The 144179-nt window shown below is 43.2% G+C and overlaps 1 protein-coding gene across 1 annotated transcript; it reads right to left on the reverse strand.

Moving 5' to 3' along the window:
* Positions 1-11361: 11361 nt before the first annotated feature.
* LOC116511613 (IQ motif and SEC7 domain-containing protein 3-like) lies at positions 11362-78649 on the reverse strand. The gene is given in 13 exon segments (XM_032221755.1): positions 11362-11436; positions 11519-11562; positions 12960-13052; positions 17083-17241; positions 25423-25476; positions 25479-25521; positions 29649-29774; positions 34349-34413; positions 34416-34487; positions 39521-39687; positions 42004-42126; positions 66946-67107; positions 77559-78649. Coding segments are annotated over 13 exon segments (2274 nt in total).
* Between the last annotated feature and the right edge of the window lie 65530 nt (positions 78650-144179).

Raw genomic sequence — 144179 nt, forward strand, 5'->3', positions numbered from 1 at the left:
AATAAGCACCAAATCCTTCTCTCTGAAAACACACTGAGTGCCAGAGGTACTTAGAGCAGCATTGAAAAACCCCTTAGTCTACCTAAAGCTGACTTTTAAAAGGGCTCCTTGATTAATAAAATTCAACTAAATCATTTTGCAGCGGAAAGCATGCAACTAAGAACCTCGGTATTAAACAGATTTATTTTACTGCCAAGGAGTAAACATGCTTTGAATCCTGATGGTAATGGAAAATATCTGTTTGCTATTATATGTTTCCTGAAATAAATTTGTATCTGTTGTAGGGTAGTCCTCCAATATGAATACATTGGAATCTAAAAACCCTTGTTCTCGTAAGACATATATTAATTGGAAATAATGTTTGGCTGACTTGACCAACAAGAAATGACTAGCTTCAGAACTGTTTAGTAAAGGTGAGATACATTCACATATATGACAAAGTGGGATCTCTTTGAGTAAAGGAAAAGGTTTCCCCACACGTGTGCTAGTCCCATGATGGCGAACCTATGGCATGCATGCCACAGGTGGCACGCGGAGCCATGTTAGAGCACGTGAGGCGTTGCCCTGTCAGCTTCAGCATGCATGTGCGTGCTGGGCAGCTGACCTCAGCCTTTTCCTTAAAACCTACAGCCAAACCAGAAATTCGGGAACAGACTTCTGGTTTGCTCGTAGGGCTGGTTTTCGCCCTCCGGAGGCTTCAGGAGGCTTCCCTGAAGGCTCCGGAGGGAGAAAAATGGCCCTATGGCCAAACCAGCAGTTGTGCCCATTATTATTATAGCATTATGGGTGTGGCATGCCCGCGCACGACCCCCCTGTGTTCCTCCCACTTTTGGCATGCAATGGGGAAAAGGTTAGCCATCACTGTGCTAGTCGTTCCCAACTCTTTAGGAAAGATCTCTTTAGATCTTTTAGATCTCTTTAGGAAAGGTCAATAGAGAAAATTACAAAAGAATCTATCCAGAGTGCATTTCAACATTTTAAATGATGTTTGACTGTAACTAATGCAAAGAAGAAAAAGCTAATCATTTAAATGGAATCCCAAGTGTCATTTCGGGATCTTTGGCTTCCCCATGCAATCTCTTTTACAAGGGGGGGGGCTGTTGATTTTAGGGGAGAAGAAAACCATAGAGACACAAGTTCATTGATATGGGATGCAGTGAGAGAAGGGTGGGGAAAGGGAAATGAAATGAACATGCTATTCTTGGCCCTCTGAGAACCCTGAAAAGGCTTTGCATGACAGATCCCTAGGTAAGAAATTTTTTCTTGAAATGGTCCATGATTCCAAGAAGCCAATATAAAATGCCTAGTTACAATTGGGGGCAATCAGTTGTGGTGGTGTAGTGGTTAGAATGCAGTATTACAGGACAACTCATTGCTCACTGCCAGCAGTTCGATCCCAACCAGCTCAAGATTAATCTAGCCTTCCATCCTTCCTGGGGAATTCTGGGATTTGAGGTTCACATATTTTCAGGTTACCAAGATGGAGAAACACTAGTCTACTGACAGCTACATTACAATTCTAACTTGGCATTATCCCTATTAGCTTCTGTTTCTATACTTTTTGAGATTTATTAAATTTGGGGACGGAAGGGCACTACAAACTGAGTGTGTTCATTTTAAGTTGATAATGCAGACCATCACAACTCTTCCAAATGAAGGTCTGTAATATTCCCATTTCTTTAAAAAAAAACTTGAATTTTCAAGGTTTTAGTATATCCTGCCTAAAATCTTTGGATTGTGGCAAAAAAATAATAACTATGGATGAATAAACAAATGAACACTGATTTAAGTGTGCTCTGAAGCCTTTATTGAAACTAGAATGAAATGTAGATAGCTCTTGACTTTTGCAAATATTTCCAACTGATTTTTTTAAATCTCCTTCTCTCTGATCTCAAAAATGTATAAATTTGGGGAACTATAGGCAGGGAACGTATAAACTTAATCAAGAGAAGTGGGAAGAATTCAAATGAAGCACACAAGAATGAATCTTTCTAAAATGAAGGTCGCCTTGGTGAGCCTGAATTTTTTCTGACGATTCTCCCAAAATACCAAGGCCATTTGCTTAACCCTGTTAATTACTGACTTCATCAAAATGGCACAGGCTGGGTTTGGAGAGCAGAAGCTCAGACCTGATCTTAGCATTCTTGACCCTCCAAACTTTTCATTTTCGAGGTGACGCAAAACAGAATGGTGTGAGAGTATGTGTGTGGAGTGAGGAGGTCAACCTTTCAGCTAAAAGTCCTTCGGTTGAAATTTCCACATCACCTCAAATCTATTATTAATCACCTTGGTCTCTTGCTTGTCTAAGAATTCCACAGATTCTCTTAAATATTTAATCGAAAAAGCAATCATTTCATCAAGTCCGCTAATGTTTTCCTTCCACTTTGTGTCATGTGTCAAGTGCAATCTAATTTATTTATTTAAACACCTCCCTTTCCCCCCCCCCCCATGTTGCAAATAACTTACTGTGTGGAAATAATAACATCTTTGTCTCCTAAGGAACTTCCCCTACTACCAAGTCGTAGTGTTTTCCATCCATCCTGGAGCTAGCAGGAAATTTCGTTGTCCCCATTGTTGATCTCTTGTCTCTGTTCTCAATCAGTCACAACACTTCAAGGTCGTAAGTGATGAAATCTAGCTCTCCAAGAAGCCTAGCTTCTAATGACCAAAAGGGTAAATTGACTGAGTGGAAGAGCAATGAAAAAGAAAACCGCAAAGCTCAGCAGATGGCAAATGGGATTGATTTTTAAAAAAATAAATAAAACCAACCACAAATGGAATTTCATTCAGAATGCAACGGTGATGTCATATGGGCAGTCATTTTAAACAGATTGTAAAAATATAATGAGGCATGCTATCAACTCTAATTGGATTTGAATTCTCAAATTAATTATATTTGAAACTTTGGGAGCAGTTAGGAAAAGGTATGTTTGGACATGCAAAATCCTTCAGAACTGATCTGAATCCTTTCGGATTAAGATGTTGAAATTGTATAATTGACTTAAATTGAATCTTCAAGTCAAATATTTGTGTTGCACGATTTGCTTTATCTCTAAGGTTTTTCCGGTTTCCACCACAATCCTAGAGAAATAAATGCCAACCCAGAGTGACAGAATTACTGTAACAGAAATGCTGTTAGCAACCAACTGAGGTAGACTGTATTTCCCGATGGGCAAATGTTTATGGAGAGTCTCATTCATCCAGGTCACGGTTGTCCCAAAGGTACTTTTTCAAAAAGGCAACTGGACTTCCTTGTTTTTCCCCCCTTTGTAAACATTTCACTTCTCATCCAAGAAGCTTCTTCAGTAACAAGACAATCCAGTTGCCTTTTTGAAGAAGGACTTCCCGAGGGGGAAGTCTAGTGCTCTCAATTAGAAGAGATTGTGTGATTTGTCTTGCCTTACCACAAGACAACATGGAAAAAGCAGAAGGTGTAAAATTGAAAAGGACTCTTGGAACCATTTATGAACAAAGCAGAACAATTGCACAATAAAATTCCCAACTGCCTGGATCTGAGTGTTATTGAACTTGACCAAGCTCTACAGCAGTGGTTCCCAAACTTGGCAACTTTAAGACTTGTGGACTTCAACTCCCAGAATTCTCCAGCCAGCCAGCTGGCTGGAGAATTCTGGGAGTTGAAGTCCACAAGTCTTAAAGTTGCCAAGTTTGGGAACCACTGCTCTACAGGACTGATACTTCCATACCCCAGAAGGCCCTGGGCTTATCAGTATAAGATAATTCAGTGTTGGTTCAACATCAGTGAACATTTTTCTTTCTGTCTCATGTGGAAAAAAGAAAACCGGCTGTTTTCCACATTTCTTTATAAGCAAACAAACAAGTCAAATATTTAATTTTTCCCCCCTTCCAGACACCAAAGTCTATCTTCTTAGATCTCACAGGAGCTGAAGTGGCCAAGAACAAAGTTCTTAATTAATGCTGCTGCTCCCTAATACTTTTCCCCCCCAAAAATATGGTAATGGCCTCATTTAACATCATTATGCAGATCAGCATCAGTGATAGGACCAAGGAGCTTAGAAATCTTTCATGTCTTTCTGGAGCTTCCCACCCAGCTTGCCATAATCAACCTGACCTTATGAGCTCTATTTACATGGCTAGCTAACTGTGACCATGTCCTCTTCATTCACCTCAATATATCCAATTTGTTACGAGCTCAGAAAAGCAAGGCAAATAGTTTGAATGATGAGGTGCTAGCTAACATCCCTCTTTTCTCTATCATCTCCACAAAGGTTTCGTTCTTTCTGTTGCAAATATTAAGGCAGGTGAAGCTGATAAATCTAAATCAAGCGCACCAGAAGCAACTGGAATAGGAACCAATCATTTCCCGCTCCTTAAGAAAACCTAGGCATTTTTTGAATCAGGACTATGCCCTAAACCAGGGGTCTCAAACTTTGCCTATTTTAAGACTTGTGGACTTCAACTCCTATTCTGGGAGTTGAAGTCCACAAGTTTTAAAGTAGCCAAGGTTGGAGACCCTTGCCCTAAACCAGTGTTTCTCAACCTGGGCAACCTGAAGATGGATGGACCTCAAGTCCCAGAATTCCCCAGGCAGCATGCTGGTTAGAGAATTCTGGGAGTTGAAGTCCACCCATCTTCGCTTGCCAAGGTTGAGAAACACTGCCTTAAATACATAACTGACAGCTCAGAATGCAAGATGGACAAAATGGAATGTTCGGAATTTAGGAGAAACCCTAAAAGCAGTTCTCCCTAGTGTGACATCCAAGGCAATCAACGTGTTAATATCTGACAGGTTTTCCAGCTTTGTACACTTTTTAAAAAATTAAAAAGGAAAATTGGCATGTTGTAAAGCAGTGTTTCCCAAACTTGGCAACTTGAAGATGTCTGGACTTCAACTCCCAGAATTCCCCAGCCAGCGATGCGGACATCTTCAAGCGGACATCTTCAAGTTGCCAAGTTTGGGAAACACTGTTGTAAAGAATCAAACTGTAAACTCAATCATTATTTCCATGTGTATCTTTGTGGCACAAATAGCTTTCTTTTAAAATCCAAAGGATAGGCAACAGATGCCAAAGGCTTAGGTTGAAAAAGTGAAAATTGGCAAAGGTAAGCAAGGATAATAGCCAATATCTAATAGTAGGGGAGCTAGTGGGCATTCTGTAAATTAGTATTTTTTTTAACGGACGGCTTTTCTCCAGGGATTCAGTTTGTGGGTGGAGAGCTCGAAAATCAATTGTCCCCTACTGCATAGACAATAATTGAATTGCCAATTATGTAAAAACAAAAAAAAACATGGCTTCCTTCAAAGAAACTTTCTAGTCACAGGTAGGTAGCAATTACATGGGAATGATAATGGACAAGTTCAGGCCTTCAAATACATCAGAAATGTTTTTCATGCAACCAGTGCATGGAGGTCTCTGATTCAATCCCTAAAAGGTCAAAAGTGAAGCTGCTTTATTATATTTTTTCACACAATAGGAGGTAATTCTATACCTGGTGGACTAATATCACAACTGTCTCACAGCTAATGGAAGAAAATATTTGTAGCTCAAGGCTGAACTGTGACGTCTTTGGTGGTCTCCAAGCTTGGTTGTTTTCTTGCAGATGTTTCATTACTGAACTAGGTAACATCACCACTTACCTAGTGAAAAATGTCTAACAACCCATCTCAGAGAGCACCAAGGACCCCACTGTCCTACAGCTTCCAAATATATGCATATAATGACCTAAAACCTTTAGAACAATCAATATTCCTAAGGAATCTGTTTTGGTTTCCTTGTTGTGTTCCTAACTCAACTCTTTGGACTGAAGCTAACACTTAACACTTATGCCTGTTAGTTACTGGTTCAAAATAATGTTCAACCCAGTTTGTCTGGCTTCTTTGACTTTCCAGACTTCTTGGCAAAAATTGCTTGGTGCCACCCTAATCCATTGTGGATTTTTCACCAATGTATTGATTCCAGTGGGATTTGATCGGGCCAAAGCATCTTTCAAGCTATGCACCAGATACATGGCCCTGTAAAACAATTTTAGTCAGGCCCCATCATATTTTCATTGAACACACAAGAAAGTGTTGCTCCTGCATTTTACCTCTACAATATTGTCCCTCAAAACACCAAAAGAGCTTTTTACTCGCTCCCCTCCATTCTTTTGAAGGAAGGTTCTGAATTATCTTTAACGTATCAAAAGGGCTGTGCCTTTATTCTTGCAGTGAATGGGAAATTGAAACTGTGGGACATGTATTGTCTTTTTTTCATAGACATCTATGAGAAATGTATATTTCTCCATTTATAACATAATACCTGGACAGGCCAGTGGTTGGTTACCTCAGTCTCTCCCTAGCTGACCAGGCAGCAAGAATTTTAGACAATACGGTCCAGTTTTGGTCAGAGCTACGATTAAATATAAACATCTCCTCCAGGTGAGGTGATTAGACTTCCATAACTCAATATATACTTTTTTTTTGGTCTTTCCTTCTCTCCCCCCCCTTTCCCTATTTCCCTTCTTTTCTTTTTAAATATAAGCATATCATTTTATGTTTTATTTTGTGATTTCTTTGTTATTATTGCTTGGAGCATAATAGTGTTAATCCCGATTAATCCTAGCAGAGCTTCAGCAGGTATCAGACTTAATATAAATTAGCATAGCTCTACATTCTCGTAATGTTTTATGGTATCATTTATGGCCCTTTATAATTATCTGTCCTGATTATTTATAGAATTTAGACTATTCATTGTAAAATTGCAAAATTTATAGGATTCTTTTAAATTTTAATACCTTTGCTCAGTAATTTTACCAAAATAATTTTATCTTTGCCTTATTTTATTCTATCAAGATGACATGATTTAGTGTAATTATTGTGTTATTGGTTTTGTGCTGGTGTACGAAGTAAAATTGATGGATTGATTTGAAATTCCTTCCATCAGCTTTTTTTTTAAGAACACCCACCACATGTTTTCAACATTTCACTTCTGCCCATCAACTTAAAAAAATGCAATCTTTAGCCTATATTATAACTTGAGGTGCATTTTCTTACCATACATCAGGGGTGGGGAACAATGGCCCTTTTGTGATTCATGGACTTCAATTCTGAGAATTCATGAGTCAGCCATGCTGGCTCAGGATTTCTGGTAGTTGCCATCCACAAGTCATAAAGAGGCCATCATTCCCCACCTCTGCCTTACATGAAGAAAACATTATCTTGACTGGGGGGGCTAAAACAGGGTGTTTCAAAGCTGAAATTACCCCCTTCTTTCAGAATCGAATGACTTTTTAAAAATCTGGAGCAGACTGAAAAGCAGGGTATAAAATAATTCAATAAAAATCTGAAGAGCCTTTCATATTGTCCAATACTTTCAGAAAGTGGCCATGCCTCTGTCTTTTCCTCCAATTTCCACCAACAGGTGAGGCAGGATCCACCCACATTCAGCTATCAAGGTGTGTATTTACAAAGCTCTCTCTCATTACAATGAAAACTTTTTTTCTTGTCCAAAAATGAGTCTGGATTTGTGTTTAGCAGCAGGGTGGGGGTGGAAGATGGAGCGTCCGCCATCTTCCGCTTCCTCTTCCATTCCTCTGGTGAAGACAGTGTGAAGAAGAAAGCACGGTGAGTGGCACAGATTTTCAGCTCCAACTTAGCAAGCTGCGGTGATGAGGCAACAGCGTTGATAACAGCAGCTACAGTTCTTCAACCTCAACAAAACGGGCTAGGAAAGTCAATACCAGCACCCCCAATAGATAGGTCTGTTTTGGTCAGAAACATACGAAATTCAGTATTGGTGAGAAAATGTCCTATCGGAAAAGGTGAGGAGTGGGAGACAGGAGGGCAAGTGAAAGCAGAATAAAGAGGAAGGCAATGAAGCTCTCAGAAGTAGGATGGAGTGCAGAGAGGACAGAAAATGTGTTTGGAACAGAATGGGGAAGAGGCTACAAAGGAAAAATCTTCTGAAGCTCTCAGTTTCTACATAGGGCTCATTCAAAATAGAATCAGTTTAGAAGAGGTAATAAAAGAACTAAGGATTTTGTGTGTTTTTATCACAATCTGTCCTCCTCCTCCTTCTCCTCCTCTTCTTCTTTTTCTTCTTCCTCTTCTTTCTTCTCTTCTTTCCTCTTCCTCCCCATGCGCACACTCTCTCTCTCATTTTACTAAAATAAATTACAAACTAGATATTTTTTTCTGAAGACAGAAAAAAAGAGAGTCCCAGGCTAGGTCTGTGCTGATTGGCTACTGCTGGTAGGGCTGCTACACTAGACTCCGTGAGCCATTGGAGCATCTGCGTCTGTGAAGCAAGGAACTGGGGGGGCAGGTTTGGTGCGGGTGGTTGTAGGGCGGCGGCGGAGGTGGAAGGGGGCTGATGGATGATTTTCACCGGGGTCCCTTGGAGCCCGCTGCCTCGACAGTGCAAGGGCGTAGAGTTGCAGGAATCGGAGGACACGTAGCGCGTCAAAGTCTGGTTGAGGGCCGGCTCCATTCGAGCAAGGCAAGGCTTGTCCAAGACTATAACTTTGACAATCTGCTGACACTGTACAAGGGTCCCCGCCGAGGCAGGGTAAGAGGGCGCCAATGCTGCCTCCAGCCTTTCCCGCGCCACATTAGGAAGTGTGCTGGGCTCCACTCCACTCTCGAGCCCCGGGAGAGAGTTGTGCTGGTACGTTTGAAGCCTGTTGTGAATTGACACCTAGTTTAGAAACAGTCAAAGAAGCATTAAATGTTACAAGACATTTTTTTCCCAGCTGCTTCTGCCGGCTACCCTTCAACCCCCCAACCCCCCACTGCCAGGTTCCTCTCCAACAGCCATAGCCCAGCTTAAGCGTTGCTCCAAAATCTCCCACCCCTCCATTGACCTCTCATTCCCACCCCACTCCCACAGGCACGTCTTCCCCAGGCTTCCTCCTTGAGCCTCATCCCAGCGAAGGCAGTAATGCTATGTCCACAGATAGCACAACCTCAACCATCCAGATGGAGTCAATACAAGGGGCACCCAGAACAAGTGGGATGAAAGACATAAGCTTCACGTATTATACTTGGAGGCATGAGCCCACCGCCTTTCATGCAATAAAAAAAAAAGCCATCTTGTTACTCAAAAGTTTTAAATGTTCGCTTTTTAGATTTATTTTTGTTTAATGCCCCTATTTGTCTTTTGCTTGGAAGAAAGGCAACTGGGAATAAAGTCTTTGCAAATTCTGCTTAATGCAGGCGTATTTTCAGATGAGCTGCGCTTTATGACTGGCGTGCTCAGAAACTCTTACATCTTGCAGTCCATAGGCTAACAAGGCAGAAAGAAGGAAGGATAATTGAGGTTGTACATCGTTGTGGGGAGGAGGGGCGGGCAGGAGATGAGATTTGCTGGCATTCAAGGAAAGACTTGAGCTCTTCCTGGCTCGTGTCTTTCTGAGCAGGGAAGTGGCACGCATGACTCACTACTCTGTTTACAAAAGGAGAAAATTAAAAAGGGAAAGGGGGTAAAAATAATAATAAACCAAGCACAAATCTAACATCTTTCAGCAAACTCGCAGCTCGCTCTGATCCACTCAATGATTGGCAAGTGAAAGGAAATGTTTTTTTTTAAAAAAAATAATAATTTGGCCCCCAAAAGGAAAAGGAAAAAAAAAGATATCCATCCAAGTTTGCACAATGGTTTAAAAAGAAAAGAAATCTGATGAAATGGCAGCAGATCAGGTAAATCTCAGAGAAAATGGAGATGCTTGTTCCTGCCAGGGAGGGGAAGGGAAGGAAGAAAGCTTGAAGTCTCTTGAAGTGAGAAGAACCCCAAGGAATCCCTCAAGTTCCATTTGCAAAGAGCAACTAAGATGGACTGGAGTTCCCTATGGAAGGAATCTAGAGAATCTACAGATAAAGTGAAGAGAAAAGAGTTTCAAAGAAGCACGGCTACCCAGTAGACTTGGGAGAGTAAGGGCCGACAAGGAGTTGGAGAAGGGGGTCCCTTTTGGGGAGGAGCACTGGCAGGTAGGGTGCCCTATCTGTCTAATTCTGGAATCCCAAACAGGATAAAGCTTCATGAACGGCTTCCCTTGGGATCCTGAAGTGAATATTTCTCCACGAAGAAGTGTCTGTTCTGTGACTCAAAATGTAGATGCCTGTTCCTGTAGGGCATTAGTAGCCATGCTGACAGAGTAATGAGTTAGTTTTTATGAAGCACATTAGGAGGAGCAACAAGTATACCCAGGGGGGCTGTTTTCTCAAAGGCTGCAGAAGAGAAAGCTGAAGGGCAGAACTTGGATAATAAGGCCCAAACCAACTGATTATAAGGTGATGGAGCTTGGTGTCGGTTAAGAGGTCAGTGGATAAATGGATTCCCTGCCCTGAGAGGTAGTTGTGGCATCTCGAGAGAGAGGGAGATGCTGCTGAATGAGTCTTTGGAGAGTTTTCCTGGTGAATGGGAGCCCTTGGAAGGGATCTTACTGTGGAGATCCATTTCCATATATGGAATAACAAAACCATATTGCCTAGCAATCCCTCCCAGGATGGGGAAGATCTGGTCTAATCTTCCAACCTGTTGTGGCCTGCCAGTGGCCAGTGCAGCTGGCAGCAGATTCGGACAGTGAGGAGGTTGGGGAGGAACATGGAGTCTGGGGAAAGCTCTGATGAGGCCTCTGTGTCGGAGGCAGAGAGGGGGCCAGAGCCGTAAGCCAGCCATCAGTTGCCTTCAGAGTCAGTGAGGCAGACAAACAGCTGGAGCCTGCTCCCAGTGTGTGCATGTGCAGAGTTGCCAGATGAAGGGAATAACTAAAGAACAGGGGTCGACTTGGGAGTAAGGCCAGATTATGAATAGCCCCCTCCCAGAGGAAATAAAAGAGGAGGGGGAATGGAATTTGCAGGAGGCAATTAGTTCGCTTAATTGGTTCGTGACTCTCCGAGACACCTTGCCAAGTTCTGCAGATATCGGCCTGTCAGATCTCCAAGCCAGATAAGGTCTGTGACTGTAAATCCTCCTTTGAAAGACTTTGCTGGCTGTGAATGAGTAGAATTCACAATAAATTAATAAAAGAGGTTTTTTGTTGGGACCGGGAGTTTGTTTCATGCTCTTGGGAAGCCTCGATCAGAACACAGCCCCCCCTGGGGAATCTTGCCCAGCCTGCCACCAACGTGGCATCAGTTTCTTGGGCAGAAGAGCTATGAGGGAAAGATCAGGTGAGCAGTGAGGATCGGGGAGATTCTGCCATGATATTGAGCTGCCAGGGGATTCATCTCGGCTCTGTCTCTGATTTCTCCTGAAAGGGTGCTGGGTGGGGATGAGGAAGGAGCAGGTTAGTTTCCAGAGTTCGGCCGCTGGCTCCATGAAGGATGTGTTAACAATTAGAGAAACGGCTTGAAAAAAAAATGCTTTGAACTTTAATCTGGATTTGAAAGTTGTATTACCCGTCCTAGCAGTAACTTTTTATTGTATCTCTGGAAATTGGTAAAATTGTCAGTCTGGCAGGGGAGGCATTGATTAAAACCTGAGAAAAGAAACAACAGAGAATGTAAGAAGGGCTGAACTGGGGAGAATTACTTACCTCCACAGCTGCACATTCTACTTACCTCCACTGTGTTCTCCGGGCCTTTTTCTCCTAAATCTTTTTTGCCTTTGAAAATAAAAGAGGACTTTCCTTCAGTGGTGCAACCTACTCTTTGCGCCATAAGTTAGGACAACTGTTGGTATTCTACACTGGGCCAGACTTTTTAGGCTTGCTAAGCTTCACTCCCTGCCCATCTTCCATCAATCTACATCATAGTCAAGTCAAGTCAGATATTTTTGGCACCCTAGGCAGAAAAACCCACAAGTTCACTTTCCTGGCAACAAAAATGCAATAATAAAATAATTCGCCTTCAGTTATTGGCTGTGTCACATCAACCTCATGACATCCCTGACAGAGGTGTCGTCTTCTACTTACCACCATTTTCTTATTTATTTGGAGCTCATACCCAAACATTCCACCTCCATTTGTGTCCTATGACAGAACCCCCGTGAGATACGTTGAACTACGATTGAGTAACTAGCTACTTAGTAGCTAGTCATTTCGTGAGCTTCCAAGATGGGAGGTTGAGTTCAACCTGGGTTTCTCCACTCTCTATCATTTTAACCAATATTGGTTCATTTAGGCCTGATCCCATATGTACTGTCTATCCTTCCTATCCTAGTCAAATTTTAAAAGGAAAATTTCAAATTCAAATTCAAAATTGCTTCCTGGAACTGAAAAGATAATTTTGAGGGAGAGAAATAAAATATGTTGAGTACTGACTTATCCAGGATATAGATCAACTGGGTATATACTAATTTAACTTTCAGCTCTCCTCCTCCAACTATGGTTTGGTAAAGATAGTATAATTTCCCTATTCTGCCTTTCCAAAAAGAACAATTGAATGATTACGGAATCTGTTTAAGAACCTTCGTTTTTTTAGTCTAAAACCGATGTCTTCATATATCCTGCCTAGTTCTATAATTTAATGACTATATGGTAGCACTTCCAGACTGGTGAAAAGTCCTTTACTACAAACCAGTCCACCTGGTTTACTATAAGGTTTATCCTTTTTGCTTCTCCCCTTCTCAGGGATGACCTAGTTTGGGGAACATCAGCATTATGAAATCAGATGTACACTCGCAAATGTCTTGATAGCTCAAAGAATGAGCTTCTATTGGCTATTAACTCTATTCATAGAAATCAGCATGAGCTCTGCAGGTTTGGTTCCCCCCTCCGATTAACAGGTAACTAAAAGGTGAGATGATAAGCTTTTAATTCTGATCTGGAAAATCCCCAATTGTGGGGAAATGGCATGGCATATGGAATTGGTTCTTTGAGAAACATAGTTATTTTGAAATGACATCAGCTTGGGGACATTTCAAGGATAAGATCTGTTATGTTATTGCTGAAAGTTGCTTTGTCTTTCCTTTCTCTATTCTCTTCCTTGTTGTTATGAGGTGAGCAAAGAAGGACAGACTGTTGTACTAGGTAGGAAGTGAAGAACCCGGGAAAATTCTAACCTGCTGGAGATCCTTGCTTGAATTGCATTTCCATCTGAGCCCCATTGGTTTTTAAGGAAAGATTCTTTGCCCCATGCTGTTTCTCCAGCTCCCCTAAGAAGACATGGGAATGGGGGTAAGAGGAGGAAGGTACAGATATATAATGGAGAGAAAGAAAAAGAAAGATGAAAACAAAAGAAAACAGCAATAAAAACAGAGGGACGTGACAAAGAAAAAAAGAGCAATCATGTTTGCTAGATATTGTAGGAGGAGAGTCATGTTAGTCTACGGTGGCAAATAATCAGGAGGAATCTGGAAGCACTTTTCTGTCGTACCTATTTTATTAAAAGCCATAAGTTTTCCTGAGCTGCAGCTCACTTCCTCTAATGCACAAAGTGGCTAAACTCATGTAGGTTTTAAATTGGGTTGAGAGAAGTAGAAGAAAGAAGGGAAGAAGGGTGGTTATGGAAATGCAGGGCAGATGAGAGACAGATTCTAACAGTGATGGGTTGCCAATTTTTTTACTACTGATTTGGGTGCATGCGCGCAATGCTTCTGCGCATGCACAGAAGCATCTGGGCAGGTGGGCGGAGCATCCCGCTGTTACCGCTACTACCAGTTCGCCCAATCCAGGCCGAACCAGGAGCAACCCACCTCTGGATTATAAGTACCATTGTATGACCTGGCCTTCACCCTTGACTCCTTAAACTTTGGCAACAACATAGACTTGCAGATGAGCATCACAGCATGAACACTCAAGTCAGATGCCAAATTCTCCATCCCAATCTAGAATAATGCTTCCTCAGTCCTCGCCTCCTGAAACCTCTCCTTTACTTGAGATTCACTGATGATATTTTGACTACACGGACCTATGGAAAAAAATGCTCATCAAATGTTATCAAAGCTTTCAATAACTTCCAGCTCACTAGCAACTTTAGCAGCAGTGCCCTTGAAGAACAAGTCCATTTACTTGATGTCCTAGTAACAATGCAGAATGGAGATACAGAACATCACATTACACATGAAGCCTACAGATTACCTCTGTGTGCTTAAATGTTTCAGGTTTCTACCCACCACACACTCTTAAATCTATCATCTCTAGCTATCATCTCTGAGCTATAATTGTATTTGTTCTAATTCATTGGATAAGAGATGCTTGTTCGATGAAATTAAGCCAGCCATTCAGGAGACTGAAACCCACTCACCTACATCAACAGAGAAATCAACAGAGCCAGATCAATTCCCAGTTCTGTTAAATGATAGATCACAAAAACAGAACAGAATTCCAGTGGTTGTCATAGTTCAAGTCACTCAAACAGATTATTGGTAAACAACATTATTTATACTGGTAAATTACAACCAATGCTGGACAGCTTTTTCAGGAAGTGTGTAGTACCCTTGAGCCATAGTCCACTACCATGCCTTGAGCCTTGTGGAACTGGGATGCGGAAGTAGCGTGCGAGCATGCATATGTGCATGCACACCTCCACTTACACGAGTGTCAACCCTGAAGCTGACCTGATTGAAGCCATTTTCATCACTTCAGCGTTGCCACCTTGGAGCTGAGGGACAGGGAGGGTGGAATTGAGATAGAGGGGAATCTGTAGCCAAAACAACATACTTTCTCTTGGGAACCAAGGACATTCTCACACCTGGTCAGAGGAAGCCGGAATGATGCCACCTAGTGGCCAGCCAGCACCGCAATTGGACCATGTGACTGTGTGTTTTGAAAAAGTATAAAAACGTTTACTTTTAATTACGTGAAAACTGCAGGAACCTTCAGAGTCGGTTTTCACCAGCTATGTGCCAATATGAATCATTCCAATAAAAGTATTCTTTGAGGAATCTACCTGCCTCGGAGTCTGTCTTGCTATGGAGTCATTACTTGGAACCCTGACAGCGAGCAGAGGGTGTGCATGCTTGGTGCTTGCGCCAATGGAGCCACATGCACTTGCCCACCACTCATACAGAACCATACATTCTCCCCCCTAGCCGGTCTGCAAAGCCGAAAAAGTTGGGGAACTCTGGTGTAGCAGTTCCAGACTTGCATATAAGCCATCCAACCTGAAGCAGATTCTCCTCGGTATTCAGACACAAGGAGAAAATGATATTAAGATGGGAAGCAGATGTTTGGCCCCATATTCATTTCAACAGCACTGGTATCACAGGCTCCAAAACTCTTCACCTACAAGGTTAAAGGTGCCCTTCCCTTGCTCTTCCTCCAGTGTGATATATGCCATCCTCTGCCAGCAATGTCCCTCTGGATTCAGTACCTCTCAGACAAACTTTGTGCAAAAGAATTAATGGACACAAGTTTGACATCAGCTCTCAAGACAAGGACAAAGCAATATCAGAGCATTTCAGTCTCCCAGGATAATTCATTACAGAATTTAAACGAGCCCTTTTGGGAAAAAATAAAACTTTAACAACACCACTGGGGGAAGATACTGTTGGACTCACATCCAACAATAGATTTCAAGCCATCTCAGAAGGCCTCCACAAACACAATAGGTTTTTTTAGTACAATTGTTAATTGACAGGAGTATTTATAACATGCATCTGCATAACCAATCTGTGTTCCCCTCCCTTCTTCTCCTCCCCCACAATTTAAATTCTCCATCAGCCCAGCCACTCCGGGCATCTGTTGAAGTGAGCTCCATCTCATGAAAGGTTTTATTAAAATTTGGTGGTTGGAAAAGGTGCTAGCAGGCTTCTGACACAGCGGCTAGGTAGGAGGAAGCTATAGTCTACCACAGTGAGAAAACACCCAGTTGGGAAAGATAGAAAAATATACCACCCGAGTGCATGTACGTGTGGGTGCACACACACAAACACAAATGAAAGTTTGGGCCGCCTCTACTTATGCTTTGACAAAACATCAAGAATTCTAGGAAAACTATCTACATTTTAGGCTAAGATATCACAAATGGGTGGGTAGATTGGGTAAAATTCCCCCAATCAGGGCAATGACACATATTTCTTCCCCTGGATTTGGTGTGTGCTCCTTGAGCCAAAAAGCAGGGAATGACAAACCCAGAAGGGCTACTTCCCTGAATTTGCAAATATCTGTTTCCATGATGAATTTTGATTCTGCAAATTTAGGTTTAGCCCACGATGAATCACTGTAGCCGTAGCTAGAGAGCTCTTCAACTGAATGGATACAACAGTAAATGGAGAAGGGATATTTTTTTGTATGTGAGGGGAAGTATTATTCAGTAAGTAATGAAAGAAGAGGAACTTGCAGGATTGTGCAGCCAAGCAATTAATTAGCAGTCCCATTAGGAGCACATAATCCATATAGCATTCCAAAAATGATGCCAAGTTTTTCTGATACACATAAGCCCTGGATGTTATTGTGTGGGCATACTGGACTCATATGAACTAATCCAGTGTACATTTGTTTTCAAATATTCTCATTATTTTCTTATCCATCTTACCCATTTCCAGAACCAAGGGAGTAATTTGTTTACTGGTTCCCTGTGCAATTATTGATAGGAACATAGGAACATTGAATCTCTGACAAGCTCAATGATTCAGTACCTTACATTTGCTTGTATACCACCTAAGTTCATAATAAGGGTGGATTCTCTTTTAACATGGCGTTTGAATTCAACCACTGTGATTCGTAAATGGCGATTTACAACTTAGCATTGTGTATAAACCACAGCTAAAACAAATAATAGCTTAGACCAAAGTTTGAACTTGGGATGTGGATTCAGTAACTCGTAATAACTTTTTTGTTTATAGTGGGGAAAGCGATTACCCCAGATAATAATGTTCCTATGTTCCTATATTTATTATGAAGAGAAAAGAGAGAGAAAGGAGAGAGAAAGGAGAGAGGAAAAAGGAGAAAGGAGAGAAGTAAGAAGAGAGAGAAGAGAGAGGAGAGAGAAGAGAGAGGAGAGAAGAGAGGCTTAGAAATTATAACGAACACTCTTAAATCATGCATGTCTGCAGTTGAATGAATACAATTTAAAACAATGATATTTCTGCCTTCCTGGAAATGTTTCCCCCAGCCCATTTTTTAAAAAAAATCTGAAATGGCGTCTCTATCAATGATAAGCATAAAAAATACAGAAGACACGGACATATGTACATACAGACAGAATGACTGCATGGAGTCTGGAACACGCTGGAGTCTTACATTCAATTCGAATCTGTTCTAGCTCCATCACCTCAGCTATTGATTCTTTGAGGTCTTCCACAAACTTTTGCATTTCTTCAGCGTTTAGGGCACAGAAATGAAGCACCTGTTTCTCTGAGCCTGAAACTGGAATCACCAAAGTGATACCATAGGGATAGTCTATGAAAAAGGAGAGGGAAAAAAAAACCTCTGAAAATATTAGTATTGGCTTCATATTTTTTTAAAAAAACATATGTCTGGGAGGGATTAGAAAATTGACTGGAGTGAATGGCCAATAATAAATCCTCCTTCATCATCACCATCACATGCAATGAGCATCTTAGAATAGAATAACAGAGTTGGAAGGGATCTTGGAGGTCTTCTAGTCCAATCCCCTGCTTAGGCAGGAAACCCTACACCACTTCAGACAAATGATTATCCAATCTTTTCTTAAAAACTTGCAGTGTTGGGGCATTAACAACTTCTGGAGGAAAGCTGTTCCATTGATTAATTGTTCTAACTGTCAGGAAATTTCTCCTTAGTTCTAATTTGCTTCTCTCCTTAATTAGTTTCCACCCATTGCCTCTTGTCCTGCCTTTTAGGGCTTTGGAGAAGAGCTTGACTCCCTCTTCTTGGGGGCATCCACTGAGATATTGGAACACTGCTATAATATTACCCCTGGTCCTTCTTTTAATCAAACTAGGCATACCCAATTCCAGTAACCATTCTTCATATGTTTTAGCCTCCAGTCCCCTAATCATCTTTGTTGCTCATCTGTGCACTCTTTCTAGAGTCTAAACATCTATTTTATGTTATGGCAACCAAAACTGGATGCAGTATTCCCAGTGTGGCCTTAGCAAGGCATTATAAAGTAGTAGGAACAATCTTGAGGAATAGGAGAAGGAGCCACATCCAAGGAAATGGTCAGATCAATGAAATCCGAGTGTAGAGCAGAAATCTAATTTGGGAAAGCATGTCAGACATGATGCTCAATAGTTCCACCAATGGTAACAGGAAGGAGGGGGGAAGCGTATTCAGGCTCCTTAAGATCTGTTACAGTAATCCTATAGTAAAAGTAGTCCTCAATTTAGGGTACTTTGGGCCAGAATTTCTGTTGCTAAGCAAGGCAGTTGTTAAGTGAGACATGCCTGATTTTGTGACCTTTTTGCCATGGTTGTTAAGTGAATCACTGCAGATGTTAAGTGACTCACATGATCAGTAAGTGAATCTGGCTTCCCCCTTGACTTAGCTTGTGGGAAGCCAGCTGGGACGTTTGCAGATGACAATCGCGTGGCCCCTGCGATGTTGCAACCCTCATACATACATGCCAGTTTCCACGTGCTCAAATTTTGATCATGTGACCACGGGGATGCTGCAACCATCGTAAGTGTGTGGACCAGCCATAAATCACTTTTTTCCAGTTTCCACTGTAATTCTGTAACAGTTGCCAAAGGAGCGGTTGGAAGTCGAGAGCTCCCTGTACAATATTAGCATTTATGCTCTAACCAATATGACGAACCCTCTGTAGTTAAACAAATATTCCCTTTATTAGGAGCGCCAGCAGCCCTGGCAAAAAGTTTCTCTCTCACACACACACAAACACACACACACAAACACACAGCAGGCTAACAAGTCTGTCCGGCAGGAAGATGAATAGTTGTCTGCCACATCTCTTCATCTCCGCCCCCTGCCTTTTATCCCCAGAGCTAGGATGGGCCTTTGTTAGCAGCGGTGGCTCTTCCGTCCCAAGGATCAGCCCATAGATTTCCACTGCTCTCCTCTCCTCTGCCTTCTGCACATCATGCACTAGACCCAGCTGTTCCTCCTCTTCCTCATCAGCCCCCTCCAGACCTTGGGGCTGTTGACTCTCCATCTGAGGGCTGATGGATGGCCCAGGTTCCGCTTCTGTCTCTCTCTCTCTGCCAGCTGCATTCCCTCTTCCTCCTCGGAGCTCTCAGGTTGCCTTGGTGCTGACCCTGACTCCCACGCCTCCTCCTCATTTGATTCAGCTGCTGGAGGGGCTGGCAGTCAACTGGCCACAACAATTAACAACTTTAGTTTCCTAGTCTGGTCTACCTTGAAAGGCGAACATAATCATAATCACTTAAAGTGATCCCATTTTAATATGTTATGTGGTTGCAACTAGTATTTTTTTAAAAAAATCCAGTCTGTTATTTCTATTGTCTCCTTGCAAGATATTCCCTGTCGTTTTCTAGATAGAAAGGCAGGTACTAGGCGATATCTCTGCTGTGACCTGGAAAAAAAGCCATTGCCAGAGTAAACAATGCTAGATAATTCATTTGTCCTAGATTAAGGCAAGTTGTCTTATCATCCTCCAGAGTCACTGGTGATCCTCCAGTTAGTATGATCGTAAGCACATTTAATGGGTACATTAGATTCCCATTTTTTTTTAAAAAATCAAGGATTTAAGGATCTTCTATAAATAGCAGAGAACAAAGAACCGATTTGGATTTTGGTGAAGGCAGGGAGCTTGTGTCTGTAACAAGACACTTTGCGGTAAGTATACAATGAGATTTAAGGAGAAGAAAGGAAATGTTGCCTTGCAGAACTTCTTTCTGCACTTAGCCTAATACACAGAGACAGATATGGCCTCGTTTATGCCAAACAACTTCTGAGAAACAGCTTTTGTTCCGGACGTCTTGCACATCCTGTGATTTCAGATTACCTCGTTCGGGTCATCGAGTTCAAGAATCATGGGCCATGATTGGCCCTCCATTTCAAGACTTGGGGGATGTCACTGTGCATTAAACGACCGTATTTTTCGGAGTATAAGACACACCGGAGTATAAGACGCACCATTTGAAGAGGCAAATAAAAAAAGTTTTTGCGCTCTGCAGACCTCCCCAAAACAGTCCGTTTTTCATTAAAAAAAGGGGCATGCATAGCCTTTAGGAGGCTTATAGAGTGCTCCTGAGGTCTGGGGGGGTACAAAAACGAGTAAAAAACAGCCCGTTTTTCATTCATTTATGCCCTCCCCAACCCACGGAAGCACTCTGGAAGCCTCCTAAAGGCTCTGCACAGCCATTTTGGTGAAGAGGGCGGGGTTTCGGGAGGCAAAAAATGCTGTATTCAGTGTATAAGATGCACCCAGATTTTCACCCTCTTTTCTGAGGGGAAAATACTCCGAAAAACACAGTAATTCTTGCGACTCTTATTCTTTCACTGCTTTCTGCTGTTCGCTGTAAGAATCAAATAAGTCCTGACACGGAGTTCTATGTTTGGAACCTGGATGTTTTTCATTAGAAACGGGAGCTGTGCGGTGTGGGGTTATGCAAGTGTGTGAAAGAGTGTGTGAGTGTGTGTGTGCATACTTCCATCAGGGTAGCAGTATTAGGAAAGGAGTTTCAACTACTAATGTAAGCCCATAACAGAAGAGATGAAGTTGTGGAGTCCTTGGTGCTCTCTGACTTTTCATTGTTTGCTTGCAGTCTTTTCATTACTGTAATATAGCAATATCACTTAGACTTATATACCTCTTCATAGTGCTTTTACAGCCCTCTCTAAATGGTTTGCAGAGTCAGCCTATTGCCCCCCCAACAATCCTGAGTCCTCATTTGACCCACCTCGGAAGGATGGAAGGCTGAGCCCTGTATTCATTCAAAAAGTGTAATTTGTATCTACTCCATCTTCAGCTTGTTTTATGAAATCACTCAAGTGCTGACATACGTAGACAAAAATGCAAAATACATTCCATCGTCTCCCTACACTTTATGGATTCCAATAAAAGCATAATGAGAATCCCATGGTTCAAAATAGCAACAGCACTTAGACTGATATACTGTTTCATAGTGGTTTACAGCCCTCTCTAAGCGGTTTACAGAGTCAGCCTATTGCCCCCAACAATCTGGGACCTCATTTTACCCACTTCAGAAGGATGGAAGGATGAGTCAACCTTGAGCCTGATGAGATTTGAACTGCTGAACTGCAGCTAGCAGTCAGCTCAAGCAGCCTGCAGGGTTCCACTCTAATCACTGCACCACCTCGGCTCCCTTCAGTGCAAGCATCATACAAGCATCACCTGTATTTCTCCATTATTTCTAACAGCGTGTTTTTTTAATAGATCAGCTGCTTCTGCTGATCACCGGGTGCTAGCAGTTTGGCAGATCGAATCTCTCCAGGCTCAAGTTGACTCAGCCTTCCATCCTTCCCAGGTGGAACCAGATTGTTGGGATCAATAGGCTGACTCTGCAAACTGCTTAGAGAGGGCTGTAAAGCACGTGAAGCAGTATACAAGTCTACGTGCTATTGCTATCATCAGAGGATCTCTCTTGGCTTGATCTAAATGTAGTCTTCTCCTCATTGCTTTCCTAACAAGGAATAGAGAATTCTATATGCAAGTTGCCAGCTCAACCAGTCTCAGAGAAAATCACATATTGGCAGGCTCAAACCCAAAGACAACTCCACAAAATCTGATCGAGTCCAATCCTTTATTTGCTTAAACCTAATGATAGAATCAGAGCACACTAAAGCCACAACCTTCTAGATAAAACAGGAGCCACAGTGGCGCAGTGGCTGGAATGAGGTATTGCAGACTAATTCAGCTCACTGCCAGCAGTTCGATCCTTAGTAGTTCAAGATTGACTCAGCCTTCCATCCTCCTGAGGTTGGTGAAATGACCCAGATTGTTGGGGGGCAACATGCTGATTCTCTAAACCAGTGGTTCCCAAACTTGGCAACTTTAAGACTTTAAGACAGAGCTGGCTGGAGAATTCTGGGAATTGAAGTCCACAAGTTTTAAAGTTGCCAAGTTTGGGAACCACTGCTCTAAACCACTTAGAAAGCGCTGTAAAGCACTGTGAAGCAGTATGTAAGTTTAAATGCTATTGCTATTGCCATATCCGGAGGGATTCTAGGGTGTGGCTATCCTGAACAACTTCGCTACTCTTCCATCTAACTCAGGACTGTGCAATCTCTTAACCAGCGCCTCCCTCTGATGAGATTTTCTACTGCTTCCATGGGAAATCTCTGGATTGCCAAAATTTCTCTCCACCGATTCTCCAGGTTCACATTCCACCGCGCAGGCAGTACATAAGATACTAGACACAGGCATTTTGACTCCTACAGCTCTGCATTGTTTGAAAACATTAAGGCAGTCAGCTTTCACTTCATGCAGAATTTGAGCGTGTCCCCATGTCCATCGCAGTGTCCAACTCCATCATGTTTTTATACGCCTCAGTCACAGCCTTCCGTTCTTTGTGCATTTTTAGTTTGCAATACACAGTGGCTTGCATATGTTAATTTATGCAGAGAAAAACAAATAAATAAAGGCAAAGCCACTTATGCAACAATCCTGAAATCAATCAGAGAGCTCCATATAAACTGGAAATACAAACAAGACACAGTCAAACTGCGGAAGATTTTGTTTTTAAAGGAACTGAGGAATATATATATATATATATATATATATATATGTATATGTATATGTATATGTATATGTATATGTATTGTATATGTATATGTATATGTATAGTATATGTATATGTATATGTATATGTATATGTATATGTATATGTAATGTATATGTATATGTATAGTATATGTATATGTATATGTATATGTATATGTATATGTATATGTGTATATGTGTATATGTGTATATGTGTATATATATATATATATAGCAATAGCAATAGCAGTTAGACTTATATACCGCTTCATAGGGCTTTCAGCCCTCTCTAAGCGGTTTACAGAGTCAGCATATTGCCCCCAACAACAATCCGGGTCCTCATTTTACCCACCTCGGAAGGATGGAAGGCTGAGTCAACCTGAGCCAGTGAGATTTGAACCGCCGAACTGCAGAACTGCAGTCAGCTGAAGTAGTCTGCAGTGCTGCATTTAACCACTGCGCCACCTCGGCTCTGTCTTCTTTTTCAATATTTTTGGCCTCCCAATCTAACCCAGAGATTTCTCCATCCAAGTAGCCTGGTGAGAATGTCCTACTATATATATATATATATATATATATATATATATATATATATATATATATGTATGTATGTATGTATGTATGTATGTATGTATGTAGTACGTACGCACGCACACACACACCACACACACATATAAGTGTAGGACATTCTCATCAGGCTACTTGGATGGGGAAATCTCTGGGTTAGATTGAGAGGCCAAAAATATTGAAAAAGAAGACAGTGATAAATGATCCAGGGGTTTAGATTTTTTTTCCAAACATGAAAGAAGCTGAAATTTGGTTGTGTGTGTTACTAAGTACAGAAGGAGAACAGCCTACTTTTCAGAGTCTTCCCCGGAGGTTTTCAACCAAAAGTGTGGAGGCTATTTTTTGGGAGGGTCGGCAGATTCCTGCCCTGGGCAGGGGGTTGGATTAGATGATCTCTAAATTCCCTTCCAGCCCTAGGATTCTATGATTGTCCGATGATTCTTCATTTCTGTTTGTTGTTCATTTAGGCCGGGGTGTCAAACTCGATTTCATTGAGAGCTGCATCAGTGTTTGACCTCTGGGGGCCCGGGTGGCCGTGGCCAGGTTGGTCAGCTTGACATCACTCGTGTCGGGGGTGCCTGTGGTGGCCCGAATGCTCAGCCAGCAAAAATGGGCTCACAAGCTCCAATTTCGGCTGTGATGGCCTCCGGCAACCCTCTGCCAGCAAAAACGGAGCTCAGGAGAGCCACATGTGGCTATTGCAAGCTCCATTTTCCGCTGTGATGGCCCTCCTGAGCTCAGTTTTCTTTGGCACAGTCACCACGGGCTACTCCTTCACTGTTTCCTGGGTGTCCGCTCAGGCCAGATCTAAGCACCCCACAGGCTGGATCCGGCCCCTGGGCCTTGAGTTTGACACCCCTGATTTAAGCCTATAACTGAGGTTTCCAACAAAATATTGTCAGGCATGCTTTCTTTTCTGAATATTCTCCTGGTTTACCTTTTCATCTCACCCAGCCATTCAGAATTCCACAGCCGCTGTAACAAGGGTGAAATTCAGCAGGTTCTGACAGGTTCTGGAGAATCGGTAGCGGAAATTTTGAGTAGTTCGGCGAACAGGCAAATACCACCTCCGGCTGGCCCAACAGAGTGGAGTGGGAATGGAGATTTTGCAATATCCTTCCCCTGCCACATCCACAAAACCACGCCCACAGAATCGGTAGTAAAAAAATATTGAATTTCACCACTGCACTGTATGTCTCTTCAGGTCTACTGAAGATTTTTATTTAAGTTATTATATGATTTTACAAAGCTTTGTCTGTTTGGGGTGGGGTTTTATTTTATTTTGCTTGTTTGTCAAATTGAATGAATTTATACGGTATGGAATTATGGAAGTAATGGAAGTACAAGTAGCCCCTCGACTCGCAAGAGTTCATTTAGTGACAGTTCAAAGTTACAACGGCACTGGAAAAAGTGACTTATGACCATTTTTAACACTTACGAGCATTGCTTCCTCCCCATTGTCACAGGATCAAAATTCAGATGATTGACAACTGAGTCCTGTTTATAACAGTTCCAGTGTTCTGGGGTCCTGCGAACCCCTTTTGAGACCTTCTGACAAGCAACATCAATGGGGGAGCAGATTCACTTAACAACCATGTTACTACTTTAAGAGCTGCAGGGACTCACTTAACCACAGTGGCAAGAAAGGTGGTAGAATGGGGCAAAATTCACCTAACTTCTGTTTCACTTAGCAACATGAATTTGGGGTTCATGTTGTGGTCGTAGGTTGAGGACTGCCTGAGTTGGAATCATGGTTTAAGGGAGTTTAACCAGTCAAGACTCTGAGGTAGACAAACCAACTTTTCTTCAAGCATTTTTTATTCATTCATTTGTATCTCATCCCAAAGGTGCTTTTTTCAAGAGGCAACTAGCCTGTCTTGTTTTTCTTTGAAGACGTTTCGCTTCTCACCCAAGAAGCTTCTTCAGTTCTGAGGAGTTGAGAGCTGAAAAAGCTTCTTGGATAAGAAGTGAAACGTCTTCAAGAAAAACCAGAATGTCCAGTTGCCTTTTGAAAAAAGCATCTTTGGGACAACCATGACCTGGATGACTGAGAATCTCCATAGACATTTGTCTCTCATGTTTCCCTAGGAATGTAAGGTAGCATACGCTACACTCCCTTCTCTTATTGTTTATCCATCAACAACTCTATGTATTCGATTGGACTGGAGAGAAGGAGTGGCCCAAAGTCACCATGGCTCAGTTTGAATTAACACGGGGGGGGGGGGGGCTCCCCAGTTCAGATTCTAAATGCTAACATTCACCATAACCAGAACACTACTTTTGCTCTTTCTCTTGAATGAGCCTCTTTCCATAACCCATGAAAGACGGCGCATTTATCCCCTCCAGTGTCATCAGGCAGAGAGCCAAGTAGACTGTGATAAACTTACATTCATTCTCAAACAGATGGAACTGCATTCCTAAGAGGCCGACTGACTTGCAAATGTGTAGGTTGAAGAGCTTTTCTTCTTGGGGCAAAGCTTGAGAATCTGTTAAAGGACACAGATGAAGAGAGAAAGAGAGATACAAAGACACAGAGAGAGAGAGAGACAGATAGACAGACAGACAGACAGAGACAGAAAGTCTTTCATTCAGATCAGCAAAAGAAAACAGGAAGGTTTAAGGTCCAAATAATACCATTCAACTACAGTATGGTCATCAGAATGAGATCCCAATGGGGTTATGAGTGGTGTGAGGGGACATACCCCAAAAAGATGGGGCATGGTGAAAGAAAAGAGTAAAGCTGAAAAACATGCCTTGCGGGATCCAGTCCAAGCAATAATCAGGTCTGATCCTACTTAAATTGTGAAGATCAGCCAGATCAGCTAAGTATTATCACATGCTGGGTCTAAATGAATCAACACAGTCCATCAATTCTGATTGGGCCTTTAGTTTGATGATAAAATCTGAAGGGACATTGGGTTGCACATCCAAATCTAAGATCAATGAAACTCCCGGGCTTTACATTGCACACCCCTAGTCTAAATTATTTAGATGTGTCACCCTTCACACCCCTTGTTGTAGCACAGGGCTGTCCACACCTAGGCAACTTTAAGACTGATGGACTTCAACTCCCAGACTTTGTACCTTCTACCAGAATTCTGGGAGCTGAAGTCCACAGTCTTAAAATTGCCTAGGATGGGCACCCCTGTTGTAGTGCAAGCAATCTGCGTGCATTTTTAAAATCTAGAAATAAAGACATAGGAATTGCACGGGACTAATCTGGTTAGGAGTCCTGCTATGAGAAGGGGATGGTACTCTTTTGGCTAATTGTGTTTTTCAAGCTATATCACATCACCACTAATCCCCTATCAGCTCCTTGCACTGGAAGGAGGATGTGAATTGGAAGAGTTCCTTCCAATGTAAGTGTCAGGCAAAGTGTTGGGGGTGATGGAAAATAGGACAATCCATGTGGAGAAGGATTGCAATCTGGGAGTTCAAGAGTCAGTCCCCTTATCCTTCCTTCTGCCTGGGTTATGTCATAGATATAAGTTCTTTTTTAAAAAAAATCTCAAACATTCACACAGATGCAAATTGCACAACAACTTTATGTTCATCTTGCCTGGAAGAAATTGTTTAGCTTACAGTCTTGTGACTGAGAGTAGAGAAGTGAGTGAAAACCATGCTGAAGAGTGGATTTCTATTATCTCCTCCAGAGGGACTCCTGTCAAATCACACTTGTCAATTGCTCAGATGTTTTGCTTAGCAGTTTCCCTGCATTCCTCTTTCATGAAACAAGGGTGCATCCTCTGCAGTCCCTTTCAGGCCACTGAAGCCACCCAGTTTGGCAGTAAAAATTGGTATTTTCAGGGCTTGATCCACTCACTCTTTCCTTACACTTTGGAGGATACAAGGAGCAATGCATGAGCAAAAGGTAGTATTTTGCTTTCCTGGGTTTCTCTGGCTTGATTAACAGCTGGCATTCAGGCGTGGTATTCAGCCAGTTCGGACCGGTTTGGGTGAACCGGTAGCTCTGACAACCAGTTGAGAGTGAACCAGTTCACTCCAATGATCAGGTTGGCCTGCCCGCCCTTGTGCTTTACTTACCTGGTTTTTTGGACTATAAGACGCACTGGAGTATAAGACGCACCAAGATTTTGAAGAAGTAATTTTTTTTAAAAAAGTTTTTGCACTCTCCAGGCCTCCCAAACCCTCTGCATGCCTCATTTTTTGTGAAAAACAGGGCATGCAGAGAGTTTGAGAGGCCTGCAAAGTGCTCCTAGGGGCTGAAGGGGCAAAAATGAGCAAAAAACGGCCCGTTTTTCACGTGTCTGTGTTTTGCAAAAACAGGATATGCATAAGTTTTGCAAGGCTTGTAGAGTGCTCCTGGGAGGGGGGGGGGCAAAAACAAGCAAAACCAGGCCATTTTTGCTTGATTTTGCCCTCTCCAGCCCCCAGGAACACTTTGCAGGCCTCTCAAACCCTCTGCACGTCCTTATTTGCAAAAAACGGGATGCACAGGGGTGGGGTTCTGAGAGGCCAAAAATGCTGTATTCAGTGTATAAGACATACCCAGATTTTCACCCTCTTTTTTGGGGAAAAAAGGTGCGTCCTATACTCCGAAAAATACGGTGCCTATATCCACTCAGCTGATTAGCACGCAGAGCAGACTGCCATGCCTCAGCTGTGTTACTCCCCAAGAAGTAACGTGGAAGGCAAGTTTTGGTAAAACTGTGCACGCACATGCAGCGAAACACATGATTACCATACTGGTTGTTAAACCGGTAGATCCCACCACTACTGCTGTTGTATGTTTAAGGCCTTGGCTTTAGGTATCAACATCCTGTCTCAGAGCAGTGCTGAGGGGGATTCTACCCACTCAGATTCTAAATCTGTATGCACTTATTATCCCACTCTCCAAAGGCTTCTTAATTGGGTGGTAATTAATCTGCTCAGACAAGATGCTTTCTCCCTAATGGGAGCAAACGTGACCATTTTCGGTCAACAAACCTGCAACTTCCAATGTACAGTAATAGCTGAATTTTGGGAATTGATACAAACTGTGTCTTAGAATACCCAATTCTCAGATTTCATTAGGAAAACAAACAAACCAAGCTCAGCAGTAATTATAGATTGGCCATAATATGTGAACAACTCATTAGAAACACCATTAGGCTCCCCGAAGCAGGGAGTGTTACAAACAGTATTTCAGTGTCTCTGGCTTAGACTACGCTCTACAAAACAATGTCTAGTATGGCATCAAAGTTAACTGAGGACAGATCAAAGTGCCAAGTTTGTCCATTTTATGCTGATGTAGAATGGTATTTCCCATTTCTTAATCTGTTTATCTTCACTCATTCTTCAGTATTCATATTTGGGTAATTTATATGGCCGCCTACTTGCTCACAGTGACTCTAGGCGGCTTAGAAGCAGTAAAAACACAGTATAGAAAATAGAAAATGAAAAACAACAATCCCCACCCCCAGTGGTGACGATGCACACCATCAAATCAGCAGCTCTCTAGGATTGAACTCTCAACCTTCTGAGTGGGAGGTGAACATCTTCACCACTAGGCCAATGTGCCACAGTCACCTGACCATGGCATCCACCACATGATAACTAAAGAACATCAGACTCCACCTGTGATAAAACCATCATGCCTTGTTGCCTGCCCAAACGAGAAAGTATGGCTTTAACATTGGCATAGCTAAGGAGAACTTTCAGTGGCCTCCAGTTAGAGATGAGAAGAAGGCCACATTATAAGGGGTCCTTGGTGCTCTCTGAGCTTGCTTGTTTTCTTACAGACATTTCATTACTCAGACCAGGTAACATCATCAGTGCTAGTAAGGGATTATAAGGAAATGTCAAAAAGCTATAAGGAAATACCACAAAAATAGGCTGTTCTGGTGTGGGAATACGGTTGTATGCAAGTGAAGGAAAAACCTACACAGGGCTGCTTCTGAGAAATGTTTGGCTCGCTTAGCGCATAGCTGCAACTATTCAACAAGAGAGGAACGGCTTGGAACATCACTCCACATCTCAATCAACTTCACTGGCTGCCAAATGGTGTTTGGCCTCAGTACAGCCATGAAAGCTCTGAGGTATTATGCCACATAAAATATTAGGCAGCTGCAAACAATTGCATACTTGTCTGAATATGTGTGGGAAGTTACAGGACTGGTCTCCTGAACTTCCTTCGCCCAGATCCAATCAGTGGTGGGGTCCTACCGGTTCGGACCGGTTCAGCTGAACCAGTAGTAGCTTGGCGGCCTAGGTTGCTGGAACCGGCAGCGACCCAGGTCTGCCACATTCCCAAAAAGGTTCTCTCGGTGGCACTGTAGTCACCGCCATCTTGTTTTTTGCTTCTGCACATGCACAGAGCAAATTTAGTTGTACTGTGCATGCCGTACAGCGCGCCTCACACACGTGCAAGAAGGTCACGTCCTTGAGTGAACTGGCAGTAGTCTCTGCCGGAACCCTCCCCTGGATCCAACAGGACTTTGGATCCTATGAATGGGAATGAAAGCATAATGTTCTTCCGGCTGTGCTAGCTTTTGACTCAGAGGGAATTCCGTAAGGAGAGGTGCATTTAAAATCCAGATCCTAGGACAGGGGTCCTCTGACCTTTTTCTAAACTGCACTGAATTCTTAAGTCAAAGATTTAACTTTGACTTACCACCAGCAGGTCATTGAAGAGAAAAACTTCTCTCTGGTGGGCAGCGTGTTTCTGCACTTTGTTCACATCTGTCACTTCATAAAGGCGGCTGCAACAGACCAACCGGCGATGAGGCACAGACAGCACCTGCAAGAAAGAGACTGAGTGGGAAGGTTTCCTCCACAACCACAATTGCAACACACATTTATGATCCCATGCAGTTTCAAGACCTTTGGGCAACTTCAGCGGCCCTAGAACGTATAATTTCATCATGAGATGTTCCGTTTTGAAGTCTGTTGCGAAGATACTGTTGTTTTAACCATTTAGTCGCATCCGACGCTTGGCGACTTGATAGGCAAGTGCCCTCCATGCTACCCTGTCAAACGCAGCTTCTTTCAATTGTTGGATGTTCAACTTGTTAGATGTTGTGAAGATAGGGACCTTCTATTCCAGATTCGGCAAGGAAAACCAGCTGGCCTATCCAGCCAGAAATGGATGGAGAAAGTAGAACCCCAAGAAAAACAAATGCACATACAAAGAATGAGGGCTTTGGTCACCATTCCACAACCACTATCTTGGTTCTTTTGTTTCCCACTGCAAATGCTGTGGCTAGGATCAGTGAAACTAACTGCAATGTATAATATGGACATTTATCCTTGTGGGTAGTTCTTTGTGTGAAAGCCTGACAGAGGGAAGAACTGACCAAGATCAATCTCTTTGGGAAGCAACTGTTTGTTTCTTTTCCTCTCTTTCCTTTTCAGCTTTCTTCTAGGGCCCTGACCTGGCTGGATGTAATAAAGATTTACCGTATTTTTCGGAGTATAAGACGCACCTTTTTCCCTCAAAAAGAGCTGAAAATCTGAGTGCGTCTTATACACTGAATACAGCATTTGTTTGCCTCCAGAAACTCTGCCCCTTCACCAAAATGGTCATGCAGTGCCTCTAGGAGGCTTTCAGACTGTTCCTGGAGACTGGGGAGGGCAGAAATGAGCAACAAATGGGCCGTTTTTTGCTAAATTGTGCCCCCCCAGCCCCCAGGAGCACTCTATAAGCCTCCTAAAGGCTATGCGTGCCATTTAGGAGGGAGGGCCCGTTTTCATGAAAAACGGGCTGTTTTTTGCTTGTTTTGGGAGGGCCACACCCCAGGAGCACTCTGCAAGCCTCCTAAAGGCTATTCATGCCCTTTTTTTGAAAAAAAACTAGGCCCTTTTTGTGAAAACGGGCCATTTTGGGGAGGTCTGCAGAGTGCAAAAACTTTCTTTTTTTTAATTTGCCTCTTCAAAATCTTGGTGCGCCTTATACTCCGGTGCATTTTATACTCAGAAAAATACGGTAAATTTTTAAGTAAACCTGTGGTGCTCATTATGGGAAACAAGCTTAGTCTTTAACTCATGCTTCTCCAATGCATCAGGCTGCAGAAGGAAGGGGGTATCACTTATTTCTTCCCTGATAAATCTAGAAAACTTTCTCTGGCATAAAATGGCTGGTGGTTCAGAGCTGGGTTGTTATCGGTTTGCACCAATTTGGGTAAAACGGTAGTGGAAATGGTAACTGGGTCACTGAACCAATAGGGATGGCAGACTCGCTACGCCCCCGAACCAGCTCCCCAGTCACCGCAGCATGGGATTTTTTGGACATTTTTAATGTTCTGTGCTTGCACAGATCTATTTAATGGCAACTGTGCATGCATGTGCAATGAACCGGCAGTAACCCTGGCAGAAACCCACCACTATGGTGGTCTATACTTAGCTCCATTGGTGGGATTCAAAGAATGTAATAACTGGTTTGCCCAGGGTCAGATTGGCCATCATGGGACGCGTGGCCCATCCCTTTCCTCCAGTTCCGCCACACATGTGGGATGAACCTCCTGCAATGGCCAACCTGACCCTGGGCAAACCGGTTGTTAAATTACCCCCCCTCCCGCTATCGAAGTGGATCCTGGGCGCTGCACTGCAATGGAGAAATGGGAAATGCAGCGGCTGGCACGAGGGAAGAAGGAGGATCAGCCTTCTCCTTCCCTCGCATCGGCTGCTCCATTGCCCGCTTCTCCATTGTAGCACAGTGCAGCACCCAGGATCCACTTTGATAGCTTGGGGGGGGGGTGTAATTTAAGAACCGGTTCACCTGAACTGGTGTGAACCAGATGAATTCCATCACTGCTTATCTCCACAACAGCAGTTTAGGAATATTACAGCAGTGTTACAGAAAGGAATCGGCAGGTTTTCACCTATATCATGTGTACACCCACCACAAACTTGTTATAACATGGAATATCAAGTTATTTTCTGGCAGCTATGAGAGTCACAAGGGAAACTATGTCAGGATTTTCTCTGTTCATCAATTCTCTTTATCCTGCCTAATCAGAACAGAAGGCATAAGAATCTGCAGATATAACCACAATTATGGAATATATAGCTATGCAGGCCTAAGGCCTAAAGCTACGAAGTGTATTTCTGGGGAGAATCTGGAAATTGCTAATTCAAACGATGGAGAACAGCAAAAGGACACGTTGTTGTCTTGAGATCTGCAAGAAAATATTGCAGCATCTCTTGTAAAAAGGAGTGTCCGGATGAGGCTTTCTGCCACCAGATTCCTTTTAAGCAGTGCACTGCAGTCATTTTAACAGCCGGATATTTCTTTTCCAATGGACACTGATTCTTCCAGAATTACTGGGTCATTTTGTTCTCATAGGATTGTTTAAATAGCCCATGTTCTGGGGACCTTTTTAAAGAATATTCTGTCTTTCTGTGTGGGTACTTTTGTTAGAGTTAAGCACTTATTATTTGAACTTCACATTATGGAATTCCATTACAGGCACATCTGGAGGAATTTAAGGCACCCCAGGGATGACTCAAAAGAGTCAAAATGTCAACCACGCACGTCATAATGCATATCGAAAAGGAAAGGGACATTGACCGCATGCTTGAGGCCATAATTTTGACGTTTTGATCCTTTCTCCCTGTGGACACTCCTACCTGACCACATTTCAGTGGGAGAAAGCCTTGGAAGGACACAAAAATTTGCAAAGGGAAGTGAAAAATATAATTTGGAAACAAAGTTGTATCTTGGGCTTGCTTCTAGTAAAGGTGAACATGAAAAAAACTCAAATGTAACTTTCTTTTACTTTGGAACTCTGTTTTCCATTTAGGGCCACAAAGCATATGTTCCCAAGTAATAAGGTAAGGGTAAAGGTTCTCCTCGCACGTATGTGCTAGTCGTTCCTGACTCTAGGGGATGGTGCTCATCTCCGTTTCAAAGCTGAAGAGCCAGCGCTGTCCGAAGACGTCTCCGTGGTCATATGGCCAGCATGACTAAACCCGAAGGAGCACAGACGCTGTTACCTTCCCACCAAAGGTGGTTCCTATTTTTCTACTTGCATTTTGTTACATGCTTTTGAACTCCTAGGTTGGCAGAAGCTGGACAAGTACGGGGAGCTCACTCTGTTATGTTGCGAAAGGGGATTTGAACTGCCAAACTTTCTGATCGACAAGTTCATTGAGCCACCATGTCCCTCATCATTGCTGGGGGGGGGGGGAATCAACATATCCATTCATCCAACTTCATGGAGCAAAAGATTTATATTAAAAATACATAGGAGGTGGGGATCAAAAAAAAAGCAGATTGACATAGATGGAATATTAGATAAAAATGAGAAGAAAAAGAAAATAGGACAGTAAGCAGCACAAGAAGTCTACTGCAGTGTTTTTCAAACAGGGAACTTAAGATGTATGGATTTCAACCTCCCTGTTGGTTACGGAATTCTGGGAGTTGAAGTCCATACATCTTAAAGTTTTCACATTGGATAACACTGATCTAAGCAAGGGGTCTCCAAACTTGGCAACTTTAAAAACTTGTGGACTTCAACTCCCAGAATTTCCCAGCTAATGGGGAATTCTGGAAGTTGAAGCCCACAAGTGTCAAAGTTGCCATGTTTGGAGACCCCTAATCTAAAGTAAAAGCTATGATTTCCTTGTGACAAAGTAATTGGGTTGCCATGGTGATTTTCCCAGTTCGTCCTTGATGGCATCCTGCAATCAGGTAGGATTCAATCAGTGGTGGGAGTCAAATAATTGTAACAACCGGTTCTCTGCCCTAATGACCAGAGGGTAGGTGGTCATGTGACTGGGTGGGCAAGGCCAACTCAATGTCACTCAGGCATGGGCGCTTTGCCTTAGCTGTTACAATGTAATAAGGGTTAACCAGAGAGGGCAGTTTCTGTAAGCAGGGCAATAAAGAGTAGGTTGGAAACAACACTAGAATGTCTCCTGCCTGACTTCCTTAGAGGAACTAGTCCTATAGAGTGGAAAAAACCAAAAGGGCGATTTCTTCCAACAACCGGTTCTCTGAACTGCTTAGAAAGTTAACAACCGGTTCTCGCGAATCGGTGCGAACTGGCTAAATCCCACCACTGGATTCAATGAACAATGAAAAAGACCTTCTTGGCTAGAGGCAGGGAATCCCCATTTATGGGTAAAAACATGTCAAGACGGAACACAAAGAAAAGAGCACAACTTTGATAACACCATTGAACTTCCATCTTGACTTCTTTGTCCATGCCCTGTGAGAACTCTGAGACTTTGCTGCTAAATTCGTTAGAATTGCTGCCGAAATAGACAATATTAAGATACTATCCTTTCTTCTTAAATAAAAGTAACCGCAGAAAACTACAGTTTTCATCCGCATAATACAATAGATGTTGACTATGATGTGCAAAGGCTCACCGTTTTCATTCCCACAAGCGATTTTTCTACTTTGGTGACATAAGTGACATGGTCCTCATTGGATTGAGCTCTCTCTGCTGAATCCTTTCATAAATTCCCACCACCAAGTCGCGGGGAATGTCCGCTCCATCATCCACTCCTGTTAAGTCAAAACAATATAACATTCTTTTTTATATTCAATCATCATTCTTCAAGAACTCTGTCAAGGACCTTGGAATACTCATATCTAATGATCTAAGTGCCAGAGCCCACTGTAATAATATTGCCCAAAAGGCATTAAGAATAGTTACCTAATCTTGTGTAGCTTCTTCTTTGGTAATATTGTAATGCTAACCAGAGAATACAAAACATTTGCTAGACCAATTCTTGAGTACAGCTCATCTGTTTGGAACCCGCACTGCATGTCGGACATTAATACAATTGAGCAAGTCCAGAGATATTTCACAAGAAGCATCCTCTGCTCCTCTGCTTGCAACAGAATACCTTATTCCACCAGACTTGAAGTTTTGGCCTTAGACAACTTAGAACTATGCCGACTTCAGTCTGGCCTAAGTGCAATGCATTAAATTGTCTGCTACAACGTCGTACCTGTCATGACTACTTCAGCTTCTACCATAACAATACATGAGCTCACAATAGATACAAACTTAAGGTAAACCGCTCCAAACTCAATTGCGAAAATATGACTTCAGCAACAGAATGGTCAATGCCTGGAATGCACTACCTGACTCTGTTGTTACATCCTCAAACCCCCACAACTTCAACCTTACCTGTCTACTGTTGACCTCACCCCATTCCTAAGAAGTCTGTAAGGGGTGTGTAGAAGCACACCAACCTGCCTACCATCCCTGCCCTAATGTTTCTTTTCATTCGTATCCATTTCATATATCCAAGATCATGTTTATACTTATATATGTTATCTAATACATAATTGACAAAATAAATAATAAATCATAAAATAAATAATAAAATAAACAATAAAACAATACAGCAATACAGCAATAAAACAATAAAACAATAAAACAATACACCAATAAACAATACACCAATACCACCAATACACCAATACACCAATACACCAATACACCAATACACCAATACACCAATAAAACAATAAAACAATAAAACAATAAAACAATAAAACAATAAAACAATAAAACAATAAAACAATAAAACAAATAATAAAATAAAATAAATAAATAAATAAATAATAAAAATACAAAATAACAGCTTACATCCCTTTTCCCCCTCCAGAGGTTATGGACCTGTACAAATAATTTCCTACCATTTGTGGTCAGTTAATGCCCCTAAAATTTTGAGAAAAGATAATGGATGCCCTTGGAGGAGTTACCCTTCATCAAATAACTATAACCTGGATGGGACCAATCACAAATTGATCAGAAATGTTGAAATGGCTCCTTGCCCTCCTCTCTGGCTTTACAGAGGTTCCAGATTGACATTTTTTTTTTCTATGGACAAGTGGACACATTTTTCAAGCAAAGTGTTTAGCGGTTTCCACACCATTTTCAGTCTTAAATTTAAGGGTTCCAGTAACACCCCAACAAAAGAAGACTCCGAGGTTGGAAGTCCCTCAAACATGGCCCAATCAGGCACCGTCCCAAACTGGAGATGCCTTCTAGTCACACCCTTCCAGGTGCAGGGCAACGTGTCCTTGACTTTCTGAGAAAGCAATGTTATTTTGACTATAATCTCTCATACTCCATATAATCCCCTCTCCCATTTTCCCACAGCAGTAAATGTGGCAGACCAAAAGGCCCAATGCAAAAGATGGCTTCTAGCCTGAAATACATGTAGGGCCAAAATCATCCTTAGGAGCAAAGCTGAAGGTAATGTTTTGCTTTTAAATCGTCCCAGCTTCCTATTAAACTTTGTTCTGTGCTTTAAAAGTAGGTTTGAGTGCATATATACAAAAACAAGAGCTGAAAAATGTAAAAAAAATTGAGGTAAGCATGCAACTGGGACCATTGGCTGCAGCAAATTCCACACTGGAGATTTCCAAGTTACAGCCATAATTGGCCATAATTACAGACAACAATAATTTCTACTTCAGGATACACTTGGGTTTACACTTAGATTTGGTTTAATTTAGAGGTTAGCAACTCGAATGCTGCCTGTTGCCCCAGACCTTGACTTGGCTCTTCGAGAATCTTAAGACTGGACGAAGATTGGAATTATGGTTTCCTATCACCTTAAGGCAGGAAATGGTCACGTATTAAATACATTAAGTGACATGGAAGTCAAATAAGGCTCTTTTAAGGCTCCTTGGTGGTATATTAATTAATCCTCTATTTTTTAACACACAGAGAATGAAACAATGTTGGCTGGAAATATAAAAATGTTTCTAGATCAATTCATTTTTTATTAAAGTTATGACAGAACTTAGGAACTGAATTAAATTCTTTGCAATGCAAGCTGAGTGAGATTTTTCTTTTTTAAAAAAATCAGGGTTTTTATCCAAGTCAAGAGCCTGTTGAAAACTTGCTTAGTATGTATTTTAATGGTACAGAAAGATATTCTTCAAAAATTTACATTTGTTAAATGGGCTAAATTGTTGTATTAACAATGCAAATTTTGAATATAATCTGAAATCAGAGATACAACATCTTTAAAGGACATAATAGAGATTAGATCCTGAATATGTATTAGAATATCTGGGGGAGGGAGGGAAGCAAATATGGAAAAATCCATTCAAAATCTTTGTAGGAAACACAAGATTTTATATTGTTGGCAACTTACCCCAGTTAAAATGTCATAAAGAATAAAAAGAATTAATCTCCAAGTGATTGCAGTGATGTTACCATTTTGAGTCATACAATACAATACAATAGCAGAATTGGAAGGGACCTTGGAGGTCTTCTAGTCCAACCCCCTGCCTAGGCAGGAAAGCCTATACTGTTTCAGACAAATGGTTATCCATAGAACAGACTAGAATAGAATAAGAATAAGAATAAGAATAAGAATAAGAATAAGAATAAGAATAAGAATAGAATAAGAATAAGAATAAGAATAAGAATAAGAATAAGAATAAGAATAAGAATAAGAATAAGAATAAGAATAAGAATAAGAAAAGAATAAGAAAAGAATAAGAATAACAGAATTGGAAGGGGCCTTGGAGGTCTTCTAGTCCAACCCCTGCTTAGGCAGGAAACCCTAAACCACTTCATACAAATGGTTATCCAACATCTTCTTAAAGACTTGCAGTGTTGGAGCATTCACAACTTCTGGAGGCAAGTGGTTCCATTGATTAATTGTTCTAACTGTCAGGAAATTTCTCCCCAGTTCTAAGTTGCTTCTCTCCTTGATTAGTTTCCCGCTGCTTCTTGTTCTAGCCTCAGGTGCTTTGGAGAATAGTTTGACTCCCTCTTCTTTGTGGCAACCCCTGAGATACTGGAACACAGCTATCATGTCTCCCCTAGTCCTTCTTTTCATTAAACTAGACATACCCAATTCCTGCAACCATTCTTAATATGTTTTAGTCTCCAGTCCCCTAATCATCTTTGTTGCTCTTCTCTGCACTCATATTCCATAGTTACTAAATTTGGGAATAAAATATTTCATAAAATTGCATTAATTACTTACTTTAAAATGAGAGATATAGCATATTTAGGAGGGAGACAATGGATGGAAATTAATCAAGGAGAGAAGCAACCTAGAATTAAGGAGAAACTTCCTAACAGTGGACAATTAACCAGTGGAACAGCTTGCCTTCACACATTGTAGGTGCTTCATCACTGGAGGTTTCTAAGAAGAGATTGGACAATGATTTGTCTGAAATCTTTTTCCCATCGTATGCCAAAAGTGGGGGAAGCACAGGGGGGGGGTCATGCGCAGGTGTGCCCACACCCATAATGCTGCGTGCACAATTCCCCTCCCCCTCACTTTTGGCGAATGATTGACCCATTTTTTTCCTTCCCCAGCCTCCAGAGGCTTTCTAGGAGCCTGGGGAGGGCGAAAAGAGCCTCCCCCCCTCCAGAGGCCCTTTGGAGGCTTCAGGACGCTTCCCTGAAGCCTCTGGAGGGTGAAAAATAGCCCTATGGGCAACCCAGAACTTCAGGAATGGAATTCCAGTTTGCCCGTAGGCCGTTCTTCACGCTCTGGAGGCTTCAGGGAAACCTCCTGAAGCCTCCGGAGGGCGGAAAACAACCCAACACACAAACCGGAAGTTCGGGAATGGACCTGAAACCAGTTCAAGAAAATAGGAGAGGAGTATAGATTTTTTCTGTATGGTATGATTTTATAAAATACTGTTAACAATGCAAACAAGCAGTCTGCTATCTACATGACAGACTACAGCCAAAGATGTAAATGGCATATTCTACAGACACATGCATGTGTGTGTACAATATTCTTAATTTGAAATCGCAAAATATAATTGTTTGTACAGCTGTTCTATAATCAAAATATAATTGAAAATTGGGGTGTGAATCCTAAAATAGGCTTAGCTGCAATAAAAAGCAACCCCAGGGCAAAAGCTTGATGGTCTCACTCCCTTTGCTTTATTCTCCTATTTTCTGTGCCCTTCAACTCAGCCCGAAAACGCAACACACAGTATATCAGACAATTGCCTGTTTTTGGTCTAGATCAGAGGTGTCAAACTCAGGGATCCGGCCCACAGGGTGCTTAGATCTGGCTTGTGGGGCCACTCTGGAAACAGTGAAAGACTGGCCTGTGGTGCCTCTGCCAGTGAAAATAAAGCTCAGGGGGCTGCATGTGGCCCTCCCGAGATCCATTTCACTGGCCGAGGGTTGCAGGAGACCATCGCAGCCGGAAACGGAGCTTGGGAGCCTGTTTTTGCTGGCAAAGAGCTCGGGCCACCATAGGCGCCCCCCAACACGAGTGATGTTGAGCTTGTCACACCCACCCTAGCCACACCCGCACACCTGGATCCCTCAAGGTCAAACACAACCCTGATGCGGCCCTCGGTGAAATCAAGTTTGGCAACTCTGATCTAACATCCACTAACATCTGCAAACATGCTTTATCTGATGTTGTTAAAAGTTTTATTCCATTTTCACGATTAATCTATTAGCTCAAATGTCACAACCAGCATATATTTTAGCTCTTTCAATGTCATCAGCAACATTATTTATTTGAATACCGCTTTGTTCAGGATTTGGAATAAGGAACAATATAGCCAAGCAATGCCCTCACCTCTCAGGTTCCGAATGAAGTCCTCCAGCATCATCTTCCGGTCAGGTTTAATGTTAGGACTGTACATATCCGTATTAAGAAGGATGATGGCAAAAGCCAAGATGAAAATGGTATCTGGATTATGGAACTGTTGGACTACATCTGGATTACACATGCAGTACCTCTGGCTGCAGAGGGAGGGAGACAAAGTCAATATATAATCAGGGAAATTTAAAATGTGTCCATTACTAAATGACTCCACCCCAGTTTTACAGGTGTTAAACTTATTTACACTCACATTTCACTAGGATAATACCACAGTTGTATAAATTAATTCATTGTCTGAATCCATTTAAGAAATAATCTTCCAAGGTCGAAGAACTATGTTTCCAATTGTGTCACAGATATTATGGAGAGGACATCATAAAGAATAGATGCACCATCAAACCTGAGAGAACATGTACTTTTTCACAAAAAGGGTTGGGAAATTTTTGTCAATGCAAACCTATTGAATTTGCAATTCTCAAACAAACTATATTTTGATTTATTCAGTGCTGTTCTTAGAGTGGATAAGGAATAGTAAAAATGGGTGCATAATTAAGGAAGATTACAACACAAAATTGGACAAATTGTAAGAGAAATGCCTTGATTGAATGAATTATGTATCAGATTTGTGTCAAGTCTTCAAGAGCTGCACTCATTGCCACTATGCATGAATCCATTCATCTTGTTGCTGGTCATCTTTTGAAACATCTTTGGCTGTTGGTAATTTCAATTTTATTCATTTTAATTATTTCAAAACTGTTTCTTCTTCTTCTTCTTCTTCTTCTTCTTCCTCTTCCTCTTCCTCTTCTCCTCCTCCCTTCTCTTCCTCCTCCTCCTCTTCCTCTTCTTCTTCTTCTCCTCCTCCTCCCTCCTGATTCTCCTCCTCCTCCTCCTCCTCTTCCTCTTCCTCACTCTCCTTCTTCTGCCACATCCATCATCGGACATTGGCGATCATGTTGGTGACCCTATTTTTATCAACAGCCGCATGAAAAAGTGCTGCTGAGTTTTGCCCAAACTTAAAGAAGTATGTTCTACATCAGCATTTTGGGCACCAGAGACTAGTTCCATGGTGAAAGCTTTTCCAGGGACCGAAGGAGGAATGGCTTTTCATACTGCCTGCTTCCCGCGGATGAGGATTTGCTTGTTTGCATGGCCTGGTTGTTGGCATGTTGTGGCCCTGTGTTAGTCCACAGACCAGAGGTTGAGGACCCCTGACTTATGTGCTTCAGCTTGCGTTGCTGTGTAAATAACTTTTAATTATCCCCAAAGAAGTGTGTTTTCTTTTAAAAAAAATAAAGTGTGCAAATGTGTGTTGTGGTGGCCTATTGGCTGCCAGCAGAGCTAGCTGCCAAGTCAGGCGAGGAGGAAGTGGAGGGAGAGCCTGGGCCAGTTCCAGAGCCTTTGGAAGCTCTGATAAGGAAACAGCATCAGAGACAGAGGACGAGTCAAAGCCTTCCATCCTCCCCCAGGTGGAGAGGCAGCTGTCTTCGGGGCCTGAGCTGAGTGAGGGGGAGGAACAGATGGGCCCATCCCAGATGCCCGTATGCGCAGAGAGGAAAAGAGAGGAGAGCAAAGGAAAGCAATAAGCCGGCTCTCAGGGAGAGGCAGACGCAGATGACAGCTAGCCCCTCCCTGGGTAGGAAATAAATAGAGAGGTTTGGAAGTGGTTGGAAATCGTTCATTTCTAGTATACAACAAGCCATTCAGATTTCTTGGATTAATTCAAGTTTGTTGGAACCAATTACGTTCAATTTTTTGTTTGTCCCTGTGAATAAAAGGCTGGGGTTGTTTTACTCACGAGTCAACGTCTTATCACTACTTGCGAAGGCTGGGTCAGAACAATGTGATCCTTAAGATGTTATTAGAATCTCTATTAGTCTTTGCCAGCACATGCAATAATAAGAGTGTCAGGGCTCTGGATGCCCTAATTAAATCATGAACCTCGAGCCAAGCTTCAAAAGAAATCCAGTTATTTATTAGGAGCAACATGTTGGCATGTACTCAAATGAAGCAAATTCGGACCCAACGTAATTTATGGTCCAATTGTGAACCTGTTTCCCCTCCCCCACCCCGGGGTGTGTCATAAATCACATTTGTCAAAGGAGCACTTTCGCAGGCTGCAGAGATCACTCCCCTCCGGCTGCTGTTGGTAACCTGGGAGACAGCCTTGAGAAAGATATCCTTGGAATGTGCTTCTGTTTGTAGCTGCTGTGCTGCTTCATCAGTTTTCCATTCCCCTTGCCTATGGCAACTCAAGAGCAGGCCAGGAATGCTTTGCGAGTTGACAAAGAGTTATGCAAGTTGTAATGAAAGAACATTTAGAAGACAACAAACCCTAGTTAACTTATTTTTAGGTGCTTTCTTATTTGCTTCACCATTTCGTCCCTTCTTCTCCTTCTTCTTACCCTACACTGAATAAAGAAATTGACAAAGTAGCTTCACATCAGCACAATGTTTACCTGAAGGCTTCAATTAGTCTTTCCACTTTCTGGGCTTCTCCCTGCACCCGGATATGGGCCTGAAATTTCCGCAAAGCTTCATCAAGCTCCATGCCAGAGAAGTCCATCTCATCTACTACACAGCTAAAAAGAAAAAGAAAATGAATTTCTTGACTATCAGGCCTATGGAGAGGAATGTATCAAGAAACATAAGGGAGAAATAAGCCAAATATATCCATTTATTTTATTTTCCCAATCAAGCAAGATCTTCAATGCTACCCAACTTGCATCTTTCTAGATTCATAAGCACTTTTTCTGTTTTGGAATATCTGACTTATTTAGATGTACTGCTTACTGTATATTTCATCTCAGCTTTCCTCCATTGAGTTCACAGCTGTGTATATGATCTGCAATTGCCACATGTTATCCAGTGGTGGGATTCCAAATCTTTTCCCACTGGTTCTATGATAGCGCGCTTTGCGCATGTGCTCATGCTTTGCGCGCATGCACAGCACTCAAAGACTGCCCTCGGTGTCGGCGATGGTGAGCTGAGCTGTTTTTTAGCTCAGGTGTGACGTGGCAATCTGCTCTACCATGCAAATCAGCTGTGCTAAAAAACAAGGGAATATAGGACCGGGAACCATGGGGCGGGAGGGTGGGGCCAACTAGAGGTAGTATTTGCCGGTTTTCTGAACTACTCAAAATTTCTGCTACTGGTTCGTTTGAACCAATCCGAACCGGCTGAATACCACCTCACATGTCATAATCTCTCAGGAGAAACACTTTGGAGCTCAGCCCCTTGAAATGAGAGGCTTACTTCCTCTAATTCTCTTTCTAAAAGAGCAACGAAGCCACCAAAATCCCAGGGAAAATAGGAAGTAGAAGTAGAGGATCAATACAGACATACAGATATGCATTTGTGAATTCATAGTCATCACAATATATCTTTTCTGGATAAGCAGAATTATGCAAAGAAAAGGAAACAAAATAGTAAGTCAAATAAATACAAGGTAAGGGATGGGGGGGGGGGGAGAGAAAAAGAAATGTACATAATCTAGTATATATCACTATCAGTCAATGTAACCTTCCCTGCATTTCTACCCATGCTAACTATTCTTCATTTTACAATGGGAACGTGGCTCTTCATATAGTACCTGTTGGGTGTCATCTCTTTCTTCTTGAGGATCTCATCAACTCCACCCAACCGTAACTTTCCATTCTTCTCAACCCATTCACTCGCCCTTCGTATATTTGCTTTGCAATCCCACCGTTATTCATCCTCAACGGAGCCACCTGTGTGTACAGCACTTCTGTTGGGGCATTCATGTATTCCTTCAGATCCATTCGTTATTCACCCTACATCTTCTTGTTCAAGTACACAGACCTCTTGCCTATTACCACTGCATTTATCTCACTCATACTTTGCTTGACAGACCCAACTTTCACTTCCATAAAATAGTGGGGAAAGCACAGTCTTTTGCCAGGCTATACCCAATTCATTACTCATCCTCAGAAGCTGGCAGACAGAGATTCAAGGACATGGCTCATAACTTTGTGGCTTCAAAGTCTATATCTCTGCTCTTCATCTGTGCAGCCTAACAGCCTGAAAGATAGTTACTTCTCCATAGGTGGGCTAGTGGATGGAGAGTGATATCTGTGGATTGCTGTTGTCTGATCTTGGGTTCCTAGTGTTTGACTTTGGTCCCTACTTAGACACAACCATTACCATTTCTTTTAACAGATATTCCTCTCAAGAAAACCACTTTCCACTAAGTTTGAATCAACATTTGCAAATATTAAAACCTCTCCATCCATTTTCCAATCTTTCGTAAACATTCGCTGTTCTAGCGGTGCACAATGATTTACTCTTTTGCTTCTTCTATGTATAACTAGTTTGATGAAAAGAAAGACTAGGGTGACATGATAGCAGTGTTCCAATATATCAGGGGCCGCCATAAAGAAGAGGGAGTCAAGCTATTCTCCAAGGCACCTGAGGGCAGGACAAGAAGCAATGGGTGGAAATTAATCAAGGAGTTGAAGCAACCTAAGGAGAAATTTCCTGACAGAACAATTAATCAGTGGAATGATTTGCCTCCAGAAGTTGTGAATGCTCCAACACTGGAAGTTTTTAAGAAGAGATTGGATAACCATTTGTCTGAAATGATGTAGGGTTTCCTGCCTAAGCAGGGGGTTGGACTAGAAGACCTCCAAGGTCCCTTCCAACTATTCTATTCTATTCTATTCTATTCTATTCTATTCTATTCTATTCTATTCTATCATTATTCAATATATTTTCCCAATCAATCATAAGATCCTTAGTCTTTTGGTACATTAATTTTCAGATCCATATGCCTAGTATTCCTGTAAATCATTGGGTTTCAACCTCCCTAATGCCGCGACCCTTTAATACAGTTCCTCATGTTGTGGTGACCCCCAACCATAAAATTATTTTATGTTTTCCATATTTTTTTTGAAAATATGTGTTTTCCAATGGTCTTAGATGACCCCTGTGAAAGGGTCGTTCGACTCCCAAAGGGGTACCGACCCACAGGTTGAGAACCATTGCTGTAAATCGTTGGGGTTCTCAGCCAACAACATGACATACATTCACATTCTCAAGCAACGCAATTCTTACCGTAACCACTTGGATTCCTTATACATTTTTATCTATAAATACCTTAAGCAACCAAAGGGACTGTGACAATGGGCAAGAGTTAATGCTTTCCTGTTACGTTTGTCACATATGCATTGAAGAAGCTAAATAGACTTTGTTTTTTCGTAGTTGAAGTTTAGAGTAGGAAAGGTGAGGTATTTTCCCACAGGTAAAATAGGAAACCTCTAGGAAAAGGAAGGAATAGTTGCAGAACTGCTAAGGTGACAGAGAACTTGAAAAATAAAAACGGTGCTTGAGAAAGAGAATTTTTAGAACTGTGTTAGCTCTCAACCACAAATAGGTCTCAACCGGGTTGGCTGCTAAAGATTTATTATTGGCTTTAGTAAAGAACCTTGATAATTGGTGATCTTGAGATGGTCTAGGCCCATGATGGCGAACCTATGGCACACGTGCCACAGGTGGCACGCAGCACCCTCTCTGTGGGCACATGAGTGGGCACCTCAGTTCAGCTCTACCACGCACGTGCACATGTCCAGCCAGCTGGTTGTTGGGTCTCTGCCGTGTATGCGTGGAAGGGCACGCACATGTGTGTGGGTGCTGGGGCTTGCACGGGGCCATGTGCATGCAGGTGTGGGCATGTGCAGGAGACCCACATGTGCATGTGCAGGGGTGTGGTGCATGGAGGGGGCCACGCGCACATTGCATTTTGGGGGTTCGGCCACACGGTGGGTACTCGGTCCGGAAAAGGTTAGCCATCACTGGTCTAGGCAGTGAAAGATTGATGGTTAGATAACATTCCCAAGTGGAGCTGTGTGAGATCCAGGGAAGACACTCCAAAGACAAGGAGAAAGAAGACTACAAGCCTTTTTTCGCCATCCTTCACAGCTAGAAGCATCTGGGGAAGGCTGAAGTGACGGCAATTAGAAGGTTCTATCAGACATGCAGAAAGTTTTTTTTTGTCTCCCGGGGAATGCCAGCCAGTATTCTTAGCCCATTACTTACATCTAAGTAGAAAGTATAGGTAGGGTTTAGAAAAACCATACAGCGTACTTATACAGTAAGCGAATATTACAGAATGCATGAATGCACAGGTACCGAACACTTAAGGCTTCATAATATTCAAAAGAGGCAAATGCCCACTTCACGATGCATTTTAAAACTCAAGTTATAGTGGTGATCAGTCAAGCAGAGAATGGAATATGGGCATCTAACTGTAAATAACTCTGGTCCCAAATGGCTGTAAAAGTTGGAAGTAAATGCTGTTGGAGGTCTTAATCAAAGAGATTTTTTTTTTTTGAAAAAAAGATCACAAGGAATGTGTTCTACCATGTCTTGGATCAACTCCAACAAACTTATGACATCACCCATCCTTGTTCAATGTTGAACCATTTGCTAATCATTCCCTTTATTCCCATAGGTGCTTTATTTCTGTCATACACCAAATCAGCAACCAAACTTTAATTCTGCATTTGCACAAAACAATCATAACCCAAACACGCTCACTTTATCACATGCTTTTTCAAAAAAATCAAAAAATGTACAATAAGCTTACTTTCTCACATTTTTTCAATAAACTCTTGAAAAGCAAAAGCTTAGCTTATTGTGTATGCTGCCTGCCTGCCATAAAGTTGAATTTGCTCAGGGTCGCCTATTCTACCCTTTTAGCCACAATTTTGCCATTCCAAGTCACACAGAAAAAAATTAATTATCCTTTAAATTTTGCATTCGCTCTTGCTGCCATTCCCTTTTCATAGGAGAAAAGTAATAATATTCTTACCATTTCAAACATAGATGGGGCCTTATAGACAGTCAACAAGTTTACATTGCAAATTCCGAAGCAGATTATAGTCACATACTTTCCTCCAGTTTTTCAAACTTGGCAACGTTAAGACATGTGGACTTCAACTCCAACATTCCCCAGCCAGAATTGAAGTCCACACAACTTAAAAGTGCCAGGTTTGGAAAATACTGTGTTATGTAATCTTCACTTGTAGCTTTGATATTCCCACTGTATTTATCACTTCCCTCATTTTTTCTTAGGCACTAAGACAAAGTTTGTTTCAATTCTGCTCCCTGATGTATCACTATCATTTCCAGATAAATCTCTATTTTCATTTGAAACATTTTCATTCTTTCCATTAATTCCAGTCACTCTTTTGAAGGCCCCTATTATTTGAGATATCTTATCCTATCACCCACCTCCTCCCACTTATGACTGCATGACTGTAACTTTGTTGCTTGTGTCCTTATGATTTATATTGATATTGATTGTTTCCTGATTGCTTACTTGTACCCTATGACTATCATTAAGTGCTGTACCTTGTGATTCTTGACGAATGTATCTTGTCCTTTTATGTTCACTGAGAGCATATGCACCAAAGACAGATTTCTTGTGTGTCCAATCACATTTGGCCAATAAAGAATTCTATTCCATTCTATTTTTAGATCCTTCCTCTTTATCTTATGGCTGTTGAAGATGGGAAATGTAAAAGGCTACTCAGGAAAGTATGTTGGCATAAAGCAAGCTCCCTATTATACAGCATTAGCGAGCCTGGCAAAAGCAACTGTTCTCATGCGCCTATCGTAGGCCTAGTTAAAGAATTAGTGGTTTCCACCAGATTCCTTTTTCTTCCCACCCGCCTGTGGGAAAACACCCATCCCTCCCCCTCACTTGGGATGGGATGGACTTGGGTGAACCCAGAGGCTGCTTAGAATCTCAAATTAGCCACCAATCAAATTCCTCAGTTCATAGGTTGCATGAGGAGTGTGCAGAAACAATTGACAAGGTCTTAAATACATGATGTTTCAATTATGACTGTTATGAAAACAGCCTAATAGTAATTAAAAATAAGAGAAAAAGCAGGACAATATTGGATTATACAGCTATGCCTGCCAGATGGAGGACATGAGCACGAAGAGGAGGACAGGTTCTCCTTCTGCTGGACATCTGGCCACCTTATGAACAGCAGAAGTAGCAGAAAATCTGTAGAGATGACAGAACTAGCAGCACATAGCTGACAGAAACTCCACTCGTTTCCTGGCTTAAAGTGACATTTTGTGCAACACAGAATAGTATTTTTTTTTTCCTCAAAAGGATTAAATTCCGTTTGGGTGGGGGGAAAGGTTGAGAGCTCTTTTAGAATTATTTGGAAAATGTCAGACATTATGCCTCTGGGGAAGACAAGGATCTAGTACAGGGGTGTCAAACTGGATTTCTTTGAGGGCCGGATCATCATTGCAGTGCTTCTCTGCTGGCTGATGGGGGTGGGGAGACGGGGGAAGATGGGACGGACGCCTCCTGCAGGACCCTGCTGGCCAAAATGGAGTGGGGGGGGGGGCGCACCCTGTTTTTGGCCTGGATGGTCTCCAGCGCCACTCTGCTGGCCAGAAACGGGCCATGCAGGGGCCTCCATGCAGCCCGTTTTGGCTGGCAGAGGCGCTGTGGGTCGGATCTGGCCTGCAGGCCTTGTTCTGACCTAGGCTTCCCCAGCAGCACGAAGCCAAGTCCTCAGTCCGATAAACCTCTTTTATTTAATTTACAGTGAATTCCTCTCCAGCAAAGTCTTTCCTCTCCCACAGCCTTTCAAGATAGTTCACAATTACCGACCTTTATCAGGCTTGGAGAGTGGCCAGGCTGATAACTTTCAGATGCCACAATACTTGGCAAGAATGCAGGAATGAACTAATTGTCTCCTGAAAACTCCACTCCCCTTTTGCTCCTCTTTTATTCCCTCTGGGAGGGGCCATTCACCGTCCACCTGTAGCCTTACTCCCAAGTCGACCCTTGTTCCTTAGCTGTTCCCTTCATCTGGCAACTCTGTGTATGCGCACACTGGGAACAGGCTCCAGCTGTTCATCTGCCTCACTGATGTCTGACTCCAAAGGCAGCTGATAACTGTCAGATGGCCCTGGCCCCATCTCTGCCTCCAATGCAGAGCCCTTGTCAGAGCCTTCCCCAGACTCCAGGACTGACCCATGTTCCTCCCCAACCTCCTCACTGTCCGAATCTGCTGCCAGCTCTGCTGGTCGCTGGTGGGCCACAACAGGCTTCCAGTTTGACGCCCCCATCTAGTGTCTTCTGCAACCCAAGTCATAATGGCCTTGAAGAATCGTGCCCGGCAGCTAAGAGAGGGATTGTTCACAGCAACTTAAAATAGTTAATATAGATGAGCAAGGCAGATCCTTGTCCCTGATGACATCAGCAACCATATCATCAGTGATTTGTGCCAGATCACATCCAAAGCACACTTTGTTCCTCTGAAACAACAAATAACAATGTTGGAAGGACATAGTTAGGGTTGGATAATCATTTAGGGCTGCGGTTGGATGGGAGTGATTTGTTGTGGAAGGGTGTGTGCATAGAGATTATCCAGATTTGTGTGTGGTGATGCAGGATGCAGGGGATGATAAATTTCTGGGCTCAGCCAGAAGTTCACATTGTGAATGTCCTCCACTTAGTCTCCTCTCAGTGTTATCTCCAGTGTGACATTAACATTGGACGATGCCTCGGTCTCCTACGTGTGAATATTTTAACCTAAGGATAAGCAGGATAAACGCAACCATCCAAAATAGCTCTCCGTCTTTCAAACCCATACTAATTCTGGGGAGGGAAAGGAGATATAATCCATGTCATCTGGCGGAGGAACCATTTGTACCGGACTCAAGATTAAAGTGAGAAAAATTAATCTGACTGGTCTCCCAAGGCAGTTGTTATTTTCTCTCTCGCTCACTTTAAAGGGCAGACTAGAGGATTTTGCAGAAGGAGAAAAACTGAACTGAAGATGCTCTTCCCTTTCCCCTCCTTTCTCCCGGGTTATTTTTAATTTACTAATATATGCATTTCTTAATTCCAGGGGGCCAAATCAAGGATTTTCTTTGCTTAGCTTTGACAACAGCAAAACATTTTCTGCTTAATCAATACCCATTTCGTCATGGCAGACACCACAGAAGCATTTAAGTCTGGGAGAAAAGGTAAACTATTGCTTTGCTCCATTACTTTCCTCTGAGGATCTTTATGAAGGGGGCACGATGGCACAGCAGTTAAAGTTGCTGAGATAGTCACCTGGAAGGCTGACATCCCGGGTTCAAGACTTGACATGCACTGTGCAACAAGGTGAGCTCCTGTTACTTGCCCCAGCTCCTGCAAACCTTGCAGTTCTAAAGCATGCAAGTGCAAGTAGATAAATAGGTATCACTGCAGTCCACGCGCCTCGGCGTATAACCATACTGGCCACATGACCACAGAGACTGCATGTAGCCGAACTTGGCTAAACTTGGAAAAAAGTTAAGCAGGTTAAATCTGCTTTACATCTGGATGGGAGATTAACGGGAAAAGCCTACGGCTAAAGAGTAGACTGGAAAGTTGAAAAAAAAATAGGTCAAATCCCTTCAGTTGTCAGGAAAGCCATGTGAATATGTCTGCAGTAACCAGGAATTGAGGTTGATTTGCAGCAGATATTATCTGCATGAAAGGCAAGGACAAATTAAACTTGGGGATATGGCTGGAATAGAACACAAAGGATGCGAGGTGGCGCAGTGGTTAAATGCAGCACTGCAGGCTACTTCAGCTGACTGCAGTTCTGCAGTTCTGCAGTTCGGCTGTTCAAATCTCACCGGCTCAGGGTTGACTCAGCCTTCCATCCTCCCGAGGTGGGTAAAATGAGGACCCGGATTGTTGTTGGGGGCGATATGCCGACTCTGTAAACCGCTTAGAGAGGGCTGAAAGCCCTATGAAGCGGTATATAAATCTAACTGCTATTGCTATTGCTATGCTGAATATCGTGTATATAATTTGTTCTCTTGTACTGGAAATAAAATTGTTTGTCTAATCTAATCATCTTATATTATGTGACACAGTACCAAATGGTCAAGCTATTTTCCAAAGCACCCGAAGGCCAGCCAAGGAATAACGAATTGAAACTGATCAAGAGACTCAACCTAGAAATAAGGACATTTTCTCACAGTGGGAACTATCAACCAATGGAACAGAAGTTGCTTTCAGAAGTTATGGGAACTTCATCACTAGAGGCTTTCAAGAAGAGACTGGGCTGCCATCTTATCAGAAATGGTGTAGTAGGGGGTTTCTTGTTTGGGCAGGGTTGGACTAGATGACCTACAAGGTCCCTTCCAACTCTGTTAATCTGTTAAATCTATTAATTGGCCAATATCTGAAAGATGCCAGTGAGTGGGCCATAGGAGTCTCCCACGGTTTGAAAGAGGAAAGAGAAAAAGAAAGAAGTTGCAAAGAGCTGCAAGTATATGTCAGTTATAATATCTGCCTCCGTGGGCAGCCTATGTCCAAAAGATGTTATTGAAGAAATGTCAGATATAGAACAAATTTTATCTGACAAGATAGAGATGGTATCGAAAGTGGATTTACAACTGACAGGCCAGGAGAATGATTTAGAAAAGGATGCTTCACTGTGCCTACAAAAGAAATTGGCTGAGGTTTTAAATTTAAAAGGGAAATACAAATGACAAACCAAGAGAGTGACCTGGATAATTTTTTCCTACTGGATTTACAAAAGAGGCTTGTTAAAAGCCTTGAAGAACTCTGTGTGATGGGACAAAGCAGAAATCAAATCCTACAACATTTGAGTGAAGTAAAGATTAAGGCTGTTAGGAGTTAAGGTTAAAATATATGTGTTGTGGTTTCTGGAAACTATAAATGGGATCTGCTTTTGACTAGGGACCGAATGATGAGACTTTAAAGAAATTTCTTTTGCTTTATTTTTCAGAGAAAGTGATAAATTTGGAATATAATATTGATTTTTTAAATTTAATATATATATATATATATATATATATATATATATATATATATATATATATATATATATGTATGTTAATATTTCTGGTAGCTCTTAATAGACCTTTGCTGATTAGGACTGAGTGGTGTGTTTTTGCAGTTTGATTATTGATAAGAGATAAGATCTGGGAAGAAGGTTTTTTTTTAAAAAAATGTAGTAGTAAAGAAGCTTTTAATGTGTCCAAATTGTTTATACTCATCTGGAGGGAGTGGGAAATCATCTTTTATATATTTTCATTTTGTTTTTCTTTTTTTCTACCTCTTTTCACTTAAAAAAAATCTTTACTTTTCCTTAGTTTATATAGATGATATAGATGATATAGATATAGATATAGATATAGAGATAGAGATAGAGGTATAGGTATAGGTATAGGTATAGGTATAGGTATAGATATAGATATAGATATAGATATAGATATAGATATAGATATAGATATAGATATAGATATAGATATAGATATAGATATAGATATAGATATAGATATATAGATATAGATTGATAAACGAGGCAGTAGTTAAATGAAACTTGTTCCATGTTGCCATTTTTTTGCCAAACTTGTTAACAAATCACTGAGTTGTTAAGTGAATCATGTGGTCTTTAAATGTGTTGTGGCCCACCAGCAGCCAGCAGAGCTGGTGGCAGACTCAGACAGCAAGGAGCTTGGGGAGGAACATGGGCCAGTCCTGGAATCTGGGGAAGGCTCTGAGAGGGGTCTGTGTCAGAGGCAGAGAGGGGGCCAGAGCCGTATGTCAGTTATAAGCGGCCTTTGGAGTCAGACATCAGTGAGGCAGAAGAACAGCTGGAGCCTGTTCCCTATGTGCTCATATGCAGAGCTGCCAGGAGAAGGGAGCAGTTAAGGAACAAGGGCTGGCTTGGGAGTAAAGGCACAGGTGGCCCCTCCTATAGGGAATAAAGAGGAGTGAAAGGGAAGGGGAATGGCCCCTCCTACAGGGAATAAAGAGGAGTGAAAGGGAAGGGGAGTTTGCAGGAGACAATGAGTTCAATTCATTCTTGCCAAGTAATTGCTGCTACAGCATGGCGTTTGGAAGATATTGGCCTGGCAACTCTCCAAGCCTGATGAAGGTCTGTAGTTGTGAAATCTAATGGAAGACTACATAGATAGATAGATAGATAGATAGATAGATAGATAGATAGATAGATAGATAGATAGATAGATAGATAGATAGATAGATAGAGATAGAGAGATAGATGATAGATAGATATAGATAGATATAGATATAGATATAGATATAGATATAGATATAGATATAGATATAGATATAGATATAGATATAGATATAGATATAGATATAGATATAGATATAGATATAGATATAGATATAGATATAGATATAGATATAGTTTGTATTCGCTTTCTATTGTTTGTCAGGACTTTGCTGGAGAGGAATCCCCTTTAACCTAAATATAAAAGGTTTTATTGGGACGAAGATGCTCTTGGGAAGCCTAAGTCAGAGCAAAATGAATCTGGCTCTCCCCATTGACTTTGCTTGTCACAGGAACAGCGTGACTGCTGTGGAATTTTATACATAGGATGTTCACCATTAGAAAAGCACCTGTGTTCTGATAACAGTTGGCTGATGGTTGAAGCTCCCTTACAATAACTTTGAGAAGATGTCTTTTAAATTCAGAATGATACAGGGGTGGGCTCCGGCTTCTTCTACTACTGGTTTGCTCAGGGACATGCATCGAGCGCATGCATGCTTGGTGTGTGCTATGCACAGAAGTAAAAAAAATAGCTTCCGTGCATGCTCAGAAGCAAAAAAACAAGATGGCGGCACCACAGGCACCGCCGATAGAAACGGTTTGGGCACATGTCCGGCTGAGTTACTTACTACCTACTCGTCCGAACCAGTCCGAACTGGTAGGAACCCACCTCTGGAATAATATCTCTTTAACGTTCTGAGAATGCAAAAAAATAATAATAATAATGAAAGGACACCCAAAGACGTATTCCTTTTGAAGAGGAATGGGATCCAGAACTGTCTTCCTGAGGCCACTTTTTCCTGCAGTTTCAGCTCCTGCCCCTTGTGCGCACTGATGGTGCAAGCAGGGAGAACTTTCGTCCCGTCAGCAAAAAAAAAAATCACCCTCCTGCTATCTCTTCCGTCACAAAGCACCTAGAGCAGTGTTTCTCAACCTTGGCGACTTTAAGTCTGTGGACTTCAACTCCCAGAATCCCCCAGCCAGCATATAAATGCCTGGCACATATGAGGTCCTTATCGGTGCCTGTTTCAAAGTGCATGTTCAGCAAAAGAGAGCTAGAACTCTCCTTGATTACACACATATTGTTCCCCCACATCACCACCGATACAGACAATTTTTAAAAAGCACGAGTAGCTTGCAATGCAGATCCCTTTCCCTGGGGAAGGCACTGCTTTTGGCAATGCAAATGGCAAACTGCTTTGGGTTGGTTTGGTTACACCATTTTGACTAGCACACACATTTATTGGTCATTCACTGTCTGGACTTTTGCATTCCAGCTTTAGTGGCTCCACCATCCCCTATGAATGCTGCCATTCTGACTTCCTGGGTCCTCTCTCTCCCCAACAGCACAACTCACTGGAAACCCTACTTAGATACACCATAAAAATCAACAACATCACTATGAAGATCACGCTCTACCATTACTCTGGTTAAGTACAGCATAGCTGGCTGGGGAATTCTGGGAGTTGAAGTCCACAGGACTTAAAGTCGCCAAGGTTGAGAAACACTGACCGAGAGCCAGGTTCATCCCCGCACCGGAGACTGAAAGGCAAAACGGTTTGAAGAAGGCAGGAAGCAGCTGTATTCATATGGATGGAAGATCTGCTCAGCCAAGTGGAGTGACCTATTTTCAAGCTTTTTCCACTCAGGTGACAATGCAGCGGGAGACGTCTTCCAACTAAAAGCATCTGTAATGAACTTGCAGCCCACGCTCGGGGAGAGAACAGAGGAGGAGGCAACCAGGTGGAAATTCTTAAAACCACAAGACACAAGCATATTAATAAGTAGCAGTTTCTTCTCTCCAGAGAGCAAGAGTGGGGGGGGGGTCAAGAGAAAAGATGTGAAGAAGTGCTCCCATTTGTCAAATCCCTACTCACCAACCAATCCCCCCGAGGGAATACCGACAATTTAAGCACTGTTTGACGTTCACCAATCACTTTGATCATGCATGTTACTCTCCTTATATAAAATGTTGCAGAATCAAAGAAATGGGTGTAAAAAAAAAGGATCCGAGCGAGTTATCTCAAAGTATTGGACAGAAGCAGGACAAAGAAAACTAAAGATACACTCCTGTTTCTTTCTCTTCCCTCCCTTCCTTTATAATTTTTATATTCCTTATCTTCATTATTTTTAGTTAGTTGTTTTTTTAAAATGTAAAAAACCAGGATGCATTGACATTGATTGTCATTGTATTCTTTTCACAAATTGTTTGTGTGTGTGTGTGTGGTGTGTGTGTGTGAGAGAGAGGGGGGGTGGATTCCTGCCAGTTCTAACCTCTTCTATAGAAGAGGTTCCAGAAATCTACAGTGCCCTTTAGAACTGGTTCCAGCTCCCTCTCCCCACCCATCTGCACCCTGCTTGCCCCGCCCACCGCTCACTGATCAGCTGGCTCACCAATCGCCCCGCCCGCCTCTAAAAGTCCTATCTAAACCTTAAAGTCTTAAAGCTGTCAAGTTTGAACATCCCTTGGGGTTATTTTCTAAAGGGTTAGGGGTGCAAGGGTCTTGTAACTTGACAGCTTTAAGACTTGCACACTTCACTGCCAGAGTTCCTGAGCCAACATGACTGGAGGAAGAATTCTGAGAGTTGAAGTCCACAAGTCTTAAAGCTGTCAAGTTTGAACACCCTTGTTTTTTTTTCTACAGGGTTAGGGGTGCAAGGGTCTTGTAACTTGACAGCTTTAAGACTTGCGTGCTTCAAATGCCAGAGTTTCTGAACCAATATGACTGGAGGAGGAATTCTGGGAGTTGAAGTCCACAAGTCTTAAAGCTGTCAAGTTTGAACACCCCTGGGTTTTTCTCTCTAAAGGGTTAGGGGTGGAAGGGTCTTATAACTTGACAGCTTTAAGACTTGCGTGCTTCAAATGGCAGAGTTTCTGAGCCAACATTTTGATTGCTAAGCAAGAGCATTGTTAAGTGAGTTTCACCACATTTTACAAGTTGGCCACGCCCACCCAGTCACATGACTGCCAAGCTACTCCCACTCGGTCATATGGCTGGCAAGCCACTCCCACCCCCGGTCACATGGCAGGCAAGCCACTTCCACAAAGCAGGCCACACCTACACAAGAGGTTCTAAATATTTTTGAAACCCACCGCTGGTGTGTGTGTGTGTGTGTGTGTGTGTGTGTGAGTGTGTGTATGTATGTACAAGCACGAAGCCAAAGGTACTAGCCTGAAGATGGCAAGTGGGAGCTCGTCAAAATGTCGCCAAGATAATCTCAATCTTACACCGGAAAAGACCCGAATACGCCAAGACCTGCATACCTAATCTACGAAAATATATATAAATGCCTGGCACATATGAGGTCCTTATCAGTGCCTCTTTCGAAGTGCATGTCAAGCAAGAGAGAGCTAGAACTCTCCTTGACTACACACATATTCTTCCCCCACATCACCACCGATTCATACAATTTTAAAAAGCACGAGTAGCTTGCAATGCAGATCCCTTTCCCTGGGGAAGGCACTGCTTTTGGCAATGCAAATGGCAGACTGCTTTGGGTTGGGTTGGAGACGCCATTTTGACCAGCACTCACATTTATTGGTCATTCACTGTCTGGACTTTTGCATTCCAGCTTTAGTGGCTCCACCATCCCCTATGAATGCTGCCATTCTGACTTCCTGGGTCCTCTCTCTCCCCAACAGCACAACTCACTGGAAACCCTACTTAGATACACCATAAAGATCAACAACATCACTATGAAGATCACGCTCTACCACCACTCTGGTTAAGTACAGGATGAGCAATGATGGACATCAATCTTTGTAACAATCTCCAACAAGGGAATTTAAGAGTATGGGACAAAAGAACCACCAGAAAATTGATGAAAAGTGGAACATTAAAGAAAGTAAGAGACGAGCGAAGAGAAAATGGTTAAAAAAGGAGGAAGGGAAAGAAAGGATATATTAGTAGAATAAAATGAAACGTGTTAATACTGTTGATGATATACAGCTAAATATGAGGTGAGGGAACTATAGTAATATTGTTAATTGTGGATAACTAATTCAGTAAAATGTTATATTGCAATTGAATTTGAGGATATATGCTACCTATAGAAAATAGAATAACCAATGGAAAATGAAATGATGAATTTGGTTTATTTCCGAAGGGGCAAAAAAAATGATATTGTTTATGTGTTAAGAAAAATTAAGTTTGAGATGGAAATATGGGAACTTAAAAATTAATATGGCTGAAATTGGAAATGGTAATATGATGTGAAATGAACTATGCATAGGAGAGAATGTAAAAGGGGGAAAACCCGAACAATACTTTGTTTACAAAAAGAATTTAAACTTGGTAACAATAAATAAATAAAAAACTTTACTTCCCCCAAAAAAACCCTTTGTAACAATCTTGCTGGTGATCTTTGTTGTGTGTCAAAAAAAGACATGTTTAGGATGACCTGGGAGGGAGCTCAGCTAATACTGTCCCTGTGCTCCATTTGACTTTGTCCAGTTAAATCTGCACGCAAACGAAGCACGCAATCACCAAACAGGTTGTTAAACCGGCACCACTGGCTTTGTCTCACACCCTCCCACTACATCCCTGACCAATGAACATGGCTTTCCTTGCAGACACCTCTGTACCTCTCTTCTAAATAACACTACACATGTTCAACACCAGTGGTGGGTTTCAAAAAGTTTTCGAACCTACTCTGTGGGTGTGGCCTCCTTTGTGGGAGTGGCTTGCCAGCCATGTGACCTGGTAGGAGTGGCTTGCCGGCCATGTGTTCTCTCTCTCTCTCTCTCTCTCTCTCTCTCTCTCTCTCTCTCTCCTTCCTTTTGTCTCTCTGTCCCTTTTTCCTTTTTTTCTTTCATCTCTCTCACTTTTTCTTTCTTTTTTCTTTATTTCTTTCTTCCTTTCTTTCTCTTTCTCTCTCTGTGTGAATCTGTGGGTGGGTGGGTGGGTGGGTGGGTGGATGGGTGTGTTAGTGGTGGGTTTCAAAAAAATTTGAGGAACCACTTCTGTAGGTGTGGCCTGCTTTCTAGTGGAACCTCTTCTAACCTGTTTGGTAGATTTGACGAACCGGTTCTACTGAACTGGTGCGAACTGGTAGGAACCCACCTCTGTTCAACACACTCCAAAGTGAGAGCTCACCATCACACAGCTCCTAGGCACCAGCAGACTGTCACCTGGGTAACTTAAAAGTGGCATTTATTCAGTTTTCAATAGGACTGTAAATAAGAGCATGACTACTTAATAACTTCTGATGAAAGACGAATGCTAGGAAATAAAAACGGGGGATGTTGGTAGGAGGAGAAATCATCCAACCTATCACTTCCCTGAGCTTCTCCTGCATTGAATCTGTCAGAATGGCACCACTCTCAGTCTTGTCACTAAAGCAGAAGAAGGACCAGCTGTCAGAAAATACAGATCAAATCAAATCAGAATACTCATATGACACTTCCACAGACTGGAGGAAAGCACAGTAAATTATCTGTAGCTGACCATCCCTCATATTGATCTGGTTCTTAATCCCTAGTCTCATTTTCTTCGTCAAACTGTTCCCAAATCCATAACTTCCCACTTGCATTTCTGTGGCCCCTGGAGTCCAAGAGACCATACTGTAAAAAATTTTACAGCAAATTATTGATGCTGAAATTTCTCAATTTTCAATAGACGGACAGGTAGACAGATAGACAGGCAAGCAGCTAAGCTTCTGACAGTTTCAACATTCTGAGATTAAAAATAAGAACTGCATTGGTTGCTAGTTTGTTTTTGGGTCCAATTCAAGACCCTCACTGTTGTGGGGGGGTTTGTTATTTAATTGTGTGTACCACCTAGAGCCACAAGTGTGAGATGGTTGGCTATAATAATTTAATTAATAAATAGGATTGGCTTTCTAAAGAAAGCATTTGCTCAGGAGTGGAACATAGACTTTGCATTTAGAAAATCCTCCATACTGTACTGGCATCAATTTTGCATGTATAGTTTGGAGAAAGTTGAAATGCTGCAGGAATGAGGGGAATTTACCCACTTCCCTTTCCGAATCAGAATAGAACTGGAAGGGACCTTGGAGGTCTTCTAGTCCAGCCCCCTATTCAAGCAGGAGATTCTATAGCATTTCAGATGAGTGACTGTCCAGTCTCTTAAAAACTTGCAGTGATGAAGCACCCACACCTTCTGAAGGCAAGCTGTTCCACTGGTTAATTGTCCCCACTGTTAGCAGGTTGCTGCTCTCCTTGATTAGTTTCCATCCATTGTTTCTTGTTCTGCCCTCTGGTGCTTTGGAAGATTAATTGATCCCTCCTCTTGATGGCAGCCTCAAATACTGGAATACTGTTATCATGCCCGCCCCCCAGGCCTTTTTTCTAGACTAGCCAAACCCAAATCTTGCAACCATTCTTCATGTGTTTTAATCTCCAGGCCTTTAATCATCTTAGTTGCTCTTCTTTGTATTTTTTGCCAAAGTCTCAACATCTTTTTTGTAATATGATGGCCCAAACTGGAGCAGTATTCCAGGTGCAGTCTTACTAAAGCTTTATAAAGTGGTACTAATATTTCAGGTAATCTTGATTCTATCCCTCGGTTTATGTAATAATCATTTAGTAAAGATTCTATTCCTTTGTTTATACAACCAAGGATTATATTAGCTTTTTTGGCTGCTGCCACACACTGCTGGCTCCTGTTTAAGTGATCCTCCACTAGGACTCCAAGGATCCTCTCATGATTACTGTTTTCGAGCCAGGTTTCACCTAATCTGTACTTGTATCTTTGGTTTTTCCTGCCCAGGTGTAAAACCTTTCCTGCAGCCTCTCATTTTTGTGAATGCAACCATTTTTATTGCTCTTACTTTTCTATTTTTCTGTTACCTTTTTCCTCCCATTCTGATTTTTTTTTAAAAAGTCTATAAGATTTAGAATAATGTTTTTGATTCCCCCCCCCCCTGCCTCAATGTTCATATCATTTTATTGCCATTTTGTCCATGGTCATAAGTCCATTAAAAGGCAAGATGGTGCAGTGGTTAGAGTGCAGTACTGCAGGCTACTTCAGCTGACTGCTAGCTGCAGTTCAGCAGTTCAATTCTCACTGACTCAAGGTTGACTCAGTCTTCCATCCTTCCGAGTTGGGTAAAATGAGATTGCTGGGGGCAATAGGCTGACTCTGTAAACTGCTTTTAGAGAGGGCTGTAAACGCACTATGAAGCGGTATATAACTAAGAGCTATTGCTAAGTGCTATGGCGGAAGATTTACAAACCGTTTCCCCTAAGTAGGAGATTTTGTAGTTTTCTCCTTAAAAGCCCCTTGTTTTGATTAGCAAAGGGCATCGTAAAGTTGGATGTGTGAATTTAAAGGGAGAACAAAGTCCTCTCTTTCTCTCTCTCTCTCTCTTTCTCTGTGTGGGTATATGGTTGTGTGTGTGTGTGTGTGTTTGAAAATAGGAAACCTGATGAGTTCATGTTCAACTCGATGCAACTCAACCAATTTAGGCAAGACACTGCCGACAAGCGTGAGCGGTAAAGCTTAATAGCTAGAGACACAAAGTGCACCCTAGTGTTGTGATTATGATGTTCTGAGAATGAACACCCTGTACCTGCTTTTTAAGTTGACCTGCCTTCTTCCCGCACATAAACAGCAAGATTCGGGGCCATTTTCTGTAAAGCAGATTGACTGCTTTCAGCCAATTTTCCAGAGGAGTTACAAATTCCAGATGATGAGTGGACCAATCCTCCAGGAAAAACCATCAGAAAAGATTGCCCCAGTCGGAGAAGCAGCCTGCTCCCATTAACCAGAATGTCTCTTGCATTTGAAAAAATAACCCTACGCTGAATAGAAATCGAAGCAGACAGTTGCATCTGACCTTCCCGGAGTCTCTTTGCTAGCAGAACAAACAACCCACCCCGTTCATGGTTACCAGCTCCGTCCGTGGCATGAATCGTCCACTCCTTACAGTTTATGAATGAATGCAAAGAATAGGACACTTTCAGGACATAATGAAAGGGACGAAAGTTGAATGGAATCAGGGCAAAATGATGAGACGCAAGGACAAACAAGAGGTCGAAAGGAAGGAGATAAAGAGATAAAGATAGCAGAGGCAGACATAATGATGCCGCTCTTGTCACAATCATTATTTCTAAAAAAAAAAAAAGCTTCAAAGGAGTTTGCATGCCACTGTCTTCTCTAACATGTATTTCTTTTCTCTTCTGTTACGACGTTGAAGTGTGGTATACACATGTAACATTCAATGCAATGGTGGCTTGTATGTTTTTAGTGTGATCTGCTAATCCATTCTTTATGAACTGTGATCCCTTGTTATTTTGGCTTATTGTTATATGTGTTTCCTCCTCCTACTTCCTAACAAACTGTGATTTTTAAAAAAATCCTGGTTCTCTTTTGGAATTGTAACTATTATATACTGCTCCTAAGCATGGTAATTAGATTACCATCTAGATTATTTTAGGTCTTTAGGTTTGATTGCATTGAAATATCATAAGAGGAAATTATCACAGTATTGTCTTATGTGTAAGTATATTTGTGCAGGTTGTATGGCTGTAGTATTATTATTACCCTTCTCATCTTCTCTACTAACCCCCCCCCCTTTTATTGGTATCATTATTATGATTTTTGTTACTCAGTTGCTTTGCATTCACACTAAGAGCTTCTGCACCAGAGACAAATTCCTTGTGTGTCCAATCACAGTTGGCCAATAAAGTATTCTATCCTATCCCATCCTTTCCTATCCTATTCTAATTCTATTCCACTCCATCCCATCCTATCCTATCCTATCCTATTCTAATTCTATTCCACTCCATTCTACTCCACTCCACTCCACTCCATCCCATCCTATCCTTATTCTACTCTACTCCACTCTACTTTACTCTATTAAATTACGGACTTCCCAAACTGAATGCTATTAAGCTGTCAAAGGTCAGCATTTAAAATGAAATATATACATACATCACTGTTTTAATACCTTCCATTTTTTTCTGTGCAACTGAGGTTCTACCTAGGACTGGTAGAACCCATATCTTAGTTATCATAAAAAAATAGAAATTAATTCAAATGTTGCTCATTTTGAACCAGACTGTCCTCACCATGGAGGAAAATAATAGCTATGTTATGACAAGCAGAACAGCTGGAGGCAAGACTGAAGCATGCCATGTACTAAATCTTGGCTTCTTGCAGGTCTACTAAATAATACAAATTTTACTCCTCTCACTCAGAAAGAAAGAAATAGAAAAGAGAGTGGAGACTAATTTCATATACTGGGCTAAGCTTCAGTTATATTCATCATGGTTTGTTGAATTAGCCCCAGCTGATCAGAATCATGTAACATGTTAAGCTATAACCCTGGTTTACAAACCACATACACTAAGCAAACAACAGGCCCACCATATCCAGGCTTAGGGGGAATCCATGCAAGAACCCAGTTAGAGGGAAAGGAAGGGAGAAAAGCAAGGGAAATCCCAAACAAGAAATCTCAGACTCAATGCAGGCACATCCACCCCAGGAGGAGAGCAAAGGAAGTAAAACCTTTTCCCCATAAGGACCCAGGGCTGAGCAATCTTGTCTCCAGCCTTATACTAATCTTGCAGGTAGCAATGAAGTGGAGAAAAAAAATGACAAGAGGAAGAAGATCAGTTTGACAATGTCAGGCAAGCAGGCTGCTAATGGCCATTTATAACCTGTTGACAATGAGCTGATGTTCTCCTTGCTTAAAGATCCGTGCTGCCCGGAGCCACCAAAGGACACTTTGCTCCTTCCTTTTGCTTTGTTAATCACAGAGCAATTGAGCACCGCCATGTGTTTGATGGAAAACAGGTGAAACTTTTGTTATAGCTGCTTAGAGTCTAAGGTAAAGGTAAATATTCCCCTTGCACTTTTGTGCTAGTCATTCCAGACTCTAGGGGGCGGTGCTCATCTCTATTTCAAAGCCTTGGAACAGCACTGTCCCAAGACATCTCCGTGGTCTTGTGGCCAGCACAACTAAACGCTGAAGGTGCACGGAACGCTGTTACCTTCCCACCAAAGGCGGTCCCTATTTTTTGAGTCTTTACAAGATATGCATTGAGAAACAAGTTGCCAAGAGAAGCCCATATAAGATGTACCAAGAAAGCAATCAGAACATAAATACTACAAATGGCAAGCGATACAAGATTGCACTACTACTGGAAGGATACAGGATGATGTAATGAAATGTTATAATAAAAACTAATTTAAATTTAGTTAAATTTAGAATATTATGCATAAAATGAAGTAATAATAGTTATAGTCAAATAAATGATTAACAATGCTAATATATATTATAATTTAGAGTTACAACCCCTGGTATGCCCAAATATGGGAGGAAGTCCACATACATACACATACATACATACATATACATACATACACACATACACATACATACATACATATACATATACATATACATACATATATATACATATATATACATACATATATATATGCATGCATGCATGCATGCATGCATGCATACATACATACATACATACATACATACATACATACATACATATATTTAGTGTCACAACCCCTGGTATGCCCCAATTATGGGAGGAAGCTAACTGCTTCCATTATCTGTCAATCGGCTCGTCACAAGAGTCCATCACGACAGAAACCCAATATTTTTACTGTTGCCTTTGTTATATTTGTGTTATATTTGTGCTGATAAATAAATAAAGGGAGACTAGTATAGATCTATTTCAAGCTATTTAGCTCTCATCAGCTAGCCATACCGGGTTCGAATCCCAGTAAGGGTATGGCTAGCTGATGAGATATATATATATATATATATATATATATATATATATATATGTATGTATGTATGTATGTATGTATGTATGTATGTATGTATGTATGTGTATATATATACATACATACATACATACATACATACATACATACATATACATATACATATATATATACATACATACATACATACATACATACATATACATATACATATACACACACACACACACACACACACACACACACACACACACACACACGAATATCACTAGGGCGATGTCCTCTGGCTTGATGCAGATCAATATAGTGTAGGAAGTTAGCACCCGCCCCTCTCCTAGAAGAATGAAATATGCTAGGAAATATTGAAAAGGCAGAATATTATATTTCCCTGGATAAGAAATGGAGAAACATGTTTTATGCAGGAAATAAACTCATTCTTAATAGCCCTCACCTTTGTCAATGGGCCCTTAAAATGCCTGAGCCAATCTATTCTACATAACAAAAGTAGAATTAGCCTGCAACAGAAATTTACCACGTGGAATCTGGGAACTCAACCAAGCTTGGGACTCAAAAGACACACAACCTACAAAGCTAGCTAAGACACCCCCACCCCCCATCCCTGGGAATCTGACAACCAATCAGAATACATTTGTTACCCAGGAACAGGAAACAGAGAGGTGGGGTCGAACAGAAAGTATAAAAAACTCAGGGACTCTCAGCAAGCCCCTTCTTTTTTTTCTTCTTCTTCACCCAACATCTGGAAGCATGTGATCCCCCTTTTCTGTTCAGGAGCTCAAGCCATGTGGTCCTGTCCACCAATAAACCATCTTTCCAAGCAGCCTCCATGTTTCCAGTGTCTTTTCCCCCACTTGGAGCTGAACCCAGAAGGACATTTCTTCCAACAATACAGACAAAAAAGAAGGAGGATAAAGATTCAGTTTACTATTATAAGGCACCAAGCTTGTAAACAGAACCACAACGACCCTGGATTTCAACCCTTCACAGTGTTTCCCTTCTCTGCGATGCCATCGCTCCTCTTAAGTATGTGATTTACCAGCACTGAATCCTTATTTAACTTGTGGACTAAAATGCTCCAAACTCCATAATAAATTTTGGAGTAGACTTTTGCAAGAGGACAACCGAGCAGCCTGTTCACTGTCCTGCGGCAAGCACACATCCTTCCTCCCCCTCCCCCCTCCCTTGATGTGCCTCCCTTAATTCATTTTTGTAAAACAAACTGTACAGCCAGCTTATTTCTCCCGGTGATGAGCTGCTCTCGTATTCTTTCTGCAGTGCTGATTCAGTTGGATTGTTCCCCGCACGAAAACCAGCAGCAGATCTTACGAGGTTTCTGGAAAAAACGGGAGCTAGTAGGAAAGCGGGTAGCAACTGAAGTGTCTATCTATAGCAGGGGTGGGCAATTCGTTTTTAATAGGGGCCACAGGAAAATCTGGGACTGTTATGGAGGGCCGAACCAATAGGGCTGTAAAGCTCAATAATTAAATAATCAATACAATTGTATTAATACATTAATACTGCAGGAGTATATGAATCAATATTGGCTATTTGCTTTTATTATGAATTGCTTATGTTACTATATAATTGTTACTGATTAAACCAATATCTGCTGTTTGCTTCCTGATATGATATACTGCTAGAAATCATTTATTCAGAATTAAGCTTTGATATTGGCTTCTGCTTATATTATTGGATACTGTCAGAAATTAGTTGTTTTCTAGCCTAGCAAATTGTAACCTTAATACTGGATGGCATTACTGCAAATGTTATCTCACTGCTGCGTCTCACTTCTATTCTTGGCTTCAAAGCTAGAGACATTCTTGAAAACATGGAAGAAATTGTTACGGGGGAATATCTGGCCCCACAGAAAAAAGAACCAAACTAGGGAGTTTTCCTGGCTCATAAATCCTTAAAGCATTCTGCCGAATAACAACTCAGCAAAGGGGGGGCTGCCACCCCTACACCAGTGGTTCCCAAACTTGGCAACTTTAAGACTTGTGGACTTCAATTCCCAGAATTCTCCAGCCAGGAGAATTCTGGGAGTTGAAGTCCACAAGTCTTAAAGTTGCCAAGTTTGGGAACCACTGCCCTACACAAGGCTATAGGAATCCTCCCTAGATAAGGTAGACAGAGAGAGGAGCTTGAACAAAAGAACGCTTTAAAGATCACGTTAGTAATGAATCTCTCATTGGATAAACTTTGTTTCTATCTGCCTAAAAAAATGTATATAATACTCTGAGCTCCTCTTGCAGGGTGTGGCTATTCCTTACATGCATTTGTTTGTATGTTTTGGAGATAGTTTTATCACCCAGCTTTTGCTATGGCCATAAATAAAAGCTGATATTTTTTGCAAGCCTCGTCTCAAGTCTCACTCTCTTGGGCATTTCAGTGACTCAGGGAAACTGCTGGAACCTTACAATACAATTGAACGGGTCCAGAGGTATTTCACGAGAAGAGTACCCCACTCCTCTATTCACAATAGACCTCCCTATGCCACAGGCTCAAAATTTTGGGCTTGGACAACCTTGAACTTCACCGCCTACGGTCTGACCTAAGCATAGTACACAAAATTATCTGCTACAACCTCCTACAAGTCAACGACTACTTCAGCTTCAACCTCAATAATACATGGGCAAACAATAGATACAAACTCAAGGTAAACCACTCCAAACTCGGTTGCAGAAAATACGACTTCAGCAACAGAGGGGTCAATGCCTGGAATGCTCCACCTGACTGTTGTTACAGCTTTAAACCCTCACTGCTTCAACCTTAAACTGTCTACTGTGGACCTCACCCCATTCCTAAGAGGTCTGTAAAGGGGGCGTGCATAAGCGCACCAGTGTGCCTATTGTCCCTGTCCCCATTTATTTGTACTCATTTCCTTTGTTCATGTTTATACGTATACCTGTTGTCTTGTACATGTTTGACAAACTAAATAAATAAAATAAAAAAAGTACACATTCACGCATGTACGTAAATTGTGGGGGGGAGAGAGAGCTGTTGCCTTCAAAATAAAAGCAACGTATATTGTGTGCACGGCACAAAGTTAGTTACATTTGATTTCTACTGTATTTTTCAGAGTATAAGACACTGTGAAGTATAAGACGCACCTAGCTTTTGTAGAGGAAAACAAGGGGGAAAAAATCTGCTTCTGCCTCCCAGCCAGTTGCCTGGTGGAGCAAACATCAAGTTTCACTTTCAGTTTAAGCACCCTCCCGATCATCAGCTGTTTCAGGCTGCAGGGATTGCTACAGCCTATTGCAGCCTCCGCAAGCCCCATTTTCCCCGTTTGCTGCAAGGAGGTAAATTGCTGGGAGGCAGAGGCCAAAGGGTGGGGGACGGTGGGACTGCATTCAGTGTATAAGATGCACCCAAATTTTCACCCTCTTTTAGAGGGGGAAAGGTGCGTCTTATACTCCAAAAATATGGTGATTTCCAATTAACTTCATGCAGGCCAGACAGGGATGGCTTCAGGGGGAACAAAATACCCAGATCTAATCTATAGGAACATTCTTAACCATGGTTAATAGCAGAAAGTGTGGCTGGTGATGGGTAGAGGAATCAGGTGATGGACACTTACTCCAGGACATCTCTGTTGAATTGTTTCTTGCTGTTTCCCAGAAACTCCCCGATCATTTGTCGGCTGAGCCCCTTACGCTGCAGCAGGAAATGGGCCACGCCAATCGGTGTATCAGGGATGAAGCCTCGGGAGATCAGGAACTGGATCCCCTTGTCTGGATTTCTGCAAAGGGCAGGGAAATAAAGGTGAGACGGATCCTCACAATTTTGCTTAGAACACAATTCTTGTCTAAGAAGAGGTTGTGAGCAGTTCTATATCAAAACATACTTTACTCTTCATACTGTTTCCATCTCCCCTTAAAACATGAACAGAATCCGCAACGGGCTGAGAATCAGAGTCTCCACTAGATAATTGACCGTCAAGCTGAAAGTAAATTAATCAAGTAAAAATAGCTAACGGGAGAAAATCTTTTTACTTAAACTTCCTCAAACCCCATTATCCAGACCTAATCCACATACCAAAGGATAAGGTCTGTAAACACAAGGAGAGTTAATTAAATTAGATCTCCCAGCAGAACTGCAGGTTCACAAGAATACACAAGCACACACGGGGGGGGGGGGAGAGAGAGAGAGAGAGATGCCCTTCAAGTGTCATCCTAGACATCCTAGACATCCCACATCCAGGACAAGTTCCCTTATATAACTGTGTCGCCGTATCCCATTTCTCTGCAGATGCCCCTAAAGGCAAACTCTTTGCTTTTAGGAATAAGTATTTCTTCTTTCCTCACAACTGTCTGGATCTCATTTTTATTTAGCCTTGCGCCACTCCCACCCCACCCCCAAATTACTCTTCTGACAAGTCCATGGAAACCTTTCCTGGTTTTTTCTACAGCTGTACAATAGATGGCAATGCCACCCATGGATTCCAATCCACTCATGGAATGGACTGAAACCTCTCAGCAATTGCTACATCCTTTCCAGTATCCTTGGTCCCATCTTCCTTTTGCTCCAGTTGTAAGGAAGGTGTCATTTTCTTTTCTTTTCTTTTTTGCAAATAGGGAACTTTGGTTGCCAGCATGGAACAGTGTGTGTGGCCAGTGCAACCACGGGAGCAAGACAACTGGCATGCCCTGATTTTGGCTTCTTGACATAATGTTGAGGAGGCAGGACTGAGAGCTAAAATACAGAATGGTCTCGGCTGGAAGTACGCCATCTTGGTGAGCAGAGGAGATTCAGCTAACTCTCTCTTACTTACCGTCTTTCCCCCAAAATAAGATCCTGTCTTATTTTAATTTTTTTGCCACCAAAAAAGGCACCAGATCTTATTTTTGGGAGGAGGAGGTTGACCACAGACTCACCTTACTCCTTTTTTTTTGCTGTCAGGGGCCTTCAGGAATTTCTTCTGAGACCGGCAAGGCTTTCTTGAAGGCCTTGGCAGCCGATAACCGAGCTCAGGAGCTCTGTTATCAGCTACAGAGGCCTTTAGGAAAAGCTTGCAGGCCTTGCTGGCTGCAGAAGAAATGAGCCAGCAAGGCAGGTGTTGGATTGTGCGAAGTGTCAGGTTTCCAAAAGATGCCCTAATTAATTCATGAGCCTCGAGCCAAGTTTCAAAAAAAAAAAATCCAGTCATTTATTTGGAACACCATTTCAGCAATAACCCATTACAGTCAGCTCTGACCTCATTTAAATTGTGGCTAAACTTTCCCCCCCCGTTTCTTCCCTCCCCTCAGTCTGTGTCATAAATCACATTCTCCAATGAAGTGCACACCCCACAAGCCTGCTGTAATAATCTGAGATCTGATTCTAGCCTAAGTTATGCATGGAATGCGCTTCTCCCCCTTTCCTCACCATGGCAACTTGTAACAGACATGCAAATGCTTTATGAATTGACATGAGGCCTGGCTGCAACTGTCCAAAGGTAAATAGTAGGGCAGCTCCACCATCCCCATCCCCACCTGTTCTGGCCCCCCTCCATCTGGTAATGAACGCAGACACAGGTTTAGCTGTTTGCCACTCTTTATTCACAGCAATTATAATCCTGTTGGCTGAAAGCCCAGACACGACTCACTGGCAAGAAGTTGGCAGCAACCCAGACTCCAACAGCCATGGGAACACAAGGCAGACTAGACAAGGAGTTCTCCAGATTATTACGAATGGTTGTGTCCTGCAAAAGGATTCCTCTCAAAGTCTCTTCATATATACTCTCTTGGGAGGGGCCAAGCCACAACCACCTGGGCCTGATTATCTCTTATGAGTCTGTCTCTGTAACTGCTGCCTCCGTTTCTCCGCCCTCCGTTGCCTGGCGTCAGGGGCAAACTCCCTTTGATCTTCCCCACTGCTCCATGCCTCAGGCGCTTTCTGGTAGCCAACCAGCCTCTCTGGTCCCAGCTTTAAAGTCTGAACCCTGCCCAGGGTCCTCCACATCTTCCACGGCAGACTCATAGGGTTCCTCGCTATCGGAGTCCATCGGCAGCTCCAACAGCTCCTGCTGGGCCAAACACCCACCCTAGCTTAATTTTTACCTGTGCACCCTGGAGTGGACAGGCCTTAATTAGGGCTTATTTTGGGAGGGTAGGACTTATACTGGGAGCACATGTAAAACTTAAGCTAGGGCTTACTTTCAGGGTAGGTCGTATTTTCAGGGAAACACGGTAGGAGATGAAAAGGAGCTCACATTCATACGTATTTTTATTAGAGGGGTAGAGTGAGGCACTCAATAACTCATCAATAGCCTGGCACTGACATCACTCCTCACAGGTTGGGCAGATGGAGTTTGTTCTAACCTGCTGTCAGATTTCAGCAAGCATTATAGATGTCTAAGTCAGAGTAAGAAGTACAATACCTGTAGTAGATGGAGAACTAATGGTGAGAAAAAGCCCACTGAAGCCTTGCTTCATTTCAGTTCCGAAATCAGAACATCTGGAAGTGTCATAAGGTTAGGCAAAAAGAACAAATACTAGAAAATTCACTGATGGGGGGAAAAACCTGATACAGTCTCTTCTGCTTTAGGAAGTACTTATTTGCAGTTCCCCAGGCTGAAAGGTAGCAGGGTAATCAAAGTAATAATTTCTTACTGAAGAGGTAAGGTAAAGGTAAAGGTTCCCCTCACACATATGTACTAGTCGTTCCTGACACTAGGGGGCGATGCTCATCTCTGTTTCAAAGCCGAAGAGGCAGCGCTGTCCAAAGACGTCTCCAGGGTCATGTGGCCAGCATGACTAAAGGCGCAAAGAACGCTGTTACCTTCCCACCAAAGGTGGTCCCTATTTTTCTACTTGTATTTTTAACGTGCTTTCGAACTGCTAGGTTGGCAGAAGCTGGGACAAGTAACAGGAGCTCACTCCATTACGCGGCGCTAGGGAGTCAAATAGTTGAACTGCCGACCTTCTGATCGACAAGCTCAGCATCTTATCCACTGAGCCACCGGGTCCCATGCTGAAGAGGTACAATGATTTAATTCTTGCAGATTTCTCTTCCCTTTTATTCTCATACTCAGGAGTCTGGCACCTAATGTGCTTTATAAAAAGGCATAAACGTGAGCTACAGTTGATCATGAGACGTTTCGGATGAATGAGCTACAAGCTCACACACACAAAAATATGCCTTTCAGTAAAATTTATTACTTGGAAAAGGTGCTAACAAGCATCTGAGTTTTGGCTAAATGTGGGGGATCAGCTGCAGTTGGAAAGCTATTTGTGATCCTCCTCCGAAACATTTTGCGTGTGGTTTCTAGCATTCTCTTCTGCTGCCATCAATTTCTAACGGCTTTTAAAATGAAACCCAGTGATTTCAAGGCCAAATATGCTGTGAGGGATAAAAAAATTAAATGGCTGAGCCATGTGACTTTGGCAGGACTATTGTCCTCTTTAGGAGAATCGAAAAGAATAATATAGAATAGAATAGAATAAGAATAACAGAATTGGAAGGGACCTTGGAGGTCTTTTAGTCCAACCTGCTGCTTAGGCAGGAAACCCTATACCACTTCAGACAAATGGATATCCAACAATGTCTTAAAAATGTCCAGTGTTGGAGCATTCACAACTTCTGGAAGCAAGTGGGTCCATTGATTAATTGTTCTAACTGTCAGGAAATTTCTCCTTAGTTCTAAGTTGCCTCTCTCCTTGATTAGTTTCCACCCATTGCTTCTTGTTCTACTCTCAGGTGCTTTGGAGAATAGTTTGACTCCCTCTTCTTTGTGCAACCCCTGAGATATTGGAACACTGTTATCATGTCTCCCCGAGTCCTTCTTTCCATTAAACTAAACATACTCAGTTCCTGCAACCGTTCTTCATGTTTTAGCCTCCAGTCCCTTAATCATCTTCGTTGCTCTTGTCTGCACTTTTTCTAGAATCTCCACATCTTTTTTACATTGTGACAACCAAAACTGAACACAGTATTCCAAGGGTGGCCTTACCAGGGCATTATAAAGTGGTATTAACACTTCAAGTGATCTTGATTCTCTCCCTCTGTTTATGCAGCCTTTACTCACACACAATCTATGACAACTTCACTAAGATCATATATTTATCTATTTCATGTATTTTTCATGTATTTATCTATTTGATCCATCATTGGAGGCTTTTAAGAAGAGACTGGACAGTCATTTGTCTGAAATGGTATAGGATCTCCTGCTTGAGCAGGAGGTTGGACTAGAAGACCTCCAAGGTCCTTTCCAATTCTGTTAACATGTTCCAATGTCTTAAAGAAACAAGGAAATTGATATTAGTCTGCTCTGGCTGAGATAAATCACTTTTGATCTCCTTCTTTTCTTAAATAACTCCATTATGTACAGGTAGTCCTCATTTAGTGACCACTCCTTTGTTTAACAAAGTGGTGGCCAAGTGAAATCAAAACTGGGTTTGCAATCTTACAGTTTACCTTTGTTTTACAACCTGTGAAAGTTGTAAATATGAGGACTGGCCATAAAAGTTACTTTTTCATCGCCTTTGGAAATGTGAACGGTTGCTAAACAAGACAGGGGCTAAACAAGGGCTACTTGCACTTCGATTGCTTCTGAACAAGAGATGAATAAGTAAAAGTTTGCCATAGGTTGTAGCTGAAATTATTCTTCCTCATCTCAAAAGGCCTGTTACCATCGTTATTCCATCAAATACCTTGATGCTATAATGATCTATGACAGGGGTCAGCAACCTTAAACACTGAAAGAGCCACAAAAGTCCTAACCAGAAGCCCCCCCCCCCCATTTAACTCTGGAGCCGACCGGAAAACCCGTCCCTTGCCATAGAGTCTCCTCCTGGCACACCCTGCTTCCCCCCCACACACACACACCCAACCGGAAGCTCCTCTCAAAATTGTGGTGCTGACTGGAGACAGGGAGCCGCAGCAGAGGGATGAAAGAGCCACATGCGGCTCCAGAGCTGCGGGTTGCTGACCTCTGGTCTATGAAATGAAATTCATTTCTCACCCATTTGCTTGTTTTTTCCTTACCCTTCCTGTTTTAAACTATAAATTACCATAATAAGTTAGCTTGATGGAAAGGTGGAATAGAAATGTAGCTCTGTCTGTCTGTCTGTCTGTCTGTCTGTATTATCTATCTATCCCTTCCTTCCTTCCTCCCTCCCTCCCTCCCTCCCTCCCTCCCTCCCACCCTCTCTCTCCTAGCCAAACCAACCCAAGAATGCTGACAAAATTGGCAACCATTATGTTGATTCAACGTGTTCATTCCACAGAATAATGACTCTTAAAATGTGATAGGTCCTAATTTATATTCCTGGTGGATTGTAGCTGAAGGCTTCACTTGATTGTTATTAGATGATTGTCCCTTGAAGCATTTGTTCGTGGTGGTATTTACTTGGCTAGTCTTAACGTGGCGAATGTGCAGTAGCTATTGGTAGGTTGCCACATGGCAATGTGGCCCCAGCATTCCTGCAGCATTATGCTGTGATAGGAATAGCAATCAGCAGCCGGTGTTGCTTCTAGATTTAACTTGGCAGCTTTTCTCCTCCCCCCCCCACCCCATTTTTTTTCCCACTGAGAAGTTGAGCAAGTTGGTTGTTATGCTGTGGAATTTCTTCCCTTCTCCTGGCTTCCCCCTCTGCCTACAGAGATGGCCGCCCACACATTGCCACTATTAAAGCTACGCTGCATAATGAGGCTTTCTCTGTTCCAGGGATTCCACCCGTTCGCCAAGGCATCTATTGCTGCTGTTTGAAGTGCATTCAACCCATGCGCAGGAGGCTGCCACAATTCAGAATATTACCCAGTAATTTCTCATATGGGAATTACACAACCGAGCACTTGGCCATACAAAAGATCAGGGACCAAATCAGCCTTATAATATACAGGTAATTCTCAAGTTAGGACCGCAATGGAGCTCCAAGCTTCTGTTGCTAAGCGAAACGATTGCTGAGTGAATTTTGGCCCCTTGTGAGACCTTGCCATGGTTCTTGCCACTGTGGTTAAGGGAATCACTGCAGTTGTTAAGTTTGTAACATGGTTGTTAAATGAATATAGCTGTTCTGGCCTAGGCTTCCTCCAAAAGCACGAGGCAGAGTCCTGGTCCCGACAAAACCCCTTTTATTAAACGAATGTGAATTCCTCTCATTCACATTCAGCAAAGGCCTGGTAAACAGTCTTTCAAAGGTGAATTTATGACCACAGGCCTTATCTAGCTTGGAAAGCTGCCATGTAAATATTTTCCAAACGCAGGGCTGTGCAAGGAAAGACTTGGCACAGAGTTTCTGAGATTCACAGACGGATTTTCACACTCCTGAAACGAATCTAACAACTAAATGAATGAATGGTTTCCTGCAAAAGCCCATTCCCCTTTTGCTCCTCTTTTATTTCTTATGGGAGGGGCCAATCCCCTTCCACCTTTATCACTTTACTCCCAAGCCGACCCTGATTTCTGAGCTGTTTTTTTCTTCTGGCAGCTCTGCGCATGCGCACACTGGGAACAGGCTCCAGCTGTTCCTCTGCCTCGCTGATGTCTGACTCTGAAGGCAACTGACAACTGTCAGACGGCCCTGGCCCCCTCTCTGCCTCCGACGCACAGCCCTCGTCAGAGCCTTCCCCAGCCTCCAGGACTGGCCCATGTTCCTCCCCAACCTCCTCACTGTCTGACTCTGCTGACAGCTCTGCTGGCCACAGGCGGGCCACAACACTGGCTTCCCCATTGACTTTGCTTGTCAGGAGATGGCAAAAGGTGATCACATGACCCTGGGACACAGCAATCATCATAAACATGAGTCAAGTTTTTATAACGATTGCGGTGCCAAGCATTCAAATTTTGATCGCATGACCATGGGGATGCAGCAATGGCCGTGTTAAAAATGGTCATAAATCACAGTGCTGTTGTAACTCTGAACGGTCACTAAATGAACTATTGTAAGTTAGGACTACCTGTCAACCTTCTGCAACCTGAAGCTCACTAGATCTGGAGGGAGACACCTATCATTCCCATCCATAATGCCTAGGAATTCTAGGAGCTGAATTCTACATATTGGGAAGGCTCTCCCTTGGGAATATCTACTGTAGGTAAGCCACTGGTTTTATGAGATCCTGTCGGGAAGTTTTATATCACCCCACATGTTCCCATTTATTAGTGAAAGCAATAAAGTTTGTTGCTCTGTAGGGAGCAGTTCCTATTAACTAAAACCTCATGCATGCAGCCTTATGGAGGAAAGGAATCGCATTAGAACCGTTTGGCAACCAGAAGTCTTTTTTTTTTTAAATTATTATTATCACCAAGGGTATTGCACAAGAGGTAATTAATTCCAATGGGAAAGCAGGAGAAAATACAGACTGCCATTGCGATTTTAAAAAAAAAAGGAATATGCCCATATGGTGAAAAAGTAGTGGGATATTACCAGTTCTAAACATTTACCGTAAATTCATTATGTGCCTCAGCATGCGTAAGTCATAGGTCAAGTCACTGGTGACTAAACTAAATTAAAGGGATTATATATAGGATTTTAAATAGGAACAAATGGGTATTATTGCTGATTATTCTAGCCGCAGCATTCTGAATGGCTTCTTTCTTAAGGTGGCTCTTTAAAGGGATATTAAACAATGAGCAAAGATGAATTTGCACCTAAGCCCATTAAACAAGTAAGTAGGTCATTTATTTATTTATTCATCCAGTCATTCATTCAAATTCTTCAAAGCATCCCTGTAGAGTTATTGGGCATGCAAAATAACATCTCATTAAGAAAGTGTTATAAGAGATATTAGCAGACTGCCTTGTCTCTGAAGATACCAGCCACAGTTGCAAGCAAAACTTCAGTAAATCTGTTATCTAACCATGGTCACTCAACCCTGAAACTCAATGCTGCCCAATACTGGTGGCTCTTTAGTCAGTTCAAAAAGTAGCCACAATGGTGATACTTAACACAATATGTATTGTCTTTGGTAGAAGGTCAAGGGTAGACGATATGAGATGCCCAGGTATTTTGGAATTCACATCTCCGTTTTAGAAGGCTCTTTAATTCTTTAACGTGATCCCTTGTTAATCTGATATGGGAGATTCCACTCTATAGTCTACAATGAGCATCTCTGCATTTGCGGAGTGGCAGAGGTAGAAGACCTGGCTCACATCCTATCTGATTGCTGCTTGTATAAGGGGGGTTGAGACAGATACCTTGGCCTATATACCAAATGAATGGCCCATTGGGATCCCCATATCGAAACAACTTACCTTATGTGCATCCAGAACTGGAAAATAACATTTAACACAGCACAGTACTTAAACAAAATCATTTGGATGAGATCTGCATATGTGGGACTGATTTGGGGTAGAATGCTGGGGGTGACACCAAAATATAATTTTATCATATTTTATCTAGATCTTAAATTATTGTATTCTATTCCAATTTCATTTTAGACTCTATTTTATTCCAATTTCATCTTAAATTGTATTTTATTCCAATTCCATTTTAAATTGCTTCTATCAAATTTTAGTCATGATTTGTTTCTAGAACTTTGCACTTTGATATGGCCCAAGGCTAATCAATAAAGACTCAAGGTCAATGTCATAAACCTGAATCTGTTCAGTGAAGAAAACTCCAACAATTCTCTGAATAACTGGGTGGACTCTTAAATTGGTCTAACAAGATTCTCCCACCCCCCCCCCAAAAAAAAAAAAAAACCATTTCCTTGAAATCTACCATTCTGTAATTTTAAAAACAGTATTCTAAATCCTGACTCTCTGGGTGATATCTTATGTGGGCCAGATTTTTGCACGAAGACAGCTGTCGTTATTCCTTTTCTCGACTCTAAGCTAAAGATTCAAATTTCTATTGGTAGAGGTAGTCCTCGACTTACAACAGTTTGTTTGGTGACCATTTGAAGTTACAACAGCACTGGGAAAAGTGACTTATGACCATTTTTCACACTTATGACCGCTGCAGCATCCCCTTGGTCTCATGATTTACATTCAAATGATTGACAAGAGACTCACATTTATGACAGTTGCAATGCGGAGTCATGTGATCTCCTTTTGCGACCTTTTGACAAGCAAAATCAACGAGGAAACCAGATTAATTTAACAACCGTGTAACTAATTTAACAACTGCAGTGATTCACTTAACAAATGGGGCAAAAAAAGTCATAAAATGGGGCATAACCCACTTACAAATTTCTCACTTAGCAACATAAATTTTGGGCTCAATCGTGATCATATGTTGAGGGCTACCTGTATCCAGAGGTGGTATTCAGCAGGTTCTGACCAGTTCTGGAGAACAGGTAGCGGAAATTTTGAGTAGTTGGGAGAACTGGTAAATACCACCTCTGACTGGCCCCGGCCCCATCTATTCTCTGCCTCCCGAGTCCCAGCTGATCAGGAGGAAATGTGGATTTTGCAGTATCCTTCCCCCGGAGTGTAGAAGAAATGTGGATTTTGCAGTATCCTTCCCCTGGAGTGGAGAGGAAATGTGGATTTTGCAGTATCCTCCCCCTGGAGTGGAGAGGAAATGTGGATTTTGCAATATCCTTCCCCTGGAGTGGGGAGGAAATGTGGATTTTGCAATATCCTTCCCCTGGAGTGGGGAGGAAATGGGGATTTTGCAGTATCCTTCCCCTGGAGTGGGGAGGAAATGTGGATTTTGCAATATCCTTCCCCTGGAGTGGGGAGGAAATGGGGATTTTGCAGTATCCTCCCCCTGGAGTGGAGAGGAAATGTGGATTTTGCAATATCCTTCCCCTGGAGTGGGGAGGAAATGTGGATTTTGCAATATCCTTCCCCTGGAGTGGGGAGGAAATGGGGATTTTGCAGTATCCTTTCCCTGGAGTGGGAAGGGAATGGGGATTTTACAGTATTCTTCCCCTGCCATGCCCACCAAGCCATGCCATACCCCACCAAGCCAAACCCACAGAACCGGTAGTAAAAAAAAAATTGAATCCCATCACTGCCTGTATCCCTTATTTCTAGACTCTAGCCTTGAATTCAGCTTGTTTAAATTCTTTTTAAGCATGGTTTTCAGAAGTGGCACAATTATTCTAGGCTGGGTCTAGTCAAGAGCAGATTATAGTAAAGCCATTACTTCTCCTTAAGTCCATGAACAACCCTCAGTCCTTCAAAGGCTGAACCTCTAAACCAGAAAATGATACTGCTGGGATAAGCCACAGCTAACCTAATTGTTTCTGGTAGCATCTTGTTTGGATGAACTCAGGAAAGCTAAAGAGATTTTAAAGAGATGTTCTTGTCAAGTCACTTACATGTTGAAGAGATTCAGCCCAATGCGGTACAGCCGTTTCCTCATGGTGTCCGTAGAGAGTGTGGGGGATTTGCAGACGGCTGGATTCTCGCAGTGGTACCGTGGCAGGCTCAAAATCATGGCTTGCAGGGCTTCCTTAGAGGATAACTCTGAAGCAGACTTTGCGGAGGTGGACGTACTGCTACTGCTCAGTTGTTCCAAATTGTCTACATTTTCAGCTTCTGATCCCTTGTGCTGCCCAGTCCCGTTTTCAGAGTCAAAGTCAAGTTTCGGCATCGCCATTTGGTCTTGCTCAGCCTCCCGTTTCTCCAAACCGTTGGTGTTGAGGTTCCCCTCGGTGATTGGGTGACTATTCTGGAGGGCTCCAGCATCAGACTGTCCTTCCGAAACCACTTGAAGCTCCTTATCCTCTTTCTCCCCACCTTCCACTGGGATTTCTTCTATTGTGGCAGCTGGAGAAATTCCAGCCTGGCTACTATTAGCCAGGCAGTTTGCCATCGACACCGAGGTAGATGAGGAGACCGAGATATTCTTGTTGTCTATTTGGACAGTGACGTCCCTGAAGGCCATCATGAGCGTGCTGCTGCTCTTTGGTAATGTGTCTGGTAGCAGCCCTTCCTCCTCCTCTTGCTCCTTCAGTTCCATGTCCAAGTCTTGGTTTGGTTGCATGGCGCTCGTACTGAAGGTCTCTCTTATCTGATAGGAGCTGCCGTCTTGAAGGGAGCACATCGTTTTCAGGCTCCACGTGCTCAGCGCATCATCAATCGATTTGGCCAGAGATTGAACTTGCTCGGTGAAGGAATCTTCCAGTTCGGTCAGTGCCCCGCTAATAGTTACTGGCAAAGAGGGAGATCTTACCAAGGGGATGCCAACAAAGTTATAGCCTTCCACTAGAGCTTTCTCAGCAGAGAAATTTTCAGAGTTCTGGACTCGGAGTTTCCTCAAGGAAATCCGCCGGGGCATGCGGCTCTCCAGTAGAGAGTTCCGGATCTTCTCAAAGTTTTTGCTGAGCTGGTACTGGCGGAAGGCAGTCTGAATCGTGCAGGCTGCTCTCCGAGAGACCAAGTGGCCCCCATATTTGTGCTCTAGCATTTCGATCTGAAACACACAAACAAGATTTTGAAAATTGATTTGCGAAGAGTTTGCATTGGCTACTTTCTAAAACACTCCTGGTCTTTGAATAATATTGATATTCTTCTAATTGTGGAATGCTTTTGGTACAGTTCTTCTTTTTTTAATAGTACATTGCCCAGAGTCATGTTTATGAGATGGTTGGCTATATAAATATGATGTCTGACTACATAAATTACCATATTTTTGGAGTATAAGATGCACCTTTTCCCCCTAAAAGAGGGTGAAAATGTGGGTGCGTCTTATACACTGAATGTAGCCCCACCCACTCACCGGCCCTAACCCTTTGGCCTTTGGCAGCAATTTACCTCTTTGCAGCAAACTGGGGCTTGTAGAGGCTTCAATAAGCTATAGTAACCCCTGCAGCCTCAAACAGCTGATGATCAGGAGAAATTGAAAGTGAAACTTGCTGTTTGCTTCACAAGGCAAATTGCTGTGAGGCAGAGGCAGATTTTTTTTCTTGTGCTAATCAGGCTGTTTGCTGTTTGCTGCAAGGAGGCAAGTCAACAACTATAAATGCCTATAGAATGTTCAAATTATTAGACTTATTTTTAAAAAACTGCTTCATTATTATTCTAGACAACTTCACAAAATGAAGAAGCTTTTTAAAATAAATGCTTGATCTGAAGAGGCCCAGTGTTATTGTTTTAAAAAGTGCTATTCTTTTAAATAGCAGAGAATAACTATACTTCCAGAAAGCACATCAATATTAACAGCATCTGTACAAATATAGTGTGAAATATAACACTACAACAGTGTATATTATCAGCACTGTTTGTTGCAAGGAGGCAAATTGCTGGGAGGCAGAGACAGATACTTTTCCCTTTGGTTTTCCTCCCCAAAATCTAGGTGTGCCTTATACTTCGGAGCGTCTTATACTCCGAAAAATATGAAAAATCAAACTAATTGTTTTTTTTAAAAAAATGAAATGTTAAATTAAAAAAATCTAACCGGCAGATATTTAACCAATCATAGTTTAGTACATCATGAATTACATATGCAAACTTTTCTTTGCTTATGTTGAAAACTGGGAAATATCACAGTTTCTACTGTACAATGTTAGATGAAGCAAGTCTGTATGTTGCAAACACTTTATATATGTATGCCTAAGTATCAGTTTTGACCCCTGGCAACTACGTGGACTAGTCCTTGTAATTTTTAGAAGAGGTTGGCCATTACCATTTTCCTAGGGATGAGAGATAATGTCTGGCTCCAATTCACCCACTGGCTTTGTGCCTAGGATTGGACTACAACTCACCATCTCTTGGTTTCTATCCTGGTGGCTTAATCACTACACCAAAGTGGTTCTCACAGCTTTAAAAATACCTAGGGTTATTCAGTGAAGAGTATCTACTTATTGTAGGATTATAATAATTATTATATTATATATTATGTTATATTCTGCAGAGCAGAACAACTAGACACAAGGACAGCTTTTTCCTGAATGCCATCACTCTGCTAAACAACCAATCCTCACAACACTGTCAAATTATCTACTAAGACTGTATTCTTCTCTTCCTTCCTAGTACCTATCTCTTTTCACATGGCTATAACCATGTTGCTTGTATCTTTAAATTTTATATTTTTTTATTTGTTTCCTAATATAATTTGCTTATTGGTAACCTGCGACTATCACTAAGTGTTGTATTTTATGATTCTTGATGAATGTATTCTATTTTATTTTTCTTTGTGTACACTGAGAGTATATGCACCAAAGACAAATTCCTTGTGTGTCCGATCACACTTGGCCAATAAAGAATTCTATTCTATTCTATTCTATTCTATTCTATTCTATTATTATTTTCTTTTCTATTATATTCTATAAAGCAACAACTGAGAATTAAGTCTCTAAAACAATGTTATCCGAAACTCATAGTATAGAGGAAATTTATTTTGAACTTTATTTTTATAGACTTAATGTCTAAAAATGGTAATTTAAAAACAATGTGGTTCATCACTGAAGGAGCCATCAGGTTCTTAGGTCTAGTAATGTTTGAATGATCTAAGACTGAGTTATTTCAAGAACTGTGTATGCCTGCATATGATGTTTTTAGAAGTTTTAGGACCGCCATCAGAACACATAAAAACTGTTTTAGAGGTTGTATTATCTGGCCATAATTAACGAAAATGAGACAGTAATTTTCATATTAGTACAATTCTGAGCTTTTTTGTCTCCCTATAGTCAATGGCAGTGATTCCCTGATAAGTTTGCTTAAGAATAAAATATCACTGGGCTATCAGATATGGGCTGCAAAGATATGGGCAACCTCCAAAAGACACAGAAAACCTAAATTCTTTGCTGCCATCTCCTGGATATCCAGATTTTTTTTCAAAAGCTCTAGATCAGTGGTTCCCAACATAGGGCCAATTTGATTTTTAATGGGGGCAATTTGAACCTTGTTTAAACCAAGTTAATGGCCTTTTAGGCTTCCTCTGTGTGAGTAGAGTTCACTTTTTGAGTAAAGTAAGAATTATAGGTCACAGAAGGGGCATCAGGATTTTAAAGATGCTTAGGTGGGGCATGACCAAAAAAGATTGGGAACCTCTGCTCTAGATATATACAGCAGACCAACATTATTTAAGTGAGAAAGGCTGGGTTAAACAGTGTTATTTCCCAATGATGGCACAATTCCAACATGAATTTTGATTGACAGTGTCCTAAAGAGCCTTTTCATCTCTTGCAGGATAATTTGTTTTTCTAGACAATCATCAATGCTGGATAAATTTCCATTGGGGGGGGAAGGGGAATCCCCCCCCCCAAAAAATATATGAACCATCAAACCAATAGTAGGATAAACCATGACATTCAAGTTGACCAAGCCTATAAAAGGGCGATAACTGGACTGATAATGGCGCTTGCTCAGTGACAACAACCAAACTAGACTTCTTATACAGTGGTATCTTGGTACTCAACTGCATTGAAACTCATCAAATATCGTACTCAACATATTTGACGTGAAGATTTTGTCCTGGTACTCATCATTTGTTTGGTACCCAATGCACAAGCTAGAACTTGGAATCAGCTGCTTTGTGACTCACTACATTATTCCTTAAGGGAAATTTTTGTTTGGTATTCATCATTTTTGGTACTCTTCGCATCTCCTGGAACCAATTAACAATGAATACTGAAGTACCACTGTATTAGAATTGATTGTACCTACCTCATTCCTTAGAGCAGGGGTGTCAAACTCACGTCATCATGGCGTTGTCAGGTGATATATCGTGACTTTTTTCCTCTTTGCTAAACCGGGCATGGACGTGGCCAGTGCATGGCGCATCTGGCCCACAGGTTATGAGTTTGACACCCCTGCCTTAAAGGATCTTTGTACAAATAGTCCTTTTCTTTGTATCTTGTTGATAAAGGCTTAAAAAGGAAAACATGAAGGATCTCTCTACCCTCATCATATATCATCCCAGGACTGGTCCCCCAAATGTTCATTAAGTAACAATGGTGATGACTGTAGGGATATGAAGGATAGATAGCAATGGAGAAGAAAGCAGAAAGGATAAATACTAATTATTCCCCTAGAGATTTACAGCTTGTGTTTATTGAGACTGGAGCTGTTTCTTGCTTCTCCTGATAAAAGGGCTTTTTCCTTCCAAGTTCTGATGGAAGCTGCTGCCCACCAAATTACAATGTAAAGCAAGAAAATTGGAGAAGGAAATACAAGCCACAGAGGTCAACTTTGCATTAATAAGCAGGCATAGAATTGATCCTCCAGAAATAGGAGCGAGCGCTGCTCTCCACCGTTACTAATCACCTCCTTACTGAAATCTTTATTGAGATAAAAAATAAAAATCTTCTGTGAGCCCTAAGTTTGCTTTCTTAAGGAATACTTCAGAGGGATTCGTGTGCCTTTCTCCATCCCGACTCAGTTATTTGCTTCTGTGCATGAACACACAAATATAAACACAAACATACACACACATGAAAACGATAGATGTGCAAAAAAAAATTTCATCTGCAAGAAAAATTAAGCTATGTTTTCAAAAGTACTATTGGTGGGGACCTGCAGTGAACAGGGAAATGATGCCAAATCATTGAATCATATGGCTAGAAGGGATCTTGGAGGTCTTCTAGTCCAACCCCTTGCCCTTGGCAGACCTTCTACCATCCCAGACAAATGATTGCCCAGTCTTTTCTTGAAAACGTCCAAGGATGGTGCACACACAACTCCAGGAGGCAAGTTGTTCCATTGGTTAATTGTTAATGTCAGGAAGTTTCTCCTTAATTCTAGGTTGTATCTTTCTTTGATAAACTTCCATCCATTGCTCTTTTTTTGTCCTGTTCTCAGGAGCTTTGGGGAATAAGTGGACCCTGTCTTCTCTCTGGCAGCCCCTCAAGTATCAGAACACAGCTATCATGTCACCCATTTTTTTCTTCATTACATTGGACATACCTAGCTTTCTTAGTCTTTCCTCATACAATTCATCCTGCAAACCCCTTATCATCTTAGTTGCTCTTCTCTGCACTCCTTCTAGAATCTCATCCTCTTTTTTGTATTGTGGTCACCAGAATTGGACCAAGGGAAGGCTTTTAGGCATGGGGATGGGCCAAGGATTTTGTCCCATAATTGTATAAAATGTGTGTGTGTGTGTGTGTGTTTTCCAGCATAACTCTGGAATTCCTTGAGCAATTTAACCAAACTTGGTACACAGATGACTTACTCCCTGGAAACAAATACTGTCGGGGTAAGACACCCCTATCATCCCTTGCAGTGTGTGTTCTGTTAAGATACAGCTTGTTGTGCCTTTAAATGGCTTCTACTGTACTGCGTTAAAATGGCTTCTACTATACATCGCAGTGGAATTGCCATGGTGACAGCTTCATAGTACTCCACAAGGGGGTTCCTTCTGGTAAGGGGGAAAATCCAACATTAGGGATTCTGAGGGCACAGGGAAAAACGTTCTTAACTAATTTAATTGTTGCCGAAATCAGGGCTCAGGGAGAAGTTGCTCTTGCCATCACCTCTTCAGGAATTGCAACAATGTTCATGGAAGGAGGGAGGACAGTCCATTCTGCACTTACGTTGCCACTTGACATCGCCATTCCTGTCTAATATAGAATTGGGATAAATAAATACCCGGGCAATGCCGGGTTATCAGCTAGTTTATGATAAAAGCAGCTGCCAAAACAGTCTCAGGGTTCTTATACAGCACAAAGAGGGCTCCCTTCTTCCATCATTTGAGATTGACATAATAGCTTTATGAATTAATTATAATCATTTACAAATGCTGAAATTAATATAGTGCATTTTTCTTTTAGTTATATTGGGTTCTTAAAGTGGTTCAATATACAATTTTCCACATGTTCATCTTACTGTGTCTGACGTAGCTCCTTGATTCTGGGGAAACGTTTCGTTTCACTGTGTACTGTACTGTATATTGTTAAAATGACAATAAAATCGCCTTGACTTGACTTACTGATTCCCGTATTCTAAAAATATTTTGAGGAACAGATCACAGGACATTTTTTGAGTTACACCCTGAAGAAACATAATAAGCTGTCACACATTTAATTTGACCCGGTATTTATATTTTAGGATAAAATTGCTACGAATCCTGATCCAAACCTCTTTACTTGCAGCTTAAAATAGTAGTTCGGAGTTCAAAACATGATTTTCCTAGAACACTGTAGTGTGCAATTTACAATGCATTTCTTTGACCTAATATCACAAGTAGTTTAATGGATAGCTTTGAATGTTCTACTTGAGGGCTTTATTCTTACAAAATTCATAGGCAGATGTCAATAAAGATCATCATGTCACTGTGTTCACAATACTGAGAGGAAATGCCACCTATGTAATTAACTGAGATTTCTAATGAAACGACATCCTTTCTGGGAAGGTATGTGCAGAATTTTTCAATCCCTCATGCTGGACGTAGGAAGATGTGATTGCTAACTTGAAAGAACAGAAAAAGTGCCCTTTAATAAATAAATAAAAAGCAGCACAAAAATTGCCAATCAAGTTATCAACCCTGGCAGTGCAAGTTGATGAATTAGAGTCAATGACCTCTTGTGACATACACTTTTCCAATAGAATGGCTTAACAGAACATTTGCTATTTTCTACAGAATCAACCACGTCTGTCAGCGGAGAAGAAAGCAACACACATTATATTAGCCACAACTCATGTTACTGAGGTTATTATGATTTGTTAGATTTAGGACTCACTTTATCAAAGTGGCTTACCTCAGACTACTTTCTCCAACTCCTACTGTGAGGAAAATTACTTCCTTAAAATCACCCAGTGAGCTTCTACGCAGCCTGGCATATTGGAATCTGGATTTCCCCAGATCTAACACAAAATCTTAACACTACAGATAGTATTCAATTATTGAGTCTGTCATCTGCACCTCTGTAACTGTCTGGTTTGGCTCTGCAACCAAACAAGATAGATACAGACTTCAACGGATAATTAGAACTGCAGAAAAAACAATGGCTACCAACCCGCCTTCCATTGAGGACCTATATACTGCAGCACGAGTCAAAAAGAGGGCTGTGAAAATATCTACAGAGTGCAGACCTCTCATATCCTGGACATAAATTGTTTCAACTCCTACCCTCAAAACGACACTATAGGGCACTGCGCACCAGAACAACTAGACACAAGGACAGTTTTTCCCCAAATGCCATCACTCTGCTAAACAACTAATTCCCACAACATTGTCAAATTATTTACTAAGACTATATTACCATTATTCTTCTCTTCCTTCCTAGTACCCATCTCTTTACACTTATGACTATAACCATGTTGCTTGTATCTTTAAAATTTATATTGTTTTATTTGTTTCCTAGTATGATTTGATTGCTTATTAGTAACCTATGACTATCACTAAGTGTTGTATCTTATGATTCTTGATGAATGTATTCTCTTTTATTTTTCTTTATTTATACTGAGAGCATCTGCACCAAAGACAAATTCATTGTGTGTCCAATCACACTTAGCCAATAAAGAATTCTAGTCTATTCTATGTCCTTGATTTATAACCTTTAATTTACTGACGGTTCAACGTTACAGTGGCACTGAAAAAAATGATTTATTGCTGTTTTTTCACAATTTACTAATTTAACAGCAGCAGTGATTCACTTAACAACTGCGGTAAGAAAGGTTGTAAAATGGAGTAAAACTCACTTAACAACCATCCTGCTTAGCAACAGGAATTTTGGGCTCAATTGTGGTCATAAGTCAAGGACTACCTAAATACTAGGATTGGGAAATCCTTCTGGCATGCATAGAACCTCATTGGGTGATTCTACCGTTAGCTTTGACAGTCATTCTCCCTCAGTCTAAATTACTTCACACAGTTATTGGGGGATAATATGAAGAGGATCCCCATGTAAGCTGAGGAAAGAATTCTAATAAATTGATTGAAAAGCAGGCTATTGTCACACTGTGTGTTTCCTTTGATTAGATGCAATCTAAACCGAATCTTAAAGGCATTTCCTGATATACTCAACTGGAAGAAATCTTTATTGGCTCATTGTAGGGGTGACTACTCAATTCTGGATGAGGCATACTTGATGTTGGTAGAATGCCAAGAATTATATTATCCGAAGTAAGCAGGGCAAGGAGAAAAAGAGTGAAAACTAAAATTATAATCAATTTAATTTAAATCAAATATAATCCAATCTAGCAATATTATGCTCCATATATTTAACAATTTTCCTCTTCTGGCACATAAAATTTCAAAATAATGGAGGGGTTGTTGCAAGCCATAATCAAGGCTTTGGGAGGAGACAGATCTATGTGTATTTTGGCTTGGTAGTGTAACATCCTAGTTATTTTATTTTCACACAACAATCACAAAGCTAAAGGCAAAAGCTGGAAAGATTTCGAGTATCTGAGGCAGAGGGGGTATTCAGCCGGTTCTCTCCGGTTCAGGCAAACCGGTAGTGGCAGCTGCAGGAGGCTCCACCCACCCGCCCCAACGTAATGCATGACCACTGCGCATGCACAGAAGGCAGTGTGCATTCACAGACAAGGCGCGTGTGATTGAAGCGAGCACGCTCACATTTGCGAACCGATAGGGAAGGTAGGTGAATCCCACCTCTGACCTGAGGCTGTGTGGGAAGGTGTTTGAGTCAGTAGAGCATCTGTTCATAACAACTAGATGGCTTGGGGGCACGAATACCTATTTTGTACAGTTTGCGTGAAGGACAAAACCAGTTGTTTTGATCCATATCCAGTGTGAAACTGGGGTGTTTTGCTCTAGGAATGGACCAAAGCACAGGCACTCGGTGTGAAAGCAGTTTTGGCAGGGACGGAAAACAAAAAAAGGACAAAGACATGAGTGCAGTTTGTGAGAGAAGGGTTGGGTGCTGAGAAGATCAGGGGTAAGCTTGGCAGTGGAATATAGTCGGCTGGGAGCTAGAAAGTGGGGACCACATGTCTATAACCTTACCCTACTCAGTCCATGAATCCCTCCGGGTTTAGGTTTCTTCCAACATTTGGAACAACCAATTGCAATAGCAATAGCACTTACCATATTTTTCGGAGTATAAGACGCACCTTTTTCCCTCAAAAAAGAGGCTGAAAATCTGGTTGCGTCTTATACACTGAATACAGCATTTTTTGCCTCCCAAAACCCCACCCCCTTCACCAAAATGGCCATGCATAGCCTTTAGGAGGCTTTCAGGGTGCTCCTGGGAGGCATAAATGAGCAAAAACCGGGCCATTGTTTGCTCAATTTTGCCTCCCCCCACAGCCCCCAGGAGCACTCTATAAGTCTCCTAAAGGCTATTCATGCCCCCCCTTTTTTTGAAAAAAATTGGGCCCGTTTTAATGAAAAACGGGCCATTTTTGGGAGGTCTGCAGAGTGCAAAAACATTTTTTAAAATTTGTCTCTTCAAAATCTTGGTGCATCTTATGCTCCGGTGCGTCTTATACTCCAGTGCATCTTATACTCTGAAAAATATGGTACTTATATATCACTTTATAGTGTTTTACAGCCCTCTCTAAGCAGTTTACAGAGTCAGCATTTTCCCCCCAAGAATCTGACTCCTCATTTTACCCACCTCCAAGGATGGAAGGCTGAGTCAACTTTGAGTCTGGAGAGATTTGAATTGCCAAATTGCAGGCAGCCAGCAATCAGCAGAAGTAGCCTGCAGTATTACTCTTCCTACCTTACTTGAAAATTCATTTTTGAACTTTTCTTGTTTAAAGCCAGTGTTACCATTATGTAACACTGACTTTACACTTATGTAACACTTCTTTATTTTACACCTATTTCTATTTTACACTTATGTAACACTGACTTTGCACTGACAACATTGAGGGCAAAAGAAGAAGGGGACAAAAGGGAATGAGGTGGCTGGATGGAGTCATTGAAGCAATAGGCATGAGCTTAAATTGACTCCAGAGGACGGTAAAGGACAGGAAGGCCTGGAGGAACATTGTCCATAGAGTCACAATGGGTCGGACATGACTTCGCAACTAACAACAACAACCGTTAGGTAGTCAAACTGGGAAATTGTCTGAGGAGGCAGAAGAGGGATGGTAAGGGGTGACAGTCCTCTAATTTATTCCTAAGTTCTCAAGGCCTGTCTTACGCCTTTTTCTAAACATATTGTCTTTGGGTGCACTAGAACACTGCACAGCTTCAATTAAATTCAACTGCCAGTCCAATTTGATCCAGTAGGTGGAACTGGACTGGCTAGTTATCACGTAACAAGCAGAATCTTATTCTTCTTAGAATCTATCAGAAGAAGAAGAAAACCAATGGAAGTCTATTATCTTGTCTGTTTTGCTTTATAGCAGAGAAAGGCATTCCTTTCAGGCCACAGAGTAGCTTTGGAATTTTTTGACAATAGTCTCACAAAATTGGGTTACTTATTTATAACAGAGGTGCCAAACTCATGGCCCATGGGTTGGATACAGCCCACGGGGTGTTTAGATCTGGCCCACCGGGCCACCCTGGAAACAGCAAAGGACTGGGTCGCAGTGCCTCTGCCAGAGAAAATGGAGCTTGGGAGGGCTCCGTTGTTGCTGGCAGAGGACTGCAGGAAGTTGTCACAACCGAAAATGGGGTCCAGGAGGTGCACATCTGCCCCCCCCCCCCCGCGGTTCCATTTTTGCTGGCAGAGAGCTAGAAAAACAAACTAAAAGCAAAACAAAAGAAGAAATGTTTCCCCTTTTGCATCTGAACATCCAAAAAGGAACAGGAAAGGAGAAAGGGAAAGGACAAAGAAAACAAAGGGAAGATGGGAAGAGAGCAAGGAAGGAAAAATAAGGAAAGAGGAAAAAGAAGAAGAAAGGAGAAGGAAGAGGGAGGAAAGGAGGGAGGGAGGGAGGGAGGGAAGGAAGGAAGGAAGGAAGGAAGGAAGGAAGGAGATTATAATGAGAGGGAGGGAGGGTCTGAGGGAAGTACTGCCTTAGAACTTGGCCACCACTGGAGCCCCCGACATGAGTGACATCGAGTTAGCCACGTCCACCCTGCCCCCCCCAGGTCAAAAACAACCCTGATGCGCCCCGCAATGAAATCAAGTTTGACACCCCCGATTTGTAAGAAAGCTCATACACACTCACACACACACACACACACATCAGTTTACCACAAACCAAATTGGTAGAGCTACATTCTACTGTCCCTCCCTCCCCCGTTTCCCCAAGAACTTTATTCCCCACACCCATTAGCTCCTCAGGAGATTTTTTTACCTGTGTCCACCCCTAGCCTCTCGCCTTTCTCTTTTCATAGGCAATTGAGTATATTCCAAATAAACCACTGTGCAACAATCAACCTATTTACTTATTTAGGAAGAATGTCTCTGAGCAGTGACATTTAAATATATACATATATACACATGTACATGTACATACATAAATACATACATATATACATACCAGTGGTGGGTTTCAAAAATTTTTAGAACCTCTTCTGTAGATGTGGCCTGCTTTGTGGAAGTGGCTTGCCAGCCATGTGACTGAGTGGGAGTGGTTTGGCAGTCATGTGACTGGGTTGGCATGGCCAACTTGTAAAATGTGGTGAAACTCACTTAACAACGCTCTTACTTAGCAACCAAAATGTTGGCTCAGAAACTCTGGCATTTGAAGCACGCAAATCTTAAAGCTGTCAAGTTACAAGACCCTTTCGCCCCTAACCCTTTAGAAAAAAAAACCTGAGGGGTATTCAAACTCGACAGCTCTAAGACTTGTGGACTTCAACTCCCAGAATTCCTCCTCTCGCTCTTCATCTTGATGATGTGCGGACGGATGGGGGGAGGGAGCTGGAACCGGGAGTTCTAAACGGCACTGTAAATTTCTGGAACCTCTTCTATAGAAGAGGTTAGAACTGGCAGGAACCCACCCCTGATACATACATATATAGTTTCTCCTGTACTTTTTTTTTAAAAAAATGAATACCGTATACAAAATAGCCTAGATCACCGACCTGATTTGGAAGAACCCCTTTTCCATTTTTGTAAGGAAAGAAACTGAAGTGTCTGACATCTAACTGAATAACAGACTAATGAAAGTAATTGCCTACTACTTAAAAACTCCCCTTCCTGGAATTTTCTTCTGAAAATAATGATTAACTCAATATATTTATGCATCCCGACACACAGGCTACGTATGTGACAACTCGAAAGTCTAAAAGAAAATGGAGGCGACTGGGGAATCGCTCTAGTTAAGATGAAAGACTTTGTCAAGAGGTTGTTATAAAAGATTCAGGCCAACGGAAGAAAATAATAAAAAGAAGAAGCACCAGTCCTGGATCCCTGTAAATAAATTTTAAATATCTTAAAATATAAAAGTATGCCCATTAACTCTGAAAGCAAGAAGAAAAATTACGAGGTTCTAGATGGAATGTAGCAGAACTGCTTACAGTTTAATGCAAGGATATCAAATTCGGATGTAGGTTTTATTTCATGTCATTTCATTTCATTTCAACTTATCTGTCCTTTGTTTTCATCACTAGAGTTTGTATTTTATGTTTCACTGCCATTAGATAGAAAGGGCATCAAATAGAGTCTTCTAACTAAATAATTGAATACTCTTTCCTAGATTGTTGGCATTTAGGCAAGTAGTTCCACTTGTCAACTTTATTCAACTTTGCCTCCCTTATACTCCTACCTTGTTTGGGTTATATTGTCTCTTCTTATTTTACCTTATTTTATGTTTTATTGCCACTTTCCTTATACTTAAAGGTATAGGTAAAGGTTCCCCTCACACATATGTGCTAGTCATTCCTGTCTCTCGGAAGCGGTGCTCATCTCCATTTCAAAGCCGAAGAGCCAGCGCTGTCCAAAGACGTCTCCATGGTCATGTGGCTGGCATGATTAAATGCCGAAGGTGCACGGAACCCTCTTACCTTCCCACCCAAGGTGGTTCCTATTTTTCTACTTGCGTTTTCGAACTGCTAAGTTGGCAGAAGCTGGGACAAGTAACAGGAGCTCACTCCGTTACGTGGCGCTAGGGATTTGAACCGCCAAACTGCCGACCTTTCAGATCGACAAGCTCAGCGTCTTAGCCACTGAGCCACCGTGTCCCCTATTCCTTAAACTTAGATGACTTCTATTGTGTAATGGGTTTCAGTAGGCAAGAAACAAACCAGCATACAGTAGCTACAACAGCATTTATTGAGTGAATACTTCTAACTGAGGAACGGCAGGCAATGCCTGTAATTTATACTCTGGGTCCACAGGGACTTAAACCAATCACAATCCTTGAAAAAGCCCGCCCAAATATGAATGTTCTAAGTTTCCCTCCAAAACAGTTGGAGTTAACAATTAGGGTCATCAAAAGATTAGTTTCACTTTAACAGGGCTTAATACAACTTATAACAGTTTATGTTCTTAGAATTCTCCTCATGAACTTGCCAAGTGGGGAATTTTGGGAATTGATACCCACCTACTCCAAGATCAGAAAAGATTCAGAATTCGTGTCGGCTGTAGAATTACAAGACTCTTCAGTCAAAAATGTCCTGAATTAGTTTCCCCATCATGTTGACTGGGGAATTCTGGGAGATGAACTCCACACATCTTAAAGTTGTTGAGGTTGAGAAACACAAAGCATAATCTGTACGTTCAAGGAGAGTCAAACCTTCTTTTTAGTTGTACCACTATTCCCTTGTTTGGGAGAGGACAAGAGGAACAAAACTAATCATGGAGCCATATCTATGAAGATTCTCAGTCATCCAGGTCATGGTTGTCCCAAAGGTATTTTTCCAAAAGGCAATTGGACTTCCTTGAGGTTTTTTCCCTTGAAAACGAAAGTTCTGAAGAAGCTTCCTGGATGAGAAGCAAAACATATTCAAGCGGGGGGAAACCAAAAAAGTCCAGTCGCTTTTTGGAAAAACACCTTTGAAAATAATGGAGTAGCACCATAGCATGACTGTGCTGAAGTTTGAGCTTCTACAGTTGTCAACAATGCCAACTTCGGTGCCAACTCTGATTTGATTACTGGATGCATTTGAACAACATGGTTGACTAGCCAGCTGCCACTTGGGAAAACTGCTCACATCTGTTGCAAATATTCCAACTGAGGAATTGCTATATTTCAATGCGGTTTCTAAACTTTTTCAGCTCTGAGGACCGACAGCAACGTCAGGGGGGAGGGGACAGGAGATGGTTTTACATGCTTGTGCAAATGCAGCTTCATGCGCTCGCATGCTCGCTCGCTGCTTGTGCAGCCCGATTCCAAATGGGCCGCAGCCTATCTAATCCCTCTTCCTTTAAAGGGTTGCTAAGATGGAAGTTAAAAGAGATAAAGTTTGGAGTGATAGGAAACATGATTTTTCTCAGTTCAGAGGCTACTTGAGGATGTTATTTACCTGCCAACAGCAGGAAAGCATGGTTTACACTCCATTACCTCTCTTGTCCCTCTGTGCATAATATACCTAATTGGGGGGAGGTTAATATAGCCCAAAGAGATCCAGAGCTATGTTGAGCTAAAATTAATCTCCTCTATCCTTTGCTGCTGATGGGCTTATGGTATTTGCAAAATACACTAACCTTGCTCATGACCCAGTTAAATGTATGACAGACACTGAGTGTTTAATCCATCGTTGACTGTTTTAATTTACACGGTGAGCCACCTTGAAGACTTCTGGATTGAAAAGCAGGAGAAATGTCTTTTAAATCAAAATAAAGTTAAGCGCGGCTATAGGAAAGAAACATCTATCCCAGTTGCTATCAATGAGTTGACGAGGGCAGCCTAAAATGATATCACAATTATGAAGAAGTGGGGGGAATTGTCTCTCATCATTTTAGTGGGGCTTCGACACGTGCTGTCTGCCAAAACTTCACCATCCCATGTTTCCTCGGAAGGAAGCTTGGAATTACCTTCTTTGCACGCCTGTCAACCGAGTCAAAGAAGCCCATCAATCATACAAGCTTGGGCTGTTTAATATATGCAGCTGTCGAATAGATTTGCATATGTTGGCATAGGGATAAAAACAATGGCGCTGAAGGAAGTTTGTGCCTGTGCATTTTGTCACTTGCTCAGAAGAGGCACTTCCTTCTACGATGAGAGATGACACAGAAGATATTTTTAACAACGGTGGTCTAAAATGGTGCCATGCTAGCATTGACCAATCAGGATAAATTGATGAACCAAAGAATATCACAGACTTCCCTACAGTCTTTCCAAATTCAGGGAGGACTGGGAGATGGAAATATCCCTCTGGTCACATTACTTTTTTAATATATTTTTTTAAAATAAAACATCAATGTCTACATGAACCAAGGGTGGGCTTCAAAATTTTTAGCAAGGGGTTCTCTGCCCGGTTGCTGTGTCCGCGAGCTGCGTTGGCTACCTGTCGATCTCCGGATGCGCTTCAAGGTGCTATTGACCACCCATAAAGCCCTACATGGCAGTGGATCTGGATACTTGAGAGACCGCCTTCTGCCAATTACCTCCCTACGGCCTATAAGATCTCATAGGTTAGGCCTCCTCCGCATCCCATCGGCCAGCCAATGCCGGCTGGCAACCACAAGGAGGAGGGCCTTCTCAGTAGCGGCCCCGACCCTTTGGAACGAGCTCCCCGTAGAGATCCGCACCCTCTCCACCGTCCAGGCCTTCCGCATAGCCTTGAAGAACTGGCTCGCCCGTCAGGCCTGGGGATAAGGACCATTGCCCCGCCCGAATGTTGTATGCATGTTGAGTATTATTTTATTATGTGTTGTTGTTTTTAGTATTGTATTGTTTTGTATTCCCCTCTCCCTGGTTTCTGTGAGCCGCCCTGAGTCCCCTCAGGGAAAAGGGCGGCCTACAAATAAAATCAATTCAAATTCAAATTCAAATTCAAATTCAGCTTGGCCATTGTGGGCATGGCCTAGTCAGCCTCCTGCACCATGGCGTGGGGGCATTTTTCCCTCCCCGAACTCTGGAGGCTTTCCCTGAGTCTGCGGGAGGGCGAAAATGGCCTCCCCAGATTCCAGAGACCTTCTGGAGGCTGGAAACAGGCCAGTTTCCAGCCTTCCCAAACTTCCAATAGGCCCGTTTTTCATCCTCCCCGAGCCTCCACGCCTGGCCTGCACTGACCTGCATCCAAAAAAGGCTGTGTAGGGACTCCTTGGAGGAGTGGGGTAGGCGAGACCAGCCAGGTGTGAGATTTGGGGGTTCTCCGAACTGCACAGAATCTTAGCTAGAGGTTCTCCTGAACCCCTGTGAACTCCCAGCAGCCCACCCCTGACGTGAACTGTGTTGTCTAGGTACAATTAGTTTTGAGAAGTAATAGTAATAATATTCACAACATTGATCATGATCACATAATAATAGCAGTATTTGCTTATCTATCTCAGTAAGCCTTCTATCCATCATCTCTTAGTTGTTACTTTTTAAACATATACTGTACAATAATAATCTTAACTTTTAACATTTACTTGTACATAGTAACTATAATAACTTCCATCTTATAACAATATATATATAAAATAACACTTTCCCAGTTTTTAGTTTCTAGCTCTATTTCCTAATCTTTAGTAAAACAAATCCCATATCAAAATTTATTCTGTATCTATCCATCATCTCTTGCCCTTTTTATTATTTCAACTCTTATTGACCTTTTGATCAGTCTCCCTTCCTTCTCCCTTGGGACCTTAAATCCTCCACATCACTCCTGTTTAATCTAAATATCTTCTCTACCTCTGGTCACATTTCAATCTTGTCATGTTACAACCACAAGGTTTTTGAAGATCAACTTGATACCAGGATTGCTCTACTCAGAAGTTCCATTTGAATGGTTGGGTTTCCATGTCACCCCAAACGATTTTCAATTATATTTTTTTCAGTAAACCACAAATGGCTGAGTTTAAGATAAAGGTAAAGGTTCCCCTTGCACATATGTGCTACTTGTTCCCAACTCTAGGGGGCAGTGCTCATCTCCGTTTCAAATCCAAAGAGCCAGCGCTGTCCAAAGACGTCTCCATGGTCATGTGGCTGGCATGACTAAATGCCGAAGCCGCACGGACCGCTGTTACCTTCCCACCAAAGGTGGTTCCTATTTTTCTACTTGCATTTTTACATGCTTTCGAACTGCTAAGTTGGCAGAAGCTGGGACAAGCAACGGGAGCTCACTCCATTATGCGGTACTAGGGATTCGAACTTCCAACCTTTCTGATTGACAAGCTCAGTGTCTTAGTCATTGAGCCACCGCATAGTTAAAAGACAGAAACCATTATTGGTAAACAGAAATGGCTGGATTTACATAACATACTAAATCAAAACATTATAACCTCCATTATATGATAAAAAAATGCAGCACTTTTTTCAAATCTACCTAAAGATATGGGAGCTAATCATTTTCAGTGTATGGTTGCCTATTGGAATATTGTTCAGTTATTGCTTTAGTTTTTTTCCCTGCTTACTCTAAATTTAATTGCATTGTATTCTCCTGGACTCAGAGTGGGTTTATTTGATTTCACTGTTTTCTTAATTTAATTTCCATGCAATATATTTCCAACTATCCTTTGTATCAATATTTTACCTTTCTCTGGAGGAAAAGAAATCATTTGAACTTTTACAAATGTCTCACTCAGAGAAAAATTAATAACAAGGTAATGAGATAGAATGATATATATTTTTTCCTTTGTTCGGCTAGGAGGTTTTCTCAAAAAGAAACTTTTCCTTCATAAGGAGAAATTTCATTGGCTCTCCAGACTACGATTTGAATCCAGATCGTATCTTACACTAAAGTACTTAAAACACAGAGATTGGATTTAGATACAATACTAACGGTAAGACCAAAGCCATATTCTCCTTCTGATTCTCACTTCTCCTCTTCTTCTACAAAGCTGGAAGAGACCCAAACTATCTCGTTGCATTTTTAGATCTACAGCAACTTTGTGGTTGTTAGTTGCAAAGTCCTGTCCGACCCATCGCAACCCCACGGACGTTACTCCAGGCTTTCCTGTCCTCTACCATCCTCTGGAGTCCATTTAAGCTCACACCTACTGCTTCAGTGACTCCATCGAGCCAACTCATTCTCTGTCGTCCCCTTCTTCTTTTGCCCTCAATCTTTCCCAGCATTAGGCTCTTCTCCAGGGAGTCCTTCCTTCTCATTAGATGGCCAGAGTATTTGAGTTTCATCTTCAGGATCTGGCCTTCTAAAGAGCAGTCAGGGTTGATCTCCTCTAGGACTGACATACATGTCTATCTTCACATAAATACACAGAATAAGATACGTATATAGGAACCAAACAGATGTAAATTGGTATAATCTATGGTATAACTGCCTAAGAATACTTGTGAAGGTATGCAGTTTTCAGATGTGAAGTCTCATAGACATCCTCAGGGTGATGTCTCTCCTGTTTAGTATGCTGGCTAGATACTACAGCAACTTAAGAATGCTAATTTTACATGTACCCAACCCATCACTGCAGGGAGGTAGGGAATGTTACATGTCTCCTCTCCTAAGGAAGTCCATTTAGCACAGGGGTGTCAAATGCAATTTCACTGAGCCGCATTAGGGTTGTGTTTGACCTCGGGGGAATGGACATGACCAGAGTGGGCATGGCCAACTTGACGTCACTCATATCGTGGTGGCCCAAGCACTCTCCCAAGCTCTGTTTCCATCTGCAATGGCCTCTTGCAATCCTCTGCCCCAGGACAGACAGAGTTCAAAGGTTGCAAGAGGCCATTGTAGCTGGAAACGAAGATCAGGAGTCCCTTTTCGCTGACAGAGGCACCCCGGGCCAGTCCTTCGCTGTTTCCAGGGCAGCTCTGCGGGCCAGATCTAAGCACCCCATGGGTCAGATCTCCCCCCCCCCAGGCCTTGAGTTTGACACCTCTGATCTAGTGGGCTCAAGAAGTATGGCCTTCTCTGTGGTAGCTCCTCTCTGTAGAACATCATCCCTGCAGAAATAAGATTAGCCCCCATTTTCATACTCTTTCGCAAGGCCCTAAAAACCTGGTTTTGCCAACGGCCTTGGGGATCTCAGAATGGAATGGAGCTCATCAAATGGGATGGATCCCCCAAACCCGCTGGTGACAACAAATTTGATTGTTGTCACCAACGGGATTGGGGGGGGGGTATTGTTTTTGTTATTGTTTTTGTATTGGGATTTTATCTTTGCAAACTGCTGAGTCACTGAGAGTGAGTTGGGCAGCCATATGAATTTTCTTAAATAAATTTTACACATAGCTTGTGAATACAAATTAGCTTCATAACCTGTGCTTCGAGCCAAGTTCTTTCTATTAAGCACAATTAAGGCTGGCTAGTTCATACACAACATTGTCTCAGAAATGTGGTCGATTTGAATTTAGCTTAGTGTATTGCATGAGCCCAGCCGTTGTGGTTGGTAAACCACGATTTTTGATTTAGCGTTGGTTTAGCATTACATGAACTTAACCCACTGCAGTGCAGTATGTATGACAGAACCTGGTTAAAACAATGTGCAAACCTCTGTTCATATTGAGACGACACAGCAAACCATGGTCAACAGCAAAATGAAAAGAATGTTTCTCAGTCCCTCCCTTCTCACACCAGAAGATTGCTAGACGGGGAACCTCTAAACTTGCTGAGACTTGTATTAGTTTATAAGAAGGCAAGTTGCACGTTGGCCAATTAAACCGATGCACTTGAGAACTGCATTACCTTAGTTAGGAATATAAAGGAGAGTAGGACAGGTGGTGTTTTTATGTCAGAGTGGTGCCCCAGGTTCTGTACCCCTATTAAAGACTTTTATTACCCCTTTTTATCTGCTATTGTACCTTCTGGGTATTTGACTCCAAGAAGAACCTGGACCTGGAAGGATTAAATATATCTAGATCTCTCCAAGAGTGATTTTTCCCTCTTTTTAGACATGTTTTGACTTGAACTTCCATAAACCAAGGCCAGCATGCCAATGGCTATTCTGCCTCTTTGAAGACATTTGTCATATCAGTGACCCAAGTGCTTTCAAAAAAGGTTTAGATGGAGTCTAATGAATAATGGCAGGAAAGTGAATCATGCCGGCAATTCTTAAACCTGTAAAATAGCCCTTGCCAAACTGACATTTTCAGAGCAGATGAGACTGTAATGCTTAGAACTCCCTGCTAGCATGGACACCCTCAGAGGAGAGGTAGGCTGAGGGCTGCCCAAAACATAGGAGGTTAGATTAATTTCTGAAGGAATTTGTGGAAAGGAGTCGACATGGTTGGATTACATTAGGGCAGGGGTGTCAAACTCAAGGCCCCTGGGCTGGATCCGGCCTGCAGGGTGCTTAGATCTGGCCCACAGGGCTGCCCTGGGAACAGTGGACCAGCCCGCGGTGCCTCTGCCAGCAAAAATGGCCCTCCTGAGCTCTGTTTTCACTGGCAGAAGTTTGCAGGAAGCTGTTGCGGCCGAAAACGGAGCTCAGGAACCCATTTTCATTGGCAGAGCATTCGGCCTACCGTGAGTGAGGTCGAGCTGGCCACACCCACCCTGTCCCCCCCCCCCAGGTCAAACACAACCCTGATGTGGCCCTCAATGAAATCGAGTTTCACATCCCTGCTTTAGGGCCTATACTATGGTTTTCTTCTATGTCCCATCTCAAAATGACAGGGAACTTATCAATAATTTTCAACAGATGAGGAGAAGAAGGTTTGAAGGACTGCAAAAAAGAGATTATTTTAGGTCTTTGGCTGATAGTTAGTGCAGGATGTTCTCGGCTTATGATCACAATTGAGCCCAAACTTTTTGTTGCTACGTGAAACATTTGCCAAGTGAATTTTGCCCCATTTTATGACTTTTCCTGCCACAGTTGCTAAGTGAATCACTCCAGTTGTTAAGTTAGTAGCACAGTTGTTGAATGAATCTGGCTTCCCCTATGACTTTGCTTGTAAGTAAGTCACAAAAGGTGATCACATGACGCTGGGACACAATCGTCATAAATATGGGTGAGTTGCCAAGCATTCGTATTTTGATCATGTGACCATGGGGATGCTGCAATGGTCATAAGTTTGAAAAACGGTCATAAGTCACACTTTTCAGTCCCATTGTAACTTTGAACAGTCTCTAAATGAACTGTTTACATACAGGACTACCTGTATGTAAATAACTGAGTAAATAATCAAATAAATGGGATTTAAAGGCTGCCTACAATTCTGGAGCTATAGGTTGACCATTCATGAACAAAAGATAATCCAATGCTTGTTGAGGAGCCCTGGTAGCCCCACACCCTATATCCATGATGGTGAACCTATGGCATGCAGAGCTCTCTCTGCCGGCACGTGAACCGTCGCCCCAGCTCAGCTCCACTGCGCATGCGTGTGCACCTCCTGCTGGCCAGCTGATTTTCGGGTCTCTACCGTGCATGTGGGGGGGTGGGAGGATGAGGGAGATGTGCATCCATGCGCTGAGGGGAGTCAGGCATCCATGCGCAGGGGATGGGGGGAGTACGGGTGGTTCCCCCAATGGCCCGTTTTTTCTCCCAGGAAGCTGCAGAAAGGCCTACTAGGCCCAAAATGGCCCACGGGGGGAATGCATGCACATGCACGGGGGGATCGCAGGGGGGAGCAGCGTGGTGGGGGGTGTCACACATGTATTGCATTATGGTTGCATGTGTGCATGTGCACGCTTTTGGCACACAATGACAAAAAGGTTAGCCATCACTGCCCTACATCTTTCGTAGCAATTGTTTCTGTGTGATGGAAATTCTCTATGTAAGCCTTACTTAAGTGTTCCACTCAGATATTCTACCTGAAGATGAGTGGAAACATTACATCAGTACCGACCCACTTGCTGGCATTTGCATATGCAAAATACCATATTTTTCCGAGTATAAGACGCTCCGAAGTATAAGACGCACCTAGATTTTGGGGAGGAAAACAAGGGAAAAATATCTGCCTCTGCCTCTCAACAATTTGCCTCCTTGCAACAAACAGTACAGACAATATACACTGTTTGCAGTGTTATATTTCAGACTATACTTGTACAGATGCTGTTAAAATTGAAGTGCTTTCTGGGAGTATAGTTATTCTCTGCTATTTAAAAGAATAGCCCTTTTTTAAAAAATGGCACGGGGCCTCTTCAGATCAAGCATTTATTTTAAAAAGCTTCTTCGTTTTGTGAAGTTGTCTAGAATAATAATAAAGCAGTCTTTAAAAAATAAGTCAAATGATTTGAACATTCTATAGGCATTTATAGTTGCTGACTTACCTCCTTGCAGCAAACGATCTGATTAGCATAAGAAAAAAAAAATCTGTCTCCCAGCAATTTGGCAGGTGGAGCAAACAGCAAGTTTCACTTTCAATTTCTCCTGATCATCAGCTGTTATGGGCTGCAGGGATTGCTATAGCTTGAAGCCCCTGTTTGCTGCAAAGAGGTAAAAGGTGGGGGCTGGTGGGTAGGTGGGGCTACATTCAGTGTATAAGACGCACCCAAATTTTCACCCTCTTTTAGGGTAGAAAAAGTTGTGTCTTATACTCCGAAAAATACAGTAAATGTCTGAAAAGGTGCAGCTGTTACCTGCACATTGATACCAGGAATCAGGAATATCTAACATGCAGGTGTGCTGGGACTAAAAATGCTTCGTGCCAACACCATGTACTGAAAAGCAACGCAAGAGTAAAATATGTAATTTGGGCTTTTGTGTCAAGAAATTAGTACAATAATAGATCGCCTTCAAATAATATAAGCAGGGGGAACAGATTACTTATGCTCTCACGTAACATATGACTGGATTTATCCAACTAAGAGGTTGTCAAGGATTATATGAATCACTTAAAAAAGGAAGCCAGATGCTACTTCCTAAGAAAAAAATACATTTTTTAATAATCTTTATACATGCCAAGGATGACTTTAGGCGGCTTTAAATGACAAAATTTGGGGTGGTTGTATATTGAAATATTAGATACAGGCAAATCAATTTAAAGTTGTTTAAAGACTTTAGACAGGCTATGTTGATATCTATGATACAAAGTTTCAAAGTTTCAAAGGTTAATAACTTTTGTATGCCGCCCAATCCCGTAGGACTCCGGGCGGCTAACAATACAAATAAATCAAAAAGAATAGAAGAAAAGGAAAGATAGATTTAAAAACACACCATGCACTCCATTCCAAGTGGGGCTGGCCCATATTTTAGGGTCAACAGCCCCAGGCCTGCCGGAACAGCCAGGTTTTAGTGGCCTTACGGAAGGCCGAGAGAGTGGGAAGAGTCCGGATCTCTGCGGGGAGTTCATTCCACAGGGCCGGAGCAGCTACAGAGAAAGACCTCCCCCGAGTAGTCGCCAACCGGCATTGCCTGGTCGACGGCACCCGAAGGAGGCCCAATCTGTGAGATCTTACATTGATACATTGATATCTAACTCTCTGTACAACTATTCTCTTTCCGCATCTATCAAGCAAGCATATTGCCATCACTTCCTTTTGTTCGGTTGCAATTTTCAATAGAGTTCTTTACTCTGCAGAGTAAAGTAATTCAATACTTTCTGTTGCCTCAAAGGTTTAGCAAAGACAGGCAACTTAATAGCCAGGAAAAATATCTATCTTTTCTACCATTTTTCAGGATCAAGAGTCAAAGGCTGATGGTGGCATCACAGTGACAGCCCTTGAAGCATATTGGATAGGATAGATAGGATAGGATAAGATGGGATAGGATAGGATAGGATAGGATAGGACAGGACGGCCTCCAGAGCCCGGGGAAGGCCATTTTCGCCCATCTAGAGGCTCGAGAAAAGCCTCTAGAGCAGTGGTGGGTTTCAAAAGTTTTTAGAACCTCTTCTGGAGGTGTGGCCTGCTTTATGGGCCATGTGACTGGGTGGGAGTGGCTTGTCAGCCATGTGACTGGGTAGGCGTGGCCAACTTGTAGTGAAACTCACTTAACAACGCTTTTGCTTAGCAACCAAAATGTTGGCTCAGAAACTCTGGCATTTAAAGCACACAAGTCTTAAAGCTGTCAAGTTACAGGACCCTTGCAGCCATAACCCTTTAGAAAAAAAAAACCCACGGGTGTTCAAACTTGATAGCTTTAAGACTTGTGGATTTCAACTTCCAGAATTCCTCCTCCAGTCATGTTGGCTCAGGAACTCTGGCATTGAAGTGTGCAAGTCTTAAAGCTGTCAAGTTACAGGACACTTGCACCCATAACCCTTTAGAAAAAAAACCCAGGGGTGTTCAAACTTGACAGCTTTAAGACTTGTGGACTTCAACTCCCAGAATTCCTCCTCCAGTTACGTTGGCTCAGGAACTCTGGCATTGAAGTGTGCAAGTCTTAAAGCTGTCAAGTTACAAGACCATTGCACCCCTAACCCTTTAGAAAAAAAAACCCAGGGGTGTTCAAACTTGACAGTTTTAAGACTTGTGGACTTCAACTCCCAGAATTCCTTCTCTTGCTCTTTATCTTGATGATGTGCAGATGGGCGGGGGAAGGGAGATGGAACTGGTTCTAAACAGCACTGTAGATTTGTGGAACCTCTTCTATAGAAGAGGTTAGAACTGGCAGGAACATACCCCTGCTCTAGAGCCTGGGGAGGGTGAAAATCCCCCCCCCCCATGTGGTGCAGGAGGCCGAGTAGGCCATGCCCACCTTGGCCACGCCCACCCAGCAATCAGGCAGAGAACCAGTTGCTAACATTTTTAAATCCCACTGCTGGTTCAAAGATGGTTGATATAATAGAAATATGGTGAAAAGCCAACATACATTTGGGGCATTTTTTCCCCCCAGTGCATCTGTAGATTCATACCTTTGATGCATTTCTGAGAAATGCACATTGGTAAATATTATAACTTCAACGGCATACTAAAAATCTCCCTATCTCATCAGAGTGAAAATATTTAGCTGGGTGAAGAATAAAAACACACATAGAAACACATGGTGAAACAAGAAACAAGATCTGGAGCCAAATATTTTGTGGCAGACGGTGAACGTTACAAAAAGAAGAGTGACATGCCAGCAAAAAAAAAAGCTGCAGGAGCTGAACACAAATAGCCTAAGATATTTCGTACAATAACTAATTTTACCATAATTTTGTTTCAGGTTCATTAAAGCAAGAGCTACCAAACTGAAAGATAAGGCAGCTCCTATGTTTTTAAGATGGAGAATCTGCAATGCTTCCCATTCCAGAGAATCCCAAAATCATCTTGAAGGTCTTTGTAAAAGTTCTTACCAAATGTAAAGATTAAAGAAGGAAGGATTTATTAACTGCATAGGGAGGAATTAGCATCACCTGTGATGAATCAAGCATAACTGCTTTTAATGACTCAGCCTTCCATCCTTCCGAGGTGGGTAAAATGAGGGACCGGATTGTTGGAGGCAATTGGCTGACTTTGTAAACCGCTTAGAGCGGGCTGGAAAGCACTGTGAAGCTGTATATAAGTCTAAGTGATATTGCTATTACTGTTTATTTTTATTTTTCCTAGCCATACTTATGATTTAATAAGGCATCATATCAAAGGCCAAATGCTGAATGCCAGTGTTTCTCAGCCTTGGCAAATTGAAGATGGGTGAACTTAAACTCCCAGAATTCCCTGCTGGGGTAATTCTGGGAGTTGAGGTCCACACATCTTAGAACTAGAAGTTGAGAAACAATGTTTTAGGCCCTTGCTCTAAAAGTTCTTCACCATTCCCTCCATCTCTGCATCCATTAGGAATCAGGCATTAATTAAAAAAAAAACTAATATATTTAGGAATTTCTAATTTCAAAACCGAGGAAGCTACTCTTTCAGAAAGGCAAAAGGGCCTGAATTCCCTGACCTGCCTGCAGGAAGAAATATTTCAGCCTTGGTGTGGTTAAAGCAAGGTGCTACACCTGGGCTGCAAAACCTCGGAGAACCACTAAATGGCAGTAAAGAGAATCTTCTGCATCTCTTTGCCTCCACCAACTGATCAGTGTGTGTGTGTGTGTGTGTGTGTGTGTGTGTGTGTGTGTGTGAGAGAGAGAGAGAGAGAGAGAGAGAGAGAGAGAGAGAGAGAGAGAGAGAGAGAGAGAGAATGCATAATTCACCTTCCCTACTGGTTTGCAAATGTGAGCGTAAGCACCTCATCTGTGTATGCGCACCGCCTTCTACGCATGCACAGTGCTCGCGCATTACGGCGGGGCGGGTGGCCAGAGCCTCCCGCAGCCGCTGCTACTGGTTTGCCCAAACTGGAGAGAACCAGCTAAATACCACCTCTGGTATGCATGCATGCAGTCCAAATTTAACATGCCTACTTAAAGACATAGGCAGAGGGGAATATAAGAGTTGCATGCAAAGGACAAGTCATGTTCAAGTTGCATTTTTGTTGCAGCCAGCCATCTAATTTAATGTGTCAGGTACAGTAATGACAAAGAGGCAAGATGCAGTGTATACCAAAAGTCAGGCTAACCACAACATGTTTTATTCTCCTTTTTCAGAGAAAATGTTGTTATATTAATTAAGGGATGTTCAACAGTCATGTGTTTAAAAAATAAGGAAGTGCTTAGGAGAAAATGGCAAACCATTTGAACATTTAATGTATAGTATATGCTAAATTGTCTATCAAAACTGACTTTCTCTATGGGTCCATATGTTAGATACATTCTATACATGCACCCTACCTTATTTAGAAAAAAAAATGTTTTCATTTGCATAATATGGCTTGGAGCACATGGAAAGGTTTGTGTTAATTGCATACAGCGCACCAAAAATAATTAAGAAAACATGGATTGTCAATTATTGGTTTCACTCGGTTTCTCATTTTTCCAATCTTAAATTTGTTTCATTCATTTGTTTTGCTACACTTTATAATTGCATAAACGTCAGTGAATATTTTTTGTGTGTGTTTTCTCTTCTACCCATATTTCTTGTACATAAGTGTTTCCTTAACACTCATATATTTGCAGTCGATCTAATGTATTCTTTACATTATTTTCACAAATACCTCCTATATTGTGTGCACTTCTCCCTAATATGTCCCTTTTCTAAACAGATTGAAAATTGTGTATGTGTGACTGTGCACGTATGATTCTTGAGATATATTTGCGATTTCACTCGCGCGTTGGCACGGTAAGTGTAAATTCAGGGAGTGTGAATTCAATAAGCTTGTATCTAAAAAAAAAAATGACGTTTCTCTCTGATCCCTCGAAATAACAGAAATATACATTTATTCTATGATGGTTCGGCATTCCTATCACCATTTTCTCGCCCCTGGCTAAGTTGTACATCAGGAAGTCTGCCTTATGCACCATTCAGACTATTTTTCTATCTTGGTCAATGTTGCCTATTCTGATAGGCAACAGTTCTTTCCAGACCTCTGCCCCTTCACCCCAACACACAGATATTTCCCATCACTTCCTGCCCGATGGTTTAAGATGAAGGTGACCTCTTCATGCAAACTATTCCCTATGGTTCGTCCCGTAATATATTCGCCCAGTCCCACCCCCATCCCTGGTGATGGTCAGCAATCTGGGTGTGAAACATAAAAAGGAACTAAGCTAAACGATGGATGGAGAAATGGCCCCACCCCACCCCAGCCCTCTCTCCCAAGGCATGAGGAGAAGCAGGCGTACCTGTTTATTCTTTAAGTCAAGGGAGAGCTCATAATTGGATGCAGCCGCATGGGAACAGGTAGCTGCCCCTTTGCTGCGCTGCCCTCTCACGGGGGAACCTGTGTGGTGGAGGCTGGCCTTCTGCACCAAAAGGGAGGACCCCGCTCCCTGCGCTTCCTGCCGCTCCTCATGCTGGGCTTTTAACTTCAAGGTGTCGGACCTGCCTTCCTGGCCACTGCCTCTGCCGGACTCCTTCGGTTCCTCCACGTCACACCCGGTTTTCTTGCTGGCTGAACCGCAGGGATCGTCACTGTGAACAAAACGCAACGTTTCTCTTTTTTTATTTGGTTTTTTGTTCTTGTTGTTTTGTTTTTTGGGGGGTGGGTTGGTTGGTTTAATTTTCTAGCTCTGCGTAGCTAAACCGGCTTTGCAAAAATCCACGGAGCCCAGGCTATAATAGGGCAAGTGTTAGGAAGCTCCTGGAAGTGGAGGGAAAGTTAACCGTTAGTGGGAATCTGTTGTCGTGAGAGAGTCAGGCAGGGCAAAACTGTAGGCCTCTCCAAGGCAACGGTCACCAGAATCTGGCAGGAGGGAGCAACCTAGGCCTGACGAATCATCGACAGTCCCCAACCTCCATGGAATTACCTCCTGAGCAGGGGTGGGCTGCTGGGGGTTTGCAAGGGTTCGGGAGAACCTCTAGCTAAGATTATGTGCAGTTTGGGAAACACCCAAATCCCACTACTGGCTGGCCCTGCCCACCCCACTCTGCCCTCCCAGGAGTCCCCACACGGCCCGTTTTGGATGCAGGTAGGTGCAGGGTGCACACAGAGGCTTGGGGAGGGTGAAAAATGGGCCTACCGGAAGTTCGGGCAGGCCAGAAATGGGCCTGTATCCGGTCCCCAGAGGGCCTCCAGAGCCTGGGGAAGCCATTTTTGCCCTCTCTGAGGCTTGAGGAAGCCTCCAGAGCCCAGGGAGAGCAAAAATGACACACACACCCTGCCATAGTGCAGGAGGCCGACTAGGCCATGCCCACCATGGCCATGCCCACCTAGCAAGTGGGCAGAGAACCCCTTGCTAAAATTTTTGAAGCCCACCCCTGCTCTTGAGACTCCCCAAGTTCATTGTCAAAATTCAGCAGCAAAACTATGATTCTTACCAGTGGATTTGCACTTATGCAAGTTTTTCATAAACACTTAAAACAGGCATGCTAAGCCTCTAAGAAGATTTTGAGTGGGCAGTAAAGCTCCCAAGCTCCTCAAATTATGGTTGAAACTTATCTCACTTCCTTCATTGGTATCACCATCTCAGGGTCTCGAATTCCAGGATCAAACTCCCCAGAAACAATTGTATTTCCAATAAAATCAAAGTTGTCCGCTTCTGGTTATACTAAAGGCATTTCAAAGGCATTGTAACAAACTTCCCAGTCCACTACCCTCAACAGTTATTGGAGTTCAATTTCTAAAATCCCAAGTCAGCGGATAATTATGCAAATCGAACTCTAACTCATCTCCAGAACCCTGGATTTGGCAAATCAGATTACAGAATGAGAATACATTGACATAACCTATAATTTAGTGAGCCAAAGGCAATAAAGCACTGGCTTGCTAACATTTACCCCCCCCCCCTTACTCCTTTTCAGGAAATGCAGATACTGAAGGTTGTTTGAGTTCTACAAGACCTCCATGTAAGAAAGACATCGGTAAATAGATCACAAATTATTTTCGCTATGAATTAGGAGGATCCCATTACATATCCTAGAACAGTGTTTCTCAACCTTGGCAACTTGAAGATGTCTGGACTTCAACTCCCAGAATTCCCCAGCCAGCGAATGCTGGCTGGGGAATTCTGGGAGTTGAAGTCCAGACATCTTCAAGTTGCCAAGGTTGGGAAACACTGTCCTAGAACATGTGAAATGAATGTCAGCTTTGTATTGTATAGGTTGTATACTGTACTATACTGTGCTTTGCTTTGCTTTACTTTACTTTGTATAATGAGGGATGCAGTGGCTCAATGGCTAAGATGCTGAGCTTGTCGATCAGAAGGTTGGCAGTTCGGCAGCAGTTCGAATCCCTAGTGCTGCATAATAGAGTGAGCTCCCGTTACTTGTCCCAGCTTCTGCCAACCTAGCAGTTCGAAAGCTTGTAAAAATGCAAGTAGAAAAATAGGAACGCCCTCTGGTGGGAAGGTAACAGCATTCCGTGCACCTTCAGCATTTAGTCATGCTGGCCATATGACCACAGAGACATCTTCAGACAGCACTGGCTCTTTGTCTTTGAAACAGAGTTGAGCACCGCCCCCTAGAGTCGGGAATGACTGGGACATATGTGCGATGGGATCCTCAGTGGTATTAGCCACTGAGCCACTGTGTCCCTTAGACATATAATACCGTGTTTTCCCAAAAATACGACCTGTCCTGAAACTAAAGCCTTGCGTGGGCAAAAATATAAGACTACCCCCGAAAATAAGCCCCCTGGACAATCCCCCCTCCAGCCAGGCAGACACTCCAGCTGCAGGCGCCGTACACCCCGTGGCATGCGCAAATGCCACGGTTGGCTCAAATAGAGGTAAGGAGAGTAGGTGGGTGGGTGGGCCCTCCAGAGCACCATGGGCAAAAATATAAGCCCACCCCCCAAAAATAAGCCCCCTGGACAATCCCCCCTCCAGCCAGACAGACACTCCAGCTGCAGGCGCCGTACGCCCCGTGGCATGCGCAAATGCCATGGTTGGCTCACATAGAGGTAAGGAGAGTAGGTGGGCGGGTGGGCCCTCCAGAGCACCATGGGCAAAAATATAAGCCCACCCTCCAAAATAAGCCCCCTGGACAATCCCCCCTCCGGCCAGACAGACACTCCAGCTGCAGGCGCCGTACGCCTCGTGTTATGCGCAAATGCCCCGGTCGGCTCAAATAGAGGTAAGGAGAGCAGGTGGGCGGGTGGGCCCTCTGGAGCACCGTACCAGAACGGTACCTGGTGCTCCCACCAGGCACCGCTACGCCCGTACCGGGGCGTACTGGTCATATCCCATCACTGCTCTTAGCCCAGAAGAGTATAGTGTATGAGTTATCAATGGATTTGTGTATCTTTCTTTGTGGGGCATGGCATATGGCATGGATGGTGATGGTGTTTTGGGAGGGAGGAGAGCGGGTTATTGTTTCTTTTGGATGGGAACTCTTATTTTTATGGACAACTTTAATGCTGATGGAAAGCTGTGGTTCAACTTTCAGCCCTGGGAAGAAGAAAGAAATGGCTAACCACTTCTCAAATATTGCCAACAAAACTGCAGAGACTAATCCAGACAATTGCCAAAGAGTCAATAGTGACTCAAAAGAATGGAGAAAAAAGAAAGAAAGAGAGGGGGGGGGGAAAGGAGGGAAGTGCTGCTATCTGCTAATTCATTTTCCACTTGAAATTAATCCTAAATTAGGCTGATGCTGTCTTTGTATCTATTGCTTATCCCTAAGCAAGTGTTTACTTGTATATTCTATCTACGGCTCACAGCATGAAACCCTACTAAATGTATGTTTACTCAGAGGAGAAGAGAAAAAAGCAAACAAAATTTATTCCAATATGTATATGCGTGGAATTAGTCTTAACAGCATATGCCGTATTTTTCGGAGTATAAGACACACCAGAGTATAAGATGCAGCAAGATTTTGAAGAGGCAACTTAAAAAAAAGTTTTTGCACTCTGCAAATCTCCCAAAAACGGGCCCATTTTTTGTCAAAAAATGGGCATGCATAGCCCTTAGGAGGCTTGTAGAGTGACTGGGGCGGGGGAAATGAGCAGAAAATGGTCAATTTTTCACAAAAATGGGCCAATTTTTTGTCAAAAAAGGGGGCCATGCATAGCCTTTAGGAGGCTTGTAGAATGCTCCTGGGGGACGGGGGGCAAAAAAGAGCAAAAAACGGCCCATTTTTTGCTTATTTCTGCCCTCCCCAGCCCCCAGGAGCACCCTGGAAGCCTCCTAAAATCTATGCACGGCCATTTTGGTGAAGGGGGCGGGGTTTCAGGAGGCCAAAAATGCTGTTTTCAGTGTATAAGACACACCCAGATTTTCACCCTCTTTTTTGAGGGAAAAGGATGAGTCTTATACTCCAAAAAATACGGTATCTTTTTCTCTAATTTGATAGATCCTGAAAAATCACATTTAAACTGGACTGCAGACCAGAAAAAGGTGGGTCCCACAAATTGGAGAAACCGGGAGACTGCGAGTTCTAGTCCCACCTTAGGCAGAAAGCCAGCTGGGTGATCTTAGGCTAGTCAATTTCTCTGAGCCCTAGGAAGGAGGCAAGGGGCAAACCATTTCCAAAAGAAAACTGCAGGAACCAGTCCAAGCAGTTTCCAGGCAGTAACGAGGACTCACAGACCTCCCCCCTCCCCCAATTGACACAATAATAGTTCACAATTGGAGAGAGAAGGTGATGTTTTTGCAGGTTAGATACCCATAAATAACTGTCAAAGATGAGATATGAATGATTAAGTAAGTGTTAGATTATGCATATAAAAAGAGGCAGCTGCTGAAGTCAATTATCTGGAATGGAAAACGCCAGTTGTCTTTGATTAATATGTAGTTCAAATAGATTTGTCAAGCCTTTTACTTATGTTGATGTAGAAATATGTAAATGATTTAATTAGGAGGATGCTAACCCATGCTAAACATATAGAAAAGGGACAGGGTTTTGAATACACCCTCCATGTTACATTTTTAGCTACTTCCCTCTCCCCTAACATCATATATTTAAAATACACTGCAGCAAAGAAAATACTGTATAGGTATTAGGCTTAAAGAGAAGGATTAAACTTCAACCGGTATGGAGTAGAGGAAGGAACTGTCCAAGGTAGTGATTAGGCCTCAGGGAAAAACTAGTTTTGAAAGAAATTCCAAGGTTTCCTTTGAGCACATGCAAATAAAATCCTAATGCTACTTTCTCTCTAATTACTTAGTGCACCAACTGAGACCCTGGAAGATTTCAGCCTACAGTTTGGGGTAAGGAGCATCCGTTTTTATTTCCCACTGTCAGCTGCTACTTTATTGGGACATTCTAATGAACGAATGCTCCTCCCTTACCAATTAGTTTCAAGGGGCGGGAAATTATTTACCTTACACTATGAGACATTTTGCAGTAGGTGTTATTTAAGCTTCCTAATCCCCAACCCTTGCAACGTCTCTGTACGACTGGAGGATAGTTGGGATATTTATATTTAGCGCAGGAATTAGAGGGAGAAAATCCCGTACTATTATTCCTTGCAGAGTGTGGAGAAGGGACGTCTGATGTGATTTTCATTCAGAATTTTCTAGAAGCTGCACATTCATAAGCCTTAAAAATGTAAAGGTTTCCCTCGCACATATATTAGTCATTCCCGACTCTAGGGAGCGGTGCTCATCTCCGTTTCAAAGCCGAAGAGCCAGCACTGTCCAAAGACGTCTCCGTGGTCATGTGGCCGGCATGACTAAATGCCGAAGGGGCATGGAACGCTGTTATATTTCCACCAAAGGTGGTTTCTATTTTTCTACTGTTGCCCCCACTTTTTAAAGCATTTCCAAGGTGGCGCAGTGGTTAAATGCAGCACTGCAGGCTACTGCTAGATCAGCAGGTCAGCGGTTCAAATCTCACCGGCTCAGGGTTGACTCAGCCTTCCATCTTTCCGAGGTGGGTAAAATGAGGACCCAGATTGTTGGGGGCAATATGCTGACTCTCTGTAAACCGCTTAGAGAGGCCTGAAAGGCCTATGAAGCGGTATATAAGTCTTCCGACGATTGCACGATTCACAGCTGAGCCACGCGATTGTCTGAAGCTTTTTTTTTTACTACCGGTTCGCAGAACCAACAACAATTGTCCCTAGCGGTTTGGCTGAACCAGGCCGAACCGGGAGGATTTCATCCCTGGTGACTAGGCAGTGCTTCTCAACCTTGGCCACTTTAAGATACGTGGATTTCCATTCCCAGAATTCTCCAATCATCATGGGAATGTGAGGACATTCTGGGAGTTGAAGTCCACGCATCTTAAAGTGGCCAAGGTTGAGAAACACAGTTTAGAAGGTGTAAGGGCATGAACAGAACAAAAGACATTGCTTTGAATCCTAGCAAAATGTGATTCCTGTTTGCCCAGTAACCATCTGGTTCTTTTTTATATCTCGTTTTAGCTCTAGCACTCCTGTGACAACTTGGGAGTTACCCTGGACTCATGGCTTCTGTTGGATACACAGATAGATACCACAGCTTGCATAGTCTTTGCCTAGCTTTGGGTGGTGCATCAGTCGTGGTTCTTTCTGGAACAGCAAATCCTTATGTCAGGGTTCTAAATAGCATCCAAAAGTAAATCCAAGGCAAAGTATTGCTCAAAGTTCCAATTTGTTAAGAGAGCCATGTTGGCACATCTTGGAAAACCCGAATCTGAAAGCTTCCAGGTTTTCCCCACCTAGTTGAAAGTTCAAGATCCTGCCCCCACACCCACAAGTCCATCACATGGTCCAATATTCCACTGCCATGCTGGCAGTTCCACCCATCCAGTTCTGGTCAGGTGAAGTGCAGAAGTGCAGAGACAAAGGATGACCTTTGCTTTCTAGAAAGAATTTTGTTATGGCTACAAGGCATCTCACTCCTGCAATCCCCCCTCCCATTTTCCCACAATAGAAAAAGCATAGTAGAATAATAGAAAGTGCGGCAGGCCAAAGATCCAAAAGAAAAGATGGCTGCAGGCCTGACACTCTATGACACTCTTTTCATCATCAGAAGGCACCACGGTGTGCTTTATCTGGCAATGTCTTTGAAAGCCTCTTTGAGCTGCGGGGTGGGGGAGAATACCAACCATTACGGCATCTACAGCATTGACACCAAGGTGGAATTCAAAGGATTGGCTTGAACTTAAGCCTCACATGGGACTTGGCTTCTGACAATCTTCTGGACTACTTCCACCAGATGAAACTGAATTGTTTAGTATATTTATCCCAGGTGGAGGCTTACAGTGCCCCACTTGTAGCCATCCTGGATTAAATCCAGGATGCGTTTGGCATGATTTGCAGATGAAATACATAATAGTGTACCAGGTTTTCTGTCTAAGGGTATTAGCAATCCACACAGACCTGAGCTGAAGCCTCCTCATTTGCTAGGTCCCATCTTCTGCCCACTGTAGTGGTGGCTCTGTACAAAATATTTCTACCACAACAGCTGGCATCCAGAAACCCAAGTGACGGAAAGCATCCAGCCAGAGCATCTGCAGATTAGTGAAGGAAGAGCTCATTTTGCTTTCCCGAATTACACCTGAGAAAGTCATAAGAGGGTGATTATATTTTATCTGGAGAAGTCATCTTGTGAAAGCTGCTTAAGTGTTATCAGCAGTAGGAATACAACCTAAACTTTGGGAGTATAGAGAGCAACATCAACAGAGATGGGAGGTCCTGTGACCCGTCAAAACCGCGGTCCACAAAAGCGCGATTGACGAAAGCGCGCATTTGACGTCATCACAGCGCGACGAAAAAAATTTAAAATTGAAATAACAATAAAATTAAAGCAAGCCGATTCACATAAAGGTAAGGGTTAGGGTTAGGGTTAGGTTAAGGGTTAGGGTTAGGTTTAGAGCGTTAGGGTTACGTTAAATTTTACGTTAAAGGTTAGCATTAGGTTTAGCGTTAGGTTAAGGGTTAGGTTTAGGGTTAGATTTAGGCTTAGGTTAAGGGTTAGGTTTAGGGTTAGGTTTAGGGTTAGGTTTGGGGGGGTTAGGGTAAGGTTTTCGCTTTATTTTTACATTTTTCCATCACAGCGCGATGTTTTCGTCGCGCTGTGATGACGTCAAATGCACGCTTTCGTTGACCGCGATTTTGTCGTCCGCGGTTTTGTGGTGGAACCGGGAGGTCCCACTGCTAAGACATTAAATTAATAACACGGTTGTTAAATGAATCTTGCTACCCCGTTGACTTTGCTTGTTAAAGGTAAAGGTTCCCCTCATATATATGTGCTAGTCGTTTCCGACTCTAGGGGGCGGTGCTCATCTCCGTTTCAAAGCCAAAGAGCCAGCGCTGTCCGAAGATGTCTCCGTGGTCATGTGGCCAGCATGACTAAATGTTGAAGGTGCACGAAAGGCTGTTATCTTCCCACCAAAGGTGGTCCCTATTTTTCTACTTGCATTTTTACATGCTTTCGAACTGCTAGGTTGGCAGAAGCTGGGACAAGTAACGGGGGCTCACTCTGTTATGGGGCGCTAGGGATTCGAACCGCCAAACTGCCCACCTTTCTGATCGACAAGAACATCGCAAAAGATGACTACATGACCCCGGGACACTGCAGCCATCATAAATATGAACCAGCTATCAAGCATCCAAATGAAAGGCATGTGACCATGGCTGCAGAGGTTGTAAGTGTGAAAAATGATCACACTTTTTTCACTGCCCTTTGTAACTTTGAACAGTCACTAAGTGAACTGTTCTAAGTTGAGGATGGGCTGTATTTGCATGTATTGGTGTGCACATTCTATTTCTCCTTTTATGAAATTAGAAGCAGGTGGTGATACTGAGGGACAGCTGATTCTGCATCGAGTGAACATTGCCCAACAATGCATAATTGTGAAGTTCAACGGCATGAGGTTGAATCAATTATGACAGGCATGTGAAATAATTGAAATCTCTTTAACATTTTCTGGGAAAGCTGAAAAAAGAGTTTATAAACTGGCCATCACTGGAAACTAGATACTGGATAGGAAGAGTGCACTGCAGCCCCATGGAACATATTTACTCTACCCCATTATTCTTTATCAAGATTGTCATGGTACTATGGATACCCCAGCCCTATACAGAACTCTTCTTTTAAATCAGTTGGGGAAATTTGGCGAGGAGACGTCTGCTTCTAGGAATCTAAGTCCAATAAATCTTTTTTACTTACCAAGGAGGTCTATCTATAAAGCTGGATAACTGACTCAACTTAATGTAAATTGTGAGTTGAAGCCATGCCAGAAGAGTTCTTGCATTAAAATATATATTTTATTGGAGATACTGAAATAGCATAAAATAGTTTACAATAGTTTAGTGCAGTTAAAACTATACAGCATTTCATATGAAAAATACTAAAAGCTCTTTTTCCCCTCTCTATCACTCATTTAATATTCCAATATTGAAAGACTGCAAACACCTCTGTCCAAAAAGCATGTGTGTGTGTCTGTGTAGATAGATAGATAGATGATAGATAGATAGATAGATAGATAGATAGATAGATAGATAGATAGATAGATAGATAGATAGATAGATAGATAGATGATAGATGATACATAGATAGATAGATAGATGATAGATAGATAGATAGATAGATAGATAGATAGATAGATAGATAGATAGATAGATAGATAGATAGATAGATAGATAGATAGATAGATAGATAGATGATAGACAGAGTGAGTGAGTGAGTGAGTGAGTGAGTGAGTGAGTGAGTGAGTGAGTGAGTGAGTATGCTTTCTCTTCCTTTCTTTAAATTAAATTCCAGCATTCTTTCATAATCTCTGCTTCCCACAATTGTTGACCTCTTTGCCTAATGAATAAATCTGGGTAGTTATAATGCAGTTCTATATATTATTCCATATATTATTATTTTTCTCTCTGGAAGAGAGGAATCCATTTATCCCTGGTTCATAGAAGAGAATACAATTTTCTGCTCTTCCCCCCCTCCAAAAAAACCTAACTAGGCTGCAAGTGTTTGTCCTTGCTTTCCTTAAAAAGCAAGATACCTATTAATTTCAAAGACAAAAAAAGTCAACTACATCTACTACCATTGTTTTCATCCAAGCAAAATCTGAGACTCAAAAATCTCCAGGCCAGGTAAATCAAAGTCAATATTATGATGTATACAGTATATACCTTCCTATGTCTGAGGCATCTCTGCTGAATTCACTCTGGGAGAAGGAACACATTTTCCTCCAAAATTACCTATTAATATTCTAAAGGAAGATGGCCCTTAATTTCCCATAAGACCAGGGATGAGTTCCAGCCAGTGGTGGGTTCCGGATCGTGTTGCAACCGGTATGGTTGCAACGGGACCCGGCGTCCACCACATGAATGTGCACAGTGTGCGCATGTGTCCTTACCTCTTGTGATGCCTCTGCGAGCCTCCATGATGCTCCAGCTGCTCAGCGGAGCATCACACAGGCTGTGTGCTCCGTGCACATGCGCAGAAGCACCGAAGAGTTCAAATACCAGTAAGGAGCTCGGGCGGGCAGGTGGGCCCTCCGGAGCACCGTACCGGAATGATACCCGGTGTTCTGGGCAGGCAGCAGTACATCCGTACTGGGGCGTACCGTCTGCAACCCACCACTGGTTCCAGCAGTCACTACTGCTGGTTTGCTCGTGGCTGTGCCACACGGGCGCTTGATGGGCGCTGTGCCACATGCCCAATACAATACAAATAGGTACAATAAAAAAACGGAGAACCAGTTCGGTTGTGTGGCAGGCCTGGCTTACTGCCAGTTCCAGCGACCCAGGCTGCCTAACTACTACCGATTTGGCCGAAGTGGTCTGAACCGGTAGGAACCCGCCACTGCATAAGGCTCTGGAGTTTTACCATTCGGAGGCATTGTGGGAATATTCTAAGGTTTTTTTTAAAAAAAATGGAACAGATACTTCTAACTCATGATATGTTTTTAAAGTTAAGTGCAATCCCATCAATTCCTCAACATTATTTTTATATTATATATATTATTTTATATATTGTATTATGTTATGTTATATTATATCATATCATATCATATCATATCATATCATATCATATCATATCATATCATATCACTGTATGTTATATTTTCTGGACCAGTCAGGAAAGCACCTGTGCTCCTCCATCTGCCATTTATGTTCATTGCTAAGGGGGAAATCCTGTTTTTTCCAAGGTATAAATTATGTTTCTTCTAGAACCAACTCTCAAGTTTTCTCTGATTTCAATGTTCACTTTAAAAGCAAACGTTTGAAAATCTAAACCATCATCTTCATGAATGATTACAGATAACACAAATAATGAACAAAGTCAGGGGTGAAATCAATTAACCTTTGCTACCGGTTCGCAAATGCAAGGGTGTACATGCGCATGCACTTCACGTGGACACACCATCTTCCACGCATGCACAGAGTGTCAAACGGGATGAGCCTGCTACCGAGCATGCCTGTAAAGGTAAGTAGAACAGTGAAGGGGGGGAATCCGCTGTGCCAGCCGATTTAGATTAGCTAGAAAATAGCAAATCCGATGAGTGTAGCTAATCTCAATCGTGCGTCACAGCTGATTGTTGGAAATACCGGTTCATCCGAACCGGTAGCATTTTTTTTACTACCGGTTTGGGTGAACTGCTCCGAACCAGTAGCATTTCACCTCTGAACGAAGTCCTCTTGATTTGAGTACATACCTTCGAAGTGTTTTTTCAAGGTGTCTACATTTATCAGTTAATAGCAAGGACTAGCTTTGTCAGAAGAAAAGGCGACCTGCACAAGACTAAGAAATGTCTTTCAATTAGCTAATCCATCAACGGCTCTGTGAAAAAGCCTGATAATCAGCCGGCAGAAATCACTGAATCACAGCGCTATTAAAAATCCATGGCACCCATTAAGCAACAAGCCAGCCCTGTATTGAAATAACAAAACTACTGCTCATTTCAAATAGATTTATCTAGGCAGCATTATTTACACATTGTCAGAGAGAATATTTCACGTTTATGAGAAACAGACGTAGGGAACAATGCTAAGAAATCAACCGTGCTTTCTGACTTTGCAATCCAATTTTATGAATGCAGCAGGCCACCCTCTCACCCAGTTTGCATTCATTTACCATCCATAGCTGGCTACGTTTTCCTGTTTGGTCCCCGATCCCCCCACACACACACTGCCAGTGTGAGAAAGAAAACCTATTTAGATGTCACTTCCTCTACATAATTAATTCATATCACCTAGCAAGACAGCAGGAGTGTTAGATCTTCTGTAGACTTAGAATCCAGGGGCCATTTAGGTCTGCTTAGCATAGGAATTCAAATTTGAGCCTCCTCAGTAGATATCTATCTTATTTTTGTTTAAGGACATGAAGGGAAGGGAAGCCCACCATCTCCCTTAGTAACTAGTTCTGCTGTCAGTCTGATCTTAAGATATTTTTTTTCCTGCCGGCCCACAGGAATCTACTTTTTTTATCACTTAAGACCATGATTTCATTACTTGGATTATTTATGCACGGAAATGTAGAGGAATCATCGTAATAAAAGCTGCATTAATTGCATGGAAAAAACAATGCTTGCAAGAACTAAACTACAGTATTTTTCAGAGTATAAGATGCACCAAGATTTTGAAGAGGCAAATTAGGAAAAAGTTTTTGCACTCTGCAGACCTCCCAAAAACAGCCCGTTTTTTGCAAAAATGTGCCCATTTTTTGTCAAAAAAGCGGGCATGCATAGCCTTTACGAGGCTTATAGTGCTCATGGGGGCTGGGGGCAAAAATGTCCCATTTTTGCTCATTTCTGCCCTCCCCAGCCCCCAGGAGCACTCTATAAGCCTCCTAAAGGCTATGCACAGCCATTTTGGTGAAGGCAGCGGGGTTTTGGGAGACAAAAAATGCTGTATTCAGTGTATAAGATACACCCAGATTTTCACCCTCTTTTTTGAGGGGAAAAGTTGGAGGGAATGGAGATTTTACAGTATCCTTCCCCTGGAGTGGGGAGGGAATGAAGATTTTACAGTATCCTTCCCCTGGAGTGGGGAGAGAATGGAGATTTTACAGTATCCTTCCCCTAGAGTGGGAGGGAATGGAGATTTTACAGTATCCTTCCCCTGGAGTGGGAAGGAATGGAGATTTTACAGTATCCTTCCCCTGAAATGGGGAGGGAATGGAGAGTTTACAGTATCCTTCCCCTGGAGTGGGGAGGGAATGGGGATTTTATGTTATCCTTCCCTTGGAGTGTGGAGGGAATGAAGATTTTACAGTATCCTTCCCCTGGAGTGGGAGAGAATGGAGAATTTACAGTATCCTTCCCTTGGAGTGGGGAGAGAATGGGGATTTTACAGTATCCTTCCCCTGGAGTGGGGAGGGAATGGAGATTTTACAGTATCCTTCCCCTGCCATGCCCACCAAGCCATGCCCACAGAACCGGTAGTAAAAAATGTTTGAATCCCATCACTGAACTGCAACTCGACTTTCCTTCCAACAAAACGTAAGGGAGAGGAGGAAGACCATCTCTTCCTTGCTGTGAGCTTTAATTGCTTTCCCTGTAGCCCCAAACTTTTCTTGCCTCTTCTTGGTTTGGTAAACAAGACCCTTCACAGAAGGAAGAAACAGATGGCAACCCGAATTAATGTTAACCGCCTGATAGTTGCTCCGGGAAAGAAAAATTCGCATTTGCAGCAGGAACCTTTCTGCCACTTTACCTCAGTTCTTGTGGTTGGTGAAGCTGCAGAGATACCAAAGCCTGCCAGGATCATGGCTACCCTGAGCAAAACTGAAATCTGTGGGGCAGCCAGACCTGAATGAGGGAGGAAATATATTCAATCTGACAAAGAGATATATTTACATCTAAAACACATCACCCCTTTCAAAGGTCCTTTCCTCTCACGTTTTAATGAACTTCTCAACCTCCTTCGCATAGCAGCCTGCATAGCATTATTACTACTCTGTATTTCACAGAGAAAATGGAGGCTAGGAAAAGAAGATATGCTCTTTCGAAGCTTAGCACTGTCTGGCCTCAGTAGAAATCTAGTTTTCTGGATGTCTTCTTTTCCTTTCAATGCTCAGTAAAAAGTAATTATTAGTAGTATGATTTGTATTATTTGATTTTTTTTATCCCACTCAAGGTGGCAAATATACCTAATATTGCTTCTCTAATTTTCCCTGCAATAGCAATCCTGTGAGATGGGTTGGGCAGAGAGAGAGAGAGAGAGGGAGGGAGGGAGAGTGAGTGTGAGTAATTGGGCCAACACAGTGGTGGGTTTCAAAAATTGTTCGAACCTACTCTGTGGGTGTGGCCTCCTTTGTGGGAGTGGCTTGCCGCCCATGTGACCGGATGGGAGTGGCTTGCCACCCATGTGACTGGATATGAAGGTGCCGATGACACTTGTTGGAACCACCTTAAATTACCTCACACACAGCACTGGCATGCATAAGAATATGATGTAAACTTGTTTTTTAAAAGGCATCTTTGGTTTGCATTAAAACAACTTCAACACACGCAATGTTCTGATTGCACCACAAATGCAGTAGTCATCCTTACCTTTCACAGAGGCACTGAGTTTTATAAATATGAGCATGATAGTGTAGAATAATCATATCCAAGGACCAGTGGTGGGTTTCAAAAAATTTTGGAACCTCTTCTGTAGGTGTGGCCTACTTTCCAGGTCCACTGGTGGAACCTCTTCTAACCGGTTCGGTAGATTTGACGAACCGGTTCTATGGAATAGGTGTGAACTGGTAGGAACCCACCTCTGGGCTAACATCACCCAGTTAGTTAGGCACTAGAATTCACAGTCTATTGGCTTCTAGGCCAACACCTTAGTTACTACACCAAACTGGCTCTCTAATATATAATATATATTATGTATATAATAAATTAGAGGAGAGGGAGGAGGAAAGGAGGCGAAAGAGGGAGGTGGAGGAAGAGGAGGAGGACAAGGAGGAGGAGGAAGATGAAGAGGGGAAAGAAGAGGAGGAGGAGAAAAAAGAAGAGGAAGAGGAGGAAGAAGAGGAGGAGGAGGAAGAAAAAGGAGGAGGAGGAAGAAGAAGAGGAGGAGGAGGAAGAAGAGGAGGAAGTAGTAGTAGTAGTAGTAGTAGTAGTAGTAGTAGTAGTAGAAGAAGAAGAAGAAGAAGAAGAAGAAGAAGAAGAAGAAGAAGAAGAAGAAGAAGAAGAAGATTGTTCTTTTTCATGTTATAAATTTCTATAATCAATGAAATGCTTTCAGTTTCTGAAATTGGCTTTCTGTAATGCGCTCTACTTGGGGCTGCCCCTGAAAAGTGTTCGGAGACTACAATTAGTCCAGAATGCAGCCGCGCGAGCGATACTGGGTGTACCTTGGTACACCCACACCACACCTATCCTCCGCGAGCTGCACTGGCTTTCCATTGGTCTCCAAGCACAATGCAAGGTGCTGGTTATCACCTTTAAAGCCCTACATGGCATAGGACCCGGATATCTACGAGACCGTCTTCTGCCGCATACCTCCCTTAGACCGATAAGATCACACAGGATGGGCCTTCTCCAGGTGCCATCAGCTGGACAATGCCAGCTGGTGATGCCTCGGAGTAGGGCCTTCTCTGTTGCCACTCCGGCCCTATGGAATGAGCTACCCCCAGAGATCCGGACCCTACCCACTCTCATGGCCTTCCGTAAAGCTATCAAAACCTGGCTTTTCCGGCAGGCCTGGGGCTGTTGACCTCTTGATTGAGGTCCAGCCCTGCTTAGACTGGGTGCATGTTGTGTTTCTTTTAATTTGTTGTGTCTTATCTGTTTTAATCCTTTTTAATATTTCTTATTTCTGTAAGCCGCCCAGAGTCCTCCGGGATTGGGCGGCCTATAAATTCAATAAATGGAAATAGAAATGGCTTTCTGTAACTGAGATGAACATAAAATAAGAGAAGATGCTTCAGTGCTGCTCTTTATATTTGTCTGTAAAAGAATCTAGCCCTGAATTTTTTAATTGGTTTTAATTTTTGTAAAAAAATATTATTTACTGCAGGAATGCTCAACTTTTCCTGAGTGAAAGATTTGGCCTATGCCATGGGCTGCGTTCCAAGAAAAAGTAACAAGAGCAGGACAAAAATTAAATTAAATTCCCCTTCATTTACATTTAAATTTCATCAAAATTAAAGAGAGTTAATGTGATTAGTCCTCAGTCATGCATTTAATCATTTTCTATCCCATTAAAAATTGCCAGTTGATATCAATGTTATGGAGCTTTCTGGTGGCATCAGCCAAGGCTATTAGAGACTGTCCTCCTATGGTAGCAGGTTATATATTTGTGAGCCACCATGTGTCTCTTTTAGCAATAGCAATAGAACTTAGACTTATACACCACTTTACAGTGCTTTCTCTAAGCAGTTTACAGAGTCAGCCCATTGCTCCCAACAATCTGGGTTCTGATTTTACCCACCTCGGAAGGATGGAAGGCTGAGTCAACCTTGAGCCTGGTGAGATTTGAACTGCCAAATTGCAGGAAGCTGGCAGTCGGCAGAAGTAGCCTGCAGTACTGCACTCTAAACACTGTGCCACCACAGCTCTTTTAGATCAAGCTACACATAATATTGGGTGTACGTGGTAGTCCTCGACTTATGACAGTTCATTCAGTGACTGTTCAAAGTTACAACAGCACTGAAAAAGGGACTTAGGACCATTTTTCACTTATATCCTTTGCAACATCCTCATGATCATGTGAACAAAATTCAACCCCTTGGCAACTGATTCATATTTATGACAGTTGAAACGTCCCGGGGGGGGGGGGGTCATGTGATCACCTTTTGTGACCTTCTGACCAGCGAAATCAATGGGAAAGCCAGATTCACTTAATAAATCTGTTACTAAGGTGACAAACTGCAGGGCTTCCCCTAGCAATTCTGGCAAGAAAGGTCATAGAATGGGGCAAAACTCACTTAACAAATGTTTCACTTGGCAACAGAAATTTTGGCTTAATTGTGGTTGTATGTTGAGGACTACCTCTAATGGTTAAGGAAACAGGCTAGAAAACCAGAGGCCATGAGTTGTAGTCTTTCCTTAGGCACAGTCTACATGACCTTGGCCCAGAGTGTCTCTCTGTCTGTTTGTCTCTGTCTCTGTTTCTATCTCTCTCTCTGTCTGACTGTCTGTCTGTCTGTTTCTGTCTGTCCCTCTCTCTCCCTGTGTGTCTCTCTCTCTGTCTCTCTCTGTCTGTCTATCTCTCCCTCTCCCTCTGTGTGTGTGTCTCTCTCTCTGTCTGCCTGTCTCTCTCTCCCCCTCTGTGTCTCTCTCTCTGTCTCTCTCTCTGACTGTCTGTCTGTCTCTCTCTCTCTCTCTCTGCCTGCTTGTCCCTCTCTCTCTCTCTCCCACTGTGTGTGTGTGTGTGTGTCTGTCTGTCTGTGTCTGTCTGTCTGTTTCTGTCTCTGTTTCTGTCTGTCTGTCTGTCTGACTGTCTGTCTGTCTCTCTCTACCTCTGTGTCTCTCTCTGTCTATCTCTCTGTCTATCTCTCTCTCTCCCTGTGTGTGTGTGTGTGTGTCTCTCTGCCTGCCTGTCTCTCTCTCCCGCTCTGTGTCTCTCTCTCTGTTTCTCTCTCTCTCTCTGACTGACTGTCTCTCTCTCTCTGTGTCTGCTTGTCCCTCTCTCTCTCTCCCACTGTGTGTGTGTGTGTGTCTGTCTGTGTGTGTGTGTGTGTGTCTCTGTGTGTGTCTGTCTGTTTCTGTCTGTTTCTGTCTGTCTGTCTCTGTCTGTCTCTCTTTCTGTCTCTGTGTCTGTCTGTTTCTGTTTCTGTCTGTCTGTCTGTCTCTACCTCTGTGTCTCTCTCTGTCTATCTCTCTCTGTCTATCTCTCTCTCTCCCTGTGTGTGTGTGTCTCTCTCTGTCTGCCTGTCTCTCTCTCCCCCTCTGTGTCTCTCTCTCTGTCTCTCTCTGTCTGCCTGTCTCTCTCTCTGTCTCTTGCTCTCTGTCTGTCTGTCTGTCTCTCTCTCTCTGCCTGTCCCTTTCTCTCCCTCTTTCTCTCTGTGTGTCCCCCTCTGTCTCTGTCTGTCTGTCTGTCACTCTCTGTCTGTCTGTCTCTGTCTGCCTATCCCTCTCTTTCTCCCTCTGTGTGTGTGTGTGTCTCCCTCTGTCTCTCTCTGTCTGCCTGTCTGTCTCTCACTCTCTGTCTGTCTCTCTCTCTCTCCCTGTGTCTCTCTCTGTCTCTCTTTCTCCCTCTGTCTGTCTGTCTCTGTGTCTGTCTGTCTCTGTGTCTGTCTCTCTCTGTGTGTGTGTTAATTCAAGGTTAATTCAAGACAGCAACAGGGAAGAGAGGGGTCAAGGTGTGGAGGGGAGAAAGGTTGGGTTACAAACTTTCTTCCCAAGCCACATCCACAGTCCAACCTGAGGAGACCTGTCCTGAGGGCCGCTGTGTAGATTCCTACAGAATGGCTATCATGGGAAATAGCCCAGATGCATTTCACCACTTCGGCTCACATTTAGGAGTCTGATTTTGTGGTGCGTGTGGCAGATGAGCACACATCCAGCCACAACCAGTGACACAAGGATAGGGTTGTGGCTCCACTCAGCTAGATATGTCTCTCAGGCCTGTGTTGATACTTGGATGATGGACTACCAAGAAATCTCAGGTAATTTCTTGGACTAGAAGCAATATTCTAGAAGGCCATGGAAAACTGACTTCAAATTTTGTGCCAAGCAAACACCAAAAACTCTGAGGAGAACTAAATTCACGGGACTTTACTCTGCGCATACACCTAAAGAGCCACTAACTACGGCTCCCTATAACTCCTAAGCGGCAGCATTTTGCTTTGCATTTTTTTTTTTTAAAGGATTCAGTTTAATTGGATTTTTTTTTTAATTGTGCAGTGAAGAAACCTGGAGTTTATCAGAGGAAATGCCAAATCCCTCTTTTCTAACCAGCCACACCAATCCCAGACCACTGAGGTTGGCAATCAGAGCTTTTTCTCCCAAAGGGCCATTTCCAACCGAAATGAGAATAGGAAGGGACGAGTGAAGCTTTCCTCTTGCTGAGCAAAGTGGTCTAATAAAAATCACTCCATGCTCATCTGCGTTTAATTTTCAGGAAAAAAAAAACTGAAAAGCATCCTAATAACTCATTTAATGCCAAATTTAAATTTAATTTGGCCTTAGACACAGATGCCAAAGCTTGGCAATGAACTGTAAGCATACAAAACGGGAGTTTCTAGATATGATCTCTGCAAGTTATTTTTCCTCCGGATAAGCCTAGAAGAGAAAAAGAGAGGTTTTTTTTTAAGGGACATTCACAGCTGTCTAAATGATCTTGGCCACATTTCACATATAGTTATAGATCTGTACACCCTGATTCGTTTGCCTCTGCGAGATTGTGGAGAGATTTTACTATCCTGCTGCACCTGGTGGCTCAGTGGCTAAGATGCTGAGCTTATCAATCAGAAAGATTGGCAGTTCAGCAGTTTGAATCCCTAGTGTCATGTAACCGAGTGAGCTCCCCTTACTTGTCCCAGCTTCTGCCAACCTAGCAGTTAGAAAGCACGTAAAAATGCAAGAAGAAAAATAGGAACCACCTTTGGTGGGAAGGTAACAGTGGTCCGTACACCTTCGGCGTTGAGTCATACCGGCCACATGACCAAAGAGACGTCTTCGGACAGTGCTGGCTCTTCGGCTAGAGTCGGGAAGAACTAGCACATATGTGTGAGGGGAACCTTTACCTTTCCTTACTGCACCCGGTACTAGAATAAAATAAACTGATACCTATCTGAAAAAAATATTCATTCATTTCATGCACCTCCACAGAAATTCTACTGCAGTGAAAACAATCAGGTAAAGTAATCTCAGTTTGCAGACAACAAGGGTACTTGCAATACTTAATGGAGAAATAACCTTCAAAGCCTAATCCATATCCTCAGGAAAAGAAATTATACTCAGAAATAAAACCATGTGGGTATCGGGTGAGTCTCTCTGGGGAAAGCATTTCACAGTCTCTGTAAAGATACTCGCTCTTAGATCTACCACGTTGCCTGTATTTGCCTGAACTTCATCTGCAGCTCTTCGATTTAAAATAATTGGAAAAGTTGTCAATGAGTTAATGAGCACTTTTTTTTTTGGACCAAAATGTGTCCATGTTACTGCCTGAAACAAAACAGGATACAGGGCATCTTCCCATTGATACCAATGTGCATATTGTCCAAGGTATTTGGTCACTTGGTGCATAAACCATTACATGTTCTTTTCTTCAAATGTTAGCAGTAACCACCCCACACACACAAACAGCTCCTTTTCAGATGTCTGTAATGTGGTCTTAAGGCTGACAGGTCCATCCATCCTAATAGGAAGCTTGACCTTGTTTTTAGACTCTATCAATTTGTATTTAATTGGATTAATCTAACTGATTAAACAGTTCACACTGCAGCAGCATTTCTGCTTCTTTCTCCTCTTATTTTAAAGGATTGGGTAGACCTTTATACAAATAACATGAGAGGGAGAGGGGGGGGATGAATGGAAGAAGAAAGGGAAGGAAGGAGGGGTGGAGGAGAAGGAAGGAGGGAGGGAGAGGGAGGGGGAGGAAAGGAGAGGGAGGGAGGGGGAAGAGGGGGAGGGAGGGAGGAAGAAGAGGGAGGGAGGGAGGGAGGGAGGGAGAGAGAATATGAATATTGGCTTTAGAGAATGCAGATCCACTTAGAACAGTATTCCCATTGGTAACTAGAAACCAGAATTTCTGTCAGCAACATTTGCCCCATCAAAGGAAGTGGGTGGGGAGGGGCAACTGCTGAACACATTTATCAAGATATGGAAAGAAATGCAGGTTCGCAACCTGCGTGCTGTGTGTGCATACACTGTTCAATTTACAGTGAACTGTGCACACGCAGTTACTAAAAACCAAAATGGCGGTCATGGTGGAACCAGTTCAGGGGCGTGGCAGGCTTGAGTCGCTGCCGGGTCTGCAACCCAGGCCTGAATTCCACTACCGGTTCAGCCAAACCATGAGCAACCCTGCTCTGAAAGAAATGCAGGACAGAACTTAAAAGCACAGAATAGTTTTTTAAAAGTTGTAGGAGAGAGAGAAATAGAGATAGATAGATAGATGATAGATAGCTAGATAGCTAGATAGCTGATAGCTAGATAGCTAGATAGCTAGATAGAGAGATAGAGAGATAGAGAGATAGAGAGATAGAGAGAGAGAGAGAGAGAGAGAGAGAGAGAGAGAGAGATAGAGATAGAGATAGAGATAGAGATAGATAGAGAGAGAGATAGAGAGAGATAGAGAGAGATAGAGAGAGAGAGATAGATAGATAGATAGAGATAGAGATAGAGATAGAGATAGATAGATAGATAGATAGAGAGAGAGAGAGAGAGAGAGAACAAATGGCATGACAATCTATTTGTCTGTCATCTATAATGTATAACTTCATGACGCACAGAGACAAATTTTGACTGACAAGTTGGCCGGCACCCAAATAAAATAGAAGTTGTGAGATGGGAAAGACTACAACAGGTGATCCCCCAAATTAGAGCACAGAGATGTTAAAACCTTCAACCAGGCAAAGAAGGAATGAAGTGAAAAAGGATCAAATTCAAAGCCACAACATGGTTTTTTTCCTCGGTTTATCAGCCTGCAGCTTTTGACCTGAGTTGCTTAGGAGAGACAAATGTGTTCTGACTCTCTTTGAAATTGGTCTCTTTTACCAGGAAGAAACTCCGCTTCACTTTTGAGAATGTGGGAGAGAACTGAACTCTGCCTGCAACCAGTTGTTGACAAGCCTCTCTCTTTTCCTTTCCTGTTGAAAACTCCTTAGCTTGTTCGCAAGCCGCTTTCTATTCCCCGAGGGCAGGCACTGAATTCTTTAGCAGGTTGGATGAAAATAGCTTCAACTATTTCTGCAGTGGAACAGAAAAGGTACAGACTCTCTCAAACAGAGTGCAGGAGTCCTAATCTTCAGACAGACAAATGAAGTATTTTTCCTACCACTACTCTTAGTTAACAGGACTTTTGGAAACATAGGTGGTCTTCAACTTCTGATCTCAATGGAGCCCAACATTTCTGTTGCTAAGTAAGACATTGGTTAAGTGAGTTTTTTACAACCTTTTTTGCCTCAGTTCTTAAGTGAATCACTGCAGTTGATACATCAGTAACATGGCTGTTCGCAGGAGTGGTATTCACTTACCTTCCCTAAAGGTAAAGGTTCCCTTCGCACATATGTGCTAGTCATTCCTGACTCTAGGGGGCAGTGCTCATCTCCATTTCAAAGCCAAAGAGCCAGCACTGTCCAAAGACGCCTCAGTGGTCATGTGGCTGGTATGACTCAATGCCAAAGGCGCACAGAACGTTGTTACCTTCCAGAGGTGGGTTCCTACCAGTTTGCATCAATTCGGTAGAACCAGTTCATCAAATCTATCGAACCAGTTAGAAGAGGTTCCACCAGAAAGCAGGCCACACCTACAGAAGAGGTGACACTGACACACAAACACACACACACACACACACACACAGAGAGAGAGAGAGAGAGAGAGAGAGAAAGAAAGAAAGAAAGAAAAGAAAGAAAGAAAAGTGAGAGAGAGATGAAAGAAAAAAGGAAAAAGGGACAGAGAAGGACAAAGGACAGAGAGACAAGGAGGAGAGATAGAGGAGAGAAGATAAGAAGAAAGAAAGAAAGAAAGAAAAGAAAGAAAAAGAAAGAAAGCAAGAAAGAAAAGAAAGAAAGAAAGAAAACACATGGCTGGCAAGCCACTCCCACAAAGGAGGCCACAGCCACAGAGTAGGTTTGAAAATTTTTTGAAACCCACCTTGTTACCTTCCCACCAAAGGTGGTTCCTATTTTTCTACTTGCATTTTTACATGCTTTTGAACTGCTAGGTTGGCAGAAGCTAGGACAAGTAACAGGAGCTCACTCTGTTATGTGGGGCTAGGGATTCGAACCGCCAAACTGTCAAACTCAACAAATCAACAACCTGAGCTACCTTCCCTACCAGTTCGCAAATGTAAGTGTGCGCGGCCACCCGTCCGCACATGCGCTCAGCCTTCGACACATGCGCACCCCTACATTTGCGAAATGGTAGGGAAGGTGGCTCAGTGGCTAAGATGGAAAAGGTTTAGGGGCTACAACAGAATTATAGATTGGAATGTAAGCGGCCAAGAAAAGACATCCCAATGGGGTGAAATTCAACAGATTCTGGAGAACCGGTAGCGGAAATTTTGAGTAGTTTAGAGAACTGGCAAATACCACCTCTGGCTGGCCCCAGAAGTGGGGAGGGAATGGAGATTTTGCAATATTCTTCCCCTGCCATGCCCACCAAACCATGCAATGCAACGCCCACCAAGCCACGCCCACAGAATTGGTAGTAAAAATAATTTGAATTTCACCACTGCATCCAAAGTATATAAAACAATGCCTAGTATGGTAATCTTAATGAAAAAAATTGCTCATGTGCTCAAAATATTAGATCTCAGACTCACCCATTAAATCTGTGGAACAAATTCCGGTAGGATGGACATATTCCCGCATGCTATTAGTATCCATCTTTCCCGAGTAACAATAGAAAAGAATATATTTGTAGCTCAGGGTTGAACTGTAGGATCCTTGGTGGTCTTAGAGCTCGATTGCTTTTTGCAGATCTTTCTGCCGATGTTCTTGATGACGTTATCTAGTTGAGTAATGAAATGTCCGTGGGAAAACAACCAAGCTCAGAGACCACCAAGGGCTCCACACTTCCCATATAAGCCATGGATTTAGACTGCAGGTAATACTATTAATGCAGCATAAGAATCATGACAAAATAAGGAGACAACCAAACGGATCAACCAAATGGAAGTTCTCCAGCCCACACCATGTAAGATCAATTGCATTTGAGTTGCATGCAGAGAGACCAAGGCATCCTTCTCTGACATCTGCAACGATGGCAGTCAAGTAGCAGGTAATTGGAAAAGCAAAATGGTCAGGCAGTTTGAGCTACTATAGGTCAGCCTCCTGCGGCTGTAGAACAGGGGTCTCCAACCTTGGCAACTTTAAGCCTGGCGGATTTCAAGCAGGCTGGGGAATTCTGGGAGTTGAAGTCCGTCAGGCTTAAAGTTGCCAAGGTTGGAGATCCCCGTTCTAGAAAGATTGCCCTAACTGAGGTTTTACATTCCCGTTCCCTTGGCATCAGGAAAATGTACATAATTGGCATTGGGAAAAATTCATAATTTGCTGGGTTGATCCTATGGTGATGTGCAAATGAAACCCATGCACACACACACAAAAAAAAACTGGAAAAAAAAACCCTGGGATTATGACATCTGCAAGAATGAGGGAAGCATAATTTTTAAAAAGATAAACTTCTTAAAAACAACAGTGGAGTGGTTTTTTTGGTATTTTGGACATATGGCCTCAAAAGAGTTGAGAATCGAGATCTGCAAAAAGTATCTTTGCAGCAAAAGCAGAAATCTTTCAGAAATAAGTAGGTCTGTGGGTGAGGGTGCGTGGGCAGACGCAAATGTATGGCGTTCGCATTAATTTAATGGCAACCGAGAAACACGCTAATCTGCATCCTCTGCCTTGTCTTCAGGGAATTGTTTATATGAATGTGATGATGCAAGCTCCTTACATAATATTGTGCTGAAATATCAGTTCCCGGCAATCGTGTCTACCGGCAAATCGCTGGGTGAGGCACAGTGGTGATCAAGCTGTATATGTTACGATTCAGTGACTTACTCAGCTCCATGGGTACCCTGCTGCTCCAGCCTCAAATAATTGGTTCCTCTCCTAGGCACTCTTTCGAACTTGATTTATTTCAGAAAAGCTGACTCAAAGGGAGACACACAAAAGAAAATACAGTAAAATGGCCTTGAGGGTGCAGTGGCTAGGTATCAACTATGCCATTAAATGGCTTCCTTATGGGGCAGAATACAGGAAGAGTCACCTGGAGTCAGTGGTGGGTTCCGGATCCCGTTGCAACAGGTACAGTTGCAATGGGGCCCAGTGTCCTCCACATGAAGGCACGCAGCGCGTGCATGTGTCTTACCATCCAGCGATGCCTCCGTGACGCTCCAGCTGCTCAGCAGAGCCTCGCGCCATGCACATGCACAGAAGCACCGAAGAGTTTAAAGACAGGTAAGGGGCGAGGGTTGGTGGGTGGGCCCTCCGGAGCACCATAGCGGAACGGTACCCGCTGTTCCGGGCAGGCTCCGGTACGCTCGTACCAGGTCATACCGCCTGCAACCCACCACCGCCTGGAGTCCTACTTTATACCTCTATAAAAGTACATAAAACAGGGGTGTTAAACTCAAGGCCTGCAGGCTAGATTTGGCCCACAGGGGTGCTTAAATGTGGCCCGCAGGACCTCCCTGGAAGTAGCAAAGGATTGGCCCATGGTGCCTGTGGCAGCCAAAATGGGGCATAGGGGAGCATGTGTGCCCCTCCATGCCCAATTTTCAGCCAGGATGGCTTCCTGCAGCACTCTGCTGGCCAAATGGGGCATGGGGATGTCACATGGCCCCTCCGTGGCCCGTTTTGGCCAGCAAAGTGCTGAAGGAAGCCTCTGTCCCATCTTCTCCCCCTCCCCAGCCGGCCCACAGAGGAGAACTATAATGCTGATCCAGCCCTCAAAGAAATCCAGTTTGATACCCCTGACATAAAACTACCATCCATGCTCAGATTGCAATGCTGGCAATCATATGCATGCAATATCATTCAGTATTATTTGCAGTGGCGCTGGAAAATTCTGTGCCTTTTCATATAGAACCATAAATAAGTAACTTTTTTTTTGCCTCTTGATTGTGTCTTTTGTTCTCCCTACTTTTACCTGTCTTGTCTCCTGTTTGTGCCACTTCAGTGTTTTGATGTTTGCTATTATTTGATAAATTAACATCAAGCTATATTTTCCCTAAAAGAACAGAACGGGGGCCGGGGGGGTGTTTGCCCTAATGTGGGTACGGGAATTCACTTAATGGATGCAAACTGAACTGGAAATTAGCCACAGTAACTTTCCCACAGACATTATGTGATGGAATCCAATACATTTAGGTAGGGAATCCAATACAAAACAATAGCAGAGTTGGAAGGGACCTTGGAGGTCTTCTAGTCCAACCCCCTCCCTAGGCAGGAAACCCTATACTGTTTCAGACAAATGGCTATCCAACATCTTCTTAAAGATTTCCAGTGTTGGGGCATTCACAACTTCTGGAGGCAAGCTGTTCCATTGAATTAATTTTTCTAACTGTCAGCAAATTTCTCTTCAGTTCTAAGTTACTTCTCTCCTTGATTAGTTTCCACCCATTGTTCTACACTCAGGTGCCTTGGAGAATAGTTTGACTCCCTCTTCTTTGTGGCAACCCCTGAGATATTGGAACACTGCTATCATGTCTCCCCTAGTCCTTCTTTTCATTAAACTAGACATACCCAGTTCCTGCAACCGTTCTTCATATGTTTTAGCCTCCAGTCCCCTAATCATCTTTGTTGCTCTTCTCTGCACTCTTTCCAGAGTCTCCACATCTTTTTTACATTGTGGCCACCAGAACTGGATGCAGTATTCCAAGTGTGGCCTTACCAAGGCATTATAAAGTGGTATTAACACTTCACGTGACCTTGATTCTATCCCTCTGTAATGAGGTATCCATGGACATAAAAAATATCCTGGATCATATCCTCTGGCCTTTGTCTTCTGGTTGCATCCAACTATTAGAAAAATGAAATGAAATGCTGGCATAATGCAAAGCAAAGTATCAGATTCTGACATTATCCTCATTTATATGAATATTTCTGGGACCCAAGAACATATAATAATGCAGATCAATCCAGGAAAAAATAAGACCAGCTCTTCCAATTTCTGGCACTGCCGCATGTACACAGGCCAGCTGATCATCGCCTGTGCATGTGCGCCAGAAACCCAAAAGAGGAATGGGCAACGCAACACATGCCAGGTGACATGTCTCCACGTGCCACTTCAGGCATATGTGCCATAGGTTTGCCATCACGGTTCTAGGACCTCAGCATCAGATTCCAATTCAGATCGTGCTTCACTACAACAGTGATCAAATTAATTCACTTCACGTCCTTATTCTTCCCTCGAGGGAATTGATGGAGCCAAGCGACGAGGTCCTATAGGAGAAAATAGAAAGGCAATCTACTCCACCCTCCCAGAGCGCAAGGATGAGCAAAAATGCCATTCCTTCATGTATTGGGTTCACCCGCGGTGATGAAATCAAAGCGCGCTGAAAGAAAGACCAGATCCTGCTGGGACTCAGCAGGAGTTGCACCCATGATCTTACACCGTATGTGTTTAAGCCAACAACTTCATTAGCTCTTATGGCAATGAAAGGAAAAGGTTCCCGAATTTAGAATAATTTTCTGAAGCTTCAGAGTCCCTTGAGAAATTATTCAAGCTCTGTTCTTTTCCAGTGGGAGGGGTTGCTTTCTTTTTTTTGCTAGCTGGCAGATTTTTGATTTGAAACCAGGCCTAGGATCAAAACATGCATTAAATGCCCTAACACAAAAGACCATTTAAGCACGCTCAGTTGGGTGTTCTGTGAAAGCTATTTCCAGCAGCTCCAGCCAAATCATTGAAAAGATACAGTTGGCGAGGTCCAACATCTGGAGGACTTATACATTCCCTATTATTGCATGAAAGAAAAGCCGTTTCACAGCTTCCCGTAGAAACGTATCAAACAGCGATTTGCAGGTTAGCCATCTGCAGGAGTTTTATATCCAGTGCGCTATATGTATCATTTTTTAACATTCTCTGAAGGAGCCCATTCAGACCAAGAAAAGCTGAATCTTTCAATCAGTACAAATTATGTACTTCGGATGGGATTTTTACATAAACGTAACTGGCAGCAATCATTTTTATTAAGAGTATTTACGGGTTTATTTATTGTGGATTGTTTTTATGATGATTTTATGGGTGTTTTTAGCTGTCTTTATTGTAAACCGCCCGAAATTGCTAGAAGTGGCAGAATACAAGAGTAGGTAAATAATAAATACGTCATTTCAGCTCTTTCTGGTCAGGGGAAAAAAAGTAATCAGGACAATTAAATCTCCTTATTAAGGAGAACTTTGCAAAACAGATTTCTGCTGAATTTTGCATCCGATAGTATCAAGATGGAATAGATGGGAATCAGAGAGCAGTGCTGGACTCTGAAAGCATCTTGGGGAATGAAAACAAGTAGAATTTAGAAACAGCTGTGGGAATTCTGGCAAACTGGCTCCCAAGGGAGGAAGATCTAGCAAAAAGTTCTACCATGTTACTGTCATCTCCCCTAGCCCCATTCCCATTGTAGGAGGCCCCCTGCCACCTATCTGTAAGCATCTGCCATTTTTATTTTCTAGGAAAGCTCATTTTTGTTGCTTTCCTTTGTGACATGCCACATTCTCTCTTCTTAAAAAATAAAATACCTCTAATAGTACAAAAAGGGGCGCGGTGGCTCAGTGGCTAAGATGCTGAGCTTGTCAATCAGAAAGGTCAGCAGTTTGGTGGTTCGAATCCCTAGTGCTGCGTAACAGACTGAGCTCCCGTTACTTGTCCCAACTTTTCCCAGCCTAGCAGCTTGAAAGCACGTAAAAATGCAAGAAGAAAAATAGGAACCACCTTTCGGCGTTTCGTCATAGCAATAGCAATAGCAGTTAGATTTATATACCGCTTCATAGGGCTGAAAGCCCTCTCTAAGCGGTTTACAGAGTCAGCATATTGCCCCCAACAACAATCCGGGTCCTCATTTTACCCACCTCGGAAGGATGGAAGGCTGAGTCAACCCTGAGCCGATGAGATTTGAACAGCCGAACTGCAGAACTGCAGTCAGCTGAAGTAGCCTGCAGTGCTGCATTTAACCACTGCGCCACCTTGTCATGCCGGCCACATGACCACGGAGACGTCTTCGTTCAGCGCTGGTACTTCGGCTTTGAAACGAAGATGAGCACTGCCCCCTAGAGTCGGGAACGAGTAGCACATATGTGTGAGGGGAATCTTTACCTTAATAGTACAAAGAGATAGAAATGAAACCAGAATTTGGTCCAAAACAGCTTGCTAGGTTCCTGAGTTTCTCATTAGCACAATGAGATCAAGCTTCAGAAAGACCACAGATTTTATGTGTGGGCTATATGTTGGGATTTCAAAATGTAACAAACTACCTTTGGGGATAAAAAGTGGCTTAAAATGGTCAGTGAAGAAGCAACATCCTTCATCCTCCAAAATCCTTCATAATATGAATAATATTATTCATATTATGCCACCAGGCTCAAACTTTTTGGCTTGGACAATCTGGAACTGTACCGCCTATGGTCTGACCTAAGTGTAGTACACAAAATTGTCTGCTACAACATCCTACCTGTCAATGACTTCTTCAGCTTCAACCACAATAATACACAAGCAAACAATTCATACAAACTCAAGGTTAACCACTCCAAACTCGATTGCAGAAAATACGAATGGTCAACGCCTAAAATGCTCTACCTGACTCTGTTGTTACATTCTCAAACCCCCACAGCTTTAACCTTAAACTGTCTACCGTGGACCTCACCCCATTCCTAAGAGGTCTGTAAGGGGGCGTGCATAAGCGCACCAACGTGTCTACTGTCCAGTGGTGGGTTGCAAGAGGTACGCCCCGGTACAGGCATACCGGAGCCTACCCGGAGCACCGGGTACCATTCCTGTACGGTACTCCAGAGGGCCCACCCGTCTGCCCTCATTCCTTACCGGTCCTTTAAAGTCTTCGGCGCTTCCACGCACATGCAGGGCGCGTACAGCTCCTGTGCAATGCTCCGCCAAGCAGTTGGAGCATCATGGAGGTTTGCAGAGGTGTCACTGGAAGGTAAGACGCATTCTCATGCCTCGCATGTGTGCGCACGCCACACGGGTTCATGTGGAGGACGCCAGGCCCACCACTGCTACTGTCCCTGTCCTTTTTTCCACATTTATTTGTACTCATTTCCTTTGTTCATGTCCATATTTATATTTATCTCCGTTATCTTGCACATGTTTAGACATTTTTTAGACATTTTATTAAGATTTATAGGCCGCCCTTCTCCCTGAGGGGACTCAGGGCGGCTTACAATCACAAGGGAAGGGGGTGCAATACCAAGAGACAAACAATAAGTGAACAAAATAAAATGGTAAACCACAACATGCATTCAACAGTCAATACTCGGGCGGGTAAATTGGAAACCTATCCCCAGGCCTGCTGGGAGAGCCAGATCTTGAGGGCTGTGCGGAAGGTCTGGATGGTGGTGAGGGTACGAATCTCAACGGGGAGATCGTTCCACAGGGTCGGAGCTGCAACAGAAAAGGCTCTCCTCCGTGTAGTCGCCAGTCGACATTGACTGGCGGATGGAATCCGGAGGAGGCCCAGCCTGTGCGATCTAATCAGTCGGAGGGAGGTAATCGGCAGAAGGCGGTCTCTCAAGTATCCAGATCCACTACCATGGAGTGCTTTAAAGGTGGTCATCAGTACCCTGAAGCGCACCCGGAGACCGACAGGTAGCCAGTGCAGCTCGCGGAGGATGGGTGTAATGTGGGTGAACCGCGGTGCGCCCACTATCACTCGCGCGGCTGCATTCTGGACTAACTGCAGTCGCCGGATGCTCTTTAAGGGCAACCCCATGTAGAGCCCATTGCAGTATTCCAGCCTAGAGATCACAAGGGCTCGAGTGACTGTTGCGAGAGCCTCCCGGTTCAGGTAGGGCCGTAACTGGCGGACCAGGCGAACCTGGGCAAATGCCCCCCTGGTCACAGCCGACAGCTGATGGTCGAAAGTCAGCTGTGAATCCAGGAGGACTCCTAAGTTACGGACCCTGTCTGAGGGGTATAAAATTTGACCCCCCAGCCTGAGTGTTGGAATGTCAGCCAAATTATTGGGAGGGAAGCACAACAGCCACTCGGTCTTGTCCGGGTTGAGTACCAGTTTGTTAGCGCTCATCCAGCTCTTAACGGCCTCAAGGCCCTGGCTCATCACGTCCACCGCTTCATTGAGTTGGCACGGGGCGGACAGATACAATTGTGTATCGTCCGCGTATTGGTGGTATTTTATCCCGTGCCTCCGAATGATCTCGCCCAGCAGTTTCATGTATATGTTAAATAGTAGGGGGGATAAGACCGAACCCTGCGGCACCCCATATGTTAGGGGCCTCAGGGACGATCTCTGCCCCCCGACCAACACCGACTGCGACCTGTCCGAGAGGTAAGAGGAGAACCACTGCAAAACAGTGCCTCCCACCCCCACCTCCCGCAGTCGTCGCAGAAGGATACCATGGTCGATGGTATCGAAAGCCGCTGAGAGGTCAAGGAGAACCAGGATGGACGCATGGCCTCCATCTCTGGCCCTCCAGAGATCATCGGTCAATGCGACCAAAGCGGTTTCTGTGCTGTAACCAGGTCTGAAGCCGGACTGGAAGGGGTCAAGATAACTAGCTTCCTCCAAGGCCCGTTGAAGCTGGAAGGCCACCACCTTCTCAACAACCTTCCCAATAAAGGGGAGGTTGGAGACAGGACGATAGTTGTTTAAAATGGCTGGATCCAAGGATGGTTTCTTCAGGAGGGGTCTCACCACCGCCGTTTTAAGTGCGGCGGGGAAGTGCCCCTCCCGAAGGGAGGTGGTCACGACCACCTGGATCCAGCCATGTGTCACCTCCCTGCTGTTGGCGACCAGCCAGGAGGGACACGGGTCCAAAATACAGGTGGAGGCACTTACAGCTCGAATGGCCTTGTCCACATCCCCGGAGGCAACATCCTGGAACTCAACCCAGAGATGGTTTGCCAAGTAATCCCCCTGTGTCTCGGCTGGATCTACTGTGGTGGAGTCCAAGTCCGACCGAAACCGAGCAACTTTGTCCGCCAAGAACTGGGCATAGTCCTCAGCCCTACCCTGCAAGGGACAAACTAAAGAAATAAAATCAATCAATCAATAAGCAATTAAATCTAAAATATACATATTAAGACACAACTCATGCAAAAAGCCAATAGAAGAAACAAAAACATTCAGAACTACCAGTTTGGACCAGTTTGGACCATGTCCTTGAACTGGTTCTATTGGCGGCGTCATAGGTGCCGCCATCTTGTTTTTTGCTTTTGCGCATGCGCAGAAGCATTTTTTCACTACTGTACATGCGCACATATCGTGCATCAAGAACACGTGCGCCCGAAGCGCATTCCTGAGCGAACCGGCAGTAAAAGAATCCGGATCCCACCCCTGTCAGAATTGCTATATCATCTTGGCTCTCTTAAACAGTAATAAGGATATAGCCACCCCTCCGAATTCTTGTCTTGAATCCCTACAAGGAAAAATTAAAGAATATTAGTGATTTATAACCTAATAGTAATCTGTATGAGAAACAGTAGATACACTAAATAGCCATTATAAAGAAGGCAGTGTCTTCAGAGATTAAAAAAATAGACATCTGCCTGTTTTAAAAATCTCTTTCAGGAGCTGAACTTTGTCTTGAGAGATTCACACTTAAATTTCAGCTCAGCTGAGAATTCAGGATATGTGCTTAAGCATGCCCTGACTTCTTGCATCAACATTTTATCCCATCCTTTAACATTACAGCAGCAACCATTAAGTACACTAATTTATTGCACAGAGAGAGGGGGGGGGAATGAGAAATACCATTTGGTATTGAGAATTTTTTTTTTGCAGAAAATATTATTTCTAAAACATTTAGCATGCCTGGAATAAAGATGCTTGTTTTAAGAACCAGTTTGATCTAATAGAACTAATCTGGTCTAGCAGGAATGTCAAACTCAGGGCCCGGAAGCCAGATCCGGCCTGTGGGGCACACAGGGCTGCCCTGGAAACAGCAAAGGACTGGCCTGTGGTGCCTCTGACAGCAAAAACAGACCTCGGGAAGGCAGCATGTGGCTCTCCTGAGCTCAGTTTTCACTGTCAAAGGGTTGCAGGAGGCCATAGCAGCCAAAAACGGAGCTCGGGAGCCCATTTTCTCAGGCAGAGCACTTGGGGCACCACAGGCACCCCCGACACGAGTAAGTAAGTTTGTAAGTTTGTAAGTTTAATTTTATTTATAGGCCGCCCAATCCCGAAGGACTCCGAGCGGCTTACAGAAGGGAAAGAAAGAAAATAAAAGAAAATAAAAATAAAATAAGACAAGTTAAAACGGCACAGATACATTCATTTCAGTCAGGGCTGGACCTCAACAATGAGGTCAACAGCCCCAGGCCTGCCGGAAAAGCCAGGTCTTGACAGCTTTTCTGAAGGCCATGAGTGTGGGTGAGGTCCGGATTTCTGGGGGTAGTTCGTTCCAAAGAGTCGGGGCAGCCACAGAGAAGGCTCTCCTCCAGGGAGCCGCCAGCCGACATTGTCTGGCTGACGGCATCTGAAGGAAGCCAACCCTGTGGGATCTTACCGGCCGACACGAGTGACGTGAAACTGGCCATGCCCACCCTGGCCACACGCACTCTGTTCCCTCAAGGTTAAACAGAACCCTGATGCGGCCCTCAATGAAATCAAGTTTGACACCCCTGATCTAGCAGTTAAGGAGGCCCCAGGCTAGAAAGCGGGAGACCATGAGTTCAAGTCCCATCATGGCCAGGAAAATCAGCTGGTTGACTTTGGGCCACTCATTTTTCTTCTCCACCCAACCCACCTCACAGGACTGTTGTTGTGGGGAAAATAAGAGGAGGAAAAAGTGCCACTTTAAGTCATTTCAAACATTAGAAAAGGCAGGATATAGATTAAATAAAATACATAAATAATAATTAAAAAAATAAGAGCGGTTTTTATCAAAATTGTGCAACCAGGCCACAACACACGCTGTGGGACCGCCGCTATTTATTTGTAAGATTTGGAAATACTTCGGTGAGCCATAGGCTGTAGTAAAACAAAGCCACTCTCTGCAACTGACCTCCAGAGCAATTGGGTATTTGCCTTTTAAAAAGAAGTAACTGCAGTGTCGTGAAGAATTTGCTCAGGGGTGGGCTTCAAAAATTTTAGCAAGGGGTTCTCTGCCCAGTTGCTGGATGGGCGTGGCCATGCTGGACATGGCCTAGTCAGCCTCCTGCACCATGGCGGGGGGGGGGGGGGCGTTTTTGCCTGTCCCGTGTCCTGAAGGCTTTCTTTGAGCCTCCAGGAGGACGAAAACGGCCTCCCCAGGTTCCGGAGACCCTTCCCGACTTCCAGTAGGCCTGTTTTTCATCCTACCCAAGCCTCCGAGCACTCCCTGCACTTAGATGCATCAAAAATGGGCCGTGTGGGGACTCCTGGGGGGTGGGTGGGTGGGGCCAGCCAGGAGTGGGATTTGGGGGTTCTCTGAACTGATTTGATTTGATTGCACTTCTATGCCGCCCTATTCCCAGAGGGACTCAGGGCGGCTCACAAACCAAAGTAGAGGGGGGGGGGAATACAAACAGGAGGAAAGACAACGGACAAACAACTACAACAATTTAAAAAAACAATCAACAACCACACAATTCAAGCAGGGGCAGGGAACCCATCAGCCCCAGGCCTGTTGGAACAGCCAGGTTTTAAGGGCTTTGCAGAAAGCCTGAAGGGTGGTGATAGTCCGAATCTCCACGGGGAGCTCGTTCCAGAGGGCCGGAGCAGCCACAGAACTGCATAGAATCTTATCTAAAGGTTCTCCCGAACCCTTGCGAATCCCCAGCAGCCCACCCCTGGATTAACCAGGCAGGCCTGTTCAGAATTACTTGTCTTAAAAAGATCTTGTGCCTACTGTGTTTTAATTGGTTAAAAATGTTGATAGCCTTTAGCTAAACTGTATGGAAAACAGGCAGGTAGTAATTGGTTTAAGAAGAACCAGTGTACAATTTTCCACCAGAGAATTAGAAAATTAAAACAGCATCAGTACGATGATGCATGAAATGGCGGGGAGGGAAGGCATTATTCTAAAGTGAGGTGGGGGGGGGGGGCAGCCTCTTCAATAACTTGCTGCTGATTTACCAGACAAAGAACCTTTGAGTCTGACTCAAGGCTTACAGTTCACTAGTCACAGATTCTTGGTAATGAATGTACAGTAAAGCACTTAGTAAGTACTCTTGCAAAAAAAAAAAGTGGGGGGAAGCAATAAATAATCACAAAAGATCCACTCCAAGTTGGCGGAAGTAGGCTGTTGGTTGCTTTGTGAGCACTGCAAGCATATGAGTGTGGAAAGAGAAAGGCGCAACAGAAGTGGGACACATGTTGGTATGTAGTATGCCTCTATTAATGTCCACTTCACTGCCCTTTCCTATTTGGCGGTCCCTACTTGAGCGGTGAAAGAGCGTGAAGCATGTTTTCATTTCACTGTTCCCAAGTTGTCTCTGACTCTTGCAAAAATGAGCACATATGGTGGCACACCAGCTGCTAAGGGATTGAGCTTGCTGGCTGCCAAGTCCTGCCAATCACATATCACTAGCCAGGAAATGGAAGAATTACAGCTTGCATAAAAAGTAGCCGAAGATTCTCTTTCCAAAAGTGAGCATCCAGACTAATTTCTTCCATTACTCGATGCAAGGGATTTCGAAGTGGCGGCAATGTTTTGTCTCAGCAGAAATATATAAAAATGGCTTTTAGATCTTGGGGCGAAGGGAAAGGACGCGACAAGAAGTATGAGGAAAGTGACTTTTATTCAGCTCATAGTGGAAACGATTCAACGAGGCGTATTTCGCGCCCTACATTTATACCCCCAGGTTTGAGTGAGGGACCAATGGGGCGTCGAGTAGCTCGACCAATCAGGGCGAGGATTGGACCGGCTCTGCCCGGGAACCAATCAGGAAGAGTCCTTTGTAGCTCGACCAATCAGGGCGAGGATTGAGCTGGCTCTGCCCGGGAGCCAATCAGGAAGAGTCCTTGTTCGCGCGCTTGTATTTCCCGCGCTAGTATTCAACACCCCTCCCCCCCCAGTCATAGAGTTCCTTTAGGAGGGGCAAACATAGTCTTGTAGGTAGGCGGGACGGTGGCGTTCTCGTCCCGATCTCCGTGGTTCCCCGGCGGTCGTCGACGGGGGGGGAACCGCTGGCGGAGGCGTGTCCGTGGTGGGGGCTTGAGCCGACGGCGCGGCCCCGCGAGAGGGCGCTGGCTCCGGGTCCCGTGCCCGATGTCCGTCCGCCTGGGGTGGCGACTCTGTGGCCAACGGGGTGTCTGGTAGGGGCCCCGTGCAGTCCGGTTGGGGTGTAGGTTCAGAGTCTCGAGAAGGGCTCCGCGGAAAAGAGTAACCAGCTGGGGTGCGCCTGCCCGGAAGGTTCGCGACGGCTTGACCCCCGTTCGCCGGGTGGAAACGGTCCGTGGGGAAAGGAGTCAATGGGGGTGGCTCCTGTTGAGAGCAGATTTCTGGGAAGCTGGGGCCGTCTCTTTCCGCAGGAAGGCGACGCCTTAACTGGTCCACGTGTCGCCTCCATTGTGTCCCGTCGGCCAGGCCGACCCTGAAGGAACAGGGGCCGGTCAGAGCTGTGATGGTTGCGGGAACCCACCGTGGATCCCCGGAAAAGGAACGGGCCCATACAGGATTCCCTAACTTAAACGCGTGGGACGGAAGGGCCCCCAGGTTGCTTGGCGGATCTCCTGCGTAAAGTGGATGGAGCCTGTCTAGGGGGGTTCGCAATCTCCTACCCATCAAGAGCTCCGCGGGACTTTTGTTGGTCGTTGGGCAGGGTATGGAGTGCTGGCTCAAGAGATAGGCCGCTACTCTTTCTTGCCAGTCGCCCTGGTCCATGCGGCCCAAGGCTTCTTTTGCTGAGCGAACTGCGCGCTCCGCCCGGCCGTTGCTAGCTGGGTGATAGGGGGCTGTGGCCGCGTGTCTGATCCCCTGTTCGGCCAGGAATTCTTGGAACGTGGTGGAGGTAAACTGGGGCCCGTTATCGGAGACTATCACATCCGGTAACCCATGGGTAGCGAACATCTTACGGAGGGCCCTTACTGTACTCTCTGCTGTGGTGGAGGTCATGATTACTAGCTCCACCCACTTGGAGTAAGCATCGACCACTATCATGAAGTTCCGGCCGTGGAAGGGGCCGGCAAAGTCGATGTGTAAACGGGACCATGGGCCTCTAGGGATCTCCCACTCTCGAGGGGCGGCTATGGGGGGATTCGGCCTAGAGTTTTGGCAGATCCTGCATCGGCCTACGTAGTCTGCGATTTCTGTGTCTAACAAGGGCCACCATACGTAGCTACGGGCTAAGGCTTTCATTCGTGCTATGCCTGGGTGGTTTTTGTGGAGTGCGGGCAGGATTCGTGCTCGTAGGGCTGTAGGAATCACTACCCTATCCCCCCAGACAAGGCAACCCCCGTGAAGGGCGAGTTCGGCCTGTCGCACTTTGAATGGGCGGAAGTGTTCCGCTACCTTTTCCGTGGGCCACCCCCTCAAAACCCATGAAGCGACCTGAGATAGGACGGGGTCAGCCTTTGTGCAGGCTGCCACGTCCGTGGCAGAAACGGGGAGGTCGGATTCGGCAATGGACAGAACAGAGAGCGCGGGCACGTGGGCTGTGTCCGTCTCTGGCAGGGGGCAGCGGCTCAGGGCGTCTGCGTGTCCTAGCTGTTTGCCCGGACGGTATAACAGCGTATACGAGTACGCCGTTAGGAACTCTGTCCAGCGTGTCATGCGGGGGGACAAGATGGGGGGAGTCGGCTTGTCACCCGCCAGTAGCCCCAGGAGGGGCTTGTGATCCGTGACTAGGGTGAACTTTCTACCATAAAGGTAGTCATGGAACCGCTTAATGCCGGACACTGCAGCCAGGGCTTCTTTATCGATTTGGCTGTAGTTCCGCTCCGTGGAGGAGAGTGTCCGGGAATAGAAGGCTATGGGGGCTTCTGAGCCGTTTGGGAGGACGTGGCTCAGCACCGCCCCTACGCCGTAGGGGGAGGCATCGCAAGTCAGAATTAGAGGCATCCTATCGCTGTACTGGATTAGGACTGCCGATGAAGTTAAAATATCCTTTATAGCCGCGAACGCGTGCGCTTCACGGCTACCCCATTTCCAGGCTGCTGACCGGTCAAGTAGACGGTGTAGCGGCTCAGCTAGTGACGCCTTGTGGGGGATAAAAGGGGCGTAGAAATTTAAGAGCCCCAGGAATGCTTGTAACTCCGCCCTAGAGGTGGGTGCGGGTGCATTTTTGATGGCGGCAACTTTGGAAGGAGTGGGGTGGATGCCTTGGGCATCAATGAGGAACCCCAGGAATTCAACTTTGGGAACTGCAATTTCGCATTTGCTGCGCTTTAATTTCAGTCCCGCCTCCCTGAAACGTGTGAGGACCTCCCGCAGCGTTTTCAGGAGCTCCGAGTGGCTGGGGGCTGCGACCAGGACGTCGTCGAAGTAGGGAACGACGCCTGGGAGCCCGTGGAGCAACCGCTCCATGAGGCTCTGGAAAATCCCAGGGGCGACCGAGACGCCGAATTGCAGACGGCGGCAACGGAAAGCTCCGCGGTGGGTGACGATAGTCTGGGCTGTAGCCGCATCGTCGTCTACGGGGAGCTGCTGGTAGGCCTGTGCCATGTCTAGCTTAGCGAAAATGCGGCCCTGTCCTAAGGAGTGGAGTAGGTGCTGTACTACGGGAACCGGATACGGGTTTGCCTGTAGGGCCAAATTGATGGTCGACTTGTAGTCGGCACATATTCTCACCGATCCGTCGGGTTTGACCGGGAGGACTATGGGGGTTTCCCAGCGGGCGTGATCTACGGGCTCGAGTACCCCTTGTTCAATTAACTTATCGAGTTCCGCATCTACCTTTGCTCTCAATGCGAAAGGGACCCTGCGTGCTTTTAGCCTAACCGGGGCGACCTGAGGATCGAGGCAGAGAGAAATGGGGGTACCCTTGTAACAACCCAATTTCCCGTCGAACACATCTGAGAACTCGTCTAGGACGCTATCTACGGGGAGGGAAACTACCCTGTGCACCCCTTCTATGGTGAGGCCCAAAGCGGAGAACCATTCTAACCCCAGGAGAGCGGGCAGGTTGTTCCTTACGACTAAAACTGGGAGTTTCCCTTTAAAATTTCCATATTCCACCCGGATGTGGTATAACCCAGCTGTGGGAATCCCATTTCCCTGGTAATCTAGGAGGGAGACCCTGGCGGGGCGCAGCTTTCTCTGGGGGACCCCGGGGC

Source organism: Thamnophis elegans, chromosome 7, assembly GCF_009769535.1.
Source record: "Thamnophis elegans isolate rThaEle1 chromosome 7, rThaEle1.pri, whole genome shotgun sequence".
Taxonomy (NCBI): domain Eukaryota; kingdom Metazoa; phylum Chordata; class Lepidosauria; order Squamata; family Colubridae; genus Thamnophis; species Thamnophis elegans.